Consider the following 137,522-nt stretch of genomic DNA (forward strand, 5'->3'; position numbering starts at 1 on the left):
GTTAAATTTCCATTGTCGCTAATCTTACCCAGGGTGGTTAATGTTAAATTTCCATTGTCGCTAATCTTACCCAGGGGGTGTTTTTAATGCTAATTCCCATTGTCGCTAATCTCACCCCTTATACTACTTGTATATCAATCAGTTGGTAATTTCAGGGGATATAAGGCACGAATGAATTAACTGAAAGTGAGAGAACTACTTGGTCAACCTTTCAGTTTGATGAATGGAATGAATAAGTAATCTGTTTGATATGTACATTAATTTGTTCATTCACGCCTTTTCTCCGTTCTTTCTTTTCAGTAAAGTCTTTTCTTTGTTTTTATATTCACATTTTCCTGTTCTTGCACAGATGATTCAACTTCTACCAAGTTTTCTCTGTACAAATCTAATGTATATCCTCCAGTGAAATAGAAATGAAGAAAGTGCACTGCTGCTATTGATGAGGATTTGTCTATAAAAAAAAAAGTTGCTTATAATTTTAGCCCTCAAATAAAATTTCAAGCAGAAAATACTGAGGTCGAAACATATGTTATTGTCACAATGACATATATTGAGATGGGACGCAGTTCTAACAACTTAAATTTAGCGCTCTCTCCCTACGTAATCAACCGTAACAACATATTTAAACATGGCAACAGCGACTAGTATTGAAATGAAAAATGAGAGAGAGAGAGAGAGAGAGAGAGAGAGAGAGAGAGCATTGTTAGTAATGTCAGTAAGTTATTGAAATCGTCCGGTATTGGTTATATATTTGCGCATGTTCTTGAATTCTATATTTTTCATTTGCATCGCCCTTTCCTCAAAGGAGTAAATTTAAGATGACAGTTAGATATGGCTCTGAGAGAAATTTATATATAATGAATTACATTAACAAAATAAAATGGAACATGACATTGTAATGATTGACTTTCTCTTAGAAAGAGAGTTACAAAATATATGCGAAATTGAATTAGTCGTTCTGTTATGCCGATAGAACTAATCGAACGCAAATTGCCGCCATGTCAGCATCACATGGTTGCTTCACGTCTTTCCAAATCACTGTTAGTGACAGGTCGTCATTGCATCTCTCTCTCTCTCTCTCTCTCTCTCTGGCGTGCGCGCCTCTTCGGGTCATCAATCATATTGGTTGTATACTGAGTTTGTTTCCACTTTTAAGTACCGGTATGGAGCTATTTTTTTTCCTTCAAATAAACTATAATAACCAACCTAAAGACCTGTCATGTTTTTCTTCTCCTGGGATTAACTAATATTTGCGCTCTTTTTAAAGTCAGATATCGTCTAGCATAAGCCGACAGAACTAAGCTAATAAGTTCAGTTCGCCACTTAATACACAATCACCCTATTATAAAAAAATTAGTGTGTTTTTTTAGCTACTACTCGAGCAACAGAGACGGTGAACAGATCTTTTGCTGAAACGTTATTTTGAAAACTAAGACCTCATACGAAAAAAAGTTAAAACAAATAAGGTCATTAACGCAAAACCGAAGCCTCTAACTTCACCGAGAGTTTCTCTAATTGGGTTAGTTCATTTTTTACATAATCGTTGTCTTTAGCGTTTTTTAAAAAGTATACGCGGTTTCGTCTACCCACCACCGGATGTTTAACTGAGGTCGCGCCCTCTCTGCTGCTATATTAGATGAACCAAATATTTTATCAAGACCTACACTATATCTTGTTCTAGGATCGTGCAAATTTATTGTTATAAATCCGTGTGGAGCAGATTGTGCTTTTGAAAGAAAGTTTTTGAATTTAATCATGTTAATATCCCCACTACACCAAGTCTGGTGAATATTTCGCAGAGTATGTGTATCAACTCCATTAAACACAGCTAAAATTTTACAGGTATCTCTGATCACTTTATGTATTTGTGTATATCGTTGAGTAACATAAATCACATCAGTATTTTTATGCCTACCTCGAGAAAACGTTCTTGCTGGATTTGTTTGTTTGTCCAGCATTCCGTCGTCCTATACTACGAGCTTATTAATAATCCATCTAATTTATCTACCGACGGTGCTTCATCAATATCAGTTATATAATTAATAACGTTGTCACCATTTTCATTTAACAATTTTGCATTTTCATTAAAATCTTTAAGTACATCGTAACACCGCTGATCATCAACTGACGGAGCTACTAAATATAACTTGTCCCACTTGAGCCATCTCATTATCAAATTAAGTAATAATACTTGTGTTTTACCTGATCCTGATGGACCTATTATAATCATTTCTGATAGAATTCTGTAAAATATGTTCTACTGGCTCTTGCTTTCCTGTCGCTGAGAAATCAATGACATCCATGTTGTAGAAATATTAAAAATATACATGAATCTATATTGCTTACGTTGTAGAGTTAAAACTCCAACACTGATTTAGCCACGGTTACAAAAAATAAAATTTAAAAAAATGGAAAAAATAGCATATGGTGGAAAATGTGCAATATGTGACATTCTTTTTTTGGTTTTTAAATAAAGTTTAAAATAAGGATGGTGGTGCTATTGCTACATTAATGTCAAAATGTCCAGGAACTCTTTGGGCTAAATACCCAGGAGAAAAACATCTTCCTGGGTATAATTATTGTGGCCCTGGTACCCGACTTGATATCCGACTTGATAAACGAGATCAACCAAGACCTGGAGAGTATCATATAAATGATATTGATAAAGCATGTCATGCTCATGATTATAAAAGTAAAGATCTGCAACAACGACGTATTTGCAGATGTGGAATTAATTCATGCATTAAATTCCACAAAAGATTTATCGTTTAAAAGAAAATTAGCTAGAATGGCAATAAAATTTGCGATGAAAATTAAATGTTTGTTCGGAGCCGGTAATTAATCAACCAATTATTAAAATAATGGAATCGATTCATTACAGCCCAAGAGGATATTGGAAAGGTAGAGCAGCAATTAGTAAACTCTCTGATGCAGCAAATGTTACACGTCCTGCTGCTGAAAATGGTTATCATGACAGGCAATATGGCAAATATGACTACCACCACCTAATAAAATTCAGCATGAACATTTTGATGTCAGCATTCCTAATGAAGTTCACCAAGCAGATATTTTATTTTTACCACACGATACTATCAAAATTGGAAGACATCAGTTAACATTCAAATACGCGTTGACTGTCGTTGATGCTGCAAGTAGGTATAAGGAAGCAGAGCCACTATCAACTGAAGCAGCTGCTGAAGTTGTATCTGCTTTTGAACGAATTTATCAACGAGGACCCTTGCGATGGCCACAACTATTATAGGTTGATCCTGGCAAAGAATTTCTCGGTGCAGTATCGTCTCTGATGAAAAGACATAATGTCGATATCAGACGAGGACATACCGCAATTCATCGTGATCCCGCAATTGTTGAATGATTTAATCGAACAATTGCTGCGCGGTTATTTGGATATCAATACGCAAAGGAAATAATTCAGGATACAAGATCTCATGAATGGGTTGCAAGGTTACTAAGTGTAATAGCTGCATTAAATAATGAAATTATTCGTGCAACTTCTATGAAACCCGTTAATGCGATTACCAAACAACACTTACCAATACAACGACATGACTTATCAAAACAACCAGTATTAGGTAATGAGACTGTCAGGTATTTATATGAACCTAGTGAACTTGAAGGCGGTAAAAAAAGAGCGACTGATCCTATTGGGAGTCTTACGACACATACAATTTTCAGACTGGTAAGATCTACTGGTAGACCTGCAATCTACAGATTAGATTCAACTGCTCCTCTACGTGGATTTGTATGCGAGGAATTACAAGCAATTCCTGAAGACACACAATTACCACCGCATTCAGTTGTGTAAACTAGCACCTCGACGACGAATACATTCAAGACAGGTCAGCATTCCATTTTCGCGTGTATGACCAAATTTACTATTAATTCTGTCTACAGTAAATTGTCTTGGATTATTTAGAATATTTTTCCACAACATTACTGTGCTACAGCTCGCACAATGATTATTCTGTTGTTGTTTCAGCGTCATGATCAATTCAGCATCGAGATCAAAGTCGCGTTTATTTGTTTGTCACACTGTTTATAACTAACTAGTTATTTTTTTATGATATCATTGTCAATAACATCACCAACAACAACTTTGTTCTTGTCGCCAGTGGTTTATGTAAAGGCTATGACCATTCTTTTTAGGTGAGATATTTTCTAACTCTAGACACTGCGAGGTAAGCTAAATTCGACCATTCGATAAGATCATCGACGATCCAAACATTTGTATCAGAGATGGTTATTCCATGTGATGAATGAATCGTCATTGCGTATCCTAACGTCCACGGAGTTTTGTCAATAGTTAACGCGCTCTCAACAACATTGACATCAACTAAAACAATATCATTTAACACAAGAATTTGTTTTTCTGACGATCCTATCAACGTCGATATTCTGCCGTCGCGTATCACCCGGTCGATAACACAATGGTACGAGTAGATTTGAAAATTTTTCTTTATGTAACATAAATGATTGTTGTTGAAGTGCATCACAAACTATCTTTCTACTTGCAACTATCAAATCATTCGGTCTCCGTAAATTCCAAAAATTATTAAACAGAGTTTTTAAAATTATATCACGCATTATTTCACACTGAACTTTATTCGATTGTAATCTGATAAATTTCTTAAGCTCTCTTAATTCTGGATCAAGCGCTCTATGATCGTCAGTTATTTCTTCATAATAATCCACAACATTCCTCAGCCATTCAGGTGGAGACAATCCAACAAAAGGTGGCGGTTGACCATGATTGTCGCACATTATTACAGCAGTATTGTTTGTCAATAAACAATCAAGAAATGTTTTTAATGTTTCTAACGACACTGTACATATTTCATCCCAAACGATACTCTTTGGAATGTATTTTTCGCACATTCGATCAGGATTGGATTTATATTCTTTCCATCGAAAGAATTTGTTATAAGTGCGTGATTTAATCTTTCTTTCTCTCATTTCTTTTGCAAGTCTGCGTGTGGGGGTTAAAACGATCATATCAAAATATCAAAATTCCGAAATATTTCAATCACACGAGTTGTTTTACCAGACCAACCCGATCTATTAAGATAAACTGTTTTATGTCTAGCTACGGCATCATACGCTGATGACAATTGTGATAATAGATTATTTTTGCAGTAAATATCTTTGATTTCAACATCTCCATAAATGTATTTATAAATGTATTTTTTTTTCTTCTTCGCTGTATCAGCAATTGTAAAATCTAACTCAGCATCGACTATAGTCAATCTTGTACAATGTCATTTATGATCATATGATCCTCCTTGGATAAATTTACCGATTATTTTTCTGCCGATCACTTTTGTGATTTTATCCTCAAAATCAGTTATATCAGGATTTTCATCATCAGAATATTTCTTTTGTTGTGGTAACCAAACTTCTTTCTGCGGACGATATGATATAATTGCTTCATTTACTGTCAGAAAAATACACCGTAATAATACTGTTGGTACTCACATTTTTTCTGAAAAATGTTTGCCAAATCAGACATAACAAATTGAATGAAGACCTTCGTCAAAATTGAATGACTCGATACAAGCGAATCCAGTCAAATCAAAATCTGGCAATGGTCCGTTTATCAATACTCTGGTTATTTCGTGTGTGGGATGACCAAATCGCTCCAAATACTTAGAACACCCTCCCATACCAAGAAAACTTCCGGGATAACATGCAACCATATCAACCGAGATAACATCTTTATGATCGTACTAACTGTTACATAATCCACCATGTCCGTATTCGACACAGCTCGATATTATATAAGTGGGAATATCAAACCGAGCTGGTTTCCACGAATATTTCTCTCCAGCAAATGAGCCGCAAATGGCGGAATCGTAAAACAATTGCTGAATAATTGTTCAGCATCATCAGTATATTTTAATGCAAGACTTTTTATTTCTTCGTGGACAAATTCTGTGCGATAAATAAAATAACGCCATTAGGTCTAACAAACTGATGAGTTTCCATCATCAGAACTCTGAAATAACCATACTGATTCACGATCGTTTTCACTTATTTCGTTAATAAAATCGAATATATCGTTATAGAATGTAACACTTCAATTTCGTGGAAATATTATTACTTCATTAGTCTACGCATGCGCATTTCGATCAAAGCCCCTTTGGATTTATATTTTGATTCGTGCAAAATCTCTCCTGTTATCGTTTTTACTATTATTGAGAATTTTCGTTTCTTTCCTAGCTCAGCGACATCTTTGACGACTCTCCGGGATCCTTAACAATTTCTCCCCACTCGTTTATTTTTTTCCCTATTTTATTCGGAAGACAGTTTCCACGAGTCGAAACGGTAAAATGTTTTGTTACTCGTTCGGCTACGCAATTTAGCCTTGAAAATTTCATTGGTTTTAAATTATTAACGCTGTTTTTATCATTTATCGGATATAACGCGTATATAACTGCTGTTACAGGATACACTCTTTCATAATACGGTTTGTCAATACCAGTCAACATTCCTGTTTTGGAATTTTTACTCAGTATGGCAATTTTTTCATCATCAAGGACAGGATCATATTTGCCACGGATAATCCAAGTATTATTGTATGTGTCTGCTAATACAACAAATTTTACTTTAGAAAAATATCCTCGATTGTCGAGCTAATTAATGATCGTTGCCACTCGTTTTTCGTTCATCGTAGCATCGACACCTTTGGTGTTGCGCATGACTGTAAGTGTTGACCGCACATTAGATGCGTCATCTTTGCTAAAAAAAATTCTTGGTGTCATTCATTTTATTGATCAAACTTTATTTTGGTTGGATTAACCAGAGTTTTTATCGATAAGTCAGGGTATATTCTGTCAAGATTAATTTTATCTTTCGAAGGCTTAATCTTAAATAATCTCTCGAATTCCTCTCTTTATCATTAAGACAACTATTTAGATTGAAATATTATAGATATATGTATATATATATATATATATATATATATATATATATATATATATAATATATATATATATATATATATATATATATATATATATATATATATATATAATGATTTAAAAAAAGAAGGACAAATGCAAGTTTTTAATGATAGGTTCTGCGAATCCTTGTTGCTGCTGTTGTTGTTGTAGGGTTTAACGCCATTTTTCAGCACACGATAGGCTATACATGGCGGCCAGTATTAATGGTGGAGGAAGAACCCGGGGAAACCCCGGAAAGAACCACCGACCCACGAGAAGCTACTGACAAGCTTTCTTACATACCCACCGAATCCGAGACTCAAACCCACGCAGACAGAGTTGAGATTGCAGTGATCCGTAACAGAGAGAGCTTTAGAGTACTCGGCCACTCGTGGCCTCCGAATCCTTGTAACAAAGCCTGTGTAAACGAATTCTACGGATATCATTTGCACAGCATGCGTAATGGAAGTCTTGGACCAAAACCGTGCTTGAAATGCGTTGTTGGAGTGAGAGGAGAAATGCAGTTGTGCGTGCAATGTGGTGGTTAAAAATACAGAAAAGTGAAAATATATTATGATTAAAAAATGACAGTCACAAAGTTATAAAAAGTGTAGAAGACTGTGTAGCAAGATTTTCAGAGTAAGGATTTAAACAAATAATCATTTAGACAAATGATATTATATATAAATGGACCAAAAACAATATGACAAACATCCTGTCATAACTAATCACGAAGCATCTCGTGATGGTGTAATCAGACAGTGTCGACTAAAAAAACAGTTGGTTATGTCACTAATACTGGTTATCTTATACTCAGTATCGGGAGAAATAAAACATATCTTTACCATAGGTTCATATTTAAATGTTTCAATGGATTAATCGAAGACGATCTTGTGATCGATGTTAATGACTCAAATCACAAAAATACCTCTTTTCCAATTTACGAGCTGTTACACAAAGTCAAAATTGTAAATCCGGTAATAATGGTAAATTTAAAAGAATTACAAATAGGACGGTTAAATCTACAAATTCAGAGACTGGCGAAGAAATAATATTTCAATCAATGAATGCAGCTGGTAAGTATTTTAATATGTATATGCCTTCGGTACAACGTGTCGCAAATAAAATCTACAAATCAGCTCTCTCTAAGAAAAATATAACAAAAGATAATTTGCCATTATTGTTGAAGGAAGATAACTCTGTCTTTCTCCGGTAGAGGTATTAGGCAGTTATGCCACTTGTTCTCCATGTTAAATTCCCATTGTCGCCCTAGTATCCCCATTCACTACTAACCGGCATTATTAACTTGGATTTGACAACTAGATCGGGTATTTATTGGGTTGCATATGTGGTGACACCTAATCAGTCTGTTGTATTCAGACTTGCACCTGAACATGGCGGAAGACCATTACTTGTATTGTATAAACAGAAAAGATGCACTGGAACGTTCACCAATCCCTCATACTGATTTAGCAATAAAGTACGTTTAATATTACATAAAATGTCTATTAATATTTAGGAACATTACTTAACTCTACACTTCGCCGACGTGGATCTGAGCAAGTTTGCTACCCATGCGATTTGACCCAATTTACCAATCGTGTTTTTTTATATGTCGACCTTGGTGAGCTTGTGAATTTCCTATATTAAACTGGTAAATTTAAAGCATTTAATGTGGATATTCAATATATTGTTATTAGGCTGAGAAGCGATTTTGTAAATACTCTGGCCTTGATTAGCAAAATCGGAGGAATCAAAGGCTTTGCTAAGTCTATTGCTTCAATCAAAGTGTATGTTGATGATGTTGCTGCCTCAACAACACAATAAATGGATAAACAAATCGTAGTTGTGCCCGTCGTCATTTCATGGGGAATATTCAGAAGCATATTAACCAGCGAAGGAAATGAAGAAAAGATTGGCATAGTAAATGGCCTACTTATTTTCACTGCTGTATGGGAAAGCTTTGATTCATCTAAATCTCACATCTTAAAGTTACGCTAGTCTGGATCGTATTTGTTAACTGTAGACGGATATAGAGGAGACTGGTGTAGAATGACAATATTGTTAAATAATCTGCGTATTGATAGATCCACAGGTATACATTTCCCTAGAGATAACAATACTAAAGCAAGTTTCATATACACAATATCAATATCGTAAGTTGCTAGAAATGAAATTCAATTTGAAGAACTCATCATTTATCCGGACGGGTGCTTAACATTTTTTTTATAGAGTTTTTGCTTAAGATTACATACAGGTTTTACATACATCATACATGACAGATTCCGACCGCGGTGATGACATTGCATAATTTACAGTCAAGGTGTAAGACTTGTTGACAGTGAATGCCAACATCGATGGTGATTTTAGAGTTTTTGTTGACAAATATTTAATTCAAAGTGGAGTTAATACAACCTCGTATATGCTGAAATACAATCTTGCTAAGTCTGTAAAAAATAAACAGTTCGGGTCACCCTGATGTGTCAATACCAACTCGAGACTAGCCTGATGTTATAGAAATGATGAATCCACCCTAGTAACACTTCCCGTTGATTTCGCCACAAACAACACTGTCTCTGTTGAGAAAAAAAGATCTCGACTTTCATTGACCAAGAAAGCACTTGTTCAGGTAAAAGTTGTTTGGGGGAAGACGAGAACGATCATCTCAGTCATCATTCCGTAGTGTAATCGCTATGGTTGTAAATTAAAAGGGAATTAGCCCACGGAACGCAGTGACCGGAAGTTTAAATAATTCCCAAGTACATGTTTTATATGATTGTATGACAGATGTATCAGTAATTAATTGATAATTGGTTAAAAGGTCGTGTGCGTGTTGGACCTGATTATAGTCGGCCCGTCGAAGAGTTACACAACTCAATCACATTATAAATAATTATTGGCTTTGGTGTGGCAAAGAATCACGGTAACAACAACCATCATCGGTGCACCAATCGGAATTATTGTTGGGGCAATACTAAAAATAGCATGTCTTTCTGGTGATGCTAGCAAACTAATTTCGATACGATTTCATTCGCAAATACGTATTTATTCATAACGTTTCACAGCACCATATATTAATCTTAATACCATTAGTAAATTTTATTCAGAGGCAATCGAGGATAGTATCTAGCATGGCCGAGATGGAGATTGTGTTGACGGAAATGGAAAATCTTCGTCAACTCCGAGCATATATTTTAAAATAACTGCGTGGTCGCGGATTTACAGATAACAGAAATCGATTCTTTACTTAGAAAGAAAAAAAAAAAAAACTAAAATAAATAAAGACCGAAGCAAGATTTGCATTTGCCACGAAAAAATCTCCAAGACGTGTCTACAATAGTAATGTGAGAATATCGGTTTTGTTGGCTAGATCATAGCCTCTGTTCTACACGAATCGGTATACTTGTTGCCAGAGTACATGAAGTTAGTTTGCATTATCTGCCCCTCTCCCTCTCCCCCCCCCCACACACACAAATGCGCGCGCACACAAGCGATGGTGTATGGTTTCATAAGACATAGCTGTGCTAACCGCAATAACATAATCTGCCGGTGTCACGTCACAAATGCAGCGCTCTCTAGGAGACAAAATTACGAAATGCCTTTGTCGGAAAATTTTAATGCTAATTTCTCCTAAACTGGTGGTCCAATTGTGTTTACATTTTACTGATGTAATGATTAAAGTGAACTCTATTGATTGAGTACATATTATATCTTATCCTTAATGTTTCCCTTTAAACAATCTCTTACCAATGTCGTCTTCAATGGTGCAACCTTGACCGTAAAAAATTTCTTTCAAATTTAGCTCCATTCACGCTGAACTCATTATATCACGAGATAATTTTGTCACGTATATATGCATTTAAACGAAACATGAGCCCTACATAGAACCGCTTCAAACAATTAATAAAGAAATGTCCAAATCACTTGAGAAGAATAAATAAACTAAATCAAAATGTTAGCATTTTTATAAAATACTTAAAATTAAGAATTTCAGCTGTGAAAATTTATATAAGTCCACTTTAAAGACTCTAGATTTAATAACAAAATGTTTATAATAGATAAGTGTTGACGTCACAAAAACATGGCCACTATGATCTTTCATTTGTTAAGCAGCACTACAATATAGGTTTCGATAATTTGATAAATGTCTGAGCTCCAGCCCTAACTGTAAATTGTCTACTTTAACATTAAGATATATAAAGATAATGGAGTATAAAGATGTGTGCATATATATATATATATATATATATATATATATATATATATATATATATATATATATATATATATATATATATATATATATATATATATATATATATATATATATATATATCTCTGTGTGTGTGTGTACCATATTCGCCACTTTCTTTAACACAGATGAAAAATAATTATTTTCATCTTTCCATTGTGTATCATTAAAAAATGTATTACATGAAATTTCTATTCTATCTATGGCCATATAATGAGTTACAATGTACAAATCAATCCTAGCTTTGCAGTTTCAAACTTGATTATCTAAAGCATGCTTTAATGCATTTCAACTTGTCAGTTATTGAGAATAGAATGAATAATAATAATATTATAGATATTAAAGTCCTTTTGAATTTAAATATTTTTGTTATCAATTTGTAGATGACTACACTACATTAGTCTCATTGAATCAAACTGTTCAATTACTGTCAGTCTCATGCATCTTTGCAACTGTTTTATCAGTGTTTCTAGTTTCCGAATAATTCATCGATGTCGGATTCTGTGTTGTAAATTTCCATTTCGTTGCACACCATTGGTAAATCGGAGTCATTTAATTTATCTTTACATTTTCGCTGTTAAATGAGTCACATAGGTCATCATTTACCTTTGCGTTTGATATTTTATTTGCACAAACAATAGGTCTTTCCGATTTCTTCGGAATTCGTCTCGAACTTTGTTTTTGACTAAGAAGGACCATAGTGCGACCTCTATAACAGTACCTTGATCCTTCCATTGATTTACTTTTGCGAATTCGAATAGTCTGTCCTGGGATAGTCTGTCCTGGACTGATCTCTTTCAAGGGCATTACTGTTGAGAGATCATGGTAGAGCTTGTGCGTTTCCTTTTGATTTCGTTCCCATTGTTTAACTTAGACTTTTTAACTTGCAGTGTCTCTAGATTCATAGGTAGATTAGCGTGTAGGTTTCTTTCCTTTTAGTAGATGTGCTGGGGACAAATCCATTTTCTATGGGAGCCTAGATAAAAGCTATTAATACAAGCTGTCTTGCCTATTTTATCATTGATTTCATAATCTCTTCTGCTTTATCAGCTAAGCCTTTAACATTGGATATCCAGGACTACCTGTTATGTGCCTAAAATCCCAACCCTGAGCAAACTGTTTAAAATCAAGGCTACTGTAACTGGACCATTATAACTCAGTACTTCCTCAGGTATACCTTGTCTTATGAAGATACGTTACATAGCTTTGATGATGTCTGTAGTAGATTCACTTGAAAGGCTTACAACTTCCGAATAGTCTGAATTAGCATTCACCCTGATTACATAGTCTTTCTTATCAAACGCGCTTCAAACAAATAAGTTGAGATTATCTGATATGGCCATGCTGGTAAAGGATGTGACATCAACGGTTGAGTCACTTGATTCTTTTGATATTTTGGCAAGTTTCCCAGCTTTTGACCATGTTGTTAGCATCCTGATTCATAACATATGTGTCTGACATTGCCCTTGACATTGATTGGAACTATTAAATGATTATTTGGCTAGACCTAATACAATATACCTACGAAAAATTATCTCTCAATAAAAACTAAATGAACTTTCTTGTGCTGCAGTGTGCTTGGTATCTATCATCTCATTGTCCTAATTTTTAATATTTTGTTGCCTTGCTATAGCACCCTTTCTGAGAATGGTTTCCTCCTCCATATTGTCTACATGTTTGGTCTCTTGCTGAAAAGGGATTTTCTCACACAACATTATATTCAATGTGCAGTAAAAGAGAAAGGCTCGTTTTCTAAAAGAATGCTTCAACTTTCATAGGATATAAATATGTAACATTGAACTCTAAAATTCGAAAAGTCTGATTTAATTCACAGAAAGAAGATAGGAGAAAAATAGAAAGAAAATTACTAAAGGAAAGATATTTCTGTATAAATCTATATATAGGAATTACTTAATCAACTTACAATAACCTCTTATGTGCAGTACTCAACAATCCTGTTCTACTTAATCGCAAGAGATGTTTAAGATAATTAAAATGAAACAAAAATATACGCAACAGTATCCGTGAAAAAATTCAGACCTCGTCAGAATGATCATGACAGAACATAATAAGACGAAAATCACGTGTTGCTGGATAATGTGTATTACTCGTCTTCCTAGCTTAGTATGTGCATCTGTTGTAGATAAGATCTACACGAACGATGAAACGGGCGTAGGTCAAAATCCCCTCACGGCAATCGATCCCCGCTCCCCAGCAAAATTAAAGATAGGGTATACAGAATAATATAAACGATAGTCAACTTTCAGGTGGTAAGTGACTGTAAATTTGTGTGTGTTCGTTTTTTGTTAGCGGGGGGAGTGGTGTTCCAGACACCCCCCGCCGGCACTGAAACATGCGGTGTACATCTATATTTTCTAATCGAAAATAATTTGTTGTTGTTGTTGTTGTTGTCGTTGTTGTTGTAGGGTTTAACGCCATTTTTCAGAATACGATAGGCTATATATGGCGGTCAGTATTAATGGTGGAGGAAGAACCCGGGAAATCCCCTGAAAGAACCCGCGACCCTCGAGAAGCTACTGGCAAGCTTTATAACATACCCACATTGGCCGATTCTGAGACTCAAACCCACGCAGACAGAGGTGAGATGGCAGTGATTCGTAACGGAGAGCGCTTTAGACCACTCGGCCACTCGGGGCCCCCTCAATAATAATAGCGGTCAATCTACTCGATCGTGTACCTTACAAGTCTTTGAAGCCCTTACCGAACGTATCAGGTATAACATGATTTTTCAAGAAATCAGTTGATCAAAACATATTTTACAGCATCCGCAACAAGTCATAGTCATGTAAAGTTTTGCAAACACAGCGGTTTTTCTGTTTTTATTTGTTTGTCTTCTCTATGTTTTGCATTTGTCTTGGAAAAAGACTCATTAAGAGTCGAAAGCTCTCAGACTAATTAGATACTAGTTTTTCACTGTTCGTAATCAGATTATTGCGCGCGCGCGCACACACACACACACACACACACGATCCGCCCATGGCGCAAAAATACGAATGTATAAACATTCTTTCAACCGCAGGCCTATAGATCAATAATGAATTTTTACTCATTCATTAATCATAAATGACGTGAAAATAACGATAAAAATTATTAATAGTTCCTGTTTTCTCAATGATATTAAAATGGTACACAATTTCAACCGAATCCTTTCTTTTTTCCATTCTCCTCCCGTGCGTAAATGACAAAATAAGCACAAATCTGGAGTGAGAGAGAAAACATTGCGCTGGACGAAAACATTACAACTGAACTTGTACCAAGTAACCTACAGTAATCTAGTTCGTCGTAATGGTATGTTTACTCTTCCTTTGGGATCTATCTATCGTGTTCATAATATCAATGACACATAGTTGCAATAGCCTGTGACACTAAGCCTATATGTCAAATTTGTCGTTTACGAAGGCACACATAACTGTATTGTGTTTTAATCCTTTGTTGATGTTTCTTAAACCTATTATAATGTTCTAAAAATTTATTATTAATTATTAAATATAAAAATTTCCAAATAGTCGCCCCTGCCCCTCCCCCTTTTATCTCTGGAATATCGTAGCTAGATACGCGCGAAAATCCATGAAAATGCGAGCGTTGTGGATTTTCGCTTGTCCTACGACCTATGAATGATGGTAATGTTAGTCAAGCCGTCCAAAGGATAAATATAGAGAGAGAGAGAGAGAGAGTTTTATAGTCTTTAGAAATGTTAATTAAAGCAGAATAATGACTTAGATGAACTGTCAATATATTAACATATTTTAATTACTGCTTGTTGGTTCGTCATTTCACTTAGTTTCTATTCCACGCTAATTTCCATACACCAGTACGTGAATGCCTGACAGTACAGGTCAAGTGTACAAGAAGGTAACCGTGTTTGCAGTGCACTACTTTCTTCATAAAAACCATATTTCATGTTTAAATCATGAGTGAGTCTTATATTGATTTAATAAATGTGAATAAAAATAGAAACTGAAAAAGAAACAAATCAACTTATCACTTGCATATGTGATTGTGAACAAGAAGACAAATCGTAGAACTACATTTTGTAGTGGACACTCTCGCAAGGATGTGAGGAGTTCATTCACTCGGTCAATACACAATTACCAGGAACATATCGTAACTCCATTTCAAGTGCAAATATGAGTATTTGTATGTGATATAAATAAAACATATGCATAGTAGGTATGCTGTATTAATGATATACCACTAGTTGTATAAATTTATTAAAAGGAAACTCGGGCAAACTTCATCTCCGTATAATGAAAAATGTATACATCTCGTGGTATATCATTGATAGAGCTTACATTATATATATATTAAAAATAACATGGCCTTTGAAGTGTTGGTATAAAGCAACTTGATATGCCAATAGTATTGGTATATCAAATTGTGATTTGCCCATGGCGTATGAATATGCATAATGAACATGTTTTATAGCTATTATACTCTCTAAACATGGATATGAATTTCTTGTAATATGACATTTAAAAAAGAAAAAATAACAAGAAAATGATTTTCTTGTAAAATATTTTTTTTATAGAAACTAACATTTTTACACGAAAAAAAACCCCCAACCATACTCAATCCAGGAAATAAATATTATTGAGCTCCACCCTGTGTCGTCTGCTGTCATCTCTGTCAACACTGCTGTTTCCAGTCTCTCCCTCTGGCAAAAATCAAACACTGCAACTCTGTGGAAAAAAGAAAACAGTGACATCAGATAAGGAACAAGATGATGAAGCAACATTTAATCTACTAAACTGTGAGTTAATTGGAGAGTTTGATAGAGACATGGCTGAGACATTTGTAAATGAAAATGATCATTGTGTTAGGGAAGACAGATTTGTACACCATGAGCCTGATGATATACTGAAATTTATAGAAAGTATGCAGAATGCAAACACTTTAAAAAAGACACTTTTTAATGTAAGGCTAGTGACAGAATTCTTGCAGTCAAAAAATGAATTCAGAAATTTACACAAGATACACACATCTGAATTGGATCAGCACCTGGCTGGTTTTATACTCAGTGTTAAGAGAAAAGATGGATCTGAGTTTGAACCGAACAGCTTAAAAAGCATCATCAGCTCCATTGATCGCCACCTTAAAATCAAGAAATATGCAAGTACAATCATGAGAGGAACAGACACAAATTTTGCATTAACAAGGGAAGCTCTTCGGGCTAAGCAAAAAGATTTAAAATCTAATGGAAAAGGAAATAAACCCAATCGGAGTCAACCGATCACAGACGAAGAAATAAATGCCTTGTATAGTAAAAAACTAATGGGGATGGAAACACCTGAAGCCATTGTTAACACATTGTGGTTTAACAACTCTGCGCATTTTGGTTTGAGGGGAGTGACTGAACATTACACTCTGAAATGGGGGGATAATTTCTTTCTGCAACCGCTCCCACACCGACCACCCACCCCGCTTAGTGATCAAATTATTTGTGGTATATTGCAAAGGTGCTTTCCGTGCCTAGACGTTGACTGAACTAGTCTTTGCTAACAGCTTCGCTATATGTCTTGCTGTGTCTATGATATGGTCTTGAATTGTCTCCGCATATCAGAGTTTTCTAAATACTATGGTGCTCATACATTTGTTAGCGCGGTAAGATTGTAGGTTTGTCGTCAACACATTTTTTAAAAAAAAAAAATTTTTTTACACAGTTACATAGCATGCCGTTCAAGGCTGTATTCATCCACCGCCTTTTCAGAGCAGATATAAATGCCTTCGAAGTTAACAGTGCAAACGGCTGTGAGCAGGTCTTAGGGCAAATATTAATAACGCTTCCTAGTAGGTCTGTTCTAATAATTAATTCAAATCCACATCTATTAGCACGAGAAAGATATCATTTCGAGGATACTAGAAGAATAATCGTAATGGTAAGCTGCCAATAAACTCTCTCTCTCTCTCTCTCTCTCTCTCTCTCTCAGGGGCCCCGAGTGGCCGAGTGGTCTAAAGCGCTCTCCGTATCGGATCACTGCCATCTCACCTCTGCCTGCGTAGGTTCGAGCCTCGGATTCGGCCAATGTGGGTATGTGAGTAAGCTTGCCAGTAGCTTCTCGAGGGTCGGTGGTTCTTTCCGGGGATTTCCTGGGTTCTTCCTCCACCATTAATACTGGCCGCCATGTATAGCCTATCTTGTGCTGAAAAATTGCGTTAAACCCTACAACAACAACAACAACTCTCTCTCTCTCTCTCTCTCTCTCTCTCTCTCTCTCTCTCTCTCTCTCTCATATCTTTACATGTTGTTGAAATACCGATAAGTCGTCATAATGTTCACTCATGTACATAAATATATTGAAAAACAAATTGTTCCGCAATAGCGTATGTTGCCATGGTTAATTAGTGCAAAATCAAAAGTGTATCGGTTAATATATCGCTTAATATATTACACCGATTCACTTCCACTAGCTTGTTAGGTACGCATACTTTTTGAATACAAGGATGTTACTATTGTACAACGTTGTTTCGTGCGTGTATGCTTTGAAATATAGAGGTACAAATCATGCACAGCGTATGTATGTATGTATGTATGTATGCATATATGTATGTATGTATGTATGTATGTATGTATGTATGTATGTATGTATGTATGTATGTATGCGTGTATTTATATATGTATGCATCTGGTTTATTGGCACTTCAGCACATTCCTGGCTATATAATTATAATTGCGCCGCTGAAAGAAAGAGGCTTCAAACATCGGATTAAAATTCAAACTTTTTAATTAAATATGTCTCGAGTATTCTTTGAATTTGAGTCGACCAGACTGTGTTTTCAAACGAATCGGTTATACATGTAGGTGTGGTGAGATCAATGTGACTATGAAAACAATTAGGCACTTTGGTCACTGGTACGGTGAGGTTGGGGTTGGTTATCAATGTCTAGATTATGATCGACGTCGGTGGATCGAGTGAATAATAATAACAATATAAAATTAATAGATGGAGCGTGTGTTTGTGTGGGCTTTTGTTTTCAACGTAGCTGTAACAATTTTATTTATATCGCTACGAAGTCTGCAGTGTGGCAGTTTACAGTGATGTCTAGCGCTGGAGCATCATGCCGCAGACATTTACCATCATGTCCCAACCAGTCACATTATCCAGTTACACCAGGCCGACCAATACTAACCAATGACGTCCAGCATCTTAGGCGGACGCTCGACGCACATAGGCAATTAATATATGGTATGAACTATAAATGGAGATATATAATAGAACAAATTAATCGCTGGATACAGAATATAACAATTTAATTAATTAAACAAAATAAAATATTACTTGCCACTTGCAGGATATACATAAGCATGATTAACCAAAAATTTATAAATAAAAAAAAATACTGTTAGCAGTTCCGTTTAGACCGAGATGACAAAATTTCCTTATAAAATCAATTGAGCGTTTATAACTCAACTAGACTGACTACTTTGTGGTATCGGATATTTAAAATATGAAACTTCACCTGGGAATACTCTCCACCCCTTATTTTTCTTATCCAGTCAGGATTAGATTCATCTAACCGACGTTATTAGCACACTCCCATCGAGGTTTAAATAATTCCACATATTTCGCGCCTTCATTAATGAAGTGATCTCTGCAACGTTTCAACTTATGACAATTATTTCAGCTAGTACGAATAATCCTGTCCATCATAATCAGAAAAATAACAAAATCCATCCATTCCAGACCAAACGGAAACGTTGTTCCAATGTATTATTTATTAACAATATGACTATAAATTTCAACTTTAAGTTGACCAAAACATCAATTCTTTTTTAAACTACTGTCAAGCTTGCGAAGTTCAAATGTCGCCTGGCGGTGCTATGTGCGCATTAATGTTATTATTTATTGCTGAATCAATGGTTGTGTATTTATTTTGGAATGCAACATAAATTCAGTTACTCTGTTTCTTGTAGTGTATTTTTATAATTAAGCCAAAGGTTATGCAGCATTAATCCCTAAAAGCTAGTTCACACACACACACACACACACACACACACACACACACACACACATATATATATATATATATATATATATATATATATATATATATATATATATATATATATATATATATATATATATATATATATATATATATATATATATATATATATATATATATATATATATATATATATATATATATATAGCAATATGCCGTAAAAACAAAATTATTTTGGCCAGTCAAATAATGTTACCGGCTTGGATGTGCTAATACCTAATTAGTACACAACACTTCGTCAAGAGATTATTTGATCAACATATTTGTACAGCTTTTTGTGCTCTTCACTCGTTTTAGTAGTGGACTGATCATGAGCTTAAGATGCCACAAGGACAAAATCCCATCAGACACAGTGTATTCCTTAGCGATATATCTGGTTAACATTTCATCCCTAATTGACACACCCCAGTGTGCAAGCTGAATCCCACAGGAAGGTAGACACTGACACAGTGAGAGAGTTTCAGCTAAACAGCATCCATATAGATGCATTCAAGCAGCTGGTAGCCTATAATACTGTTACAAGTACTGCCAAAATAACACCCGTAACAAAAATTGTGGCGTAAACGTACAACAGTGAAGCCCCACTTCTACATAGTATGCAGGTTTTTGACAAGAGAACAAACGGCATATGTAAGAACTGTGTAATAATTATTAGCGAATGCATTTTGAAATGGTTCGCATATAATTACAATGCAGCTACGTGTCTTGGTGAGCGATGTCCACCATTATATAATGTTGACGAATTATGTCTTTCAAGAACATGCGGATATCCAATACTTTCCGTTCCACTCTTTATGGTGAGGACGATATTTGTATGACACTCTATTAATATCTGTACAACGTTTCGCGACAAAATAAAATTGTCTGAACACAAATAATACATTATCAGTGCAGCTACATGATTTATTAAACTTAAAACTTGTTTAATGAACGATTAATATCATCTTCATTATTACCATTATAATCATCATCGACCGGTACTGGTTTCTAAAAGGTTTTAGTCCTTTATGAAAGGATGATACCATTTCTCTCTCTCACTCTCTCTCTCTCTCTCTCTCTCTCTCTCTCTCTCTCTCTCTCACACACACACACACACAGACACAGACACACACACACACACACTATTACACTATTACACCTTAAAACGAATGCTTAAGTAATGAATATTTGATCGTACAAAAGTCCACAAGTATAATTGTGTTTCAAAAGTTCAAAGAAATATGTTATTAGTCGATACAGGGTTATAATTACATAGATACATGTTGGTATCACGCTGATAAAATGTTGAAGGTTTTCTATTCTTCAAAGCACGGCCTCCGCAAAGGGCAAATGATCTAAAAAAAAAAAAAAAAAGGACTATTATATATGACGCTGCTAGATAATATCAATTGAACTAACACCATTATCTGTTGATACATTAGCTTTGACAGATACGTTAGTAGTGAATGGGGCCACCCTAGGGACAATGGGACTTAGCATTAAAAACACCCCTGGGCCACTCTAGGGACAATGGAAATTTAACATGGAGAAAAACGCTGGGCCACTCTAGGGACAATGGGAATTTAACATAGAGTTTGGGTTTGTCTAGGGACAAGGGGAATTGAATATGGGATTTTTTTTTTAAAAAAAAAGTTTTTTTAAATTTAAATTTAAATTTAAATTTAAAAAAGGGTAGGCAATGGAAAGGCTATCTCTTTTCGAGAAATATGGCTGGCCCTGAAAAGGGCCTTTGGGTTTATGTTAATATTAATATTAACATAGATGGCATCTGTCACATCTTCTTCTTCTTCTTCTTAAACTCCTTCTAACTGCCGGTCCATACACAAGTACCCTCTTGAGACATCCTTGTCTTTCTATGTAAACTCTCCTCATCCATTGACTAGTATCTGTCCTATCAACAACAGTCCACTTGGACCTGACATACATGAGCATGTCCGTCCTAAACATCATGGAAGACACAAGGGTGGATGACTCAACTGTGGTCCACATCTTGAAGCGACGAGAATAGGTGAATCAATGCAGTGAACTGCGCTTATTTATAGGTACAGGAAGGATTGAAACGGATTGAATTCATTCACCAATCCGAACACGCGTTACAAAATTCAGTCAGCTCGCATCCAATCCGAAGACAGCAGTCTGTGACGTCACGTGGTCTATATAGATTCGTTAGCGCTTGTGTGCAGTCAATCTATGCGACAGTGATTCAACATGACGGAAACTCAGAAAACGATCCATTGGGGTGCACCAGCAGGGGAGACTGCCCAAGGGAACCCGGACTTACTTTCAGAAGAGGTACATTGGGATTTTGTGGATTTTCTTACCTCGCAAGAATTTGTTCCGGAACCTTCGTTACCTTCTTCATTACCGCAAGTCGAGAATTTTAGACAGAGACAGAAAGAAGAATTGGAGAAATTTATGCAACGACAAAAGGAAGCGGAACAAGCTTTTCTCCTACAGCAACAGCAACAGCAACAAGAAGAGGTAAGAAAAAAACAACAGCAACAACAGCAAGGAGAAGTATCAGCAAAGAAACAAGAGGGTGAAAATCAAACGGCTACGGTACTGTTGGACATTTTAGCGGAGTTAAGAAGTCTGAAACAAATGTATCAGACTTCTTTATCACGACCGAAGAGAATACGACCTTCCCGAGCTAAACACGCCAACCCTGTGACTAAGCCTGTCGTACCACCCTTAGTGATTTCAACCCAAACATCAGAAGTAGGCCTCGGCCGTGGCAAAGGCTTAAGGCAGTAAAGTTGATTGGTTAAACTCACTCCTACACCATAAAGAAAAAAGGCCCTTTTCAGGGCCACCCACATTTCTCGAAAAGAAATACAATTTCAATTTGCCAATAACTCAAAAATAAACCCCACCCATTTTACCCTTATAGTACGTGTCTGTGTATGAGTGCGTGAGTGTAGCTTCTTATTTTAAAATCAAAACTCAAAGACACTTACCTTATATCATTCATGTATTCTTTTATCCATTTTTTACAATCCAATTCACAATTCACCACAGAACACTTTAAAAAGTTCGTACACTTCTTCTTTCTCATTATTTAGTCTCTCTGTTTTTTGAATTTCTTCACCGTTTTTTCCTCATTTTCTTCCCTTCTTCTTTTCTTCTCCTGTTTCTTTGCCTCTTTTAAATAGAATTGTCTTCTTTCTTCCTCTTCTTCCTCTGAAGAATCCCTCTCTTCTTTCGAAGAATCCCTCTCTTCTTCCGAAGAATCCCTCTCTTCTTCTGAAGAATTCTTCTTTTCTTCTGACTCCTCTTGTTCCTTTTTTGGGCAATCTGGAGACCAATGTCCTTTTTCTTTACAATAATAACAGGTATCTTGACTTTTGTCTTTTTTAGCCCCTGTTTTTTTTCTTTTTTGACGGTCTGGACACTCTGAAGACCAATGCCCTTTCTTCTGACAGATATAGCAAGTATCCTGACTTTTATCTCGAAAGGAAGGAGAGTAGTCCGTAGGCTGGTCTGAAGAGAATTTTCTAATGACCCCTCGCAAAGCTCTGACGAAACGTTCCATCTGGGTAGTCTCTTCCATCGTTGTGCTCGGTTTGAGAGTGAAATGAATAGTGAAAGGACAAGACACACACCCTTTTATATACGCTGGTTTGTCATGACTATAAATTAGTCTATGGTGTTTAAACTTGAGTCATTTGACGTTTTGCACTCAAGATGAAACGATCCCATTCATTCGAGAAGAAAGAAGAAGAAAGTAAGAGGCAGAAACGTGATCTATCGCCTCGTACCAGGGCTGAAATCTTGGCACAAATTCATGCCAGTGATTTTGAAGAGGACATGAGTGAACCAGAATCCGAACCCTCTAAACAAAGTTCACCACCCTTAGTCAACCCTGAAAAGTACTATTCCATTCGAGAGACGGAAAAGCGCTCCTCTAGAAAATTTAGAACCACGGCTTACACCTACACGGTGAAGTTTAAAGATTTCAAGGCCGACGTACCATTGGAGAAAGCAGAAGGGTTTATCACCGAGATGTGGGATTCTTTGCTCACTTCACTCAAGCGACAATGTCAACCCAAAGAAGACGATCGCTTGACACTATCCATAGATCACGACGGTTTGAAATCCCCTGTTTGGATCGAGTTTAGCAGACCCGCAGAACTAACCCCTTCCAAAGTCATGGACAACATTCAACACGTACAACAATCTAATGACCAGTTTGACATCACCGATGGTAAAGCCACACTGAAAATGGCTCACGTCTCTCTTCCTCAAGGGACAGGACGCAAAAAGATGTTATTGGTGGACGACCTTCGCAACACCAAAACAAGTCTCGTCCGAATTAACAACCCTCAAGACCAGATGTGCTTAGCCCGTGCCATCGTGGTGGGACGAACCTATGCCAACAAGAACGACACGGTAGAATGGAAAAGAACCTGGGAGAACTTTCGAAAATCGAACCGAACCAAACAACGAAACGAAGCAGAACTCCTGTTGCAACAAGCTGGCCTGTCCAAAGACACACCCTGTGGCATTCCTGAGATGCAAAAATTGCAAGATGCCCTAGCTCCACGCTACACCTTGAAAGTGCACCCTCAAGAAATGCACGGACCTCTGTTGTTTCGAGGCCAAGATTTTAAGGACGGAAAATACATTCATGTTTATCATCACGATGACCATTTCGATACCATTACCACTATCACCGGATTCCTGGGATACAGATATTACTGTGAGAAATGTGACTATGGTTATAATAATCGAGAGCAACACAAGCATTGTGGATGGAAATGCCCAGGATGTTTGGCCTCTCCACCCTGTCTGAGCGAAGAACCAGTGCCTTGTTCGACTTGTCTGCGCACGTTTGTCAGCCCTACCTGTTACCAACAACATTTGAAAACACAAGGTTCACAGAAGAAATGTGCTTGTCAACTCCTGAGATTGTGCCCTACGTGTAGACAAGGCATACGTACCAACAGTACCAAGGCACACGTATGTCGAGGAAAGAAAAAATGTCACATTTGTCACCACATCGTCGACCTGGAACACCAATGTTACGTGCAAAAATACCAACCCCCACCAGAGAAAGAGGACGGTCACAAGAAGAAAGGCAATTTCATCTTTTTCGATTTCGAATGCATGCAAGAGACCGGCATTCACATTCCTAATTTCTGCGTGGCTCATCGAGCGTGCGAGAAGTGCATTCAAGAACCTATCTTCAGTCATTGCCCTCACTGCAGCAAAATTCCCGGAGGGCGTGAAAAAATCTTTCGAGGACCGAACACGTTAGCCGATTTTGCCCAATGGGTCTTAGATCCCATCGACAAGACGTGGAGCCAAGAGGACATCGAACGTTACGGAGATTGTCATCGTCATGCCACGGTGATGGCTCACAATTTCTCCGGATACGATGGACAGTTTCTTCTCAGATACTATACGGAACAAGGCACCGAGCGTCCTAAAGTGACTTTGAACGCAGCCAAAATCATTTTCATGCAAGTGGGACAAGTGCAGTTTAAAGATTCGATGAGTTACTTGGCCATGCCTTTGAGTCGAATGCCTAAAACGTTTGGAATGACAGAAATGGCTAAAGGGTACTTTCCTCACTTTTTCAATACGGAAGCCAATCAACATGCCGTTCTACCCCATTTACCTGAGGCTCACTATTACGACCCCGACAACATGCGTACCGAACAACGAGAAGCTTTCTACGCTTGGTACCAAGCTCACGCCTCGGACCCTTTCGACTTTCAGGAAGAAATGCTAAAGTATTGTCGTTCCGACGTGGACATTTTACGGCGTTGCTGTGGAAAATTTCGAGAACTGTTCATGGAACACGGAGGGGTCGATCCTTTGAAAGAAGCTTGCACCATTGCCAAAGCGTGTTCCTTAGTGTATCGACAACGATTCATGCCTGAAAACACTGTGGCTGTCATCAGTCCTCAAACGACCCACTTTGTCAAACGTCAATACTCGGTCAAAGCCCTACGTTGGTTACATTACTTGTGCGACAAGGAAGACAAGTGGATTCAGCATGCCCGCAACAGAGGGGGCAAAAAGACCATCGGAACGTATTCGGTCGATGGCTGGGACTTAGAAAACCCCAAGATTGTGTACGAGTTTAACGGTTGCTTATTTCACGGATGTCCCGTCTGTTACCCTGACCGTGGCACTAAAAATCAGTTTTTGCAACGAACCATGGAAGACTTGTACCAGGACACTTGTCAGCGGCGCCTAAAGTTAGAACAGGAAGGATACCAAGTGGTGGAAATGTGGGAACACGAGTACGATCACCGTATGAAAACCGATCCCGAGTTTAAACGCCTCGTGGAAGGTTACCAGTTCATGGACCCGCTGAACCCGAGGGATAGTTTGTACGGAGGAAGGACCAATGCCACCTGTTTGCTGTACCAAGCCGACGAAGAGAAAGGAGAAGAAATCAAATACTTGGACGTGTGTTCGCTGTATCCCTACGTGTGCAAATATTGTCGTTTTCTGTAGGGCACCCGCAATTGTTAACGGAACACATCGACCTGAAAAACATTCGACAATACGAAGGCTTGATCAAGTGTAAAGTTTTGCCTCCCACGAACCTATGCCATCCCGTCTTACCTCACCATTGTCAAGGCAAACTGATGTTTCCCTTGTGCCGTACTTGTGCCGAAACGTGCAACCAAGAACAGCCTTGCCATCACACCCAGGAAGAACGGGCTTTGACGGGAACCTGGGTCAGCATAGAATTGTTCAAAGCTCTGGACATGGGATACCAACTGTTAGAAGTGTACGAAATTTGCCACTTTCCCAAGACACAACAGTACCACAAGGGTGACCCTACTCAGAAAGGCATTTTCGCCGACTACGTGGATGCCTTTTTGAAACTGAAACAAGAAGCCAGCGGCTATCCTTCCTGGTGTCACACTCCCGAAGACCAAATAAAATTCAAAGAGAAATACTACGAACAAGAAGGCATCTCTTTAGACCACATCGAAAAAAACGAAGGCAGGCGATCGTTTGCCAAAGTGATGTTAAATTGCTTGTGGGGTAAAATGGCACAACCACCGTGTTTACCCAAGACGGAATATTTGACAGAACCTTCCCGCTACTTCCAGATGATTCACGACAAAACCAAATACATGAAACACGTGGACGTCGTTCTCTAGGATTTGATCTTGGTCAATTACGAAGAAGATCTGGACTTTGTACAAGACGACCCTTTTGGAAATGTCATCATTGCGGCTTACGTGACAGCTCATGTTCGCTTAAAATTGTACGAAGCTTTAGAACTGTTAGAAGAACGCGTCCTGTACTTTGACACGGACAGTTGCATTTACATCCATCACCCGAGTCAACAGCACCCTGACATCGAAGGAGACCGTTTAGGAGCCTGGACAGACGAGCATCCCGACGACAAGATTCTAAGTTTCGTCAGTGGCGGTCCCAAAAATTACGGCTACGAATACCGGGACAAGCAAGGAGAAGTGCACACGACGTGGAAAGTGAAAGGACTGACTCTGAATTATCGTACCAGTCGAGTGGTCAACTTTGGGGTATTGAAAGAAGCCTTGCAATCGGGAGAGGATGGAAACTTTAAAGTGACCACCTATCAACCGAACAAGATTGTACGTTTACTCACTCACCACATCGTCAGTCGACCCTTGGAAAAAGTCTATTAAATTGTATACCAGAAGCGAGTGCGACTTCCCAATCACTTTACGTTGCCGTACGGTCACGTCGGTATTGGTCTGTATATAAAAAGGAACCCTAGGGAACATCGATAGTTCATTGTTCATTGAAGTAACTTACCATGTCGTTGACGAAGAAGAAACCAGATTGGTTAGGAGTCAAATGTTGGACATCACCGAGACCAGGGTTTTGAGGCTTGGACACAAGAGGTGGCCCAGTATGCACGAGAGTTATTCAAGGAAAAAAGTTACTTTTCAACCTGTGTTAGTGACGGTGCCAGAAGAACCCGTCACCCAGGACAGGACTGTCGTGGACAGGCCTGAAAGACCCTTTCGGGAGGACACTTGTGTGACCTTACCCCCTACTATAGAACTGGTTAGAACTTTACCCAAAACATGTGGTTGTTGTACAGACACTTGTTTTTATTCCACGTTCATGGTTATCATGTGCCTTTTATTCTTGTACTTAAGCCTTTGGCTTTTATGTATTTTTGTCTTTCGTATTCATGTTTGAAAAAAAAAACATTCAATAAACGTGTTCTGAAAAAGTATATAAACTCTTGTCTTGTTTGTTTTTCGTGTCACAAGTGACATTTCTCACACCATGGCTACCTCTACTGTCTCTGCTCCCTCTTCCTCCACTGTCAAAGTCATCGACGAACACTTAGATCGTGCCAGTTGGGAGGCTTTGTATCTTCGCCATCCCTTTAACATGCTCATTGCTGGACCTAGCGGTTCAGGCAAAACCGAATTCGTCAAACGTTTGATCGAACATAAACATCATTTGATCGATCGGCCACCTCAACGGATCGTGTGGTGTTACAAAGAGTGGCAATCGGCGTACAACCTCTTGCGAGAAAGTCAAGGCGATTCCATCGTGTTTGTGGAAGGCATTCCTAAAGAAGACGACGGCATCGTCTCTGACTCCCGTCAAACCCATTTGGTCATTTTCGACGACATGTTAGGAGAAGACGAAGAAGAAATTAAACTGGTTCACGCGTAAAGGGCATCACCGTAATGTCAGTGTCGTTTACATCACCCAAAATTTGTTTCAACAAAGTAAAGCCCATCGCACCATCAGTCTCAATGCGCATTACGTGGTCTTGTTTAAAAGCCCTCGAGATAAATCGCAAGTGCAAGTCTTAGCCAAACAGTTAGGAACGCCTTGGCTGACTCAGGCGTACGACGATGCCACTCAAACGCCACACGCCTATTTACTCGTCGATTTGAAACCTACGACTCCCGAGGATTTGCGATTTCGTACCCACTTGTTTCACCACTGGTGCCAAGACGGAGGGCCTGTCCTGTACACGTCTCCGTCCTCGACTTCATTTCACTCCCCATAAAAAAATCTATAAAAACCTCAGACCCTTTTTCGTCTGTCTCACACAGTGTGAACTTGACGTCCCTTCAGTCGCATCTTCCCGTCAAATTGATTCGTGCCTTGTATGGCATCAGTCGAGAAAAAGATCCACAAACACGAGCTCGTGTCTTAGAAGCTAGTCTCAAAGAAGTCTTACGATGGTTCACGGTGAGGGCACGTCAATTACTCCAAGGAATCATTCAGATTCCTCATCAAACCAAACGCTTTTTCGATCGAAACAAAGTCGCTTTGGTCCAACTGGCCGATCCCAGCATCGACACTCAAACCAAAAAACAAATCATTTTGAAACCTGGAGGGAGCGGTACTCTAGGAGGGGTCATCATTCGCTCACTCTTAAAATGGGATCCTAACGCCCCCAAAGTTATACCCAAGACAAAAGTCCAACGAAGCCCCAAGAAGAAAAAGACCAGGTCCCCAAGGAGAACTTCTCCAGTGGCAGGACCCTCCTCTGACCAGACACCACCACCCCGGAAAAAGAAAAGAAGCCCCCAGAAAAAGAAACAGAGAAAAAGTCCCCAGAAAAAGAAAAGTCCACAGAAGAAAACTAGTCGCAAGAGAGGCACTTCGGCCAGGACGCAACCTTACACTCGCAAACCACGATCTGCCACGGCAGTGACTGCGTCTCCGGCATCCTCACGTTTATCCACTTCTCCGTTGATGACACCAGGAACTGAAGAGTACTTGGAGACGTTGATCACACCAAGAACTTCTCCGTTAATGACCCCCAAAAGAACTTCTCCAGTGGCAGGACCCTCCAATTTAGTGGCAGTGGCTGCTGCTCACAAAGTACCTTCTCCCAAAATCAAAGTCCATGAAAGATCGGGCATGTTACAAAGTTTACTGGATTTGTCCAAGCAAGAACTGGCTCGATTTAGTCCGTTGCGTACCCCTGCACGACGTGTCATGCCTGTCCTCAAACTGATAAGACGTAAAGACAATCAGTGGCGACGCGTTCCAGTATAAAAAAGGCCTGTGACCAAGTAGGGTATCTGTTTTTTGGTGCTCCTGAAGACTCAAAGATGTCACCCTCCAGAAAACCCCAAGGAAAGAAAAGGAAAGGACTGCCACCACGTTTAGCCAAACATGGGGACATGTTATCTGTCCTGTCCAAAGCTTCTCCACCCCTACGAAAAAAACTCATTCAAACAGCTTCCAAAGAGGTCATCGATACCGTGTGCGAATGTTGTTTGAACGTTTTGAAAGGCACGATCCCTTTGTCCAAACACCAGAAACAATGCTTAAGCAAGCATCGTCACGTTCTTCGCCAAATGGTTCGAAAGAAAATTCCCATTCGTCAAAAAAAGAAGATGTTGGTCCAACGTGGAGGCATTTTGCCTCTCTTGTTAGGTCCCATACTGAAAGGAGTCTTGGGAACCATGTTGGGAGGACTGGTGGGAGCAAGATAAAAAGGCCCTCGGAAGTCCCAAGATCTCAGAATTGACCCCTGACAACCCCATGGAAGGACGAAAACTAGCTTTAGTGCCTTACAAACGATGGATGGAATACCATCGGTGGCAAGAACAACGCACCCGCATTTACCTCCCAATCCCAATTTGAGCGAGATGTCCCAGTTACAACACGAATTGCAGTCCTTGATGGATCGCCAAGATTTGTCCGAAACAGAAAAATCGCAAAAGTACGGTCAACTCTTGCAACGACTGCAACTCTTTCACCAGAAAGCTTTAGACGAAACAGCTCTACCCACTCTGAAAGATTTTAAGACCTTGATGAAAAGTCCAGCACCATCACCAGTACCAGTACCAGTACCAGTACCACCAGTACCAGTGACCAAGACAGAAAAAGGAGAAGAAGAAGAAGAAGGGTTTCAAACTCCACCAGAAAAAGTACGCAAGTTAACAACACCACCTACCTGCAGAATTGGATGGATTAGAAAGATGATGGCCACCCCTTCTTCATCACAAGAGAAAAAGAAAGTGAAGACAGAAGTGAAACAAGAACCGATATCCCCCGCTCAGACATCCTCCTCTTCGACACCTATTGCCGGCCGCACGCGCAAAGCATTGCAATCCAAGAAAGTACCCCAAGAGAAAAAGAGTAGCATCCTCCAAGAGTGGGTGTCTTATTAACACAAAAAATAAAAATGGAAAAAGTCTTAGCCAGCATTTACTACGATCCCTCCCATCCTGCAGGTTACGCAGGAGTTCAAAAATTGTATCGTGCTGCCAAAACGCGGCTGAAAAGTCTCCGTTTACCTCAAGTGCAACGATGGTTACAAGAACAAGCTACCTACACTTTACACAAACCCATTCGACGCAAGTTTGCCAGAAGTCGCACCCGAGTGGAAGGCATCGATCATCAATGGCAAGCCGATTTAGCCGATGTCTCTCATTTGGCCAGCTACAATCGTGGCTACAAATATTTGTTTTGTGTCATCGACGTCTTTTCGAAATTTGCTTGGGTCGTACCCTTGACTTCCAAATCGAGCAGCGAGTTAGTGCGAGCCCTGCAACGGGTGTTGAAACAAAGCGGTCGTCACCCTCTTCGATGGCAAACGGACAAAGGTACCGAATTTCTGAACCAAGCTTTCCAAAAAGAATTAAAGAAACGTGACATTCATTCTTTTACCACCGAGAATCCCGAAACCAAAGCCAGCATCGTGGAACGTTTTCAACGCACTTTGAAAGAACGCATGTGGAAATATTTTACGCATCACCACACTCTGAAGTACATCGACATCTTACCGCACCTGGTGCAAGCGTACAACCAATCTTACCATCGAAGCATTGGACGTGCCCCGCAAGACGTGACTCCAGAGAACGAAGTGTTGGTGTTTGAGCGCCTGTTTGGTACGTCCCCGACGAGGGCTGTCCACAAGAAAAGTGGAGAGTTGGCCGTAGGAGATTGGGTGCGCATTGGCAAAACCAAACGCACTTTCGACAAAGGTTACTTACCTAACTGGACGACCGAATTGTTTCGCGTCACTGGACGAGTGCATGGCCGTCATCCTGCCGTCTATAAATTGGAAGACATGAACGGAGAGGTGCTCAAAGGAACGTTTTATTTGCCCGAGTTACAACGTGTCACCAAAAAAGAAGACGACGTGTACGACATCGAAAGCATTCTCGAACGCAGAACCCGTAAAGTGGGCAAAGGACGTGTCAAAGAAGTCAAAGTACGTTGGAAAGGATATCCACCCAGTTTTTATTCTTGGATCGACGCTTCGCAAGTCATCGACTATAAAAAGAAGTGACCATCATGCCCTTTCACACAGCAGACGCAGCTACGTCGACCACTCCTCCTTCACCTAGTTCTTCTGTGCAAGATTTACAAAAACAACCCTTGTGGGTGTGGTGTGGAGAACGTGCGCCTAAAACGCAAATCGTCTTTTTCTGCCAAATCTTCGTGGTATATTGTGTCATCGGGGCAGCCATCGCCAATTTGAGTTTGCAACAAGGAGACAAACAATTGTGGACCATTTTATTGATCAGTTGCATCGGTTACCTGCTTCCTAATCCCTCCCTGAAATTCACCTCGAACTGGAACCCCGGGAACCTTGTGTCCAGTGCCAGTGCCAGTCACCACTTCAATCACAACCAGAACCCCATTTTAGACGGAGACACGCCTCTGAGGTCCAGTAACCCCTCGGACAGCCACAGAACTCTGGAATTATGAGTCACCAAAACCAATTTTACTTAACTTTACCCAGTGACAGTTCCATGGAGGTGTTTCCCAAGAACACGTTGTGCTGTTACATGGCCAAATTACCTCAGGCCATCCAGTTAGATCACGAAGCCCATTGGGAAGTGGCTTTAGTAGAAATGATTCACCCGACCCAAGTCCTCAATGTCCTTCCCAATCAAAATTTTTTTGATGTTGAAGTTCATGACGAGCAAATGCAACAGTGGATGGATAGCAATGTCAAATATGACAAGAAAACCCGTACACAAAAGTACACCACCTATCACTTGTTCATTCCCCCAGGCTATTATTTTAGTGGTCAACATTTGGTCAGCACCATAACCTCCAGGTTTAATGTCGTGTTTCTGAAAGCTTTGGAGCATGTCAACAAAAATGTCACCATGGAGTACCACAAAGCAGCTCATCGCTTCTTGATGAAATTTGAACGGAGTAAAATCATGTCCATTTTATTTTGTCCTGAATTGTTTGACATGTTGGGCGGAGACATGGACACGAGAAAGACCATGATCAAGAAAAACGAATTACCCATCGTTTACGACAACGAGTCTCTTAGCAAGTTATTTCGAGCCCCGGTAGAACTGAACCAAGGACTGAATTTGATGTTCGTGTATTCCGATGTGGTGGAGTACAACTTGGTGGGACACACCTCCGTACCGTTACTGCGTGTCATTCCTTTCAAAGTAGATTCTGCCACAAACGCTGACGAGGAAGGTGGAAACACTTACCACGTCCACCGCGAATTTGTCCATCCTCACTATTTGCCGGTCAGCAAGTCGTATTTGGACACGGTCAACATTGCTATAAAAGGAGATTTGGGACAAAATATTCCATTCACCAAAGGAAAAGTCACGGTGAAACTCCATTTTCGAAAACGGTTCTCTCACGACTCTTAAGTCATGTATCCAGTGTACCGAGGGGTTGCTCGACAGCGAGGACACGGCTTAGGAGATATGTTAAAATCGGCCTTTCGTTCGGTGGCCCCGGTGTTGAAACCGATGGTGACACGCGGATTGCACGCCTTGAAAGATGCGGCACTGACGCAAGGCAAAGAATTTCTCCAAAATGTCATCATCGACAAACAAAACCCTAAAGAAGCCTTCATGAGGGCAGGCAAAAATGTCTTGCTGCAAACGGGCAAAGACATTTTAGGCCAACGAGAAACACCTATAAATGCCCTGCACGCTACCGAGTCAGGCATTCAGCAAGGACAAGGCAGAAAGAGACGACGAAGAAAACACCCTTTCACCAGACTTCAAGCGAGAAAGGCCAAGAAAAGAAGAACCGTTCGAGACTTAGACGTTTTCGATTATTGAGAAAAGAGACAAAAAAATGATGCACCGAGAATCTTGCGCTTGTTCCAAGACGGAACTGGATCTGTTTGCCATGCCCCCCACGATGATGACGATGCAAGAATCCCAGTGGGTGGAATTTCACCCCGTCTCGTCACTGACCGATTCCGCTCCCATCGAGTTTGAAATCAAAGGACAGCCCGAAGATTACATCGATCTGAATAGCAGTTACTTGTACCTGAAAGTCAAAATTCTAGATAAGACTGGAGGTGCTATAGACGATGAAGCAGTAGCTCCCGTCAACAATTTCATGCATTCCTTGTTCAGTGGAGTGGACTTGTACTTGAATAACAAACTGGTCAGTAGCAGCATGGATACTTACCCTTATCGTGCCTACCTGGAAAATCTCTTGACGTACGGAATAGATGCCAAGAACACTCATCTCAATGCCTGTGTGGTATGGGAAGCTGACGAACCTACCAAGTTTGAAATATTGGAAACTGATGAAAAGAAAGACAACAATGATGGATTTGTAGAACGAAGAAAGAGAATCACGGGAGCCGACACAAGTTTAGAACTGATGGATCGTTTGCATTTGGACATGTGGTTGCAAGAAAAGTATTTGCTGAACGGGGTGGATGTCCGTCTGAGACTGAATCGTAGCAGTGCCGCTTTCCATTTGATGGCTGATAGTGACGGTTACAAAACCAAAATCCTAGAAGCCAGACTCTACGTACGCCGTGTGGAAGTGTTACCTAAAGTGGGAAACGACATCAATCAGACGTTGAGCAGAACGACTGCCAAGTATCCCATACGACGCGTGGAAGTGAAAACCTTCACCATTCCCAAGGGACAGCGATCCATGATCGAAGATCATCTGTTCCAAGGACAGTTACCCAAACGTTTGATCGTTGGTATCGTCGAGAATACAGCCTTCAACGGAGCTGCCGAAAAAAATCCTTTCTACTTTCAACACTTTGGCGTGTCCAAAATCGAAGTCAGTCGCGATGGCAAGACCTTGTGTACCCGACCTTTCGAACCTGACTTTACCAAGAAGAATTACTTGAGATCGTACTTGTCCCTGTACGAAGCCACCGGACAGTTAGGAACCAATACCAGTCACGGTATTACGTACGAGGATTATGCAGGAGGCTACGCTTTGTGGGCTTTCGATTTCACTCCAGACCAAGGCAGCGACGAGGGACATTTCCACCCTATAAAATCCGGCCAGATTCGTGTGGAAATTCAGTTTAAAGACCGAGACCCTGATGAAACGGTGAACGTCATCCTGTATGCAGAATTCGACAATACCATAGAAATCAACAGTTTGAGAGAAGTCATCCTAGATTACTAGAAACCATGGAAGACTGTTATCCCTCTTTACCTAGTGGAGAAACTTTTAGTGTTGGATTATTGTTAAAAAATGTTAGAGTTGTTGTTGTTTAGTGTTAAGTGATTTTTGAATAAAAAATGTTGTGTTTTGAAAAAATTGTTTGATGTTATATTGTTGGATTATTGTTTAAAATGTTAGAGTTGTTGTTTAGTGTTAAGTGATTTTTGAATAAAAAATGTTGTGTTTTGAAAAAAATGCCTTTGTGGTTTGTTTAGCTATAAGAATGTTGGATTGATGCTCTTTGATTTCTTACTATCCCTCTCATGACACTCACTGAACGTTGCGGCTCGAAAACCGTGTGGGGGATGTTTTCCTTCACGTCCGCGCTTTGACTTTAAGAACCGGGGTTGTTTCCAGTCTAACCATCCATTGTCGACTCATCCTCGTAAGAAGATGTGCTCCAAACTAGCTAAGCTCAACGAAGGCTACGTGAATTTGCATAGGGTCAGACACAGTCTGATACCGAAGCCAGAAGAAATAGAGAATGTGAGAATGTTAAAAATCACTGAAGACCTGATAGAAGAGCTCTTCAGAGAAGAAATGAACAGGGAAAAAGAAGAATGGACAGAGTAGTACAGACTTCAGAGACAGCAGCAACAGCAGCAACAACAACAACAGCAGCAGCAACCTGAAGCTGACAGAGGCTTTGTCGATTGTCGTATCGACACCAAAGAGTTCTTCTTCTCTTTTCGAAGAAGCAGACCTATCGCCAGAAAGTCTATCCTCAGAGGACATCGCATTCTTAGAAATTAAAAAAGAATGCCATAGCAAACAAAAAAACAGCCCTTTTCAGGGCTACCCAATACTCTAGAAAAGAAATAACAATCCATTTGCCAATGTGTGTAGGTAGAGTAGTGTGAAAATAAACACTAACTCTTTTTTAAAAAAATGTGAGGGTATATGTTTGTGTTTGCAAGTGGTTAAGTAAGTTGGTATGGATAGTAGATTAAAATGATGTCTTTTTTTTTGGTGTTTGAGGTGTAAATTTGGGGTTAGATTGGATTGCTTTGCGTATGTGGATAGTCTATTGAAGTGATTTATAAAAAAAATTTAAAATAGTGATGGGTAGCATAAAAAAGTGAGTGAGTGTTTCTTTTAGGTCCGCGCGTTGTTGTTTTTTGGTTATGATCTAGGTAAGATCAATTTTATGTTTTAGGGGGATGTTTTCCATCACGTCCGCGCTTTCACTATAAATTGAAACTCGCTGGGCAGTCTAGCTACCCTTGTTGATTGATCAACACAAGAATGAATAGCAGAATAAGCAAACTTCTTGAACTCCAGATACATCTGGAATATGTCAGGCGCCTGTTAAATGAACTGGCCGCGGAGGCTATAGTAGAAGAGGAAAGAATGAAGAACGAAGAAGAGGAGAGAAGACAGAGGGAAGAGGAGGAAAAGAAACTAGAAGAGAGGATGTCGTACAATATTCCCGAGACAGAGGATTGGGGTGTTGAAGCGAATCATCCTCCCTCTGCGCTCCCCACAAGAAAGGTGAAAGGAGACTGGGGAAGAAGATGCGTGTGTGGCGCCAGGCCAGGAAGGTGCAACCATTAGATAGGTGCATCTGGAGTTCAGAAAAAAAACACAGCCCTTTTAAGGGCTACCCAATACTCTAGAAAAGAAATAACTATCGATTTGCCAATGTGTGTGTGTGTGTGTGTGTGTAGGTAGAGTAGTGTGATTATAAACACTAACTCTTTCTTCATAGTGCGAGGGTATGTGTTTGTGTGTTTGTGTTTGTAACTGCTCACGTACGATTGTGTGGATAGTAGATTATGGATTTTGTTTATTGTTTCTTAGCATATGTGGAGAGTATAGTTTTGGTTTTGCAACCGCTCACGTACGATTGTGTGGATAGTAGATTATGGATTTTGTTTATTGTTTCTTAGCGTATGTGGAGAGTATAGTTTGGGTTTTGTAACCGATCACGTACGATTGTGTGGATAGTAGATTATGGATTTTGTTTATTGTTTCTTAGCGTATGTGGAGAGTATAGTTTGGGTTTTGTAACCGATCACGTACGATTGTGTGGATAGTAGATTATGGATTTTGTTTATTGTTTCTTAGCGTATGTGGAGAGTATAGTTTGGGTTTTGTAACCGCTCACGTACGATTGTGTGGATAGTAGATTATGGATTTTGTTTATTGTTTCTTAGCGTATGTGGAGAGTATAGTTTGGGTTTTGTAACCGCTCACGTACGATTGTGTGGATAGTAGATTATGGATTTTGTTTATTGTTTCTTAGCGTATGTGGAGAGTATAGTTTGGGTTTTGTAACAGATCACGTACGATTGTGTGGATAGTAGATTATGGATTTTGTTTATTGTTTCTTAGCGTATGTGGAGAGTATAGTTTGGGTTTTGTAACAGATCACGTACGATTGTGTGGATAGTAGATTATGGATTTTGTTTATTGTTTCTTAGCGTATGTGGAGAGTATAGTTTGGGTTTTGTAACCGCTCACGTACGATTGTGTGGATAGTAGATTATGGATTTTGTTTATTGTTTCTTAGCGTATGTGGAGAGTATAGTTTGGGTTTTGTAACAGATCACGTACGATTGTGTGGATAGTAGATTATGGATTTTGTTTATTGTTTCTTAGCGTATGTGGAGAGTATAGTTTGGGTTTTGTAACCGATCACGTACGATTGTGTGGATAGTAGATTATGGATATTGTTTATTGTTTCTTAGCGTATGTGGAGAGTATAGTTTGGGTTTTGTAACCGCTCACGTACGATTGTGTGGATAGTAGATTATGGATTTTGTTTATTGTTTCTTAGCGTATGTGGAGAGTATAGTTTGGGTTTTGTAACAGATCACGTACGATTGTGTGGATAGTAGATTATGGATTTTGTTTATTGTTTCTTAGCGTATGTGGAGAGTATAGTTTGGGTTTTGTAACCGATCACGTACGATTGTGTGGATAGTAGATTATAGATTTTATTTATTGTTTCTTAGCGTATGTGGAGAGTATAGTTTGGGTTTTGTAACCGCTCACGTACGATTGTGTGGATAGTAGATTATGGATTTTGTTTATTGTTTCTTAGCGTATGTGGAGAGTATAGTTTGGGTTTTGTAACAGATCACGTACGATTGTGTGGATAGTAGATTATGGATTTTGTTTATTGTTTCTTAGCGTATGTGGAGAGTATAGTTTGGGTTTTGTAACAGATCACGTACGATTGTGTGGATAGTAGATTATAGATTTTGTTTATTGTTTCTTAGCGTATGTGGAGAGTATAGTTTGGGTTTTGTAACCGATCACGTACGATTGTGTGGATAGTAGATTATGGATTTTGTTTATTGTTTCTTAGCGTATGTGGAGAGTATAGTTTGGGTTTTGTAACAGATCACGTACGATTGTGTGGATAGTAGATTATGGATTTTGTTTATTGTTTCTTAGCGTATGTGGAGAGTATAGTTTGGGTTTTATTATATGAAATGAGAAAAGTAGGGGGATGTTTTCCTTCACGTCCGCGCTTTCACTATAAGAACCTACAGTATTCGTCGTTCAAACCATTCTACAAAGAAGATGGCTTCTAACCAAATGGACAAAATACAAACATTGCAAGACGTTTTAGACAACTTAGGAATGATGAAACAGATGTTAATAAGACTCGTTGAAGACCATTATTCCTATAGTCCCCATCGTGTAAAGATGGAAATTAATAACTTGAGAAAGGTAAAGGACAAGATAAGTGGTGTAATGAAAGAGATAAAGGAGGAGAAGGAGGATGAAGAGGAAAGGATAAGGATGAGAGCATGGAATGAAAAAATTGAAAAAGAAGAAGAAAATGAAAGAGGAAGAAAGAAGAGGAGGAAGAGAAAAAGAAAGAAGAGGAGGAGAAAAAAAAGAAAGAAAAGAAGAGAAAGAGTGTTGGAGATAAAATAAGAAGTTGGTGGAGAAAAAGAAGAAATTAGAAGCAGAAGAAGAAGAAATCCCAAAGGCCCTTTTCAGGGCCAGCCATATTTCTCGAAAAGAGATAGCCTTTCCATTGCCTACCCTTTTTTAAATTTAAATTTAAATTTAAATTTAAAAAAACTTTTTTAAAAAAAAAATCCCATATTCAATTCCCCTTGTCCCTAGACAAACCCAAACTCTATTCCCATGTTCAATTCCCCTTGTCCCTAGACAAGCCCAAACTCTATGTTAAATTCCCATTGTCCCTAGAGTGGCCCAGGGGTGTTTTTAATGCTAAGTCCCATTGTCCCTAGGGTGGCCCCATTCACTACTTACGTTCTCATAATCTGATATATTATGTATTACAAGAAAGAATGAAAATGGCTTTTGAACTAGGGAAACTGTTCTGAAATCACATGATTTATACTGAAGCTACATCAGCATTGTTGGCAATGCAAGTTATTTGACTGCAACATTTTTGTAGACACATCGAATGAATTTGTAAATACAAGTCATCTATCATAAAGGGGTATCGAAGCTTTGTCACGAGAAGCAACATAAATTGCAGCTGTGATGTCTGTAATATCGTTATCTAGACTGTCTGATATCTCAATTAATTCAATTTGTATACGTGAGACGGTGGGCGGGGCTTAAGGCAATAGTGCAGTTATTCATATCGTTATCAAAGTGGTGACTATTTGACAACTCTCGCTCGTGCGTGTTTGCTTTGAAATGCTGATCTGCACTTCCAGGATGATTTCAAATATGGGGTATGAAAATAAAAATTATTAATTAAACATATTTGACTTTCACGCCACACTCAATTTTCCGATCTATCAAAATAATTTGACACGTACGCCACCTACAAGAGGCATATTTTGAGGTTAGTTCTTCACTGCCACAGGCAGACAGCAAATACCACAGCTGAGAAAAAGTTAGAAAGGTAGCTAAGAAGGTTAAAATGTGACTAACCAATATAAAAATCCACGTATTCTCCCGCTTTCTAATTGTGTCATTCTTACATATTTGCATCTATTTTGTTCGTTCGCTTCCGTTTCTGATGTAGTCATACGATTATCTACATTCATACATGCAGTAATGTTGTGTGATAGCAAAATAATTCTACTGCCGAGTAAATTGTCAAGAACAATTAAATGCAAATTGCCCACGCTTACTACATTAAGTATTTTTCCTTTCACTTCAATACCCCTAGACAAACCACGCACACTATTCATGATAACAGTCATCTATACCTAAGTGTCTCACCTTTTTTAATCGCCTGCTTTCTGTACTTTCGTTGACTGTTCTCAACTCATATATTTCACATACAGAGTGATAACTGTGCACGTGCACGTACGGGAGATGATACGGGTCACACATTTATTTGCCGATGTCAAACTGGCCCAGTATTTAATTAAATGAGTCTGTATTAATTCAGTATAGTGACGACGACGATGATGATGATGGTGATTTTTATAATCAATGCATGCCACATAAATGGTATATGACGTAGTGATCCCATTAAAGAGTGCTCTTAAAACTCACTTATTTCGACTGCAAGAACAAACTTAAAGACCTAATAATGTTTCCTACCTTAAATATTTCAGCACGTTTTTTTTTTAAAAATAATGTTTTCTAATTTCATGGTGGTTTTTTTTTGGTGGTAATCATGTCATTATATATGCTTTTTAAAAAATGCTATAGGTGTTGTCTAATGTTGTAAAACGCTTAGAGCTTCTAAAGATTAGGCGCTATACAAAGTCCTCATTATTATTATTATTATTATCTATAAGGCAATTTGTTTGAAATACTTGATAATATCGATCTGGTTTTATATTAGATGTAGACAGAAAGATTTCAAAACATTGATATGATCGTTTTAAATGATGTTCTCCAGCACCGGAAAATCTAATTCAAGGCGTGAACAATTTATTAGAGTTACCAAAAGAATTGAAACACTGTGCAACACTAACTTCTGAAACAATGGTGTACATTTGAAAACGCGAAAAGAAAAAAGGTGTGTGATACATTGATTTAAAGCGTTACATACATTTAGTTTTAAAATTGACACAACACCCCCACCCACCAAGAAAAGAAAAATTTACAGAATTGTCTTGCTTGAACAGGAACCGTTGGCTTAAACCTTGCATACAGTTCAATGCAAGTTTGAGACAAAAAGCCACTAAAAGGCCAGATAAAGATATTTTCAAACGGAATAAGAGCACTGTAATTGGTAAATAGTTTGAGAATACAATGAAAATTAAAAGAGCAGTAAAACTGTTTACAGCTGAATCAAACGTTTTCAAATGTCCAAATGACATATGATTTGCCAGGAGAACAATATTAGATGAAGCATTGGTGTCATTCAGTCTGAATAACAAAAAAGATGAAAATAACCAAACCGAGTTTTTATGCCATTTAGTCCGAAAAACCTAAAGATAAAATAACCAACCGATTTTTGGCTTCACTGATTTTGAACAACAGAAAGATGAGATAAGCTAAATTAAAACTGGTGTTATTCAGTCTGAAAAACAAAACGATGAAATAACCGAACCGTTCTTTGATGGGTTTACAGTATTAGAACTAAGCAAGTGGTTGATGTACGAATTCTATTAAGATTTCTTTTTTTCATATATAAATACGGTGATAAAATAAAGCTATTCACGACTGATAATAATTCATTATACATTCATGTTGAGACCGAAAACACTTAAAGTGACATGAACAATACATTTTAACAGTGAATGAAGGATAACATAAAATTATATGACACCAGTGAATACTACGCAAAATGAATAAAACTAATCATTCACATTTTATAAGTAAGCTAACCAGCTAACCAATTAATGAGTTTCTTAATTAAGATAAAAACTTTTTCATTCAGAGCTGTTAAAGATCAAAAGTATGATGAATTGCGAATGTTGCGTTCTACTTACTCTCCCTACGACTACTCAAACTTCACATTGAAACACTTTGCTGATTGTGAGACGCAGCATTAACCACCCGCCGAGGTCAGTGCAAGTAGATTGAAGAAATGCAGGTTCTGGCTCACCTAGCTCTACGAGCTAAGCGATGAGTACTTTCCCATGGATCTATACTTCTGTGTTGTAGGGTTTCTGGCTCACACATTTTTGTCTTGAAAATGGCTCACTGCGTTATGAAAGAGCTACTGTGTTAGAGATGTGTTTGTAGTATAGCGAAGATGGAGTTTCCGAATTGGCCAGGGAGTGTGGATCGATTGGAATTGAGAAATGAGAGCAAAAATGATATACGTAAGTGAGGAGGAATCTCAGGAGTGGTTGAAGCGTGCGAATGAGTTGATAGCGTATGCGAATAAGGATTTGAGTTATGTGTCTGAGCTGATCTAATGCGATGAGAGTAAAAAAGAGGAGAATGAGGAGTGGGTGAAGAACAGTCACATACGTCAACGTCCTGGCAACGTCCATCCACCACGAGGTCTGAAAAGCTTTCCCATCAGCGTAAGGGTGTCAACTGCTCCCCCAAGGATTTGTCAATATTCGCATAATTTACAGTCTCCCACGCACATATTTCTTTCCACGCGAAGGTCCTCGCAGCTCGTATCGAGCTCTCAGTGCCTGCAATGGTACATTGTGTATACAAATCCATGATATTAAGCTCGAATACCTCGACTTGATCATGTGTCAATTATTTTTTGGTCGACACTCTCCATTTTGGCTTTGCACTTAAGACACCACAAGTTCATGGATGCTATATGAGGAATGGATATTATTTTGGAAAATGTGTAATTTATAGCGATAACACCTTTTCGACGAGGAATTTACCTTTATGCTTTATCTGGCTGTAGTCGACACATAACCATCTACAGGTGCTATCATCGACGTTTTGTTAAGTTGTAACGAGTTATACACAACCCCTTTATGCGCTGTTTGGAGATATCAGGAGGACGTAAGCCAAACGAGTCGAAATACTCCACATAGTCACAATGATGACTGTTGACGCTGGCGACCCAGTGTGTGTCATGTCAATCGTAATAATCTGTATGTTAATGACGCAGCTCTCGTTTGATGTGATGCGTTCGGGAAGTTGATCTTTAGAAAAGACACATCTGAAACACTGTATGCTGGATCTTAAGATGTTCTCAAGATCTAAGTTGCTTCACACCTTTTCTTCCTCATGCCCTTGCCACGCATGGTTCCCGTCAGCAGTCCTTTTCCGAGGCCGAGTAATCCTGGCAGTAAAGATCCAGCGATCCCTGCTAAGAGAGGTCCTGTAAATCCTCCTTGTTTCGACAGCTGAGACTCTAAGTTCAGGTAGCTTGTCGATGCGTCAGCATGTCTATCAGGTCTGATTGCTGCATTCAACATCACCGAGACAGATCTTTTGTGCGTGGCTGCCACATCAATACATTGTTACTGCTTTGGTGACACGGTGATTTCGACTGGAACGCAGGACATGGTGTTATATGAAACGAAATTATTTGTATCGTTTTATTTTAGCACTGGTCGAGGTCGCGATGGCTCGTTTTTGACTAGCTCCTTTACCCATCTCTGCCTTTTGAGCAACTACGGTAATGGCTCCCGTGGCTGCAGCCAGTGCTAACGGTGCAATGAACGAAGCCAATAACTTAAGAGTCATGGTCTTGAGATAGGAAATGATCTCATCAACTATTCCCTGACCGTTGCATTTTGATCTCTGATGTTTATTGCGCCGAGTCATTGTCTATTCAAGGATATTCATTTTTCCGTTCGACACGTTCAAGGTCATGAATCAGTGGCCATCGCGTAACAGACGTAATTGCGATCATCAGCCGAATTGCTAATAGTTCATCGGATCTCGATGTTGGCAGGAGAGTCTTTGAGACGTTCGGAATGTTTGGAGACATCGAAGTGGAAGTTAGCAAAATCATTCAGCGAGACCTGTATTCCTGTGTCAATGTCTTGGTACTTCTGTATGGCTTCTATCGGCATCATGTAGGTGGGAGAATATTTTCGTGTAGCAGCAGCGAAGTTGCACGCAAGTTTGCGCTCTGGATACTGTCTAAACTTAATTCGAACGTGAATGCGAGTAAGTGCCAGATTCTTAAACACGTGTTTGTTTTTCGTTTGGTTATCGCGCTGCTCTGCCCGCCGATTTGCCATGAAGACATATCTGGGAAGTTTGATGATTGGATTAATAGAGACTCTCCATGACGTGGTCTTCTGAGTACCCGTGAACTGCTGAATATAGATGCAATGTTATTCGAAGTAGGTTTTTGGTGAATCTGGCCAGAGTCGATTCCAGCTCCAGCATGTGCGCCGGGGAGGCTGTGAATTGGGAAGCCCACAATGATTGACAAACACAAGAACGATAGAGTAACCAGTAGTGCTAAACCTCACCACATGCCTAATCATCGTGCGTACGCTATGCACCTCTCCATCCGTGTTAGTTTCGTAACGACTTAACATGGGATACACTTTCTACGTCATACTTAATCTTGGCCAAGAACGCGTTGATCAACGCTGAATTGTTTTTGGGTTGCTGGGTATTTCTCTTTTTCTCGTAGAAATATATAATCGTGCTGATGTTTTGTTCACCACAGCACTGACACACCTGGGATTGAACTCGAACACCTTCCTGACAGCCCAAACAGGGTTTCATATCTGGACTTCTACGCTTGATAAGATCATGATGCTGTGCTCAGTACTCTCTCATGTATGACTTGTTTCACTTTTCCGTGCTGCATTGAGGTAGCTACTCACACTGACGTATTACACACAGAGGTATTTTGCTGTAAAATAGATTAAATTTGTATCAAGCAATTAAATAAATAATTACAAATGAACAAGCAATTAAAGAAATAAAAGACGCGATTATATTATATAGCAACTCTATCATCGCAAGGAAAGACTAGAATCTTTCCTAGTATCAATTGAACCACGGAAAGCAGATTCAGAGAAAGAGCTTATCCTTCGACATGATATTGCTCGTCGACTCGTTACAGGGTATTCACGTACCTAATCCCAGATCGAATGCCGCTCTGCACGAGTTAATCGAACGAGTCAGAGGATACCTCAAGGCGATGCCAAAACAAACCATCCTGCACGTCGCGAGCTCTTCAGTAAGTACAAGGCACTAGCGAGACGAGAGTTCTTCACCACGCGGCAGTACATGAAGCAACTACGTGACAAGTACAAAGCACTCACGGGCAAAACCGCTCAGTCTTCCAAACTCCTTGAAGTCATTATGAGATCGTCAAGTGATTGCGACGAGCTGATATCGAGAAGAAAACTACCCGAAATCGATCCTCAAGCCCTTCAATATCAATGACATCAGAATGAGAGCCGTCAGCTCCCGTGATGCACAGAAAAAGCGTACGGAGGTGCTGATAAAGGATTTATTTACGATAAAATTCATGTGCAAGAGCGAGAAGTCGAAAAGTAACACCTCCAGCGCATTCTAGAACCTACTGTAGATGCAAAACTGCGTACACACGTGACCATCAAACTCGGAGTAGTTCTCAACGTTTCTCTGGTCAAGGAACACAAGAATATAGACGTGTGGATCAGAGCCAAATCGCCTATCGTGTATGGCAGTGACGATTTCAGTCACATTGTCGATGTCGCCTGGTAGTTTATCCAGCGTCGTATCAAAGACTATCAAGAATCTAAATCGGCATGGATCTATGCCGGAGTCAATTGTGTCTCGTTTCAAACTTCCAAACTCACTCCTCTTCAATGAAGTAAGTACATATCTCTACCCAAGCAATCCTAGCTAACAAAGAGTACATCAATGTCAAACACAACGTTGACCTATGCCTCATCTGGTCTATACTCTCAACATTACATCCAACCGAGGACAATGCAGATCGCGTCTGCAAGTACATGCCGTATTTTGATACACTCAAAACCACTGGAATCATCTCTCCAGCTTCAGTCAGAGATGTTCCTAAACTAGAAGCGCTCAACGAAAGACACTTCATCAATGTATTTGGACTCGATGAAAAAAAAAGCAGGTTTTAAGCAGTTCGTGGTCTATCCCATGTTGATCTCCCCCACAACCTCACAACGTATCATCAATTTACTTTATTATCAAAATCATTTCGTGTACATGAAAGCAGGTTATGTTGATCTCAGTACACAGAACATAAAATAATAGATATTTCTGCTATCGCTTCTTACAATGCTTTCCTCAACAGCAGCGACTACACGATCACGTCAAATCAGGACACGGCCAAGTACTAAAAACCGTTCAGATACCACGCAATGGAACACTGCAGTTGGAATACCACTACAAAAAATACCGCACACGTTTTACATCGTCTTTAATTCGGAAGCGATCCTTGAAAAGGTACAAGGACCCTCTCCTGATCCAAACCATTAGTTTACTAAAGTGGAATACAAACACATTCCCTGCGCGATTAGCTGTAAAACTTGCCGTTCTGTCGATGAATAGTTGTCCTCACCCTATCGTCAGCATCGTGGTGGTGACTGCATTCCATGGTTCTTTGAGCGACTCGTCGAGGAATGAAAACGCATCCAAGCTATTCGAAACAATCAAGCCAAGATGATTCCACTCACACCACCACAACTGAGACAGCACAAATCAGCACAGCGATGTCACAGCTGCGAAAAGTGCTTTCAGCATCATGAGAAAATGGTCAGAGACCATAGCCATGTCACTTCAAGTTATCGAGGAGCCGCTCAAGATCACTGTAATCTTGGCAACACCCAATCATCCAAGTATCAAATTACTTCTCTCCGAAGTGGGAACCCAGATCAAATGCATCTCCAACAACTGAAAAGTATATGTCGTTCTCAGTTGGACCTTTCTGACTCATCGATTCGTTTCAGTTCATGGCGACATCGCTAGAAGCCCTCGCAAAAAACTGTCATCAGTTTGCGTGAACAGCAAAAACATATGCCGTCTCCAACCATAAATACATGAAACAATACGATCACACCCAACCCTCCACCTATAACATCTACCTCGACACCAACAACCTCTATATGTGGGAAATTTTCTTTGGATCACCAGAGAACAGTTTCTTGAAGAAAGACAAGCGGGATAGCACGACGACTGAGGCTATTTTGTAGAAGTCAATCTGGAGTATCCCACCCCATCTGCACGACGCTGACAATAATTATCCCTTCAGCGCTGAATCCATTCTTGTCAACCAGTCGATGCTCTCTCCACAACTCCAGCAGAAGCGCCAATTTAGCCTCGGAGATGTTAAAAAAATGTCCTACCTTATCTCCACCACAAAATCCACTACAAAATCTATCATCGACAACTCGATCAAGCTCTCCATCATGGATTTTGTTTTGCCAAGTTGACAGAGCACTCAAGTTTAAACAATCACCGTTGATAAAACCCTACATCGACTTCAACAGGACACAATGAGCCCAATCCACCACACCTTCGACATATCTTTAAACTCATGAACAAAACCAAGGAAAATATTCGACATCGCCAAGAAGTTACAAGTTTTGAAATACCGCATTAGACAGAAGAATATTGTAATAGATAACTGGCAAGAGTGATTGACAGAGTGTACCAGTTTAACGTTTTGGAAATGGTCGGGAATGTGTATATATGTATATATGTATGTATATATATATATATATATATATATATATATATATATATATATATATATATATATATATATATATATATATATATATATATATATATATATATATATATATATATATATATATATATATATATATATATATATACATATATATATACATATATATATATATATATATATATATATACATATATATATACATATATATATATATATATACATATATATATACATATATATATATATATATATATATATATACATATATATATATATATATACATATATATATATATATATATATACATATATATATATATATATACATATATATATATATATATATATATATATATATATATATATATATATATATATATATATATATATATATATATATATATATATATATATATATATATATATATATATATATATAGTCAGTGCAATTACCTGGATTTATTACAACGGGTATAAATCTTATTGTACAGAAATGTTGGACAGATGATAATTTGGTAACACTGGTCAACAGTGAAATCATTACTGACTTGAAAAGGCCCTAATCTGTAGTATTTTGGTGTGCCGAACACGAATATAACCGTGAAAAATTTGTATTGGCTCTCGTTTTGAAGATATTCATATACCTCATTTTCTATGTTTCACTGTGTAAATTTCTCCAGTAGGACTGCAGCAACATCCGGAATAATGATGTAACATTGCATAATACCATCATGCTCACATCATCCACAGTTGATTGCATCATTTTCTGATGCAATGCAATACTAATGCCATGCGGCTGCTGAAGTAAGTTGACGTCAGCAGTGTACTATACATGTGTAGGCCTATTATACTAATGCCAGGCGGCTGCTGAAGCTGACGTAAGCAGTGTACTATATAAAGCCCAATCAGATAGGTTCAGCATTTAAAATATTTTAGACGTTGTGCGAGACAGTTCAAGCTACTGTTACATAAAACTTATTATTTTATCCATTTACGTACAATAAAGAACAGTAATGCCTCGAAAGTGTGTTAATACCGCGGACAATTTTTGCTATATTTGTGGGGAAGTGACATTTGCCAACCAGAAGAAAAGTATCAATTCTCAAGTGAAGAAGGCATATCATCTTTACTTCGGATGCAAGGTTGGTGACCAAGACAAGCCTTGGGCTCCGCATATATGCTGTGCTACATGTACAACACAGCTTTCACAGTGGTTGAATTGCAAAAGGTCATCAATGCCGTTTGCAGTCCCAATGGTGTGGAGAGAGCCAAGCAACCACCTAAATGACTGTTACTTCTGCTTGGTTCCTCCTCTTTCCGGCGGAATAACGAAGCGAAAAAAGTCGAGAATAGTCTACCCAAACATTCCGTCTGCATTGAGACCAGTTCCACATGGTGGGGGACTTCCTATTCCAGAACCTCCAGCAGAATATTCTCTTGATTCATCTGACGAAGACAAAGGTGAGTCGACCTGTTCTTCTCCTGGTCCATCAGCATGCAGTGATCCAGATTTTCACTGTGGTGCATCATCAACCCCACACAGAATAACACAGGAAGAACTAAATGACCTGATTCGTGATTTGGACTTACCAAAGAACAAGGCAGAATTGCTAGGATCAAGACTCCAACAATGGAATCTTCTAGAAGAAGATGTCACAATTACTGCATATCGAAAGCGCCACCAGCAATTGGAGCCTTTCTTCAGAAAGGAAAGTAATCTGATATTCTGTTCCGATATTGAGGGCCTCATGAATGCTTTAAAAATCACTCATGACCCACAAGAATGGAGACTATTTGTGGACTCTTCGAAACTGAGTCTCAAGGCTGTGCTTTTGCACAATGGAAACATTCTTCCATCTATTCCAGTAGCGTATGCTGTCCACATGAAAGAGACATACGATAACTTAAGGCAGCTACTGAATTCCATTGAGTATAACAAGTACAGCTGGCACCTCTGTGGTGATTTGAAGGTAGTTGCCCTTTTAATGGGACTGCAGCAAGGATATACAAAATACATGTGTTTCTTATGCGAGTGGGATAGCCGAGCAAGGGAAATGCACTACATGAGGAAGGAATGGACTCACAGGCAGAATGTAGCCATTGGAGAGAAGAATATCCAACACCCAGCTCTGGTTGAGGCTCAGAAAATCTTGCTACCACCCCTTCACATCAAACTAGGTTTGATGAAGAACTTCGTGAAAGCCATTGACCGGACTTTGCCAGCATTCCGATACCTGCATGAAAAATTCCCTCGACTCAGCGAAGCAAAGATTAAAGAGGGAGTTTTTGTGGGTCCTCAGATTCGAGAGCTTTTCAAAGATGACCGGTTCAACAACTTGCTGGAAGGTGACGCGAAACAAGCATGGAATGCTTTTCGCCTAGTTTCTACAAACTTCCTCGGAAATGTTAGGGCAGAAAACTATAAGGAACTAGTAGAAGACATGTTGATGAAGTATAAGAAACTTGGCTGCAATATGTCTCTAAAGATTCACTTCCTTCATTCCCATTTGGATTTCTTTCCTAGCAACTGTGGTATTGTTAGTGATGAACACGGCGAACGTTTTCATCAAGATATCGCAACAATGGAACAAAGATACCAGGTAAAATGGTCCACTACAATGCTGGCTGACTACTGCTGGACACTCCTCAGAGATGCTCCCGAACAGCTGTACAAGGGACAGGCGAAGAAATCTAAGATGTAGTCAATGACTTGATTTTTTATAGGTAGGCTATTACAGTTGACCTTTTACTATTGGAATGCATTTCGTTATGTAAACATTAATTTCTTGCAGATTACAAAAAAACTAGAGCCAATTTTGCAATTTGACTGTCATATTCGTGTTCAGCACATAAAAATTGATAAGAATTGACTAATTTTATTTCAGTAACATGACTTTTGTAAAAATTTGTTATCCAGTGTAATCGAGAAAGTTTTGTATATAGTCTCTATCAGATTTCGGAAAATCTGAGTTACCGCAAGTAATCACTACACAAATTATCATGCTATGAGATTCTTTTAAAAACATTTATTGAAGCTTAAAACCTAACTGATTTGCCGTAATATCAGACGTGAAGTCAATGTACATTTTTAGAGCATCTGCATTTTGTTTTCTGTTCATTTAAAAGTGAATACCCCCTTAAACATTAGCTAGTGTTAGACCTTTATGTGCAATTGGATCCAATGTTCTTCTAAATCAAACCAGATACAATGGCTAACAATGGCAAGTTGATAACACCTATATTAGTCATTTCTGTGTTACTTTGTTGTTCATCAACCAAAGACATGGTGGAGTTTGATTGAATTTAGCAAAACTTAAATCATGTTTAGTGGATCTTCTATAGTTACTTTTATGGAACAGCACGTGCTTATGGTAATATTGGACAATGATCTGTTAGCATCTGTAAGTATAATGGTATTCTAGACTTCTTTCCATGCACGTCAGATTCAAGTTCATCGGCTCCTGATTTCAAGTTTCTCAAATTTATTATTTATGATGCCATGTTGTTTTGTCCTATCCGATACAGGTGACAACAAATCTTAGTGATCATTAAATGAAACTGAATGCTTGGATTTACAATATATTCAGTGTTGATTTTTGATGCACGACCTATTGACAATTTAAATGACATCCCAACATTCCGATGTATGCATCTTGGAAAAACTCTTGTTCTTTCCTTAAAAGTTAAACTTCTTTCTTTCAAATTAAATTCACGTGAAAGGTTTTTAAGTTGTCTTCGAATCTGAGTTTTATGTGGATCTTTTGACACTTGGAAATTGAAGATCACAAGACAAAACGTTGAATCAAAAAGACGTCTAACTTTATCATTGAAGAGAGTCGTTGTTTTCTAATCTTTTGATTTATAAGACTTTACTGCACGGAGAGCATCTGCCCATGTAACTGAAACTCTTGTATCTTTGGTGGTTAAAGCCAAGAATGCATCAGTAGCGAAGCATCCATTACAAATTTAATTATTATAGTTTCATTGTTTTATGTTTTAATTAATATATTTAAATGTTGTTAAACTAATACTCAATGCAGAGAACGACAAACGTATCTTAAATGACAAAAGCCAGGCGAAGTATCTAATTCCCTTTGATGTCATTCGGTTCAGTTTTAAGTTGTCGACGTTTTTAAGAGGCAGAAATCTGCTGATTAATTTAAATTACGAAATGATTTAAATTTTTTAGCCGCTATAGCATTTGTCTATATTTCATAAGTCTTCTAGAGTTGTTTTATTCAATTTTTATAGCCATTTCTCAGCAGCGTTTTACCGGTTTTCTCTTTGTATATTCGATTTGAAACAGCTATGTAACTTTTCTGTAGTTTTTTTTTCTGTAGAAATGTGGTAAATGATGCTTTTGTCCCAATTCGTTTCCTGAGTTGATTTTTGCAAGGGCCTTTCCGGGGAACTTTTCCGATCTTTATCTTTGTCCGCTATAAAAACATATCAACAATTGCTGAGTGTGAAATTTTCGTCTGAAAAATTTAAAATTATGCCTAAGCTAACATATATGTGATTAATGCATACGTTCGAACATAAGTTAATGATTCTGCTCGTGGTTTTCAGAGGAAAGGCATGAATGTTCTGATATGATCTATGGAGGGAATACAGTATTCTATAACTATTTTGAAATACTAGTTATAAAAGTGGACTCAGACTTTTTAAGCAAATATGCAGTCGATATTTCTAAAAATAGCAAGGTTGAAATGTACATTAAATTCATATCAAATTTTATACTTTAGTTAATGACTGTTAGGGACATTTATATCATATATTATTTTATAATATGGTTTTAAGTCATTTGGGTTAATGATATTTGGTTTTTAATTCTTTAATGCAATGGCTGGCTTGTGCTATAGTAAGAGTGCACGTATCTCCTTTCTTCATTCATAAATCAAGGTTATTGCCAAGTTCATGTCAACAACTATTTCGGTCAAAGTAGGCCGGTGAAATATTTGAATGAATTCATGTCAACAATGCATGCATAATCCTTGGAGGACATCTGTACTGTAGAGATGCCATACATATCTTAGTTATTGATAGGCTCAACAATAAAAATGCCAGACCATGACTGTTATGAACTTTCACAATACAGAACTGTAAATACCTGGAGTCTTTTCTAGTAATTCCGAATTGTAGATTTGATGCGCATATAGATGACTATATAAATGAATTTAAGCGCAGTGTTCTCAAACTTCGGTTATACTCCAGTTTTGTGAGAGTAATGAAAAGAATTTGTTATTTATTAATAACTTGTTCGTTGAAATTGCAGAGCGAAAACACTATTTATTCCAAATAGAAAGCACCTTGCTGGACTATTGTGAAATTATTGAAGGGCTTGGCTATTTCATTAAATTCATTGGAATACGTGAAACATTCAAGGACGTTAGTGACATTCCATTTTCATTGGATTACCTTGAAGTTCAATTTTTAGAGATTTTAACAGTGTTTCTTCACTGGTGCTAGCACATAAGCACATTTTTACTTTCATTCTGAATACTTTTGTATTATTTACGGAATACTGTGAAACTGAAAACACGTTTAGTAATCTATATATATATATATATATATATATATATATATATATATATATATATATATATATATATATATATATATATATATATATATATATATATATATAACTAATAATTCATGCATATTGTATGTTATTTTCAATTATTCCACTTTGTTTGATTTTATATTTTAGGGAAATAAATTTATATTTTGGAAAAGTGCTAGCTTGTTGGGTTTTACCTTGTCTTATTACATTGTGTAAGCCACAAGACGCAACAATTACCTAAACAGAAATGCCCACTAGAATGTACGGCTGTAAAAAGCAACGGAAAGAAATTACCTGACATCACTGAGATCCTAATCAACAATTTTGAAATGGGTTAAGACAATTGGAATCTAAAATCGATGCATATTTTTAATGAAATGTAAAAGTACAATATTCACTTGCAGACAAAGAGAATGCTGTTCGACGATTATTCACGGAAGAAGAGGACGAGATGGAAGGATATAAAGAAGCTGTTTAATTGCAGCCTGAAAAATAAAACCTGTTAAAATAGAATTCAAACTCGAACGTCATAACAAACTCCTTAGATATAAATACCTCATAAAACGATCGACGAGAGAACAATAATCGTGGGAAAACTTCATTACTAAATAAACTAGACAAAACTAGAATTAGGAATTATAAAGAGCTTAATATATTTTGTCACTTATTTGGTTTGATAAGCCAAAAAAAACCGGCATTATATGCCTGGAATTACTTGTGATGTGTTAAGTTGGTTGCTTGGGTGTGTGGGACAAATTACTTTTTTGGTCAACACAAAGTACAATTTGTTTTTGGAAGTCGAGGTTTTGATTTCTTATAGTTTTGATTACATATATAAAGCTAGCATCTGGCAAGACCAATTGTTAACAGCCTATAGCATCTCCTGCAAACATTAGTGTCACCATAAATGAATGTGTATAAAACTGGAAATAAACAAAACGTTGTTTTTAATACTTCTTCAAGAAACAAGTGACCTGATTGATTCTTTTGGATTGAAGGAACCATTTAGTAAAAACTACAACTTTTCTAATCATCTACTTGTGTCAAAAAGGCACGTTAGCCCGGCAGCCACACTCCCGCTAATAACTGCGGACCAAATGTTTAATTGCGATTTGAAAATGACACTTTAATGAAGACGAAGTTGGACCAGTCCTTATCTGATTTTATCAGTTCTTTGTGTCGCAAATATATATTACTCACAAAAATTTTTTTTACAGTAGGTCCTAAGACTACGTGCCTAACTAAAATGCATCGATATGTAATAGAGACAAATATTAATTTTTTGTTATGTATTTCTGTCTTTGCATTTGTTTTTTATCACCTTTAAAGAACTTTTCTGCAATATCTTTTGAAGTCAATGTCAAATCTTATCGAACTACTTTTTTATATTGACAGCCTTTATACGATTATATTAAGCTTTTTAACTTTACCATATTAGCACCATACGTTTGCCCGATACTATAAAGCTTTTACTAATACACTATTAAATACTGCACAATATGTCAATATTTAAATAAAATGGCAATTTTGTTTATTTTATTGATATCGAAAACACTGTCGTAAACATGATGCTCCATCATGTATGAGTATACTTCTGTATTTCTACCTTAAGCACAGCGTACGAAGAAACACATCAGCACCTGGTAAGCTCGAGCAAACGATCATCGTGTTTAGAGATGTTTCTTTCCTTTTCCTACCATATAACCAACTTGGCCACAGGTCTTCTCCATTAAAAGGGTCATTAGTAGATACTTTTTATGTGCCCTCAATTCTGAACATACACTGTATAGTATGAAGAAATCAAACATTATTGTTATTACTTTTATCTATTATAGAATCATTATTGACTTATTTGCAGGACGAACTACCCGCGGCAAGGCCAGCTGATTTATCTGAACAGTTGCCAAAGACGGTTAATGAAGAAAGCGAGGAGGATAGGGTATGAAATTTTGATTAAATACATTTTATATTATGTGCAATGATTCATAGATGTATAAAATAGTATGCTGTTATATATATATATATATATATATATATATATATATATATATATATATATATATATATATATATATATATATATATATATATATATCGCAGCACCGTTGACATGATCTTCGCAGTGACACAAGTCCAAGAGAAGTGCCTTGAGCAGAACATGAATCTGTATGCTGTCTTCGTGGACCTGACAAAGGCTTTTGATACAGTCAACAGAGACGCACTGTGGGTAGTACTCAAGAAACTTGGTTGTCCTCAGAAGTTTACCAACCTCATTCGGCTCCTCCACGTTGACATGACTGGAGAGATTCTCTCAGACGGTGAACGCTCTGAGAAATTCCCAATATCTAATGGTGTCAAACAGGGCTGTGTACTTTCTACGATACTCTTCAACCTCTTCTTCGCACAGGTACTGTTCCATGCCATCCATGACCTTGACATTGGCATCTACATTAGGTATCGCCTGGATGGATCAGTGTTTGATCTCCGTCGCCTAGCTGCAAAAACAAAGACGCTAGAATGACTCATCATTGAAGCACTCTTTGCAGATGACTGTGCCCTCATGGCCCATGAAGAGACTCACCTACAGGCAATTATGGACAGATTCTCTGAAGCCTCCAACTTATTTGGACTCACAATCAGCCTAGGAAAGACAGAAGTCCTCTTCCAGCCCGCCTCAACCACTGTCCCCTCACAACCCTGTATCACCATTGGCGACACGCAGCTGAAGAATGTGGACAGTTTCAAATACCTTTCGCAGCACAATATCTAGTGACGGCTCCCTGGACAAAGAAATCACTGCGGGGATTCAAAAAGTCAGTCAAGCACTCGGACGACTTCGAACCAAGGTTTTGCAGCACAAGGACATAAGCCTGTCAACAAAGATGAAAGTGTACAATGCAGTTGTCCTCACGTCTCTCTTGTATGGCTGTGAAACGTGGACACTCTACCGAAGATATATCAGTCAGTTGGAACAATTCCACCAGCGCTCCCTGAGATCCATTATGCGAATCAAGTGGCAGGACCGAATCACCAACCAGGAAGTCCTTGACAGAGCCAACACAACAAGCATCGAAGCCAAACTAATCCAGGCCAAGCTTCGTTGGACTGGCCATGTCATCCGCATGGATCAAAGCAGAATCCCAAAGCAGTTGTTCTATGGCGAGCTAGCCCAGGGAAACCGAAACCAAGGCCGCCCTCATAAGAGGTACAAAGACAACCTCAAGATGAACATCAGATGGACAGACCTCCAACCCCGCCAGCTCGAGCTCGCTGCCTTAGACAGAAGCCATTGGCGAGCGCTGACCAGAAAAGCCTGTTCCACCTTTGAGGATGACCGCCGCCAGCGTCTTGCTGCAACTCGGGAGAGACGTCACAGAACTGTATCACAAATACCACCAACCACCGGTGTCCCATGCCCCACCTGCAACCGCCTGTGTGCATCGGAATTTGGACTCAGGAGCCACATGCGCGTCCACCGTTGAATGAGATCGCACAACTTGTCTTCCTCGACTCGAGATACTACCATTATACTATTATATATGCTCAAATAAAGAGTATAAAAAAGAAAGAATGTAAACAACAAGCTTTGAAAAATTTTTGACAAATAATTTATTTCCCTGGAAAAGCACTATAAAAATGAAAAAAAAAATAAATAATGAGAACTTACGGTTTTAAGAATCAATTCCAAAAATAATCCAAGAAGAATCCACGAATAAAAGTTTAGAAGTCCTAATAATGAAATGTTTTAATGAATTTAAGTTCGAGTCCCGACGAAGAATCCAAAATGGAAGGCGATGACGTATACTGTAGTTAGTATAGAGCTGATGTGTACAGTCCTTTGTTATTCCACAATCAATAATATTTCCGGTGTTTGAATTTCAGAATAAAATTTAAATAAATGTCTTTGTCCAGTAACTCTATGAGCACTCAAATATTTCCAAGAAAAATAATTACTCTTTTAGAATCCAACGAATTCGAATAAAAATTCAAATGTAATTATCAAACTGGTCACAAACAGAAGAAAACAACTTGACATCAAGTGTTTAAAAGCCCATACTGATCTCTCTCTCTCTCTCTCTCTCTCTCTCTCTCTCTCTCTCTCTCTCTCTCTCCCTCTCTCTCTCTAAGCATCACTATTAAAACTAACTAATGCGAAATTTCGGAAAGCAGATTATTGCGAAATGGAGGCTGTTTACATATATAAAGTCACGTAGCCCCAGTATGATCGTGATAAAAACCAATCATTTTACTCCGAGAATAAAATCAAGTTGTTTACTCCTCACACTGATTTCTAAATCAAGATGGGGAACTAGATCAGATTTCGGTGTTTACAACTAAGGAGTCACGGTCATACTATTTTCTGAAAAATTTCGAGTTCCTAGCAAACAAAACTACATTATTTTGACATCTAATAAAATTAGAAATAAAAAGATTTTAAAGCATATAAACAATTAAATTAAGTCAAATATACGTAACTCTCTCTCTCTCTCTCTCTCTCTCTCTCTCTCTCTCTCTCTCTATATATATATATATATATATATATATATATATATATATATATATATATATATATATATATATATATATATATATATATATATATATATATATATACATACATACATACTAGCGTAGCATTTAATATCCGATACCACTCATTGCTGAGATGTTTCGAAAAAGATAATTTTCGTTATCTCTGCATCTGTCTAGTGACCTATATAGCTGGAATGGACATATTTATAAAATTCATCCATAGTATTAGTATAAAGCAAAATGTATTAAAGATTTTGCAAATGTGCTAATTAATTCATCACTTGGGACAAAACTTTTGTGCTCTCTCTCTCTCTCTCTCTCGTAACATGGTTCTGTATTAACTTGTTGTCAGCAACATGACACCTCAGTACTAGACATCGCTATAAACTCTCACACTGCAGACTTAGTAGCGATATGATTAAAAAGTGTTAAAACTACATTAAATCCAACATACACACACACACACACACACACACACACACACACACACACACCATTCATTACAAGGATATCCCGCTAATTTTATCAAGTTTTCAGAATCAATGTATAATTTGCAATAATATTATTTCGGGAAAGGTTTATATGACCTCGGTTAATAATTATTCTGAGTATCAGAGTCACGTTCAAGTTCTAATCCTTTTACTTCTTTTGATGGTTTCTTTGGTATTGTTTTTTTTTCTTTTTTCTTTGATTCATTTTTTGTTTAAGTCCTGGTGTGATATGTGGAAAGTGTTGTCTTAATCATCATTAGTGAATAATGCATGGACTAGGAAAACAACTGTAATTTAGATTACCTATGATGTTGAAACGGAGATTTCTGCCTCGTTATTTGCACTTGGTTTTGCAGACAAATGAACAGAATATTATAAATTTGAATGAAAACAATTAGTGACAGACGGAATGTTATAAATTATATGGAAATATATCTAAATGAACTTTGCTGCTTATAGTGGGTGCTGCAAGTACAGCGGCAATAGCAGTAATTCCAGTTTTGTGGTAATATTATATTATTAATGTACTTGCAACATCAATAAAAATAGTGCATTGAAATTGGATGATAAAAGATCAAAATCAAATTGAAGTGATTGATTTCCTAAGAAACGTTTAATGCATGGTAAATCCAATTTCGATGGTAGTAATAAACTAACCACAAACTATGTGTTTGAACAAAAATATTTTAAAACATCCAAACAAGTGAAAAATATGCAAAGCCCTTAGAGAAATATTTAAATTGTATAAGATCATTGGCTATTAAGCGAATCAATCTTAGTTTTTATCAAAACTAAATATTATAATGGAAAAATAAATTTAGATGCCGATAATAAAGAAAAAAATACATAGCATCACCTCGTTTTTTTATTGCCATTTGTAATTGTTGACAGCAGAGGGCAAGGACAAAGTAACCCTTTGCTTAATTTATTGTGTAAATACTTCAATGTGGATGACCTTAACATATGTACTATTAAGGACTGCCAACAAAGTTATACCATGTTATAAGAATTATACTATCAGCAATGACGCATAAAGTTCTACAATATTACAAGAAATATACTATCAAAGATGACCAACCAAATTATACCATGTTATAAGAATTTTAATATCAGCAATGACGCACCAAGTTATACAATATTACAAGAAATATACTATCAAAGATGATCAACCAAGTCATACCATGTTATAAGAATTATAAAGAAATCAAATTAGATAAAACAAAATAAAAATAGAAGATATCTTATCTCCCCCCAAAATATACTCCTGTAGAAAATTTGATAATGATACACAAAATAATCATGTTTGATGATATTAAACTTGAACACAGTATTGTGAACAATATTAAAAAATACTTTTCGTTATCAAGGAACAAAACAAAATGCATCTAGCTCAGTCGCAGAATGATGTGTCGAAGACAACTAGGCGTAATATTAAATGTTTTGTATTGTTTAATCCATTAGATAACAAAGATATACGTCAAATACCTGATGATTATTGTAGCAGCAGAGGGGGTGGACAGACCGAAACTAAAATAGTACTGAATAGACAAAAACAGTTTCGGTTTACTTATTTCGACGATAAACCTTTCCATGTAGACCATAGAATAAAAAAAAAATATCCCTGAACGTCGAATAATTTCTCTCGGAGAGACTCTTCGACGACCCGGGGAATGCAATAACATCCGCGCGCTGACGTTCTTGGTTTACTTCAATAAATCTGAAACTATTTCCGTGCGGGGTCGTCATTGACACGGTCGGTCGGTCCAGCCCACCCCTCTGCTGCTCTACGAAATGAGTTTCCAAGGAAAAACATTTTTATGTTACAAATAGTGTATCAAGTCCAATACGGTATCTTGTTCTGGGATCGTGTAAATTTATTGTCACAAATCCGTGAGGTTTTCTTTGAGCATGACTGAAGAAATTTTTAAATTTATTTAAATCCATATCGCCACCACACCAGGTTTGATGAATATTTCTCAGTGTATGTGTATCAACTCCATTGAATATCGCAAGAAGATTACAATTATCCCTGATTACTTTAGGAATTTGTGTATAACGCTGAGTAACATAAATCACATCAGTGTTTTTGTGACGTCCCCGGGAAAATATTCTTGCGGGATTTTTTTGCTTGTCCAACATAACATCATCATACACTACTAGGTTGTTAATTGATTCATCAAGATCCTCGACGCTGGGGGCTTCTTCGATATCAGTGATAAATTCAACAACATCCTCACCGTCTTTACTCAGCGCGCTTGCACTCTCATTAAAATCTTTTATAACGTTATAGCATCGTTGATCATCTACAGATGGAGCTATCAAATACAGTTTATCCCATTTCATCCACTTCATTATCAAGTTCAGCAACAGCTGTGTTTTACCTGAACCGGATGGCCCAATTATAATCGCGCGGATAGAGTTTGGTAGCACTGAATTATGCTTAACTGGCTCTTTCTTTTTTGTCGCAGAAAAATCTGTAATTTCCATTTGTATATAAGAAATAATAATTATGGATCTATATTGTGTGAAGTGTAAGGCACGAACCCCTACGAATGATCTAACAACCATTACAACAAAAAATAACAGACAAGCACTTTCTGGTACGTGTACGCGATGTGGCACAAAAAAATTTAGATTTAAAAAAAAAAACAAGAATTCCGCGGAGGTGACATCGCAGCCTCCCTCGGACGACTTCCAGGTACCCCTTGGGCTAAGTATCCCGGAGAAAAACATCTTCCAGGATACAATTACTGCGGTCCGGGAACACGACTAGATATCAGACTTGATGAACAGTCTAAACCAAAACCAGGAGAGTATCCGATAAACGCTATTGACGCAGCGTGTCACATACATGATGTTGCTTATCGAAGTAAAGATCTACAAGACAGGCATATCGCGGATGTGAAATTAATTCATGCACTAAGCGCCATAAAAAATAAATCATTTAAGGAGTCACTCGCTAATTGGTTAGTAAGATCAGCGATGAAATCTAAATTAGCATTAGGCGCTGGATAATTAAATAAAAATGCAAGCGATTTATTATTCCCCAATCGGATACTGGAGAGGTAACTCAGCAATTAATAAACTCGCCAACGCGGCATCAGTAACACGCGAGGTTGCCAAAAAATGGCTGTCAAAACAAGCAATATGGCAAATCTACCTACCACCACCTCGACAAATCAACTTTGCACATTTTGATGTTAGTACCCCCAATGAAGTTCATCAGGCTGACATACTATTCCTGCCTCATGATACTGTCCGTGGCCGAACATACAAATACGCGCTAACAGTAGTTGATGTTGCTAGTAGATACAAAGAAGCAGAACCGTTAACGACTAAAACAGCCGCTGAAGTTGCCTCTGCGTTTAAACGAATTTATCAGCGAGGGCCTCTAAACTGGCCACGATTATTACAAGTTGATCCTGGCAAGGAATTTCAGGGCGCGGTGTCATCGTTGACAAAGCAGCATAACGTTACCATACGACGAGGACATACTGAAATTCATCGGGATCAGGCAATTGTTGAGCGATTTAATAGAACACTCGCTGAGAGATTATTCGGATACCAGTACGCGAGGGAATTCATTTACGATACGAGATCTCGTGAATGGGTTGCAAGACTGCCAAACGTGATAGCCGCACTGAATAATGAAATTACCAGAACAACAAACATGAGACCTGTAAATGCAATCACAAAAAAATATATACCCCGCGTCAGTGAACGCGGACAACAGCAACAAAATGTTTCAACGCAGCCAGGGACGCTAGCGTCCCCGTTGCTGGGTAATGTCACCGTTAGGTATTTATACGAACCAGGCGAACTAGAAGGAGGAAAAAAAAGAGCAACCGATCCCACATGGAGTGTTACTACACATAAGATATCCAGCATAACAAGATCAACTGGGAGAAACGCAATCTACAGATTAGATTCGACTGCTCCTCAGCGTGGATTCACACGCGAGCAACTTCAGGTGATTCCCACGGATACACAATTACCACCTCGATCACTAAAGTGATTCGCGGAAGTGATTCAATCATTTTAAATAACTGCAGCAACACCTCTGCGTCGGTTACACTCAAGACAGGTCAACATCACATTTTCACGTGTATGACCACGACTGCTATCTATTCTATCTACGGTAAATTGTCTTGGGTCGTTTTTCGAATACTGCCACAGCAATAAACAATTACAACTCGCACAGTGATTATTCTGCTGTTGTTGTAATTGTATAATAAATGCTTCGTCGAGATTAAACTCTCTGCCATTTTTTTTGTCGCTCTGTTTGTAACCGGCTAATTTCTTTCTTATTGTATCATCAGCGATTGATCTGTTGATGCTGTCGTTGATAACATCATCTAATACAATTCTTTGTAACTGAGCTATCCTTCTTACTCTTGACACGGCTAAATAAACTAAATTTGACCACTCGATGCGATCATCAACAATCCAAACTGTTGTATCTGAAATAGTTAGTCCCTGCGAACTGTGGATGGTCATAGCGTATCCTAGCGTCCACGGGGATTTGCTCATTTTCAGTGCCTGTTCGACAGCATCAACATCAACTGTGACAATATCATTCAATACTAAATTCTGTTTCTCCGGACCCGACGCAGATACGCGCGTTGGAATATCAACGTCAATATTCTGCAATCGCGTATCAGCTGGTCTATAACACAACGGCACGCCCAACATGGGAAATTTCTTCTGATGTAACTGAAATAACCGCTGCTGAAGTGTGTCCCTGACTATCTTTCTACTTGCCACAATTAAATCACCTGGTTTCCACGTTTCCCAAAAGTCGCTCAGCGAAGTCTCTGGAATTATTTCACGCATTATCTCACACTGGACTTTATTGGTTTGTAGCCTGATCAACGCCTTAAACTCTTTCAGCGTTTCATCGAGTGCTCTAACATCGTTAGTTATTTCCTCATAATAATCTACAAAAGTTTTCAGCCACGTGTGTGGAGATTCACCTGTAAATGGCGGTGGTTGACCATGATCGCCACACATCACCACTGCGGTATTTTTCTTTAGCAACCAATCCAGAAACTGTTTTAATATATCTAACGGCACAGTGTCTATCTCATCCCAGATTATTTTCTCGGGAATATATTTCGTTCCCATTCGTTCAGGTGTCCACGTGCCGCCGCTGTATTTGAAAAAACTGTGATACGTGCACGCGTTAACATCCCGTTGTCTCATCTCCCTGGCAAGTCTGTGTGTGGGAGTCAGCACGACCAAGTCAGAACCGCGAAATAATTCAATCGCCCGAGTTGTTTTACCAGAACCACCAGGGCCGTTTAGATAAACTGTTTTGTGTCTTGTAACAGGATCGTGCACCGGCGGCAACAACGAAGTTGTCCCCGACGAAGACATTTCTGCGCTGCGATACTCATCCACGATTTCAACGTCAGCTGATTCACAATATCCTTGTAACATTTCATTCTTTATTCTCCACGAGCCCCACGATGGATCATCCGATATAACATTATCCAACAGCGCTGAGTATTTTTTATTAATATAAAATGAATCCGTTGCAACTCTCACTGCGATAACAGGGAATCTATTAATCATCGACAACAAATTTATGGATACATAAGCTAGCATCGAAGATCTCAAATGTGTGTACTGAGATGATTCTCCGTCGATATAACTAAAAACAGTCCCTAGTTTTTCCCCGTTTGACAGAAACACATCTTCGCGGTTACAGAACATGTTGTTCGTGGCTGCATCAGCGACAACAAGATCCAATTCAGTCTTGTCCATGATTAATCGACTGTGATGTTGTTTATGATCATACGCTCCACCTTGAGTGAATTTCCCTATTATTCTTCGTCCTAGATCTTTTGCTGTGCTTTCGTCATTTCTGAGTTTGTTTTTAAGTACTTCAGGAGCTTTCTTGATAATATCGTCGATAGAAGTTTCTGGATATTCTCGTGACCAATCTTCGATGACTTCTTCTAACGTAACCCGCGTTGGAGTTGGCAACCAAACTTCGGTTTGACGACAATAACATATAATCGCTTCGCTGACCGTCAGCGACAACAGTATTCGACTGTCAAGCATGTATCGCAATAACACTATCGGTGCCCATCGCTTCTCAACGAAATGTCTGCCAAACCAAACATAACACACAGGATGTAAATCCTTAGCGAATTTAAACGACGACACACAAGCAAATCCGGTCAGATCAAAATCAGGCAATGGTCCGTTTACAGCAACTCTTGTCATCGAGTTTGTAACGTGGCCAAATCGTTTAAAATATTCGCTGCATTCTCCACGCCCAAGGAAACTTCCTGGATAACACGCCGTCATGTCGACGGATATCATACCGCGGTGATCATATCGAGTATTCCACAAACCGCCGTGTCCGTATTCAACACAGCTCTGTTGGATATCCGCAAGAAAACTTTTCGGAGTTGGTCTCCATGAATTTCGTTCCCGGGCTACATGTGCGGCAACACCCGGGACAGTAAAACAGTGTGTCAGTAATGTATCAGTGTTGCCCGCATGATATTTTTCTGCGAGTTTTTTCATTTCCTGCTGTAACGCCGTTGTTCTATATATTTCCCCGTCGGGTCTCACAAACTGATCATATTCTCCATCTTCACTACTTCTGAATAACCACACAGACACCGGATCGGTTTTACTTATCTGATAAATAAAATCAAACATGCTCCCAGAATTGCTTTGCAATTCCGGATAATACTTCACAACACGGTCTCGCGGGAATATCCTAACCGAGTCAGTCCAGGCGTGACTGTTATGATCGATAATAGTTATTGGTGTTCCACGGGAATTGTATTTACACTCATACAATACCTCACCGGTTAACGATGAAACCGTTATAGGAAATTTTAGTAATCGCTCTAGCTCAGCAACATCATTTATTGACGCTCCTTTATCCGCTACTCGTGTCGCCCACGCTGTTATTTTAGTTTGTCTTAGCGGTGTTAGGCCGTTTCCTCGCATTGCATTTTTAAAATGTTCCATTACTCGCTCAGCTACACAATTCATCCTTGACTCTGTCACCTTCATCGGTTTGAGTTTATCAACGCTTGGTTTCTTCATCGGATAAATTCCATAAATGACTGCGGTCACAGGATACGCTCTGGCATAATATGGTATATCAATCCCAACAAGTACTCCCGGTTTTGAGTCTTTACTTAACAGAACGGTTTTTCCACGAACCCCCTTGGCATCAAGAACAGGGTCTAGTTTGTCTCTGATAATCCACTTTCCGTCGTCGACTCTAACAATAAATTTTATCTGTACGAAATATCTTCTATCGTCGAGATACCCAATTATGTTACGCGCGATTGTGTCGTTCATGGTAGCATCAATGATAATGCTCGCGTCGGGGATAATTTTATACGTAGAGAACACATGTCCGGCACCATCACGACGAAACTCTTCTTTGGCGTTCTTGATAACACCAATTACCGTTGCTAACTCTCTTCGTCGTGGATCAGCGGTTAACCGGTCAAGATCGAATCGAGAACCTGATACGGGTTTTATTCTGGATAGTCTTTCAAATTCCTCCATATTATAATTAAGACAAGTATTTAAATAGACAAAAATATTATATATAATGAACGGAAACTCAAAGAGTTTCTCATGCAAGTGGATTAAACTAAATTCATCAGCGCCGTGTAGCAAACCCTGCAGAGGCGAATACTGTGGACAACATGCTCAACAGGTCCGCGGTGGGAGTCTAGGACCGATACCGTGTATCAGATGCGGCATTGGAGTACGAGGAAAAACGCAATTATGTTCAGCGTGTGGTGGAAAACGCTATCGAGAACTAAAACGGTATTATGATAAAAAATATCCAGCCTCGAACACTCTCTCGGAGCGTGATTACATAAATAAGTTTTCAGACAAATTATGAATTAGATAAATGATTTGCTTATAGTATAATGAATCAAGAATTCGTCCCCGAACAAGAATTTGTTCCACATCCAACTATTCCAAATTATGAGGCAAACCGAGATGGCATAGTACGACACTGCACGCGAAGACGACCAGTTGGTGGAGTTGATAATGGTGGTTATTCAAGATTTACTGTTGGGAAAGGGAGGTATTTATGTCATCGTTTCGTCTATGAATGTTTCTTTGGAGTGATCCCTAAGGGTTTTGTCATTGATCACATTAACGGTAACATACTTGATAACTCTATAAACAATCTTCGCGTGGTCACTCAGAGCAAGAACTGCCTACTGGGTAACACAGGGCGTTGTAAAACAGTTGCAAGAAGAGCTATTAAATCTATAAACGCAATTACAGGTGAAGAAATTGTATTCCAGTCAATAAACGCCGCCGGTAGGTATTTCGGTATTTGTCCACCTTCTGTACAGCATGTCGCAGATGGGATCCACAAAACAGCATTTTCAAAGAAGCTCAAACAGAAGATTTCATTCTGTTATATAACTCTTATCGTTGACACAAACGACGATAACTCCTCCGAGAGTGTGTAACGCTTTGCAGAGTTGTCGTCGCCAGAGGATTTGCTCCCCCTGAGAAAGCCACCTTGATAAAATATTTTATCGAGTTCATAACATGTAATCATTTATTTACCGTAGAATATATATTTTTTTACAAACAATATCCTCGTTTTACTGAATATATCCGACTGTTTTGCTCTTCTGTGCTTGTTATATGACCGCGCTCGAGAAAACATACAATTAAAATATTTTAAACAAGTCCCGCCCACTGCTAGAGCGAATTTCCAACTCGCAAGTAACAGTTGGGTTATATACGAAATCGCTCCCTAAGACCTTTGGGTCGATCGAAAGTCAGCACGCGCAAGCAAAACCATAAATTTAATCCGCCAATGGCGGGTGTCTTTTGTGCACCATCCAATGGTCGATTCAATGGATGGTTTTGCTCTGCTGCTGACCGTAGAAAATGGCCCACCTGTGTATGTTTGTGTCGTCATAGGATAAGGTCTTAGGATAAGTTAGGATAAGATTACATGTTCATTGTGCCTTTACTTGCTGTCATACTCGAATCAGAGGTAAAGGTTGTTCTGTGTTGTATCGTCCCTCCCGAGCTTCTAGACCGTTATTTGACGATCTAGAAGTTCCTCATGGGGTGAGTGACCCCCAAAAATAAACAGATAGATGGATGCATAAAGCTCTACGTCACCTGGGTGCCCACCAATAGAAACATTCAGAAAGAGTGTTGGCCAAAAATAAACGGTAACATGAGGTGCCTAAGGGAAAAATCACAACACGAAGGTCTAATATAAGACCAAGAAAAAAAAATCCTAACAAAGGACTCATGAAAGAACCGTAGGCCGGTGAAGAGTACCCAGTAAGTGATAACCGCTCATCATCTATCTGTTTATTTTTGTTTTTGGTGATGCTAGCATCGCTCATGCAAAGCATTTTTCATGCATTTAAAAATATGAAAATATATAATAATATGAATCACGAAAACATAAATACCATACTTGTTGAAATTAAAGAATTACAACAGCGAGGTTTTAATATTTTACTAGACACTGAAACAATTATGTCAGATTTTGAATCCTTGAATGAGCTATCACAATCGGGGAAGAACAATCTCGCCGCGTGTTATAGGTTCATTAAGGGTTTGCAAGATCGCATTTACAGATCACTTGCCACGATAACTGAAAATCAGGTATCTGAATTTATTCCACTGTGCCGTGCAGTTGAGAAGATTCGTCTTGGATTGTCAAGCGAGTATGAGACTCGAAAATTAATTAGCACCAGGGTGAGACGGTTAAAAGGTTATATAAAGAATCTAGACACGGAAATGCCTTGCATTTCTGACGAAAATACTAGTATTTGTGACTACGAGGCCGACAAGGAAGTATAAACCGCATAGCGTGTGACTCACAGCACAAAGTGAAAGTAGAACCTGAGAAACGCTAGCGCCCCGCTTGGAGTGTAAAGCACATTTCCACGGTAAAAAAAAAGTGTATTATTTTTTTTGCCCGAGCGATGCTAGCATCGCCAGAAACTCAAAGCATTTCTCTGGAAGTCCAAAGGACTTCTCAAGGGCGTTTTCAGATTTTCAGGATTTGCTTAAGCGTTTCAACATCAATACAACAATGAGAATAGTTCATAATCTGTTCTCGTTGACACCAAGCTGTGATCATATGATTTTGCTGTAACTGCGTCAATTGTGACGGAGTTAACAAGAAGTCTTCGTTGCCATACACGTCAACGATTATTTTAACGGGGAAATACTGTTCTGGGGGCTGACTCTTTGAGTTTCCAAATGCGGTTTTTATTGCCGTGTGAAGAATTTGCTTATCATGAATATGAACTCGTGCGTGGATGTATTCGTGTTCCATTATACACAACTGTTTTTTTTTAATTGTGAAACGCTATGCGTTTCTAGGATTTCACCAGTAAGTTCACGGAGACAGTCTCGCCACGCAGGTCCAACAAATTTCCCCGTTGGTCGACGAGTTTGAAATTTATCGTTGACAACCACGGATTATTACACCGCAGATAGACCACATTGATTGGTTCTTGCACAATCAGAAAACCAGGGGGGTCTTTTGGTGTGAACGTATACAGGATAAACCCCTGTTGGGGTGTAGTATTATCTGATGCGCTGTAGCTACCGTCGATGACGTCACATACAAGATTGACCGCAATAACATCTGTGATATTTACGATCCCGGGTGAGATGTGTCTGCCATCGGATGCTGTACTGTTGTCGTGCTTGAGAATAACCGGCTGCGGTTTTGTTCGCGTGTACGCGTCAGTGATATCTTTGTAGGATTCCTCGATGAGATCCCGGACTGATTCTCGCAGCACGGGTGCGTTATACCCAGGAAATTTAAAACTAGGAATATCCTTCACGGGGATACCATACAAGGTTGCAAATTTTATTCCTTTGTCGGGATCATCCAGAAATTTTTGAATTACTATTTGATTTGTTTTTTCCATCGCGGATGCGAGTTTGTTTAGTTTTTCTATGGTAGTGATAATATTTGTGCGAGAACTGCTTGCAGTTCCAGGTCTTGTCATATCAGAAATATAATCCTGGAAATATGCCCGCAACAGTTCCAATTGTTCTTTATGCATTTGTTTGATCGGAATAAATATCTGAGGTTCTATCGCGGTTACATGTAGAATCTTGAGATAATGATTCCCGGACGGGTTAAATCCTAAACCCAAACCATCTTCGTGAATTGCAGTGAATTCGACTTTTTCTATTAGTGGTTGGGGTCGAAATAAAACAAAACCATCGTCGCCAACCTTGTCGACAAGGTCGTGTACTTCTTCCTTCGTGGTCGTGAAATCCGACTTCGGTGGCAGTTCCGGACCCGGCACGAACCCGGGTTGTTTTTGTGGCCATCCTAATACTGTTCGGATTGAGCTATTGTATATATCCACGGCGTATCCCGGTGTTGAGATTTCAATGACCGCAGACAGCGTTGGTTCATGAGCTGTTACAGATATTTTGGCTTCCTTGCCGGTGATTCGTTTTATTTGGCGTTGTATCTCATTGTTGATTTCTTCGATCTGATAACTCCCAGTGGGTAGCGTAATTGTATCCCATTCAAGTTCACGTTGTTGTGGGTCCGCGCTGGGTCTCCCGAACACAAACGAATTATTCGGCTGCTGACCGCCAAATGATTCCGACCTGATATTGGGCCAGCTGTGATACACACTGAGCTTCGACAACGCGATTTCGTTCACCCGAATTGGAGTTGGAAAATTAATACCGAATTGTGGTGTCGTCGAGGACACTGAGATCATTGTGGTCCTTACCGGCGTTGTGTTTGTGACTATTTGCTGAAGCAGTTCCGCTGACATTATTTATTTGTTTAGTTTTCAAATAGTCATTGTACGCATCTGACATTAGTTTGAATTCAGAATCTGATATTGACGCAGCATCGCTACTTTGCACGTCTAACGATGATGATATCAGCGATGATAATTTCTGATATGCGGTCGTGGCTGTATTTAATTTTGTCGTGTAATCGTGTAATTTTGTGTTAGCACACGAGGATATTTTTTTTGCTATGATGCTGAAAACTCCTGCCGTGGTTGTGGTCGCACAAACAGAGATCGTGGCAGCGACTACTGCTGTTACCGGAGTGACCGCTGATAGTATTACTCCCGCGGATGCAACAACGGCGGATACTGAATAAACCATAACGTCTAACACTGTTATGCGTCTGCGGTATTTTTTTACTTTTTGACTGGTTACTTCGATGACAGTTTTTAACTCAGATTGCCACTCACGGACTTGATTGTATCGATATTGTTGAGCATCTGGCGTCGTTGACATTTATTTAAAAATCGCTGCCGATTTTCAATTACGCGGTAACCAATTGAGGCGTTGCAGCGACGAATTCCAAACAAAACCAGTAAGATGTTGCTGTTAAACTATCGTCCTCGGCTTCAAGCATAAATGTTTCCTCGGTTCCGCTGTTTAGTATTACAGTGCAAACCCCGGAATACTTATCGGTGGAATGTCTCCAAGGATATGTTGTGAAGATTTCAAATTTAGCGGCTGAAAACACAGACAACCTGTAAACACCGGTGGCTGTTGCTGTATATTTGATAGTGTTATTTTGTCGTGACCATGTTGCGAATCCCGATGATACCGTGAATACGATGTTGGTGATATGCCCGGGAGTAACTCCAGTGGGAACTTTAATCAGACTGGTTTTGTTAACGATCTCAGGAATTCCCGCTACGATATTCTGATGTGTTTGTTTGATCGTGTTAATGTTATTTTCTATTATCTGAACTTGATCTGAAAAACTTTTTTCCGTTCTGACTACACCTAACCGGGTATTAATTTTGTTGATATCGTTGGCGTTATTAGTAAGATTTGGTATGATTTCAGAAAGTTTCGTGTCGACGACTGGAGGAGTCCCAAAGAACTTATCCACGACCTCATCAGTTTTTACGAAGTTTCTTTGGAGTCTTTTAAACCCGTTCACGTGAACATCATACTCTGACCGCAGCGTATTTAGTTTACCGTTGACGATGTCCACGTATTGTTTGTTTGACGCATCCTGGTCGGATTCGGGATTCGCTAACGCGGTTATTTTGTTGCCGTTCATGCTGAGTTCTCCGGTCATTACGTCGCCGGATTTTGTTACTTTATCGCTGACTAGGCCAGCAACGAGTTGGTACTGCGCGTCGACGTATTGTTTATTTGCGGCATCTTCGAGACCTTCCGGATTTTTTAGAACGGTTATTTTGTTGCCGCTCATGCTGAGTTCGCCGGTCATTACGTCGCCGGTTTTTTTCACACAATTTTTAATTTCATCGTTGATGTCTTTGATGATTTTGTTCGATATACTTGAATCCCTGATGCTACCACGGTCAGTAAAAACGGGAAAGTTACCAGGGACAGCTGTACGAACATTACGGATTAAATCATTCCACTTGATGTTGCTAGTTTTTAGTTTTCCTTGTTTGTCCTGAAAAACAGCAACCTCATCTGGGTCAACTCCGGCTAGATTCAAAAGATTATCGACTTCATCTCGGGTCGCATATTTTGAGAGATCAGCATCTGTGCTTGGTTTACCTCTTCGTGTGAAAGGTCTTCCGTAAATATCCACCATTATTCTTATTGCTGTTTTTCAAATGCGAGCATGAAAATGCCTAGCATTGGAAACGCTAGCGTTTCTCGATGCGGTATATTCATGCACTACTCGATGCGGAGACGTTGCTGGATTTCTTGAGATTGCATCAAGAACATTTAAAACCTCGTTCCCACAAATGGGCGGATCAATTAATGTTTGTGTTGGTAGCGTCGACTGCCACACTGGAACATTATAAAATCCGCTGTTGAGAGTGCGAGGCACTCCGCGGACATACTTGAGAAACTCAACTGGCGGTGCTAAACCGTACGAATCAAAATAGATAATTCCACGTGGATCGATCGCGTAAGCAACCCAGTGAGTTCCCGGACCGTCTTTGTTGTCGAGATTGATAATGCCAGTTTCTGGATTATTTGGTCGTTGCGGTAATTGATCTCGCATGAATACACCTCTGAAATGTTTTATACGCAATTTTTTAACAGCATCTAATAAATCAAAATTGCTCATTGGAGACTGACGAAGCGTTTTTAAACCCGTTTTGGGTACCATGATGCCGGAGTTCCTGGTAGTCTTAGACCGCGTCCCTTTTTTTTCTTATACCCGTGTCCGGTTGCTTTCTTTAGTGCCATTCCAGCTGCGGTTCCAACTGCACCTAACGCTGCAGCTTTTGCTACGGCTGGTGCTGCCGCGGCAATCAACGCCGGTATTGCTGCGAGAAGAGGAAATATTCCACCGGTTTTGGTCATATCTTTGATTGCACCAGCAGAGAAATCTATTCGTGCTCCTTTTGATGCCGCGATGGCTTTGTTGATGCGATTTAGTTGAGTGGTAGTTACCGATATTTTGTTTGGACCGCCTCCGAGTTGACCTTTTTTAAGCGTTATTGATGTACCTGAGATTGCTTTTTTCGACTGTAATTTCTTTACTTGACCGGGAGTTAGCGTAACATTAACGTGATTGTACGACATTTATTTAAAACGGAATTGATTTAATTGTGTTACAAATCTCATAGATTTTCGATTGGTGCATCAATAATTCTCATTCGACCACCAACACCTTCAAGTAGCATTGCTTTGTCGGAAAGTACAACCGCGACAGCTCTAAAACCAGCAGGCGGGCCGGCGGGAAACTCACCTACATGAGCTTTGAAGTGTATATCAACGACAGATTGTTTGGTTAGATCCAAATGTTCCAGCGAAAAGTAATAAATCGGATACAGCGTTGTAAAATCCAGTTGTGATATCTGCAACCCGGTATCAATATTTTGATCACGTCCCATAAATGTCATCAAACGATGATACGCACGCGCGACCTGATTGTTTGTATAATCTATCAGTATGTCCTCAGATGGTTCTTGATGCCCGTTTATTCGCAGCGAAACCTCAGAGACATTAAGTTTGTCAAATATCATATGACTCTGTAGTTGGGAAGTCAACCTCGCATTTTGCTGGAGTGCAACAAAAATATGTCGCGGCGCTGATATTCCCTGTTGTGATGATATATGCCACGTAAACTGCCCGAGACCGGCACCTTGAATGGAATCTGTTGATGTTGTTAACCACGATATCAGTGATTTACCGCCTGTGTCCATGAAAGAGAGTAACCGTTGCTCTTCAGCTAACGATGGGGACATCACTGGCATCCACAAAGCAAGCTTGAATAATATTACTTTACCGCCAGCAACACCGTCTTCTCGCCAGATGGCGTCAACGTCATCACTTTTTCGGTTAAGTACAACTGTATGATTGGCTCCAAAAATAACCTTTCTGACATGTCTGCAAAATCCAAAGATGTGAGACAGTGGAATTGCGCATGAAAATCTCCTACGTTCACCTGATAACATTAATTTACGTGTAGCAAAACCTAAATTGTAATCTGGACTAGGCCTTAATATTGAAAAATCAGCACCTGGCCTGGCCTCAAATCCAGCCGGTTGTGGGTTTATAGCAGTGCCTTGTGCTGTTTGTACTTGAATAGCAGATCTGTGTTCAGGATGATCAGAATTATCCTTAGCGAACATCATAGTCGGACCAGCTGATCTAGTGTAATCATCTGAGTATCTCGCTAATCCCAGGATTGTTGTAGCAACGTCAACATTATCCTGAATTATTTCAATTTCTCTTCCGTCAATGCTGTATGAAGCACTTTTGAACAGCGCCATGATACCGTTGTTAACAAAACCAACTCGAACATTAGCTCCGTATGCTGTATTAGCGGCAACATCTGTTACAAGTTCACCCGTGACTTCAAGAAATGCTTCAGCGGGCAGGAAATATCTACTTGTATCCTGGACTCGTAATTCAATTCGTCCGCGTTGATTAGGTACTGTTGCCTCATAAGAATAATACTGATAATCGCGCACGGACTCATCTTTTAGTGTTGGTGCATCCATGTCGAACGCTGGATCAGATATAGGTTTAAACATTTTATATAAAATTATTGTCTTCTAAAACGAAATCCGCTTCCTGATATCAGGCTTGTATTTATTTGTTCGGGTGTTTGGGTTACAAGCTCTGCAAGTTTTTGATTGGCAGCCTGATTTATTACTTTACTGACGTCCGCGGGCATAAGTTCAGTACTGGCCAGTTTCACCGGTGGCGGTTTTTTTGATCTACGAGTTAACCGTAACAGTCTATCCTTGATTGACGCGAATGCCTTCCCGGCGAGATCACCAACAGATCCAAGGGCTTTATCCTTGACAACATCAATAGCTTTCATCGACAATTGTTTTGCAATCGGTAACACCTTAGGGGCTATTCTTGAAAACAAACCAGTAACTGTATCACCGAGACCATCTCCGTAGGTTGCTCTGTAGACTGGTAATCGCGAGTTCACTACGCGGACTGGTAACACACTAGCGTGTCTAGGTTGAGAATTGTGCACGATCATTTTATTTAATTATTGTTTCTCTAACTAAATTTGCTAGTCGCTGTAGTAACCATCCGCGAGTTCATCAATGAGCCCCCGGTAGATGCCGATATCCATAATGCCACGCTGAAATAGTCTCTGACAGATATCTGCGTCTTCATTTATAATTTCCGGAGAGTTGTTTCCGGCACGTCTTCCTCCGATGAGAACTTCCAACCGTGATACGTCATTGACGATATTGTTAGGACAAGCAATAAAACCGGATCCTAAACCCTTTCCTGTCGTCGTTGGTGGCACAATTCTTGGGGATAAAATGTCTTGCGGCAAACTTTCAAGAGACGTTGTTAGGTCAATTATCGGCGACCTAGTTTGTTTGGATTTTTGGCCCCGTGGACTTCCTTCAGATGCAGCCTCGTATTCACCTAACGGAGTTAGGTCAGGATCTATTGCTCTTCGCCGTGAAGGATATTGTTGTCGTTGTGTGTGTTGCAACGGTGATTTTTCTTCTTGAGGTTGCGATGGTGGAATTTCAAGTTTACGTATAGCATTTACAAGTCTATCATACTTTGTATCATCTCTGCTGATTTGTTTTTTATTTTCGCGTATACGATACGAATATTTGATAAAATTATCATCTGTTATAGAACCGTGTTTTGGTTTTAAAGACACGTCTCTTTGAATCAATCCTAACAGTATTGTCTCAGGTAATTTCTCTTCTGGTACACTTTTAAGAAGTTTAATATAATCCGGCGTAAATCTTTCGGCGGGGTCAGTAATTCTCTCTGTTGCTCGCTTACCAACAGGTACTGACACAACAACTTCCTCATCAGGTGGAGGCCCGGGTTTAAGTCCAGCTGAAATATCCTGTAAAATTTTCCTTTGCTCTATTAAAGCCTCTTTGGTAACAGCTGCGGATTTTTCAGTAGCTTTGGTCACGGGTTTAAATAATTCCTCCGCGGATTCTGCAAAGCCTTCCCGTGCTTGCTGTCTTAGTTGTAATTTTTGTCTGACACTATCACGGACAGGAAGAAATTTCTGAATTGCTTCGAGACGTTCTCGAGCTAATCTAGTAGTAAGTGCTTCTCCGATATTTGCCATTATTTATTTGTCAATGATTTAATTCCGCTAACATAAAAATGTTTTTCCTTGGAAACTCATTTCGTAGAGCAGCAGAGGGGTGGGCTGGACCGACCGACCGTGTCAATGACGACCCCGCACGGAAATAGTTTCAGATTTATTGAAGTAAACCAAGAACGTCAGCGCGCGGATGTTATTGCATTCCCCGGGTCGTCGAAGAGTCTCTCCGAGAGAAATTATTCGACGTTCAGGGATATTTTTTTTTTATTCTATGGTCTACATGGAAAGGTTTATCGTCGAAATAAGTAAACCGAAACTGTTTTTGTCTATTCAGTACTATTTTAGTTTCGGTCTGTCCACCCCCTCTGCTGCTATTGTTCTGGAGACATCAATAAACATCTGTTTGTAGATATTTCAAATATATGCAAAATTCAGTCGCAATAGTTCATCATTCTTGATAAAGAAACTTAAAAAGGGATTCGATCAGTTCTATATTCCCTCCTATTCAAAACACAATTTTTATTTAAAAAATCCCGAATATCATAACCTTCATCAGCTATTGCCCTTAAACTAGATTTATTTTATACAACTGGATACAAAGCTTTTAGGATCGAACTGTATGCATTGTACTTGTTTGCTTTTTCTTTTCCATCAAATAATATGTTTATACACCAGTTTTCAGGGACCAGTGATAGATCGGTTTTCTGTTGAGCTCCTGATTCGTACTTTTACCTACCACTTGTGTTGTACATAATAGAAGCATCAGTCGCTTAACAAATTCTAATGAGGTCAAAATTATTCATAATAAATGCGCATCTGTAAATGCGACACATGTAGCTCTGTCGTGAAAAATCTAACGAATACTTATATTTCTCTAATAGGTTTCAAGGCTAAAAGCACAGATCAAGTTTCCGGCAGTGAATCCAGCAAACAACCTTAAGGACGACATATTCAATCCGCAAAAGTTCAAGGATATAGATAAAAAGGCAAGAGAGGTAATATAAACTAAAACTAGACGTTTCTCTGATGCTATAGGCCAAATCAACAGTTCGTCTGTATTGCGAATTTCTTCAATTGTTTGCAGATTTAATTTATTGTAACAAAAATATAAATGAAAAGATAAATAAGTCCTCACACGTCTAAGTTATTAAATTAGTCTTTATACTTGATTGATTTAAAATTGATTTAAATTTTTTAGATAAAATATACTTTACCAAAATCAATGTCGCATGCTCAGTAATATCAGTACTTTTATATCAGGCATAATTGTATACATTAAGACTGATATCGAATATATTGGGATCAAGTTTGACTATTGCTAAGTGGTTATGGTTGTACGTGGTCAGACATGTAAGTGTGCAATGTTAAACTTTACAGATATAGGGAGACAAGGCGCATTACAAAACGTTATTGTACAAAATATATATACTTTTTAAAAATGTAGTGTAGTCACATCTGATCTGAACAAGGTTAAATTTATAATATTATAATGCAGCCTAACTTGGCGCAGCAATTATCAATCGTGTTATATTCAAATTTTGTAGCGGGAGGATAAATCACTTTGATTTTTTTAAAAACACTTTTGTAATGAGCAGGTACCGCAAGAATGTGTCAAGTCTTATGATGCCCTGATACATTACCTTACGGATGGGCTGGAAACTGACAGCAATTACCAATCGTGCTGCACTATAAGTTTTAGGGCAGCAATTATCAATAGTGTTACATTCAATTATCAATAGTGTTACATTCAATTATCACTAGTGTTACATTCAATTATCAATAGTGTTACATTCAATTTGTTTAGGGTAGGATCAGTCACTTCAGAAAATTTTCTTTGACACTCTTGTAATGAGCAGGTACCGCAAGAACTGGTCAACTCCTATGATGCCCTGATGCAACACCTTACCGATGGGCTGAAAACTGATTTGGAGAGATTGCGAGCCATATACATGTGGATGGGGACCCATCCTGTCTCCAAGCAGGACTACAGCATGGGAGACATTGATACAAATACACCACTAGGATTCATGAAGCGTGTGAACAATATGGATGAAAATTTGTCGTCTTTCTTCGCACGGCTTTGCTGGTAATTCATTTATTATATTGTCCTTCATTCCACCAGAGATTACAACAGATTTATAGTTAAATTATGAAAGGAAGAGTTACTTTCCATTAGTACCTACCAAGAAACCTTTCCGATTACCGATGTGCTCTAATCTGTATAGTTTATTTCTATCATCAAGACTTTTAACCAAATAAAAATGATAAATTTATTTTGTTGGTTCTTAGTATGTTGTTATTGTTTGTTGGTTTAACGCCATTTTCAGTACATGGTATGCTATACATCGTCGCCAGTATATTTGGTGGAGGAAGAACCAGCCAAAACCCCAGACCAACGGAAAGCTGGATTCGATCTCACGCGGACAAGTGAGATGCGAGTGATCTGTATAGGGGAACGCCTTAGATCACTCGGTCACCGTGTGTTAATGTTTTTAATATACAACATATACAGTCGAATAATAATAATAATAATAATAATAATAATAATAATAATAATAATAATAATAATAGTAATAATAATAATAATAATAAATTTCGAGTATAACAAGTAAAGCTTCTCACAGTGTTTCAGTGTAATTATGTATTGATTGTATATTGTTCATCGTAAATCTTTAATGCATTACCAACAAACAAAACGAACACATAATTCATTACATAAGCCTAATATGTGTCTAAAATAAATACAGTGTCATTTTTCTGTCAACTACACGTCTGAAGTTCTCGAAGTGTACGCTTGTTTACCGCACTAGTGATCTCTGGCTGTGGGATCATAATTAAAGTTTCAGATTATTTTTATACTGGTTCTATCCCTTCGTCACCCTTCGACTTTACCTATTGTGCACAAGCGAGTGCATTCCCACAGGCTTGCAAACACAGGCCTGAAGAGGTCATCGCCAGCGGTGGAACACGCTCTAGAAAGCCCCCCCCCCCGCCCCAGCGTTCGCTTCGTCGACGCTTTACTCGATTTGCAGGTGAACTGCGTGTTTCGGTTCTATCTCCGAGCTAGCGTACCGGTCTCATTCTGCAGCGAGAATTTCCGAGTAGACACGTACTCGTAGAAGCAGCTGTAATATAATGACTTTGCTAGCGCGCCTGCGAGACATATTGTTACCGAGATCACTCAAATAACAATTCCCACTGGTGCACCTGTGATTATTGCAGTGGTCGGAATTTCAGCAATATCGAGGACATGGCTGTTGTCCGCAAATTGCATGCGCAGGAACACATGCGAGATATACATTGCAAGTACAGCGGTCTCTTTGGTTATTTCATTTCGTAGCTGTTGTTACGCTTCGGTTATTTTCTCGAGTCAGAAACGTTGAGGGTCCATCATGATACATCTATCGATAACAACACAGTGGAATACAATTGCTAGACAGGCATACATTCTCCAGGCGTATCATGGCCGGGTGCAACATTCACATCCATTTACTAGTGAGTATTTTTACTTCACTAGTACAACTGCAGTGCAATTATAGAAAACATTTTTCTTGGGGAATATTTGTCTCGGGCGATTGTTTGCACACGTTTAGGCTTTCCCACAGCTGCACTGATTACTTTCCTGATTGTCGTCAAACATCTTTCTCTATTTTGTCCAAGATCAGTAACACGACCAAGTGCGTTTTGATTGAATATCAGTCGGTTTTGTTTGTTTGTTTTTTTAGCTGGTCGAGTCAATATAAGTTCAATATAATTGATGGAGAAGTTTATTGCGGTGTATTTGTCTGTGAATTTTATTTCATCGTTGTAGAGGCCATTCCCGTATATTTAACTTCCGACGGTATATTCAGTGACAGTGCGTTTTCGTGCGCTATTAAGATGATTCCATGTTGGCTTCGAGTTGGAATTGGCAGATCAGGATGTTGTCAAATGTCAATTTCTACCTGGCTCTAGAGTAGATTTTATTTGATCCTATATGCTAGCGTGTTAACTTCGTTTTTAGACACATAATTGCCGACAAGCGGCAAAAAAAGCACTATCGATGTTGGCATCCTCTTTTAGCTAATCCAACACATCATTGGTAAATTTAACAAAATCATCGCGCGGCTGTTCAGAATCCATCACGTTAACCTAGTGATAAGTCTTCAACACCAATGCCAAAGACGGTTAAGTACCCTTCTGGATAAAATTTGAGCCTTCGAACTGAATTTCGTCCGTGGCGACCAACAGCCATGATACCGCATATGTGAAAGTTTATAAAACATTGTAGGCGAAGACATGCTATATTTGTATTGGATAACCATTATCTTGGTTTGGATTTATCAGCTTTCTCGTTGTACCCAACCCGTGTTTAGTTCCAGTTAAGATGAATAAATATGATCTAGATTCTGGCATCTTTATGAAGTAAGGTTGAGGTCTATTGAACCTATGAGTGTCAGCAATGACAATAAGTCTACCTTTTTTTCTACACCATCAGTGTTTTCGCCTCTTCGCTGGTTAGTATTCCTTTAACTTTGGTCCATAATGATACCAAGTGTATTAAGGAGGGTTGGGCCGATAGCACGTGGGCGGTTTTTATATCCACATTTTGTTTCATCTCACTATTGGCAAGATCGATGTAGTCTTTGATAATTGTAACCGACACTCCAGTTTCTCATACCTTGATTGTTAGAGTAAACTTTTCTCGCGACTGGTTTCCCTCCTTATTTTCTATACACCACTGGGCCAGTAGGTTTTTGAGGTGATCCCCATTTGCCCGAGACTGGTAAAAGAAGTTCATATGTATATGTTTCCCCCTCCCCAATCTTTCCTTGCGAGTGTTTTATTTATAAAATCAAAAATAATTTTGAGAGAAACGTTGTTTATGTTCTTTTAGATTTGGATTCATCCATCTTTAATGTAGACGTACTTCTTTAGATTCCCGTCTTATGTTTTCATTAGTTCCGTCTCTTGGGTTAAGGCAGGAGGTGGAAACATGTCTAGCTTGAGACGGAGGGCTGGTGGGTGTTGTGGTTACGCTAACAACCAGATCTCTTGGTGGGAGTGATAACCCCTCCTCCTCCGTTCAAGTTGTTATTCTACATGTGTGTTTCTTCTCCATCCACATTTTATCATGGTTACGAAAATCCACTACAAAATGTGATATGTTTTGCTTTGTGGTTTTATTCACGGGAATCATGTGCAGGGCTGGAGAATGCAGCTGAGACAGTAAGAGAGAAAGAAACAGACATACAGACAGACAGGTCCACAACCGTAATCTGATTTCATACTGACAGATTTGCAAGCATCGATTTGCTATTGGCTTGTGTTGACTCTGACAACAACATGTGATGATTTTAACAATCTAGCGAGATCCTTCGTCGGATATTCATTTATTGATTCAATGTCGTACGTGACCGAGTGATGTTTGATAGCATTCCAGGTGCTGCTATCGTTTAATGAAAACACGAACTAGTTCTTCAAGCCAAAGCCACCGAATGACCGCGATCGAATACTAGGCCATCTGCTATGAACGTGTAACGACGATAGTGTGATCTTGAGTGTGTGGAATTTTTCCTCGGTAATCAGCGCTTGAAAACCCACGTAGAATTCTGGTTTCGTTGACAAGATCGTGACCAATTGGGCGACACATGTGGATGCAAGTCGTCCAACAGCACGCTGAATCATGGTATTAATCTCACGAAGAATTTAAAGCGCTTCAGATCTCATGATCTGGGTTGAATACGTAATTGATGTCGTCAATGCGTTCGAGCAGTACGTGCTAAACTTTGCCGCTTACATGATGCGATCGGTGTGCAACTGCTGACAGATCGACCAGACCTCGTTGAAGACTTCTGACCATTTCGACAAGCGTTTCCAGTTTATCGACAATTTCATTTACCTGTCGCTGAATTTTGCTGCTTTTATCATAGGGTGGAAATGTGCATCGAGATTCGGGGTTCAGGCAGACGTTCAGGTTCGGGTTCATGTTTATGCCGCACGCGTTTACTAAGTGCATGATGCCATGATATTATGCATTTTTGCCTGCGGCTTCATATGTATCAAGCAGTGGTAGCCGCCTGGTAATTTCACTAGGTTTTGTTTTCGGCATATATTAACTAGGCTACTCAAGTTCCGGTTCAGGTGGAAAAGTCACATAGCTCTTTCGTTTATGTGTTTTCTATCCTTGTCTTCATTTTTGAAAAATAAATTCTTGATAGAATTTCGCACCTTCATCAAAGCTTAACCAACCACCCCAGGCTTCATTGGAACCAAAGCCTCGATTTAACAGACGTGGACTTGAAACTAGACAATCTGGCACGATATGTGTATTCCCTATGGAAATTGAAGAGCAGTCAAGGTCGTGCTATTGACTCTGAATGGGCCGTCGATGCATGTACGATCGCGACCGAATTGATATTTCGGGGAAGCCAACATCCTACTATATGACGCTCTCAAGAAATGGACGAAATCCACCGTATAGAGCATTCACGCAGAAAGAATTGAAAGTCATTTTCACGAAAACACAATTACCGCTCACAAAAATCCGCAGGACGCGATGGCGTTGTGCCCGAACGTGTAAATGGTGATTCCGTCTTTGAAGTTCCATCGTTTGATGTTCGGCTGAGACAAACTTTCCCTGGTGCAACTGTACACATATGTGCGATGTTTTCGAGATCAGATTTGCAGTGTACATAAATTCACGCCGCTAACATAGATATTCAACGTACAAGTTGTGCTTGAAATCATTTGGTGCATCCACGCATGGGATTTTATTGGCTTTCAGAATATTCTTTATACTTTTTCAGCTTCACTTGGGGCAATTGCAATCGAGTGAAGTTTTTGTCTCAGTCTGGCGATGGGATTGTTTACAGCCTATTCTTTGAATTTATCCAAAACATTCTTGTTGACGTTGCTAAACGGTGGATGGTCCTTTTGGATACCCGATGGTTTAGAATTCCCACGCAAATACAACTATGTCAGCGTAGACATAATCGGTGATAATTTTCATCATCAACGAGTCTATGTCCATGTACACTATCTTGATCTTTTGGCCTTACCGTAGTTTATTCTTATGATAGAACTGGTACATAAGCAGCTTTGACAGACTCAACAAAGACACGCCATCGTAAATGAGCTTTGTTAACTTTAGCTTTGACCTATTGCTCTGTACGGCAAAGAGTCCACCATCGAAAAGCTTAAGGGACTCGAACGCCAGTTCTGCAATAAATCTAGGAAGTTTTTGTAGATTTTTGACCCGGAGTAATGCCTAAACGAATTCGTTTCCGTACATTTTTCATGTTTTTTTTTCTTCTGAACACCGCACTGTTCATCAGCTTGAAAAAGTCCGTTTAAAGCTGGCATGTGCTGGTCGTTTGCAGATCCGTATTCCTCTGAATATAAGGGACCATCCTCTGACACTGGTGAACTCTCAGAACCCGATGGACTGGCAACACACACATTCCCGACTGCAGACACAAATAAAGATAATGTACATGGGCAACCAAGATGAGTTATCTGCAGAAATTTAAAACCACTTTGGTGCACTCAGCATCAAAATTGCCACCTAAATCGCCCACGAGTACGCAGGTACGGGAACAACCATTTGTTGGGCACTGACGTGGCTTCCGGGTCAGCGGGTAGTAGTTTTGCGAGAGGTGAAGCTCATTCGGGTATTTAAAGTCAATATCGAAGAAGTAACCGACGGCACAGTTGTTTTCGTACTCTCGGATGTGTTTGCAAACGTGTACGTACACGAGATCGATGAAATGAAACACAGCAACGGGCATAGGTTGAAGCATATCCCAACCACACAGGTTGCTGATATAGAGATGATGCAACTGTTTTGAAACGCGCGGTCCGTTGGCACAAGAGTAGCGGCCAATCACCTTGGATATATTGCCAAGGATACCTCGTTCGACAAACAAATTTGATCGATGTCCCTTACAAGTTCTAACTCAACACAGAAGCACATCCAAAGTCATTCCCGATGACGAGAATTGATGCGCTTGGTCGAGCTTGTACACGCGCAAAACGGCAGCACTTCAGTGTCCTGATACAATACTTGATGATAAGTTGCAATTTTACGGAGTAAAACAAGCTACGTACATAAATTTTGTGTTATATAGTTTGAATTTGTATATCCGAATTTTGCAAATAAACAGGGTTGATCTTTCCAGAAACATTCTAAACTTCGCTAGGAAGCCTTATAGAATTTCACTCAAATTGGTCATGGCCGAATTGAGTTCAAATGATGTGTCACCGTCTTTATCCACCGGCGACTAAGTTACCATCAGCGACTTGTACTTTTCCTGCACGACATCACACAATAACTTCTCTGGAGTTTTCTTGTATTCTTTGCAGAGTCCCATTCCGACTAGCTCCAACGCGATTCCTTACTCGGTTAATTTAATACTGTTTCTAACATGCAAAGCAATGTTTGGGTCCCGTTGTCGAATCGGTATCAAGTATTGAGGCTGAATAGCTATTTGATCTTTTCTGTGGCAATACAAACACGGTACAGGTCGGGAAATTTAATTCCCATATTAGCTACGTTCATTAACTCTTTTAAGATACTATACTTGTCAATCAAAATTACCCTCGACATTATACATTACTCGCTGTTATTGTTTATTATAAAATTCTCACAAAAAAGAAACTTTCGCCGCTGTGTGTTTGTAAATAGCATTTATCTGAGAATTATAGGCATGCTGCTATATCAAACTGTTGAACGCTAATTCATTTAGGGTCATAAGTCGAGTCCTGATCAGCATCGATTAATGTTTTGCAAAGTTGAATTACCACAATCACAAGATTATATAGTTCTCTACTTGACCTCATGTCACCATTAGCATTTTCGAAAAAAGAATAATGTTTACAACACAATAAACCAGATCTTGTAATATTCACTTAGGAAACTCCAAAGCTTTGACTCGAATAAACATACTGACCTCTTATATTAATAATAATCCTAATATTAAGCCCATAGACAGAGATAATAATTTAGATATGTATTAGTTGTTTACACAAAATAAAATAAAATAAACGTAAATCAGGTCAAGCAGAAATGAACTCAGTTTTGGACAAGGTCAAGTCCAGCATACAATGTTACATTACAATAGCATTTAATGAAATAAACAAACTAACAATTAAATTCAATATACATAACACTTCCCCTCATAAAGAAACGAAAGAAACGAAAGATTTCCGCAATAAAGCTTTATATTTACTATAAGACAACTATACATGTGGAAAGTATTATCTGATTTCAGAACAAGTATACATGGTGAACTCCAGTCACTTTTACTCGGTTCTATGAAATCTTTCTCCAGCAAATAATGAATTTTGTTTTTCAAACATTCCTGTTTGAGAGGGTTCATACTGTACGGGTGTTATTTCACGGGTGTGTAATTTACAATTTCAACGTCATGGTAGATTTTATTTGGTCTTAAAGGAACATCTGGAAATAAGTGCTCATATCCAGCTAATAACTGTTTTGGTTCAATCTTTTCTTGTTGCTGCAAATGTGAAAGTTTTTGGTCCTGATTATTCATAATTTCTGAATTCCGAAGATTTGTTACTCCAAAATCAATAGAGCCCAATTTCATACCGTGCTTAAATCCTCACTGAGTGGGACAGGTACAACTAAATGAAATAATGATTAACCTGGCTATCTCTGTCAACATATTTATATGACAAAGTTAATATTCTTAGTAACATCAAAGCTTGAATTTGTATGTAAAGTGGGGATGTACTATTCACTTCCCAGATCTAATTCTTTTAATCTAAAATTCCCTTAGGAAACTCCAAAACTTTGACCCAATAAACATATTTATTTCTTCTATTAATAATGATCTTGATATTAGGTACATAGACAGAGAGAATAATTTAGCTATGTATTAGTTGTTTGCACAAAATTAAATATAAAAAGATCAATCAGGTCAAGCAGAAATGAACTTAGTTTTTGACAAGGTCAAGTCCAGAATACAGTGTTACATTGCAATAACATTTAATGAAATAAATAAAACTAACAATTAAATTCAATGTACATAACTTTACATGCAAACATACATACATACATACATACATACATACATACATACATGCAGTGGTATTTCATAAAAGGCATATAAAATATAAATAGCATTCTTTTCTATATCTGTGTCGGTCATAGGGAAGCAAGAATACCATGTGAGATAGTTACAGGCGTCGCCAAGAGCATTAGGTACGAGGTAGGGATGGAGAAAACACAGTTAAAAGCGTTGAGGAACAGCTGGAACTCTGTGTATGTAGCTGGTGGATGGCGGCTTGTCTTTCCATTCTGGTCATTCTCCGCAGTGACAGGAGCTTGTAAAGGAAATTTAATCCTTGTGGAGGATGCAGGTTTGTTGCCTTAACTTTTATAGATGATAATGTAGGGAACTCATGGCAACGGGCGTCAAATCATATTTATATACATGCAAATATATATATATATATATATATATATATATATATATATATATATATATATATATATATATATATATATATATATATATATATATATATATATATATTCTCAATAATTGCACTTTGTTCCACTGTCGTGCATGACCATGTGACCATTTGGTATATTTCAAATTTTGGGAAATTACGGAAATTATATAGGATGGTTTGTAGCAACAGTCGTAAAAGGCCTGTTATAACTCAGTAGGAACAGCGTAAACTGGACTCATTTCTGTTCTCATGTTTCCATCATATTATTTTGTCATTGTCAAAGATGTAACTCTTGACCTCACTTATTACTTAGCATTATAAATTTGATAGTTTTCAGTGACGAAGACTCCCCTATTTGGCAATTCGACCTGCCAGTATATGTCGAAAAATATAGAAAGATTGATACGTTCCTAATTAAAGGTATACTATAATAGGGAGATGCATGACTACTGAAAAAAGAAAAATGTATATCAGCAAATATTTTGAAAATACGTATAACATGCTGTTGGAAATACTTCAAGAGACCAAATCATCCTATATCAGATCAACTCTGTTGCACATATCGCAAGGGGATTATAGTGAGAGTCGTAAAATTTGGCAAATGTTAATAAGCAGAAAAAAATAAAGCTTTCAAGACCTTTTAAATGTTAAAATATTTTTACGAATAGTATTTTAATGGGTGTTTTGTGGATGAAAATCATTTTTTATATTATTTTTGTCTTCAAAATGTCTTTATAAAAGCATGTGTGGAAACCCAAAGATATTTGATTTTATTGTCTCTAAGGAATATGTTTTGTGCCAAAAATTTCGTGTAAATCCAGAATTGGAAGAATGTGTGTCCCTATTAAAATATTTATCATCTTCAATAAAAGTAAATACATGTATGAAGGGAAATAAATAATATATAAAGGAATAGACATCGACATACAATGTAACTGGTCATAACCATTATGTCTACGAAGTTTATTGGTTTTGGTCATAGACTTTGATGATTTGTATCAAAATTACAGTTTATGAGGTGAAATAGCTTCTTGATTGTGCAAGGTTTACTTGTCAAATTTCGGCGATAGAAAAAATAGAAAATATTTAAGAATGAAGGCTTAATTCAATTGTAATGTTTCATTTACCTTCTTTTACAGCATGACAATGAGATCAGTAGCCTTGTGGGTTCATTTTGATGTTAATTTAGAAAATATGGAAACACCTTAATACATAAAAAATATTTAATTGTTTATTTGGAATTAATTATTTTTGTTTTCCGACTTTTCTCGTATTTCCAATTTTAGGCTCATGTTTACCTCACCTATTACATTAACCGCTTGGATGGCTGAGGAACAAATGCGGGGAGTACCGTTTTCCATGATGATATTGAAACAACTCTCGCGATTGTGACAGTAAAATAATAAAACAATCTTTTAATACAGCTCTTTTATATATTTTTAAACAATGTCTCAACATCTTTTTCTTCCAATGAATATGCATCTCATTTAGAAAATTACCTATTTGTGAACTATGATGAAGAAAGTTATTTCGGGAACACGCCGAATTTGCATATTATTTCAGTCATACATAAATTAAACTTTTCTTCGAAACATCTCCGTAAAAAAAACCACAGACAAAAACACTTTCGCGCATCAAACCAATCCATCTGTTATTAATTAGGTTATTTTCACCGAAACAGACAAATACGCTGAAATTGTCACCCCTTGAAAATTATATTTACCTTCGAGAGATTCAATTTTTGATTTGGTTGAACGATGTGATTGCATACGCCCAATTTTCTCTGATTACGCATGCGTGGAAACTACACCGAAGGCACCCATACTTCCTCGCTGTATGTATTCGTTGATAGAATTCCTTATGATGCATATTATGGTCCTCAAAGGATCCAAATCCCACAAGTTGTTTTATTTTAGATACAATGTTAATTATGAGTAAGCACCGTCTCTAAATGGACATTACTTACTATAGTAGCCACCCAGATATCAATGTCTTCAATAAGACATGACCCTTCCGAGTTAAAATTGATATAATGGGTATGTCTCGTTTCTGCCAATGAATTCTGGGCCATTAGTTAAGATAATAGAAGCATCCCAATATGTGTATGGGGAATAGGGAAATCTTACTCGAAACGTCTTGCTAAATCCCTATTGCAAATCATACTCCCTGATTTGCCTGTCCTGCCAACACATGCGGAAACGAGATATTTTCTAAGATTTATTTTCAAATGGTGTTTTTTGATAAATTGATCTCATTCTATCGAATTACATACCGAGCTAAATGAGTAATTCAACAAAATTTTCATAATTCTATCCGGATGTAAAATTGAGTTAGTTATTTTTTGCTTGTGTATTATAGGAAAGGCCGTTCGTAAAGAAGACGTCGCGTCTGGGGGATATCAGATTACTCAGCTGAATGAATATTATTTTTTGACAAATCCAGTTGAATTCGTCCATATTGCTTATCCTGACGACGAGAAGTGGCAACTTATTTCACAACCCTGGACATTTGAAAAATTTGCCGAGATACCTTTTTGCGACCAAGAATACCACAGACAAGAAATCAATATTAAGAGTGGTTTTTGCGGAAGTTTGACAAGTAGTGGCGGAGAGTGTGATGTCATAGTTCAAGGAAAGAAAGACACATATTTTACTTACAAGCTTTATTTCAACCACAAAGAATCTGGAAAGAAAATATCCGAAGATTTACAGCTAACGCGATATGTCGTGGTAATGAGAGAATCCGACTGTTGGCATTTTCAAATCCGATTCACGGAGACCGGAATATACAAACTTGAGATACTCGGAGGCGAAAAAGAAAAGACACATCAATCACTTTGTGATTTCAAACTGACATGCACGGAGATCAAAGAAAACTGTAGGCCTGTGCCACTTAATCCAGCTATAGGTTTTGGGCCATGCATTGATACAGAAAGAGCTGGATTGAAGGCAAAATCTCACATCCGTGCAAAAGTGGATGTTAGACGTCAAAAAGAGACCGTCGTTTCCTTCCACTTCCTCAGACAGGTGACGGTTGAAGCAAGACTTCACCACGTACAATACTCCTGCGCCGAACTTCAAACATATATTGACCAGGAAATATGTAAGAACGGGGTTAACTTTAAGGTATCAGTGCCAAAAGGTGGCGAATACGCATTGCAGATTAATGCAAAAGATGACGAAGATGAGCTCGCCTCTGATGACTTTGAAAACGCCTGTAACTATCTTTTGTCGAACGACAAGGAAGAAAATGCAGTGAAGGTACCACGTGATATTTTAATTCATATTTTCACTCAAGATCGACTGTTGCACAGAACATGCTTTCTCGTGCACTTCCTTGATAATAAGATCTAACGGACAGTGAAAAGTATGTTTGTAGAAGACAAAAAGAGTCGTGCGTGAGGTAGCAATATTGGGATATACAGCGAAATAATAATGTAAATGAGTTTCTTTCTTTTATAAGATTTTTCCGTATCAATCCTCAAATAATGACGTTTCATTGATATTTATTAAAATAAGAAGTAATGTTTCTAAAATAGTTACTAAAGTCAAGCTTATATACTCTGAACATAAAAAGGTCTTAATTAAGGTATCGAAAAAGAATAGGTCATAAACTGAATCCTTATTACAGGATGTCCATGAGTCAGTCTAGCAAGGATTAAGTCAATATACTTTTGATTCTCCAGAGATAGAGATGTAGACAGACAGTAAGATAGACGATCGACAAGACATGAGGATAGATAGATCTATGGATGGATGGATATATGGCTGGGTGGGTGGGCGGGTGGACAGACAGACAGAGAGACAGACAGACAGACAGACAGATAGATAGATAGATAGATAGATAGATAGATAGATAGTAAGTACATTTAAGGAATTTAGAATAATTACACATATTTGGGGATCTATACAGGAGAAATATGCTGCAATAGGAGTTCATGAAAGTACATTATATTATTCTTAAGACTCCTCTGTCTATAATTTCGATTTGCGTTTTACTAACAGCAAGTACAGAAACACATAAACGTCTTGAAGACTTCGACAAGACATGCAAATATGTAGAGAGACAGATAGATAAAAATGATAAATAGATAGATAAACAATACGCTTAGGAACTTTATAACAATTTTAAATATTATGCGGATCTATATAGGGTAAAATACACTGAAAAAGGAGCTCAATATTTTAAAGTCTTTTTTTGTCTATAATTTCGATTTATGGTTTATGAACAGGAAGTAAAGAAATACATAAGCGCCTTGAAGACTTCGACTCAGGAAGTATTGCGGATGGAGCAGATACAAATAATTCAGATTAGAAGCGTACGGAACCCAGAGAATGTACTAAGCGATGTCATGATGGCCACTTTCCTGCTTCTTGGAGAATGGGAAGCGAGAGTAAAGGTCAGCATTGAAGAAAATATTGAGATCATCGGTCACCTAAAATATAATGAAACAGTAAGATACAGTACTAATTTAAATAAATATAATGAAACAGTAGGATAAAGTACTGATTTAAATAAATATAATAAATCAGTAAGATAAAGTACTGATTTAAATAAATATAATGAAAGAGTAAGATAAAGTACTGATTTAAATAAATATAATGAAACAGTAAGATAAAGTACTGACTTAAATGAATATAATAAAACAATGAGATAAAATACTGATTTAAATAAATATAATGAAACAGTAAGATAAAGTAATGATTTATATTTGGATGTTATAATTATTCAGCAATGCATCAGTTCGTCCAGGCTTCTTTCAATCCACACAGCTCCCTTCCTTAGCGGATATACTTAGGTATACATACTAGGGGCAATAATCATATAATACTCAAGGCATGGTAGGTATAGATTATGAGATTTTCTGTTTTCATTCATACGTAGATATTTTGTCAATATTATTTACATTTGAGCGAAGGAAAGTTATCAAACTATTAAAAACGGACAATAGTTGCTAACTTTATGTGAATATTTGATCCCATAGGTTAATTGATTAAATACGAGATACATTTCAGAGCTTTGCCAAATCTGCTTAATGACAGCTAGAAATAAAAAAGAGGAAACATACGTTCCATGGATGAATAATAATAATAATAATAATAATAATAATAATAATAAAAATGATAATAATAATAACTTTTATTATAATAATAATAATTAAGACGTTGAAACGATAGGAAGCTGCTCTATTCCAAACTATTTAAAAATGATGAACGAAAAGTTGTTAACTGTGAAGTTAAGTAAGAATATCAAAAAATTAAAATGAAACATATATATATATATATATATATATATATATATATATATATATATATATATATATATATATATATATATATATATATATATATATATGCCACTATTAAACGAAGTGAAGATGACTGCACGTAAATATTTCTAGAGTTGAAACGTAAGATAATCTTCAACGAACTTAAAAATTACAGTCACAGAGTTAATACCATCATTGATGGATAAAATAACACAGGCCACAAATGAAAGTGGTTGCAAGCTATAAATGAAGAGTAGCACCTGGAATCAAACAGTTATCAACTGCGAATTATACTATCATCGAATAAATAGTTACTCGTAAAGGAATAAGTTAAACCCATTATAAGACCAGACTTGTGAAAGTTAACAGCTTCAAAAGTAAAGTTAACAGTGACAAAATAAAAATTCCAATGACAAATGGAAATTTACTAGCAACGAATGGCATATATAACGAAAAAAATGCATTGATACAAAAATACCCCAACAATCAAAAACAAAAAACAAAAAAAAAAAAAAAAAAAAAAAATCTCCCCCAAAACAAACACTAAACACCACCCAAACAATAAATAAAAAAATCCATTTCACCTGTACTAAGGAAAAACTAACTCCCAGTTCACTTCCACACAAATACAAGCAGGCCTGTAACCTTGTCCACGCTCGTGACAGCTTCTTGATTATAAATTGAACTATGGAAATTGTTTTTATCACCATTGTTTGCATATTATTTTTTAAAGGATTGGGACTATGTCAGAAAGCTACTTGAGAAGTCTGGGAAAGAATCTGTAAAAAGTCGCATTTCAAGCTTCACAATCAAGACGCTGAGAAGAAATATCTGCAAGGCTGCTTCGGTCCTGACAAAAAATCACACGGCAGAGAATGCTCGAATGATTCGCCATGGCGCCGGGACATTCTGTGACTGGGTATATACATTTTCTTTTTCTTTTCGGCTTCACACATTTGCTTAAATATATTTTTTGCGAGGGTTTGTTTATATATTCTGCTTTGAAACAATGCATTCACTTTTTATATGAAAAATGTCTAAATACACAAAAGAAGATTAAAATCAAACTTGAATTCATTGAGATATTGCAACCGAAGATGTGGATCATGTATATTGTTACTGGTCGATTTAATTACTGCCTATTATTTTTTATAAAATGAATAACTATCTTGCTTACCTTTCTTTTGTCTTTCATTCATTCATCAGTGCATTTAATCATATATATATATATATATATATATATATATATATATATATATATATATATATATATATATATATATATATATGCATACATACATACGGACACACAGAAAGGATAATCATGAATTGATGGGTAAAGCGTAGAGATAAGTCAAGTAAAAGTAAAACGTTTCATATCGCTGTAGGTGCAGAAAGCAGTGGCCGCAAAAGAAACAGTGGATACATACGGTAGCTATTTGCAAGACGGCACGGACTACGAATCAGATGTCTTTCTCAGTTCCGATGAAGTTTTGTAAAATACGTTACTCATTTAGTGTATTAGCGGGTGGTTTGAACTGTCACAAATACCTTGTTTGCTTGAACATATGTGAACATATTATATTCTAGGTTCTACAATTCACTCAACAACAACAAAAAAACTCTTTAACATGCTTTGCGATCCATGTTGTAGCTGGTAACAGATGCGATTGCAAGCATCTAATTCTGGCCAAGGTTTTGAACATATTTATTTGTAAATAAGGATCATGGACTGCAACAAATAGGTTCAATGTAATGCTTTCAGCTATGTAGCGGTTAGCTGGTTCAATCGTATGCACATAATATATTTGAACTTTTGCTTGTTTTAATTATATTTTCTAAAGATGCGTGATGCGTACACGACAAATAGGCATTACATACTACTCATTCAATAGAACAGCGTGCCACAAGTTCAGTGCAAACCAGAGATTTGCAACGAATTTATATGTACCTATTGCTTCTAAACGAGTAAATTATACGCAACGAAATATGCCAAAACGTGTTAGTAGCACCGCGGTTGCTGGTGCAGATGAAGCCAGGGTAGCACCTAAACTGCTTGAACATTTTACATATGGGATTGAGGCAGCTAAATTGGGTGAAAAAAGAACAATTTGTTCAATCTTTTACCTTTGTTCTTTTAATCTGTTAATTTTCTAGCATGTTAGGACCATTAGTTTTGCAGTGATAACGTCCAAAATATAAAACTAGTATTCAAAACTGTTTATCCTAAAAGATCTCATGGGGAAGTTTTCGTCCGGTTGACAACGTTGGGACCTCACTCGAAAAGAATAGGGCAGGCCCCTATATAGTGTTTTCTTTGACTGCTCCTGAGAGCTTTAGAAACGAAAAGCGTTAATGAAAGTGTATCAATTAATTATTAAATAAAATTAGTTTGAAAATATTGCCATAATCAGAAAGAAACAGACATAATGGCACAGACAAAAGATTTGTATCTGAATGCTCCGTATTATGTTACGTATAACGCATCACTTATATGGCAAATCAATTTTTAAAAATCCCTATGAGCATCAAAGTGGCATAACTCTTGTAATCAATTGTGAGAGTAATAACTGGTGAACAGGCATATCATCTAAAAATTAACATACTATGCGCTGAGTTTCACAGCAATCCCCTAAAACTGCAAGAGTATTATTCACACAATTCTGTCATATGTTGCACCCTGCTGTAAGTCAAAAGGGCAAGAAGCCTTTTAAATGTCATGAAAGCACAAAAAATAGTCACCATCTTTGCGTGCTGACCATTAAAGGTACGAACTTTAATACTGATCTATAAAAGGTTTCATGGCAAGTTGAGTTCACTAGATACGGTCTTGTACTGCAAGGGTAACATCTCTAAGAAGTGTATCATGGAACTGGTTTGTGGATATAAACATCTCTAAGAAGCGTGGCATGGAACAGTGCTTTGTGGATCTAAACTCTTTAGATGATGGCTATAGTTTGTACAAAGTTTCAAAATGATCCATTCAAAACTGTGAGGCTAGTCGTGTTTTCAAGTTTTTGTCATAAACTACCCAAGGCTACAAGCCAAAAATAGCAATTAGCTCACAGCAGCAGGGAAGTTCTACAGACCAGGTGGCTCAGATAAATTTAAGCCTCCCACCAAACATTTCTCCGCAGAAGCCTCAGATTTCAAAAATAAACCTTCCTACGAAAATTAATCAGCAAAATTTCGCCCCAGGATGCATTTTCAGGCATAAAAAAAACAGCAATTTTTTTTTTGGGGGGGGGTCATCTCCTCCGTGACATAAAAATAATCCTCGACAAAGGAAGTTCTACAGACTAGGTGGCTCAGATAAATTTAAGCCTTCTACGCAAACTTTCTCCGTAGAAGCCTCAGAAAGCAGAAATAAAGCCTTCTACGTAAATTAATCAGCGAAAATTCGACCAAGGATGCAATTTCAGGCATAAAAAAAAACAACAAAATTTGGGGGGGGGAGTAAGAAAGATTTGTTTGTGATTGCAAAATTGGACTGCAATTTTATGAGTAAATCTGATCAAGACCAACTCGATACCTACTACGTGGATCATGAAGATTAATCGTGACAAAACCATGCGGCGTTGCCTGAGCGTGACTGAAGAAATTTTTAAACTTATTTATATCCATATCGCCGTTACACCAAGTCTGATGAATATTCCTCAGCGTGTGAGTATCAACGCCATTGAACACCGATAAGATATTACAATTATCTCTAATCACCTTCGGAATTTGCGTATATCGCTGAGTCACGTAAATCACATCGGTGTTCTTATGTCGGCCACGCGAGAATATCCTAGCTGGGTTAGTTTGTTTATCCAGCATCACATCATCAAAAACAACAAGATTATTAACATCACCATTTAAACTTTCCACTGATGGAGCTTCATTGATATCCGTTATAAATTCTATCGTGCCATCTTCAGTATTATCGCTAAATTCCTTAAGTACTTGATAACATCGCTGATCATCAACGGACGGCGCAACCAAATACAATTTATCCCATTTTAACCATCTCATTATCAAATTCAACAACAACTGCGTTTTTCCAGATCCCGACGGTCCAATGATTATCATTCTTATCGAATTTGGTAATGCTGCGGTGTGTTTCATTTTCTCGCGTTTCTTCGTGGCTGAAAAATCAATTACATTCATGTTATTAGAATATTATGGATTCATATTGTGTTAAGTGTCGCACTCGAACTGCTACGCTAAATCCAATCGAAGTCGTTACGCGCAACAACAGGAATGCAATCAAGGGAGAATGCGCAGTTTGTGGAACAATCAAGTACAGATTTGTTAAAAAAAAGATAGAAGAATTGGGGGAGACATTGCTACCTCCATGAAAAATCTACCAGGATTGCCCTGGGCGAAATATCCCGGAGAGAAACATTTGCCAGGATACAACTACTGCGGACCTGGTACGAGGCTCGATATAAGACTTAATAGTAATAATCAACCAAACCCTGGCGAGGATCCAGTAAATGCTATTGATAATGCATGTTACTATCACGATCTTGCATATCGTAGCGGAGATTTAGAACAAAGACATCTTGCTGATGTGAAGCTAATTCACGCAATAGACGCAATTCCTAATAAAAACTTCAAAGAGAAATTAGCAACTTGGTTAGTAAAAGGAGCAATGAAAGGCAAATTAGTTCTGGGTGCTGGTAATTTATAATGGAGCAAATATATTATTCTCCGCGAGGATTCTGGCGAGGAAAATCAGCAATAGCCAAACTTGCTAAGGCGGCAAAAGTAAAACATTCCACCGCTGCATCATGGTTATCGAAACAAGCTGCTTGGCAAATTTATCTTCCTCCACCTAAGAAAATACCATATGCGAGTTTCTCCGTCAGTGTTCCTAATGAAGTTCATCAAGCTGATTTAATGTTTCTCCCTCACGATACCGTTGATGGAGTTACATACAAATACGTGCTAACTATTGTTGATATTGCTAGTAGGTATAAAGAAGCAGAACCATTATCAAATAAAACAGCAACGGAAATAGCAAAAGCATTTGAGAGAATTTATTCACGATCTCCACTGACATGGCCGAAGCTTCTTCAAATTGATCCAGGACGAGAATTCCTTGGCGCGGTTACTTCATTGATGAAAAAGAATAACGTTAAAATCCGGCGTGGTGTAGTTGGTGTTCATCGTAGTCAGGCTATCGTTGAGAGATTTAATAAAACACTAGCGGAAAGATTATTCGGATATCAATACGCAAGAGAATTTATTCAAGATAATCGATCTCATGATTGGGCAACAAGATTACCCCACGTGATTAACACATTAAATAATGAAGTAACACGAACAATATCAATGAAGCCTGCAATTGCAATGACAAAAGTAAAAATACCAATAAAGCGAAGTTCCATAATTCCGTCTGTGCTAGGTAGTGTCACGGTTCGATATTTATATAAGGAAGGAGAAGCTGAGGGTGGCAGAAAAAGAGCAACCGATCCAACTTGGAGTGTTACTACACATAAAATATTGGCTGTAACAAGATCATCAGGAAGACCAGCAATTTATTTTCTAGATTCACCAGCACCACAACGCGGATTTACCAAAGAAGAATTACAAATAATACCAAAGGATACTCAATTACCGCCATCGTCACTTATGTGAAATTTAATTCTACCTAACTGGGATAATTTTCTTACTCGAGACACGGCCAGATAAACTAAATTCGACCAGGAAATTCTATCATCAACGATCCAGACCTGGCCATCTACTGTTAATCCTTGCGATGAGTGTATCGTTGCTGCGTATCCAAGTTTCCATGGCGATCTTTCTGCGTTTATCGCATCATTGACAAGATTAATATCAACGAAAATAATATCATTCAAAACTAATTTTTTGTCTTCTCCACACGGCAAAGTAACATTAATATTTTGTTTCCTGGTATCAGCGGGTCTGTAGCACAACGGTACCTGCAACGTTGGAAATTTCTCACAATGAAGTTTGAATAACATTTCCTGAATATTATCGCGAATAATTTTTCTGCTAGCAACAATCAAATGATCAGGACGCCACAAGGTTAGAAAAATATCCATCGAAGTCTCGTCAATTATTTTTCTCATCACATCACATTGAAACTTATTAGGTTGCAACCGAATCATTTTTTTAAATTCGGTCAGTAAATTATCATTAGATCTATAATCAGCATCAATCTCTTCATAATAATCTACAAAGTTTCTAAGCCATTCATGAGGAGATTCACCATCAATAGGATCAGGTTGACCATGATCTCCGCACATTATTACTGCGGTGTTTTTCTCCTCTAGCCAACTTAGGAATGATTTTAGTATAACTAAATTTACTGTGCAAATTTCATCAAATATTATAACCTTATTAACGTACTTGTTTCCCATGCGAGCCGAATCCCACAATCCACCGCTGTACTTGAAATAACTATGATACGTACAAGAACTAACACCACGCTGCTTTATCTCTCTCGCTAGTCTGTGAGTTGGAGTCAACACGATCATATCAGAATTTGAAAATAAGTTTATTGCTCGTGTGGTTTTACCACTACCACCAGGGCCATTTAGGTAAACGAATTTATTTCGTGAAATCGGATCGAATGCGGATGCAGCCGTTGATACTTCATCACATTGGTCTTTATGAAACTTATCACAATCTTCCACATCAGCGTCTTCGCAATAATCTAAAATATCCTCGTTCTTTATTCTCCATGTTCCCCATGAATCATTGGTGATTAAATTCACCAACCTACACTGATATTTCTTATCGATATAAAACGAATCCGTTGCAACCCTTACCGCGATATCGGCAAATTTATTTATCATCGACAGTAAATTAATACTCACATAGGCGAGCATCGATGATCTTAGATGAGTATACTGCGCTGACTCTCCATCAAGATAACTAATCACTGTACCTAACTTTGTTCCATCAATAATAATATTTTCTCTGTTGCAAAATATTCCACGAGATACTGTATCAGCAATAATAAAATCCATCTCAGCATCATTGATAAATAATCTAGCGTGTCTGTGTTTGTGATCAACTGATCCTCCTTGAGTGAATTTACCAATGATTTTTCTTCCAATATCTTTCGCGTTCTCACAGTCCGTGGGTAGCCACACTTCAGTTTGTTTCCTATAGGATATAATCGCTTCACTTACCGTCAATGATATTAACATCGACGAATCTAGCATATATCTCAACAACACCGTAGGAACCCATCTGCGTTGAGATAAATGCCGACCAAACCAAATATAGCAAATCTTATGTAAATTCTCAGCAAGTTCGAATGAAGTAACATGAGCGAATCCGGTCATAACAAAATTGGGTAATGGTCCGTTAATTGCCACTCTCGTCATCTCGTTGGTGGGATGACCGAATTTAGCAAAGTACTCCGCACAATCACCATACCCAAGGAAACTTCCAGGATAGCACGCGCTCATATCAACGGAAATCATATCCTCGAAATAGTATTTGGTATTCCATAATCCTCCATGGCCATATTCGATACAGCTAAGTTGAATATCATTGAGAAACTCATTCCTTGTAGGTTTCCACGAGTTTCTTTCTCTGGCGGCGTGAGCGGCAACAGATGGAACGGTAAAACAATTTGTCAGCAACCGATCTGGATTTGACGAATACTTCTCCGCGATATTTTTCATTGATTCGTGTAATAGTTCATCACGGTAAATATCTCCACGTAGCAGTATAAACTGATCATATCTTTCTTCACTTGAGAATAACCAAACCGATATTGGATCGGACTTGGCTAATAGTTTGATATACCTGAACATTGCATCAGAGTTGTCTTTTCCAGATTCCGCAGATTTATTATCTGTGGGATAGAATTTAATAACACGATCTCGCGGGAATATCATCACCGATTGTGTCCACGCATGCGAATTATGATCAACGATTTCGATTGGTGTTCCTCGAGAACTATATGGTGATGAATATAATATTTCACCCGATAGCGTTTTAACCGTAATAGGAAATTTAAGTTTCTTACTCAACACAGCAACATCATCAATCGATGCACCATCAGTAACTGTCTTTGCCCATGAATTAATTTTATCCAATCTCAATTGGGTCAGACCAGATCCACGACGAGCGTTTTTCATGTGTTCGATAACCCGCTCAGCCACGCAATTTATCATCGGTGATTCTTTCATCGTAGGTAGGTTTTTCACATCAGGATTATTATTCAGCCGATAAATTCCATACACAACAGCACTAGATGGATACGCTCTAACATAATAAGGACCATCAATCCCTAATAACAATCCCGGCTTCGAATTTTTATCAAGAACAACATTTTTCTTACCGCCGCGTACCGGATCTCGTTTATCACGAATGATCCAAGTATCATCAGGCATTTGTGCAATAAATTTTATTCCAAAGATAAATCGTTCTTCTTTGTGTGAATTTTTTATATGCTCGATTATCTTCTTCGCTCGTTCCAAATTCATCGTAGCATCAACGAAGTTAGTTTTCCAAGTTGACCAAACATGAATCGCTCCATCATCAAAGAATTCTTTCTTCGCACGATCTACTTCAGGAATGATATATTCTGCCTCATCAAGATCAAATAAATCCATTATTATATTTTAGACAAATATCTAAATATAATGAATCAATGTTCATGGATAATAGTTGGATCAACAAAGTCATGTGACAAATCCTGCAGAGGTGAATATTGTGGCGCTCACATATACGAAATTCGACGAGGCAACAAAGGACCACAACGATGTTTAGTTTGTCAAGTTGGCATTCGAGGAAAGACTCGATTATGTTTTTCCTGTGGTGGAAAGAAATATCGTGAGTTACGAAGATATTATGAAAAAAGATCTTCGTCAGTAATAAAATGTGAAGAAGATTATATTAATCGTTTCAAAGCAAATTATGATTTAGACATATAAAATATTATATATGGAAATGAAATCAACGATTCCCATGAGTGAATATAAATCACATCCCACCATCGAAGAATATGAAGCATCCAAGGATGGAAATGTCAGACACATCAGAACAAAGAATCTTGTTGGTAATGTTAATATGTATGGATATCTCAAATTTTCAGTCAGCAAAAATAATAAACGAAGAAGAACAGATTACTTCGTTCATAGATTTGTGTTCGAATGTTTCCATGGACTCATCAAGGACAATTTGGTTATCGATCACATTGATGGTAATAAACTTAATAATGAATTAACTAACCTTCGAGCTGTGACTCAAAGTGAAAATTGTTCCTTTGGTAGAACTGGCATGCATCCGAAGTATGCCAAGTCGGTTAAGTCGATAAATCAAGAAACAAATGAAGAAATTATATTTGAGTCGATAAATGCTGCTGCGAAATTTTATGAAATTAATCCAATATCGATATGGCGAGCAGCAGAAAAAATAATTTACAGAACATTTTCCTACAATCTCGGCGAGTGGATCAGATTCTCCTATATACCAATAATATTCGACGAAGATGATGATGACGACGAAGAATAATTAAATACTACAAAATTAATATAATGGACGAAGAAACAATAAACGATATTATTGGAGAGATTAATAGTCTGAAAAGAAAGATAGATCTCCCATCAGATCTGGATATGAATAAAATCAGATCAGAATTCGAAACAATTATCCTGGGGAGACTCGAATATAAATATACTCTGCCGTCAGAATATAAATTAATAAAGAAAATTCAAATTGCGATGTACCAATCACTTGCAACAGTCAGTGATGATCACATCGAGGATTTTGTTAAATTATCAACGTTAGTAGAAAAAGCTAAATTGATTTTATCCGACGCATACGAATCAAGAAAAGTTATAAGTTCGCGTGTTAGATATTTGAAAAGACTTGTTGATGAAAACAAAGTCAGAGAATCCTTGATTCCTGAATCCTCAAGTAACGTGGAATGTATGGACAATCGTTTATAAGACACGAATAACAACGACGGTCCATATTCTCTGAATTCCGCAACAAAAAAAAAAAGATTAATTAATTCTCCTGGATTTTATTTATTTTTTTTTTGTTTGTTTTTTCCCGGGAATAATTCCCGGGGGATTAATTCCTCCAGGAATATTCCTGAAGGATACAAATTCAAGAGTCAGTGATTCTCACTTGTGATTTGAAAATCAAGAATCAAGGATTCTCACGATTTCACCAACAAGCTGATACTTAGTGTTTCTCCACGAATATCAAGTAAATTTCCATCTTGATTCGTTATCCTGAAATTTATTCTTGATAATAATCGATTATGACATCGCAGATAGAACGGATTAACCGGCTCCTTTATTATCAAATAACCAGGAGAGACGTTAGGAGAGAATGTGTACAATATAAATCCCTGCTCCGCTCTTGATATTGCAGGATCAACATTATAACTTCCCTCCACAACATCAGCATGAAGATAAACAGCAATAACGTCGGTTATATTAACAATGCCAGGAGAGATATGTCTTCCTTGTCCAATTCCATCATTATCATGCATCAAGACTGATTCTGCTTGTGATTTCTTCTTAACCCATGCGTTGTGTAATTTAGGAAATAACCTATCAGTTATATCAGTGACAAATTTTCTCATCTCATCAACGTTATAACCAGGAAACTTATAATTCGGCAAAGTCCTCTCGGTTAGATTATGTCGTTGCATAAAAGCGTTAATAATAAAGCCCATACCAAAGACAGCGCTGTTCTGTACGTAACCCGTTGCTAGGTTGTTAATAAGTTCCATATCAGCAGCTATTTTATTTATCCGTTCTGTTGTTATTATAATTTCGTTACATGAGGCTTGTACGTTAAATACGCACTCCTGAAAATAATGTTCCATCAGACTCTTTTGTTTCTCGTATTCATTTATAATTTTAACAAATAATATTGTGATGCTATCCTCGAACAAATCTAGCATATAAACTGATCCTGATGAAAAATCAAAACTCGCCTTAGCTTTCTCATACTGATCAATAAAGTCCAAATCGATTCCGTGGTAGTTTTTTTCATTGCTGATAAAGTCAGTCTTCGCCGGTTCTGGTGTTGTTATTCTACCAGGCGGAATATTAGGCCAGCCCAACACTGTCCTGATCGATGAACGGTAAATATCTACCATGTACGGTGATTTTACTTCAATGACTGATGATAGCGTTGGTTCGTGTGCTGATATCTTTATTCCTGGATTAGCATCGCCAGTAATATTCGATATTCTAGTATTGAACTCGCTATTTATCTGTTCAATCTCATAGCTGCCAGTTGGTATGCTAACGACAAACCAATTAGGAGTTCCATCGGGATGTTTCTTATCAGCAACAACAAGTGAATTGTTTGATAATAATTTACCGAATGATTTCGATCTGATATTAGGCCAGCTATTATAAACACGCAATTGTATCAATGCCATTTCCTTGACGATAATTGGAGTTGGAAAACTAATACTAAATTCTGGATTAGTTGAGCTTAGCGATATTAGTGTTGTTATTGACGGCGTTGTGTTTGTCACGATCTGGACTAACTCGCACATTATTAATATTCATTTGTTCAATCTCCGAGTAGATACTGATCATCGAATAAAATTCTATATCGGATATAACGCCGTCATTAAGACTTTCGGAAATCATCGATGATAACTTCGAATACGCCTCACTGATCTTAGTTAGTTTGTTTTGGTATGATAATAGTTTCTCACTTGTGCACGAAGATATTTTTCTTGCAATGATATTGAGAACGCCAGCTATCGTTGTTGTTGACGAAATTATTATCGTTGCTACGATCGGTGCGATTGTTGTTACTACGGATAAAACAATTCCAGCACCTGCGATTATAGCGGACGCAGCATAAACAACAATATCAATAGTAACTAATCTGCGCTGTTATTTCTTTATTTTTATTTGATGAGTGTCAAGTAGTTTTCGTAACGAATCCTGCCATGATCGCGCCTGATTATATCGGTAATCCGATGCGGTCATTTATTAGTTATTTATCTAACCAATTGGGCTGGGTTAATCATTTTATATTCTTCTCATCAAAACCCTCCCAGGTTAGCATCCCGGAAGATAAATACTCGAAAATTATGTTATAATAAAAAGGCCCCATGTTGGTTCTGTCCGATGGTATTAGTTTGAATGTCTTAGTATCATTCTTTTTCATGTCAATTATATAAAATCCAGGAGAGAATTCACGAATTTTATGATCTTTTAATTGTATCATAAAAGTTAAATGTGAGATAGCGTATATTCGATATATGCCACTAATTTGCGGAGTGAATGTATATTCATCAGCATCAAATTTCCAATTACCGCTATCTATGTGAACCACAAACGACACACGACAGGGTAAATTATTTGTTACTACTTCATCAGGTATCGTGATACGCGCGAGTTCAGGAATATTCAACGATGATAGTTTTGTGTTGATGCCTTGAATCTCTCTATCATACAATGTTGTATCAACCTTTTGGTTAATTTTTTCATCAAGATTATTTAACGCCGCTGTGATTCTTAACGCAGATAGTGCAAAAGTTGATGTATCGACTTTTTCTCCTATTGCTGTATTTACCTTGGTAATTTCCTCGTTGATAGATTTTACTTTCTCATTGATATCATCGATGGTTTTGTTATCAACTTTTTCTCCTATTGCGGTATTTATCTTAGTAACATCTGCGAGAATATCATCGTTGGTTTTCTTTTGTTTCTTTTGGATATTGTCGTGTAATGTTTTATCAACCTTCTTAATTGCGATTTGGCGTACTGTGTTAATATCTTCAATGATTTTAGTATTATCTTCAATGATTTTCTTGTGAAGGTCATCGTGTGATGATTTATCAACTTTCTGATTTGCTAATTCACGAACTGAGTTAATATCATCATCGATTTTCTTGTGGAGGTCATCGTGTGATGATTTATCGATTTTCTGTTCACGAACCGTTTCAATATCATCACTGATGAATTTTATTTTCTCATCGTGTGATGATTTATCAACTTTTTCACTTATTGCAGTATTTATCTTTGTAACATCGTCAAGAATGTTAGTAACATCCCTGGTTGTTCTTGTTAGTTTTTCACCAAGATCATCGTGTGATGATTTATCAACTTTCTGATTTGCTAATCCACGAACTGCTTCAATGTCCTTGCTAACTTTAGTAATATCATCACTGATGGATTTTGTTTTCTCGTCATGTGATGATTTATCAACTTTCTGATTTGCTAATTCACGCACTGCTTCAATATCATCGCTGATGGAGTTTATTTTTTCGTCGTGCAATGATTTATCAATCTTTTGAATCGCTAATCCACGAACTGCGTTAATATCAGCAAGAATGTTAGTAACATCCCTAGTGGTTCTTGTTAGTTTTTCACCAAGATCATTGTGTGATGATTTATCGACTTTCTGTTGTGTTAATCCACGAACTGCGTTAATATCATCGCTGATGGATTTTGTTTTCTCATCATATAATGATTTATCAACTTTCTGCTGCGCTAATCCACGAACTGCTTCAATGTCCTTACTAACTTTAGTAATGTCATCACCGATGGATTTTGTTTTCTCATCATATAATGATTTATCGACTTTCTGATTTGCTAATCCACGAACTGCGTTAATATCATCACTGATGGATTTTGTTTTCTCATCTTTCTGATTCACTAACACGCGCATCGCATCAATATCAGCACTAATTTTCTTTGTTTTATCGCTAAGATCATCGTATGATGATTTATCAACTTTCTGATTTGCTAATCCACGAACTACATTAATATCATCACTGATGGATTTTGTTTTCTCATCATATAATGATTTATCAACTTTCTGATTTGCTAATCCACGAACTGCGTTAATATCATCACTGATGGATTTTGTTTTCTCATCATATAATGATTTATCAACTTTCTGATTCATTAACACACGCATCGTGTCAATATCATCACTGATGGATTTTGTTTTCTCATCTTTCTGATTCACTAACACGCGCATCGCATCAATATCAGCACTAATTTTCTTTGTTTTATCGCTAAGATCATCGTGTGATGATTTATCAACTTTCTGCTGCGTTAATCCACGAACTACTTCAATATCATCATTAATGGATTTTGTTTTCTCGTCGTGTGATGATTTATCAACTTTCTGATGAGTTAATCCACGAACCGTTTCAATGTCCTTGTTGATTTGATCGATATTATCATTGATGAATTTTGTTTTCTCATCATGTGATGATTTATCAACTTTTTCACTTATTGCAGTATTTATCTTTGTAACATCGGCAAGAATGTTAGTAACATCCCTAGTGGTTCTTGTTAGTTTTTCACCAAGATCATCGTGTGATGATTTATCAATTTTTTGGTGCACTAATCCACGAACTGCTTCAACGTCTTTGCTGATTTGATCAATATCATCATTGATGGATTTTGTTTTCTCGTCTTTCTGATTCACTAACACGCGCATCGTATCAACATCAGCACCAATTTTCTTTGTTTTATCGCTAAGATCATCGTGTGATGTTTTATCAGCTTTCTGGAATGTTAGTGCACGCACCGCTTCGATATCTTTGTTTATCTTGGCAATATCATCATTGATGGATTTTGTTTTTTCAGCAAGATCATCATAATCACTTCCACGTAACGATTCGATGTGCTTATTGATTTTGGCAATATCATCGCTGATTTTCTTTGTTGTCTTGCTAAGATCGTCATATAACACTTTATCGCCTTTCTTATCCATTGTGGTTTTTATTTCAGAAACGTCAGCGATAATATTAGTAATATCGTCGTTGATCTTACTCACCTTATCGATAAGATCATCATGCAATTCCTGATCAACTTTTTTCTTTGTTAGTTGATCTGCGACGAATGAAGTATCAGTTGTTTTCTTTATATTATCATCGACTTTCTTGCTAAGTTGTTTTAAGGTTTCATCGAGTTTTTTAAGATCGTTAGTTAGTTTGGTTAGTTGTTTTGTAAGTTTTTCTTGATCTCCATCGTAGACTGCTTTATCCAACTTTAGCAATAACATCGCTGATAGTTCTTTATCAGATTTTTCCACATCTGCGATATTTGCCTTCGATGGTAAACTTGTGATAAGATTAGTAACGTCATTGATAGATTTTGTTACTGAATCTGATAACTGAGTAAATTGCTTGATGCGTTCGTTATATTCATCTCGGCTAATCATATCAGTTACTTTGACATTACTAGTTTGTAATCGCCCTTCGGTATTTTGAAAAACAGCAATTTCACCAGGATTTATCTCTGCCAACGATAGAAGATTATTAATGTCTCTCTTAGTTGCAAACTTTGATGTGTCGATGTCTTCTTCATCTTTTTCTTTTTTCTTTCTAAAGAGAGATCTACCATAAATGTCAACCATGATATTTATCTACGGTATATTCAAATAAAATTTTGTGATAAGGGCGGGATGATTTTGAAATTGCCTCTAGAACGTTAATTGATTCTGGACCACATATTGGTGGGTCAGTTAATGTTTGTGTTGGAAGTGTTGAATACCAAACTGGAAGTTTCAGCGATGAGATGTATTTGAAAAATTCATTTGGTGGTGCTAGTCCATATGAATCAAAGTAAACTATCTCGCGAGGATTAATCGCGTAGGCAACCCAGTGAGTGCCAGGACCAGAATTTTCATCGAGGTTAATTATTCCTGTCTCGGCAGAGTTTGGTTTGTCTGGTAGTTGATCTCGCATGAACACTCCTCTGAAAAATCTTATTTTCTTTTTCTTTGCTTCATTGATTAAATCTAAATTCGATGATGGCGTGATGATCTTAGGCCGGATCCGTATGTTGGAGGTCTCCCCAGTCTTAGGCCGGATCCGCGATGGTATTTTTTTTTACCGTATCTTCCTCCGGTAACTTTTTCTATTATTTTTTTGCCTGCGAATCCTAATAATGGTCCTGCAATCGCAGATATTAATGGTAATAACAAAGGAAGGAAACCACCTACTTTGACCATGTCTTTTAATGCGCCAACGGAGAGAGTTACATGAACATTGGCATTCATTAACCTAGCTTTGCTAAAACGTTCATGCTGACCTCGTGTCAGTGATAGTTTGTTAGGACCACCGTGAATCTGATTATTTTTCAAGGTTAATTTCAAACCCCTTCGTGCTGCTTGGAGTTTTTTTATCTGACCTGGGGTCAGTGTTACGTTGACGTGCTCGTATGGCATATTAATAATCACTTTATCTAAATTTAGAATTTCTCACATGTTTTCCACGGGCGCGTCTATAATTCTCATTCTACCACTAATACCCTCCAATATCATTGTTCTATCGCTGAGGATCACCGCAATTACTTTATATAAATTATTTCCTGTTCGAATTCTAGCTTTGAAATGAATATCAACAACTGATTGCTTTACCAAATCGAGATGCTCCAGGGAAAAGTAATAGATAGGATAAAGTTTATTAAAATCTAGTTGTGATATTTGCAATCCAGTATCGATATTTTGATCGCGACCCATAAAACTTAGTATTTGATGATACGCGCGTGCCGTGGAGTAATTGGCAAAATTAATAGATAATTCCTCGGATGGTTCTTGCTGACCGTTTATTCTCAATGAAACGTTTGTTGCGTTGATATTATCGAATATCATATGGCTATATAATTGATGATACCTTCGTGTATGCAAAAAAGCAACAAAGATATGACGTGGCGCAGAGGTACCTTGCTGTGATGCAATGCGCCAAGTAAAATCACCATCAATATCAGTAGTTGTTGAATCCGTTGATGTTGTTAGCCATGACATAATAGATTTACCACCTTGATTCATGAATGATAATAATTTTTCTTCCGCGATTATTGATGGAGTTATCGCTGGCATCCACAAGGTAAATTTTAGTAATTTTACCCTACCTCCATGATTCGTGGTATCATTTGCACCTATCACGTTTGTTTGGTAATTGATATCACCTTGTCGCCAAATAGCATCATTGCTATCTGCTTTTCTAATAAACGTTACGGTATGCTTTGCTCCGTAAATAACTTTTCTAAAATGCCTACAAAATCCGAATATATGAGATAACGGAATAGCACAAGAGAAATATCTATGTAACCCCAGCAACATAGAATTTCTCGTGGTAAATCCAAGATTATAATCAAGATTAGTGCCAGTGGGAAGATCTTGGACATTTGCGGGAACTGGATTAGGAGCTGTGCGATCGTTGGGTTGTCCAATAATAAGCGGTCTATTATCGGGACGATCAGAATTATCTTTGGCAAACATCATACCCGGACCAGCTGATCTAGTAAAATCATCCGAGTATCTCGCTAGACCTATTATCGTTGTTGCTAAGTCAACATCATTGGTAATTGACTCAATCTCTCTTCCATCAATCATATAAGTAGCGTTCTTGAATAATGCCATAATGCCGTTATTGACAAATCCGACTCTAAAATCTTGGCCATAAAGAGTAACGCCGTCATCTCTAGTAATTTCACCGGTAACTTCGATATATGCCTCAGATGGAAGAAAATATCTTGTTGTATCGTGAACTTGAATCTCCAGGCGATTATCAGTATTTGGCGTTACTGCGTCGTACGAGAAATACTGAAAATCTCGTACTGATGTGTCTCTGCCTACAGGCTCGTCCATGTCAAACACTTCATTTGACATTCTTGCGAACATTATTATTAATGATATCGTCTAAAACGAAGACCACTACCTGAAACAAAACTTGTGTTTCCAAGATTTGTGTTTGCAATTTCATGCGCTAGATTTGTATTTGCAATTTCATGCGCTAGATTTGTATTTGCAATTTCATGCGCTAGATTTGTGTTTGCTAGATTTGTGTTTGCAATTTCATGAGCTATATTTGTCTTAGCAACTTCCTGTGCCAGATCGTTTATTTTCTTATTTGCTGCTTCGTTTATGGTTTTGCTAATTTCGGGTGGCATTTCTTTAGTGATAGGTAATCTGACTGGCCGTTTTTTACGTATTAAATTTAATATTTTACTTTTGACAGCATTGAAGCCTTTACTAGCTAAATTGCCAATACCAGAAACAGCGGTCTCGCCAATCTTTCCTATTGCTTTTAATCCTAATTGTTTGATCACAGGACCAATTTTAGGTGCTACTCGCGTGACAAGACTTCCAATGATATCACCGAATCCATTGCCGTGGACATATTTATATACTGGCAATCGAGAGTTAACTACGCGGACCTGATTGGATCTGCGTTGATGTTTGTGAATAATCATATTATTTCAATTATGTTGTTTTAATCGATGAGTTCATCAACAAGTTCTTTATAAACATGAGAATCAATCACACCACCACGAAATAATCTCTGACAAATATCTGATGCTTCGTTGATTATTTCGCGAGAGTTATTTCCGGCTCGTTTTCCTCCGATTAATACTTCGAGGCGAGATACGTCATTGACAACGCTGTCAGGGCAAACCGAGTATCCGTGTCCTGTTTTTGGTTTCTCAGGTAATATTTTTTCTTTCCGATCTAATCGATTTATCTTTTCTATAAAATTTTTGTAATCGGGGTCGTTTATGTCAATAGGTTTCTCCACAGAAGCAAAATACACAGTAGGAATCCACTGGCTTTTTGTAATTTTTAAATTCTGATATTCTGCATTCAAATAATTTTTTGGATTTATAAAACCAAATCTAGCGATATGAATTAATTTATCTTCGTCCCTAAATTGTTCAAGAGCATCGTCGGTAAAATAATTTGTTGTTATTATTCTTTGTGCTGCCCTTGGATATTCATATTCAAATTCCTCTGGTTCAGTTTTGCTGGATGAAGGTTTTTTATAAAGGTTCACAGCAGCTAAAAAATTAGAATATTCTGGATCGTTTTTAGTTGTTGTAACATCATTGTGGATATAGTATATCCACTTGGTCCATTGCGTAAATGATACGTTTTCGGCAGTATTAGGTTTCATCAATTTTATTCGTTTATCTTTCCTATAATTTTCTGCAGTAAATTTCACAACCTCATTCGGTTTCATTGATTTTATTTCTGCGATAGTATCATCGGTAAATTTACTGGAGCCTGGGATTCTTAATCCTTCTTCTTGTTCTTCTTCTTGTTTCTGTGCTTGTGCTTGTGCTTGCTGTAACTGATCTCGCAACGCTTGTGTTTGTGCTTTCACCTGTGCCTTTGTTCGTGCTTGCTGCAATTGATCTTGCAACACTTGTGTTTGTGCTCGCGCTTGTGCTTGTGCTTGTTCTTGACGTACTTGAGCTTGTTCTTGATGAATTTGTTCAAGCTGGCCAGGAACAACTCGAGTGTGTTGCTCGATATCTTTCATCATAGGAATAAGCCCAAGATCTCTAAGTTCCTTATCTTTCTTTTGTTTGCCAAATGCAACTTGTTCGATCGCTCCAGTGACTGGACTCAACCACTTTGACGATACTTCACCAATATGATATTGTGAATCATCGTACTCACGAACTTTTTTCTTAAATAATCGTTTTGTCGGAATAAGTTTTTTTACTGCAGCTAATTCTTCTCGCACTAATCTAGCAGAATGAGGTTCTCCAACTGTGCTAGTTTTTCGACTCATCTTATTTTCAATGATATTGTTTTATTGTAAGATAAAATTAGTATCCGCAGTCCTTCCTTGCAATCACAAACAAATCTTTCTTACCCCCCCCCCAAAATTTTGTTTTTTTTTATGCCTGAAAATGCATCCCGGGTCGAAATTTCGCGGATTAATTTGCGCAGGAAGGTTTATTTTTGCAATCTGAGGGTTGTACGGAGAAATGTTTGGTGGAGGGCTTAAATTTATCTGAGCCACCTAGTCTGTAGAACTTCCTTTGTCGAGGATTATTTTTATGTCACGGAGGAGATGACCCCCCCCAAAAAAAAAATTGCTGTTTTTTTTTATGCCTGAAAATGCATCCTGGGGCGAAATTTTGCTGATTAATTTTCGTAGGAAGGTTTATTTTTGAAATCTGAGGCTTCTGCGGAGAAATGTTTGGTGGGAGGCTTAAATTTATCTGAGCCACCTGGTCTGTAGAACTTCCCTGCTGCTAGCTCACACAAAATAGCAGAGTCACGGTGACTTGTTGATAGGCGAATCGTTAGCTAATGGTCATAGCATCTGGCAAGTTTTATGGCAAAATGCATAACTTATTAGGGAAGACTCTTATTTAAAATTTTCTGAACACAATGATTTATCTGTATTGATGACGATTCTTTAAAAATGAAGGGGCTAGTTACGCTAATATTGTTATTCACTGCAATAAGTTGCAAGCTAGAAAAGACAGTTATTGAATCGATAATATCCGTAAGAAAGAGATTTTGCTCACATTTTCAGGTGATGACCATAATATATTTTCCAATCATCTAGCTGCCGTTTTGTATGAATAGTATGATGCACACTGCATTCACCTACAAGTCTTGAAGGGCAATAACTCTAACAAAATTGCGATCGCAAAAGGAACTTGTCGATGTGTGCATCCTTCTGTGATAATATTTGTCATGTTTCATGGTACTCCATTAAGAAAACCGTGGGACTAGTTACATTAGTGGGATTTCGTGCCTAAAGGACGGACATGACAATCAACACCCACCTCATGCATACAATTGTAATAAGTATTAAATTTAAAATATTGTATGACCAGCTTTTATTTTAACTTTGCTACTCAACGCCACCTTTTAGATTCCTACATGTTGAGATTGTAATTATAATCATCACAAAATTATGAATAAAGAAAACCAGTAAGTCTAAGAAACTGTGTTATGGCTATATATGTTTATTGTCCCCAGCGATCTTTAAGAAACTGTGTTATGGCTATCTGTATTTTTTGTCCCCAGCGATCTTTAAGAAACTTGTCATATAATCGAAGATCCTAACTGGCTGAACAATTTCATTATGTGATGTTCGTGAGAACCTAATATGTTGACAGGCATATGTATCAGATATTATATACAATGGACCAGGTTACTTTCAAAATTAATCCCTTCCATATAGGGAAATCGGTCTTACCCACTTTAGATGACTTCTTAGCCATTTAATTTGTCATTAAATGTTTCAGTTTTGCAACTCAAGTTTGCCGTATAAATTAGATTTCAGTCTCATTACCTGATCAAAGTATTAGTCTAACGAAAGAACCAAAATGCGATGTTTCCATAATTATACATTCTCAATCCAACCATAATAATAATAATAATAATAATACTAATAATAATAATATATGAAATTAAGAAATAGACGCATAATTCTGGGAAGACTAAAAAGCCGGAAACAGTTATTAAAATCTGTGACTAAAAGGAAAACGAAAATAAGGAAACCTACTCAAAAATTAGAGACAACAAAACCCAGAAGCAATTAAACAACAACAATAAAATTTAAAATTGTAATTTAAAAAATAGTTTTTTAAAACATATTTAACAATATATTATAGAAACATACACCAAAGTATATTAAAAGTTAAAAATTCTCAAATAACTAAAATTAAAACTTAACAAATGTTCAAATTAACAAAATGTAAAAGAATTGAAATGTAAAGCAACATTTTACAACAAGATATTGATAATAAATTGAAACCTATCTTACACGTAAATTGAAAAGCAAAATAAATAGAATAATTTCAAGAAAAGTTTTAAAATAACATAAAATTTGAAAAAGTTTAAAAAATTAATACTAGAAACAAAATTTAAATGCTAAAAGCAAAATTGCCAACCATAACACTTTACATAAAAAGGAAAGCATAAGCTGAAGCAATAAATTAAAATGATAACAAATTAAAAAATTTAAAAGCAACTTTGCACAAATAAAACATTTATTAAAAAATCATTTCTTTTAATTGTTTGAACTCCAATTGAAAGAATAAGATTATTAATACAAAATTTCCATTAACATATTAAATTTCAGAAAATCACAAACAAGATTAAATATTCAAGAACAAAATACATACACTTAGAAATATTTTAAATAAAAATATAAAAACAAGCACAGGAAGAATCACACGAACGTGAAGCGAACATAGGTTTCGTTTGCGATCCAGAAGGTAAAGGTCTTTCATATGGCACATTTACTTTAGAAAAAAACAGTCCCCTTAGTAACTAAAGAACGATTGAAAGAGAACGAATGAACTTGAAAACATTTATTAAAAAATAAAGCATAAACTCGCAAACAAAGGAAATAGTTTATACAAATCAACAGTTATTAATACGTCGCGCAAAATCAATCATCAGCAATAATAAAGTTGGAGTAGTAGTACTAGTTCAGCCCCTCTTCTTCCTGTAGTATTTACGAGGTTGACAACTGTTTTTCTGCAGGAGCATGGTTACAATGATATAATATGGTTTCGTTTTGAAATCGATGGAGGCAACATTTTTCTGGTCGAGGAAAGAAATATATATAATAATCACCAAATCACATCTATATGTTTTATCATTTAAAAAATAATTTAGTGAATGTTGTACAGGAATCCAGTTTTTAAATTATGAAGGAAATAGAAACACTATTGTCCAACAATTTTGAATCTAAATTTTGAAATCTCACATCATTACATTGGCCAAGAACAGCATCCACACGAATCAAGATTTTTCATAATGTTGTCATTGGAAAGGTAGACAGCCACCGGACGGGTTGCTGCTCGATGACCGTTGTTGTTGTCGTTGACAAAAGCTTGAAAGTATTTAGTTTCGAGACGAGGAAATTCATTTTGCCACAGACCACTGGATTCCAGGTTGCTGTGTACGAACTGTGTATCAATAGGTAACGGAGTTTCCAGGTCCACATTTTTTGAGACCCAGATTCTTTACTGTTGATAATAGACACTTGCTTCAAACTTTACATTTTCTTTAAACTGATCTGTCAGAAGAGTCAAAGAAATGGACGTACAGGTACGCTGTTGCAAGACCGTTTCAGTGTATTTAGTTTTGGTAATAATCAACTGGTTTGGAAATCTCTTGTTCTATTCGTTGAAGAAGTAGTAGATATATCTGGGGTTTGTTGAGCAGTAACCCTAAAAATCACCAAAAAGTTCAAAGTCGCCATTTTGCCGCCACCCCTAGGACACCTACTCTGACCAGTACCTGGTCAAATGGAGATCCATCGTGCTGACTATGCTTATGGAGACTCACGCGAAGGTACTTGTTTGGGATGTCTTTAGGGTTACTTCGCCAGAAACATCCCAAATATATCTACTACTATAACTGATATCATTGGATTTTTTTTGTCAGATTATTTATGAAGTTTAGATAAAAGTTATATTACTGTATTAGATTTATTGGCCAATCGTCGATGTCTCGACGGCTGATATCAGAAATATGCCATCATCATCATGATAAAGACAAAACCTTGTATGTCCACTTACACGTCGCCGACTTTCGAAAAAACTATTTTATCCTTATTTTGTTAAGTCTGTTTTTACTTTCAGCGGAATATACTATTGACCAATCAAGATCGTTTGTTATTTTTGTGTATTTTTGTTGACTGATCGGATCATGGAAGTTATTATAACCCGATAATAGTTCTGATCATAAATGATCGATGTATCTGAAATATTCCGAGTCATCAGATCAAATCAGTGAAAGTTTAAGCTTATCAAAGTTGCTGAAGCAAATTCCGGAAACTTCATTGTTTATTTCAACTGTCAACGGTTTACTGTCAAGTAAAACATTTTAAATTTTACGGCTGCTGCTATCTGTCACTGTCAAAGTATCAAACATTCTTTATTATTTTTAGATAAACTTTCAATGCCTATAAAGTATGACAACAACATATCAAGAATATTCCATTGACGTGTTTGGTAATGACGAAGTGCTGAAGTATATTTTCCGTTTTCACAATAACATTTGTCATCAAAATTTGATAGACCACATTTTACAATAACATCAGTTTCGAGTTTATAATGATTTGTTTGAATTGCCATCGTCCGAACAAGTGCCATCAAGTGTGTTCGTAATCGTCACAAGATTTTAGATTTTGTACCGATGTAGCTTGGCGAGGTTAGTTCGAAGTAAAACGCGTTTAGATTTTGTACCGATATATGGATCAGCAAGTTCCTTATCGATGACATTGTAATTGTCGCCATCTATCGTTTGTAACTTTGACAGCAGCACATGATACTGACTGTACTAGGATTTTCAGTCCGTTGTGTTTTTCGAGTTCACGTTTTATTGTCGGTTGTAACAGATGAAACAAACGCAGCTGCAATTCTTTTTGGATTAATTAATCGTTGTTTTGCAATATCTAGCAATTACAATACGATATTATTTTAAGTTTTAAAAATTTCAAATTGATTTATCAAAATAAGTACAATTAGAGATGAGAAAATGTTATAGTCTAGATGACGGAAAAAATGCGATGGACAGATCTAATGGCAAGTGCTAACAAACAGGAATACTACTACATATATCCAAACTATAATGGTCATGCCAGCAACATTATAGAATCGGTGATTATTCTTAAAACTAAATTACCGTTCGATAAGAAAACGACAGCGGGTTATAAAATAAAAGTAAAATCGGAATCAGATACCGAGTACTCAGAAATGTTTAAAAAAGAATTCATTTACACGCTATTTTGCGCCAAAGTTTCAGAGCGACAACGTGTTTACCCTGTTAGTGCAGCAGTTGTGTGTTGAGCTGCCGCATCACCGCTGACTGGTACTAGAATTAGTCCGTTTTAGAAAGGAGCAACTACAACACCTCCAGTTTTAAATTTGTTTGAAATAGCAGTTCCAACTCCTGTGTCTTTGAACCACATTATATTTGTTGCAACAGATCTCGAATAATCATCGCTGAACGAGACAATGTTACAAATTGTACTTGCAACGGGCAAGTGCATTGAAATATTTTCCACGGTTTGATTGGCCGACTGGTAACGGGCGCTTCTGAACAAACTCCAGCCATTGTGGACCAGCGCCACTTTAGTTCCAGCTGCGATAGCACCACCAGCTTTGTTTAATATTTGGCTGATTACTTTAAGTACGGCTTTGTGTGATAACAGAAACACATGTTCGTCTCGTGTGTTTAATGTCCGAATACCAGTTTTGTTTGGTTCATTAGAATTTTCGTCAAGGTATTCGACGTAATCGAATTCGGTTGCGACGACATCAGCATCAAATTCTTCTGTAAGGTCAAGATACTTTTTAACTGACATGTTTTATCTGTATTTGCCACACAAAATTTTAGAACGCGACAATATCAAGTTCTGGTCGCGTTTTTGTTACAATATCTTCACCGCATTTGGTCAACATTTTCTTGGTTGTCACAATCAACGCCGTAGCTATATCTACCGTTGGCGCTGGTTGGCCTTTAATTTTTTCGGCGATCTTTTGTCCAACTGCAGTCCCTCATATCAACAATTTTAGAAATTGAATAGTTTCTAACATGATTTGCATTAAATATATTATATTCAGCAACAAAAATTGCCTATCTTAGAAACCCAATAATCAACAATGACTCTATTTCGTATTTCTTTTTCTTCGTCCTCTTGCATTTCCTTTTCGTAATCTATTCTTCCTAATATTTGTTGGTTAGGCTTCTGACAATATTTTCGGCTTCAATTTACTGTTTTTCTCCCATTGAACCTAACAAACCTTTTTTCTTGATCTTTTTAGTTCATCGGCGGATAATGTTGATAAATCAGGTTGTTTTCCAAGTAATTGGTTTAAATTGTTTATCTGTTTCTTCAGCGGCAGCTACTTGCAGCTGACGTTCTTGTATAACTTTTTCATTGAACGCGGCTTTTGTCGCAGCAATTTTTTTTTTGTAAATCAATCTTTGATTTATTCATGTTATTGTACATCGCCACATAAAATTGTGAGGAATAAAACTGTTAGAAGTTTCGGTCAATACAGCATCTGAATATTTTCTTCTGACCATTTTCTTCTGATCTCTTGCAAATTTATCAATCAAAAAAGTTCCAGTTGTTATTAGTTGCCTCGTGATAAAGTTCAATAAACTTATATTTGGTCACGTGACCGCATTGCTCGGCAGCTATATTCCGTACGTTAATATTGTCAGGTCGGGGAAACAGTATCAAACAACCAGTATTTTTCCGAATGGATCTGTCGACGTCATAAAATCCCTGTGCGAGATAAACCGCATTACATTTTCTGAAAATAAGATCGTAGGTTTAGAAACTGAATATCCTGTAACAGTAAATTTAAATGAGATGCAGGCGGTAAGTTTTGCTCAGCTTAAATCTGTCGACGATAGCAAGTTACTGCTGTCCGGTGGTATATTGAGAGGCGAATTAAAAATAGAGTTGGGCACAATGATTATTACTCTTGAACAAGATTTTCCGCCGTCAAATGCGACCACAAGTCAGGTAACAAGTGAAAATCAACTAAAATCAGTCTATGATGCTGCTGTAAAAAAAAACGTGGACACAATATCTGGTAATTTGATTTTTTCGAAAACTCAAAAGTAACTGAATTATCAATAACATCACTACAAGCAGCTGATGCTGATACAATAAGTTATGCTCAGCTGAGAGGCGCGCTAACCTCGTATTTACATTTGTCTGGCGGATCTATGACAGGTAGCATTAACATGGGTGGTAAGTTAATTTACAATACACAGCTTGAAAATACAACGTTTGATAACTATGATTGGTTAGCCAACGTTAGACTTGTCAAAAACAATTTTGTTAAACTAAACGGCAACGCAATGTCTGGCCCGTTGAATATGGGCGTGAACAAAGTATAATCATCCAGTGCGCCTACCGCGGACGACGATTTAGCGAACAAAAAGTATGTCGACGATAGTAAAACAGCAGCAATCGCGGCTGTATCCGCCGAAGTTGATCCCGCGCAAGTTAAGAAAATCGGAGACAGAGTATCAGGTCCTCGTGATAAAGGCAATAACAAAATAACAACAAATTATAATTTTGGTAATCCAATTGATTTGACAAATAAAGCTTACGTCGACAGTGTTACCGTTGGTGGTATAAAACGAACCAAAACAATGTCAGATATATTGCACTAAGCTTGTTCCAAACCTCAGAACAAACCAGTTATGCATTACACGTACCAAATCTCGAGTTTTCCTTGCGATTTAGAGTGCATGTAAGTAAATTCCATCTTCGGCAGTTATAATCCATCGAATGAATAAAGATGTGCTCACGAGGGCCACCAGCGACTTTGAAAAAGATTTCTTCAAGCTCCTGAACAATTTCGTGTATGGTACAAGAACCGCAAATTTTCGAACACTGCTATGAGTCGACCAATGCTCGTGATAGTGAAAAAGACGAGCTTCGAAGGCTTATTGCTGATGCGGCATGTGCAAGATATTTGATGGTGCACTTATTACCGTTCACTGCAGAAAAGCAAAACTTAAGTTGACAACGCCTATCTTTGTTGCCTCGTCATTAATTGACTTCTCGAAGCTGCTGATGTATGAGTTTTATAATAATGAAATAACAGGATCGTTTAAAGATACTTTTTTACCGTCTCCGACTGATTATGTTACCGCAGACGATGTTTATTCAGATATCGAACCAGGCACATAGGCGATATCGCAGCCATTGTTTAGTGACACCGATTTAAAAGTTGTTGCCATATTCAAAGACGAATGCTTGGGTAACCCAGTCGAAGAATATGTGGGTCTATGCTCTATTTTGTACTCGACTGCAGTTGGAACAAAAAACATTAACAAGTCGAAATGAGTTCCAGGGTTTATTGTGCAAAAAGGACGTCATGCATGATATGTATGTGGAATGTCTTCGAAAACAATGTTAAGTCACACATACAACAAATATGATTAGGTGAAAGAAACATCGCATGGGTGACTACTGATGTACCAAAGTATATCTGTTACCACTTGATACTAAGCGATGGATATTTCCCAATGGAATTACCAATTACACATATGGACTTCTACACCACCCGTTGCAATCGTGACCTTCATAACTCCTTTGATGGTATATATAACGATTTATTCTCTAAGTGATGGCTTAATTGCAACTGCAGAGATTATTTTACTCTTGCCAAGGTGATTGATGAAGATGATGAAGTCGTCCCAAAATTTGGAAATTTCACAGAAGAGAAAACAAAATTTCTTCAAACGATTCCACCACCACTGTCATACAATCAAAGCAACAGTTTAAGGAATCAAGGTTGCCAGATGATCCTATATGTTCCAGTATTCATCTATCCCCAACCCTATTGGAAAAACAATAATGATCAAGGAACCAACGCAGAATGTAAAACTGTATGGATCAAGAGGGTATACAGGGAACGTACTGGGTGCAAACAAGTTTATGGTAAGTAGTTTGAGATTAATAATCAACTTCTTACGATGGTTTAACTTGGAGAATTTTCGAAAAACAACGAAGCTATAAAATATCTTATATCTAATACACACACTAGAAAACACGTTCCTGGATTGCAAGCACCAACCTTCTCCAACAACCCTTCAACGACAATGAATATCTTTTAGATGGAGAATCGGAACAAGTATATGGGAAAAATTACAACAACAACCCGCATATGAGGAACAATAACAATGTGCATATGATGAACAACACTGATAAAATCAATGTGTATACAACAAGAAGAACGCCACCAACAACGTGCATATGAGGATAAACAACAGAAAAAAAAACAACCTAAACAGTTTTATGAATCTGAACATGAACTGAAAGAATTCGGCAGGCTTATGAAAATAAAAAACAGGAAAGGAAGGAAAAGACCACTGTAGACTGTGTGACGATGACGACCTTGCTGATCGATTGGTATCACTTGTAGGATCAATTCGCATTGGTAACATTGTACCAGATATCATAAATGAAGAAATAACAACTTGTCAGCGATTACACTCCAACAAGTTCATAGATGACGGGTTCCAAATTGGTTTAACGCGAAATTTATACTACGATGAAACGTGTTGTTTGAAATACGAAATTAGAATTTAATGTGACCATTCCTACACCTGTTACGTTAAGAAATGGCGCACACTTGAAAGTGCATTAGCGTCATTGAGTTTATTACAGTTGGCCTAATATCCGATCACATACGTTTTGGTGGTCTTAGTGCAAACAACTCATTTGTGTTTTCATCAGACAGTAGCACATATTGATCTTCCTGCAGATGCTTACGACATAGAAAAGATGAATGTAAACTTTCGACTAAACATCACATTGTTGACCGCTAAAGATTCTAAAATGTTCATATTTTTGACATTTCAATTGAATTTGCACCATACGCAGCTAACATTAAACTGTCGTCAATAAGATCAGTTTTATTTATTAGTTTAAAAATACTTTTGAAAATAAATTTTATTGATATAGAGATAAATAATATATGCATGTAATACATATATCTTGGTACATTATTTCAAGCATAAGATAAGCAAGGTAAATATAAAAGGAAAGAAGGAAATGAAGAAGAAACTAGTGAATAGAAAAATATTTTTTTGCATTTATAATTACAAGATAACATATCTATATATATGCACATATTAGCATTTCTACAAGACCAAAAGAGAGCATGTATATACAGTTGTATTCATGTACATAAGAATCATATACCCATACCTACACAATTATATATATACACACATACATATGAATATATGTGAATACCTACCTGTATACACACATACGAGTAAGAGAGTGAGAGAAAACTTGAAATTTCACAGGTGTTTGTCTGAAAAAAGTAGAACTAAAACGATTAACAACAGACCAGTTTTGTATCGCTCTTGGCTGTCGAATCGGGTAAGATTTATTTACCATTTCTTGGATGAGCAAGGTTTATACATATGATATGAAGGTATTTGTGATCAATATGAAAAAGAATCTACACACTTTTTTCCCAAAATATATTTACGTTCTACTTGGAAATCATAAAGGATGCATAGGGATATACATAATAGTTTAATAAAGTTATTAACACGGTTTCCCAAAGTTCAAAAACACTTTTTGTATTAAATTAAACATTCCAAAAGACAAGAATTGGGGAAATAAAGTATATTCTATTCCGTGTCAACTTACTTCGGATACAAAAATGTGGTGGCCGCAATATATTACCAGTGGTATGTTTATTCAGAGTTGGTTTTGTAGCTGATAAAATGTGTCCTTTGTTAATGGTGAGGAAGAAACGCTGAGATCTTTATTTTGCAACTATTCTGTTGTGAAATTCTTTATAGAGCTGAGATTGGAGTGAATTTAGTGATTTCTAAACTCCTAATTTTATCTGGAGATTTAAATGAATTTTGCCAGTCAAAGTAAGTAAATCTAGTATTATTTCTAGCAAAAATATAATATTTAGATCGAAATGTCTAAAGAAAATACCAAAACTGCCAAAGCTCTACTTTGATTTGATAATTCATTTTAAACCTGAAGCTAACAAGTCAGACCTGGGAGATCTAACAGCATAAAAAATGTTTACAAAATGGAAACATGTGAAAACATATTTTATTGCGTAATATAGTAACGGCTATGAAAGTGGAACACTGTGATTGCTGAATGAAGCTTTGATTATGGGAACTAACTCATGTTTATATCTTTTTCTATTGTCATAAATTCTGCAACATGCTAAAAGAATATCCTTCCAAAACTATTTTTATAATATATTTGGATAGTCTTGAGATTTGTAATTCATTTAATTGAAAAGAGTGTAATAGGACGAATCGTATTTATAAAGAAAGTAGTCAGTTATACTTTGCTATTCAGAATGCTTAGTCAGCAAACACTTTACTCAATATATTTTTAAAGATTTGATTAAAGATGCTACATATTTCATGAGCAATCCACCCTCTTCTATCTTATTGATACGTGTTGTTTTACTTTTTTCAGGACAGTTATTCTACATCAATTTAAACAACATTTTTTCAATTCTTTTTAGACCAGTTGCTGTTGATTTTACAATAACAGTTATTCCATATATTATTAATTTTCTTCGATTCCATTCCCATAACAGCTTTTGTACATCTAACATTTTATTTCCTAAATTCATTTCCACAATGTCTTCTGTACTCACGGAAATAGAGCATTTTGAAACCCAATCAAGTCCTAAATGTGTACACATCTGTGTCTGTAAATTCTTTAATGCCCCTATTTTATAACTTTTGTTCAAAGATCATTACTTTTATTTCCGACGTTGATGCAAAGCGTCGAATATTTCTACCGAGGCATACAAAGAATTCTCAGAGCCATCTAAAATGAACATTTTGTCATTAGTATGTGCCAGTTTATGTATGTATGTATGCATGAATGTATGAATGTATGTATGTATGTCTCCATTATTTCATTTGGTCACCAAAATTAAATAAAGAATACACATTCATTATAATCTCCAAGAGACAGATTCAAAGTTGTGTTTTTGTTAAAGAAAATAAATCAACTCAATAATAATACCAAACGTATTATTCTTATTGGTAAAGCATATAGTAAGTTATCACATTGTAGGTGTTATATTCCTATAGCATATGCAGTTTCATATTTGTGATATTGCCACGCGTCCAAACGTCACTTTATGTGATTCTGATTGGTCCAAATGAGCCCATGAAATTATTGTACAGTATTCTCTTTTCTGATTGCCTGCGATCGTGGGAAAACGTTTTTAATCCCGCCTTTTGTTTTCAATGAACATGTTTGGCCGCCGTTTTTCGAATCGAATCACAAAAGGGGATTGGAAACAATGCTCCCGTCGGCTTCAATATCAATAATTTACCCCCATAGGGGTTTGTTATGTTATGTATAACGTATCATAACATGAGAAATGGCTAGAACCGCAAGACAAAAGCAATAAAAACAACAAGTAAAACAACGGGTATTGCTTGTTTGAAGCGTGGGTTGATGGAGACGGTATATCTGGAGCAGGGAATTTGCAAGCGCGTCAGGAGTCTCATTTAGAATTCGCAGAAGATGCAGAGCAATTATTTAAACAGGCCACGAAGGCAACCGATGAAGGTACAGAGGCTACCAAATGTCTTCTTCCCACGTTAGCGCAAATAGCTAAAGCAACTCGACAAATAGCAGAAAGAACTAAGAAAACAAAAAAGATTTTAAGAGAACTTCCAGGTACAAAAGCTACTGCTCAACCAATGCAGTAAATACTTAAGGGTATTGACTAAGCTAGTGTTGAAATAGGTGATATAAAAGATCGTATTTCCGAACCAGAATCAGAACCAGAACTAGCAACAGAGAGGACCGTGATGATCGATAAATTTACCGTAAATAGTATTACTGATATCAGGAACTCCCAAAACATAAGACAGTTAGCTGTGAATACTGTGAAACGTTATGATGTTAGAATTTTGTGTCTAAAACCTGAAGATTGGTACAAATGGACATTTCTAATACACTAAAGGGTTAGTCAGGCTCAAAAGGATGATACAATATATATTGAATTTATCAATGAGATATATCAATATCTTGCACAATTACAAGAAGAAGAAATACAACCACAGCCAGTATAACAACAACAACAAAAAACAACACCACAGCAACCAGTCCAGAAAACAAGTGAGGAAGAAGAAGAATGGCTGGATACAAGTTTTACACCCGGCGCCACTGGAAGTGGTATTCCTTCAGGTACCAGGGTGATTGGTCTTATTACTCTATGTCCCAAAAATGTCCTTGCAAATGTTCAACGATTAGAGATTCTGATTGGCGTAAACGAGCCTATAATAATTCCCTGGAAATCACTAATGAAGCAGCTGATATTTTTTAACGATTATTTACAGGCGGTATCATGGACATTAATGTTTATCGGTCTCTCATCGATGAAATCGTTGATTTTCACAGTGATTGAGGTTATACAATTAGATCAGTGACAAGAAAATAAGATGATTATACATAATGCTCAATGTGGACCTGTAATGGTCTGGGTGATAAATTTGCAATTACCAACATACAAAGTTACCTACGGAGATGGACTCGGCGTTGTTGTTCAGGGTTTATTTAGAAGGTCAGCCCGAAAAGCAATACCGGTTGGAAAACAATTATCAATGAAAGCTATTATCGTTATTCTTGATAAAAGTATTGTGCTGTTGGTGATGTTGCTAGTAAAGCATTCTCCGCAATCAAGGATAAAGTAGCACGATTAATACGAAGAGAAACCTCAGCCAGTAAAATTACCCAGCACTGAAGTTATGCCTACAAATGTTAGTAAAATAATAAATCAAGCTGTACATAAAAAACTAGCAGAGTTGGCTCGTTATGGATGCCAGTAATGATTAAATCAATCGTCGAAGAACAACGGTTGCTCTTTTGTATGAGTCAATGTGGTAAATCAACATTATCATGGTTGACGATGACTGCAGATAGCGCTCAAAGTATCATTAACGGTTTATTCACGTGGCATATAACACCAAAGAAAGGTCTTTCTGCACCAATACATATATTTGTTGCTTTTCAAGATGCTACATGAGTAAACGCACAAAAAAGCAGTCCAATGATATTTGACAAATTTGGGGTTAATGAAGTTTCATTAAGGATAAATGGGCATCAGCAACTACCTGATGATATAAAACTGAACTTTGAGAATAATCCTGTTGCACCTGCATATCATCGTTTGATGACATTCATGGGACGTGATCGTGATGTTGAATCTGGTATACAAATATCACAACTAGATTTTACAACGCTGTATCCAATTTATTACTTTTCTCTGGAACACGTAGACTTACTTAGACTATCTGTCTTTGATATACACTTCTGAGCTCGAGTAAATGCATTACTTGCTGGTGGTAATTATAGAGCAATTGCTGTTATAATCAGTGAAAAAACAATGTTACTTGATGGTGTTGGAATGGAATGAGAGTCATTGATGATCCATTAGAAAACATCTAATTAAATCGCTCGTGATATTTATAATTTCACATCATCATATTAGTGTTAGTATGACCCCTGGTGAGGTTAAAAAACTTAAATCAAACTCAGCAAAAAACTGTGGAATAAAAATATTACTAAAAAAAGATCAGATCACAGGTGGTCAGAAAGTAAACTCAAGCATTTCAATGAGAACAAACAGTCAAAATCAGGCTTAAAACTCAATCAATCACTTCTTGCAGCTATACCATCGTTGCAAAAGCAAATGCGCTTGGTACTATTGGAACTGCTGCTGGGATTATATTAACGAGAGCTACAGGTCACGGAATAAAGACTTCTAAAACAAGGGGAAAGGGTCTAAAATTGCCAGGAACCCCTTATTGGTACGAAAAAGGTCTGAGACTTCTGGGAACACTTCACTGATTCTTCCTATGTCAAACTTTGATTTACTCGATGCTGATAAAATATTAAAGATAAAAAAATCAGATGTGTTTTTATGCGTGATCAATTACCAAAACAACCAAACAATATTGAAACAGGCATTATTACTGTCGATAAAATTTCCGGTCCAGGTAATCATTTGTGACATACACAATTGATCCACGTGGAATTGTGTATGTTGATTCGAATGGGTTGGCTATACCAAAAGAATTTTTAAATTACGTAAACACAATAAAAACTCCAGTCTGGTATTCAACATTACCAGCACAGAGAATAACAGATCCGCCAATATACGGGCATGAAGTAATTGCTGTACTCGACGCTGTGTCAAAGTCCCTAATACATCTCATAAAGTCGTGCACGAGTATACACGCAGACGGTCCGTCGTTTTAAACAGATCTTAAAGCACAATGGTAGATATTTACGGAAGGTCCTCTCTGAATAAGACTCAGGATAAACCTCAAGGCAACATATCTAAATATGCAACCCTTGATGAGGTCAAGGATGAACTCGCTAATCTTTTGAGTGCAAATGTGGATCAAAATGAAGTCGTTGTTTTTAAAGTTAAACAAGGAAAATTAAAGACGAGTAATATCTCGTTGACAGATATTATTTTGCGGGTTCCAGATTCGACTGAAAATAACTTAGTGGTGTTTACTAAAAACAGTAAAATTAAAAACTTGGAGGAATCAGTTCTATCAATCATGGGATAAATTTCTGGATTCATCAGAAGAATTGGATGGCGATCTCAATATGAGTAAAAATACAATATGAGTAAAAAATACAATTATTAATGTGAGAGAACCAAAATCAAACGATGACGTGGTAACAAAAAGATATGTAGGCAGCAACAACAACATGAACAGAACTGAGATCAATGATTGTTTATTAACCGCAGGTGATATAATGACTGGTACTCTCAATATGACTAATAACAAAAACGTACTGGTCTTGGAGAACCAGTAAAAAGCGATGACGCTACAACGAAGAAATATGTCGATGATAGCAACATTCCGATGATGAACTAGTTAATGACAATCAATGATCGAATGACCATATTTAGGTTTGAATATTCTAATCATTTACAAGAGTTTACAAATATTCGTAGAAACATAAGTAGAGCCATTAATGAATTTTTTGGAAGTCCAGCGGTTATTGATATTAAGCTCTCTGACATAAATACAATTACAGACAGTGTAGTATATACGGTATCATCTGGACCAACATTATGGTAACCACTTAATAAATTCATTAAACATCGCGTAGGGGTTACCGGGTTATACAGATTGTCAGTACTTGGTACACAACATTCAGGATCTCCACCACAATACCACAGCGTTATCCAATTAACGAGTTTTCTGAATATATGTTGGTTAAATTGAATCAAAACGACGTGGTGCAACCCGAAAAAGGCTACCCCGTGTTGTACTATTGGTGTATCGAATTAGTTGCCAAACTACCACCTACTTAAAATATAACGAGCTCCCCCATCAACGTTCAACATTACAGATACTATCAAGCACGTGAATGGCAAACAAAACTAAAACATATCGTTGACGAGTATACAGTAAAAGTAAACAAATATCGCAGACGTACAGTTTTTGTTGACATAATTTTTTTTCAGCGTCTGCTGCAATCGCTGAAGCCGGCGTATTACTATCAACAATAAGAATGACATCACCAGCAGCTGTAACAATTTGTGTTTCAGCTGCAACAACAATTGCTAGTATTCTTAAAATCATCGCAAAAGAATATGCATGTGCACATTTACAAAATTACATAAGTATATAATATAATTACACGCATCGACGCTAGCATACTCTAAATTATCTTCGTTCAAATCATCATGCCTTAGCGATGGAATAATATCAGATACTGAGTTCAGGGAGATGACTGAGATTTACAAAGAAGTAATGAATGTCATAGAATCTACGCCCGATTTAAATAATGATAATAATAATAATAATAATAATAATAATAATAATAATAATAATAATAATAATAATAATATAATAATGATAATAATAATAATAATAACAATAATAATAATAATAATAATAATAATATTAATAATAATAATAATAATAATATAAATAATACAAATAATACAAATAATAATAATAATATCAACGCCGAACGAGTTACTACAGCAGATTGTCGTTAATACAATTTCTTCAAAAACTACGATGACATCAGTAAGCTCAACTAATCCTGAATTTAGCATTAACTTTTCAACTGCAATTCCAGCGAAAGAAATAGCGCTAGCACACTTATGAGTTTATTACAGCTGGCCAAATATCATATAATTTGGTGGATTACCAGCAAATAATTCACTGGTATTTGCATTGAAAATAAACAAGATGGCTGTCCCGATTGGCAATTTGTTGGATTTCCCACGAGCAATTATCAGATTGAACAAATAAATGATGAATTACAACGAAGAATTAAATCTAAGATAGCTATCACTGTTCACGATCCAACATTATCAGCTGCGATAGAAATAAATTCTCTAGATTATGCTGTAGATATATGTCAATCATCAATCCGAAGCGTGTTAGGAGGGCCTGAGATACCGCCTCTTTATCAAGGACCACCAGATCCAAAACGAGATGATTTCCTCACGGATAAGAAAATATTTTTAAACTTCAAGAGTATCGAAAAACTCATCCATGGTACATAGCAGATATATCTTATTATAATAATAAGTTTGATGGGTAAAGAGATACTGTGTTATTATATTATGACGATATATCTGATATCGACGAGGGGAATGAAATTTTCATCGAGGACGAATAAATCAAATCATTTTCCGACATCATTAAGTCTGAACATGAACAAGTAAGTAATAAATTACAAAATTTATTTTCCAGTGTCGCACTACATTACGGTGATGATATAAAGCAACAAATCATTGAGTCAATACAAAATCTAAACTAGGTTGCATCAGACCTCGAGTTCATCAATAAATAGATCGTTGTATTTGTAATTCACTGGGGTGATAATGCAACGTATCAAATTCATCCATACCCAAACGTAAAAACAATTATACAGTTCATTGTTAGACAATACGCGACCACATAAGAACAATTACCAAATTTTATAGTAGCAGAATGTAATACCGAAGAGGTAATAAAATCAGTCAAGGATCTCATCAATGACAACTTTCCAAAAATATCGAGTCATAGAGAAAAATAGCCCCACCAGCAGGTATTCTCAAACATAATGATCCGTTCATCGGCGGCCGTCATATTTCACCAGGAATTGTAAATATCACGTCAACAATCGCAATCAATATTCTATGTGATGCAATGGATGGTAGCTATCAAATAGACCTTGAAAAATCTAGCCAGACTCAGCAGGGGTATATTTTATACACATTTACACCTCAAGTACCTCCTGGATATTTGATCGTACAAGAACCCATTAATCCGGTCTATTTGTGATGTCATAATCCGCTATTAACATGGATACATTGTAAACTTACTGACCAATCCGGACATGTATTTGATTTACAAAATATAACTCTGAATATAAATCTGTATGTAAGATCATAGATCTCCACGTTAGTGATTGATTTTCAATCCTGGTTCATAATCAGGGGAAATAAAATATATATAACAAAATTTATATTTTACTTATTCTCGCTCAGGTTTCAGGTAAAAGGTCCTTAAAATAACGAATATCAGTCAGATTTTATAATTGATGGGGTAAAATGATACTCAAAATAACGAAAATTACTTGATTTTATAATTGATGGGGTCATATAATACTCAAAATAATAAAAAATCTCTTCGAAAACAGAAAAATTAGAAAATTACATAATAATTTCATCCTTGACTTTGTCAAAAAACAAATAAATATATTATAACAGATTTTATTTTTTAATGATCATCAGTTAGATATCATCAAATTGATGGCTCTTTTACCCAAAATGTTTCAGATTATCAAACAATTTCATCAAATTGATGGGTATTTTACCATAATTTTTCAGATTAATAGTTAATTTCATTAATAATTTTCTGTTCAATAATTTTATTATTTATTTTATCATTATTAATATTATTTCAGATTATCAAACAATTTCATCAGATTTATGTGTATATTACCCAAATTAAATCAAATTATCAAATAATTTCATCAAAGTGATGGGGTAAATAATACTCAAAATAATAAATATCTCACCGAAAACAGAAGAAATAAAATTCACATAATAATAATTTCATCCTTTAATGTGTAAAGGAACAAATAAATTTATTATAACAGAATCTTATGCTTTTAATGATTCTCGTTCAGATTTCAGGTAACTGGTACTTAAAATCATGAAAATCAGTCAGATTTTAAAATTTGTTGGCGTATATGTACTTAAAATCATGAAAATCTCATCAAAAATAGAAAATTACATAAAAATATTATTATGAGAATAAAAAAATATTATCATAATCAAAATAATATTAGTATCAGAATAAATATTATGATCAGAATAAATTTAATAATCTTATTCTTCACTGATTCTCAAAGTTGATAGGGTAGATGGCATTAGTAATTGTGAAATTCAGTCAGATTTTATAAGTTCATGCGGTGAATGGTACCTGAAATCATGAAAATCATACTAAAAACAGAAACTACATAATAAATATTATTATAAGAATAAATATAATAATGTTGTTCTTAACGGATTCTCAAAGTTGATAGGGTACATGGCACTAGTAATTGTGAAATTCAGTCAGGTTTTATAATTGGATGGGGTGAATGGTACCTGAAATCATGAAAATCCTACTAAAAACAGAAACTACATAATAAATATTATTATCAGAATAATTATTATCAGAATAAAAATCTTATTCTTCACTGATTTCATAATTTGGTTGGGTATATAGTACTTCAAATAAAAATTATAGGACAGAATCAGAATAAATATTATTATCAGAAATCTATCTAAATCAGAATAACTGTTATAATTTAAATCAGAATTTGAATAAAAATAAATCTGATCATTTTCACAATTCACTTTACATATATAGTTCGTCCTATAATAATAAAAATAAATATTTAAAATGTAATTTTTAACAAACAATAAACCGTAGCATGATGAGCGGTTATCGTTCATGGGGTCCCTTCAGACCTTTGTGCCTTTCGATAGGGTCCTTTGGTGAGACCTTTCTTATGATCTTCTAGGCACTCCACGAGGTTTTTCTTTTTGGCTGACATTCTTTCTTTCTGTTTTTGTGTACGGTATCCTTCAGTGAGATTTAGAGCTCACATCACGCCCTGTTTTATTTTTGGAGGCTCCAAATGCATGGACACCCCCCACCAGCAAACCCCTAAACGAAACGATATTTTAGAGATTCAGATTATTATCGAGGCCTTTAAATTTCATGAACACCCACCCCATATCAAACCCCCGGAGAGTGCAAAACGTCTCACCACGTTATTCCACGTGGTGAGGAGTTGTACATGAAATCCTTGGGGCTGGAGCTCTCAATTGTTTAGTGAAAATGCAAGACATCGCCACCGTCGAGAATTTGTCAGTCACGGGATTGGAATTCTAACATCGAGTATGATAATCAGCCACGCTACCACTGCACTACGTACCAGCCTTGCTAATATATGTTTCAAAAATTATTACGAAGTTACCTATGCTGGATTCTTACAAATGAGTATTATTATACTGAGTAAATAAATTACACCGTGGATTAATTTCCATTTTCCAGAACACACTGTTTTAAAATAATCGCACATTATATTTCTGCCTTGAAAAAGTCTAGGTTGAAATACATGTGTCTGTATAACAGAGAGATCTAAAAATAACTACGGTATTACACAAGCGGGCGTGATTTATTTTCTGAATTTAAAAGAGACGAAATTAGAAGATATACATATTCTTCAACTAATTTGAATTATGTTACTTCACTGATACTAAGTACCACACATATAGTTAGCTACTGAATGATGACATAAAAAAGAAGTAGTGCTGAGGTAATTACGCAGTAACAAGCGGAATAACTACTTAATTAATCTACCAGAGCTTGATTACGCTATCTCAAGATGCTTCATAATTCTTGATGATAGGGTGTTTTACAAATTCAGTCTGCTCCATTTTGTATAATAATATTATTTGTCTAAATAGTTATTTTGAAAAATCTGGCGAGATAATTTTTAGCATTTTTTATGACCTTGTCATTGTTGTCGGTGTTATTGTTTTATCATAAAATCTTTTCAGTTCTCTGTATCTTTTACCACCACACTGCACATACAACTGCATTTTTTCTCTAACCCCAACACCACATTTCAAACACGGTTTTGGTCCATAATTCCCTCTTAATACACTTTGTAAGCGAAGTCCACATAATACGTTTATGCAAGTTTTGTATTAAGGAGTTGTGGAACCTATCATAAGCCATTTGCGTTTACTCTTTGTCTAAATCATTATATATTGATTATATCAGTCTTTTTGATCTATTTGAGGATGAAAAGAAGATTGACTATGAAAATAAACAAGCAAAGGATCTCCGTGGAAAATCATTGAGAAATTTACGCAACATGGTTCACGTGATCATAAACGAAGCTGTTGTAGGTTAGTTGTTGACGATACGGAATTAGAATTTATTATCGCGGACACAATAAAGACAAATACATGTATTGGCCGAGAAACAGCTTTCTTGTCAACTAAAGTAGGTACAATAGTGAACTGCATTAATGACGACTCAACACAGTATACTAATTTAAGATCTTCGATGCTCGCGTATGTTTCAATAAATCTAGTGTCGATGGTGAACATATTTCTTAAATTAGCAGTTAGAGTAGCGACGGATTCATTTTATATCGATAAGAAACATGCAGATTTGTTAAAACAACTAAATATCGGTAATGAATCATCATGGGGTGGATGGAGAATGAAAAAAGAAATACTACACGGTAATGATGAAACAACTGATGTCGAGTGTGAAATTACTTATTGTGAAAATATTCAAGAAACAGTATCATCATCATCATCGGTATATGATCATGTAGGTAGACATACGACTGTTTATCTCAATGGGCCTGGAGGAGATTTAACTCTCGTACTTATCACAGCTTCTTTCGATGGAAGGGAGATACATGGACTTCTGAACGAATGGGTGAAAGATATATTCCAAGAATTATTATTTGGGATGAAATATGTACAGTGCGCTAGAAACACTAAAAATATTTCTTGAATGGTTGTTGACAAAAGATACTGCTGTAACAATGTGAGTCGATCATGGTTAACCACCACATTTTGTTGGATTGTCTCTACACGAATGGTTAATGAGTTTTGTTGATTATTATGAGGAAATAAATGATGACCATAGAGCACTTGATGCAGAATTAAGAGAGTTTAAGAAATAATCAGCCTACAACCAAATAAAATTCAGTGTGAAACAATGCGTGAGATAATTTCAGAAACTCCTATTAACACTTTTTGGAATTTATGGAGACCTGATGATTTGATAGTTGCAAGTAAAAAGATCGTTCGTGATACACTTCAACAACAATTATTTATGTTACATAAATAAAAACATTCAAATATACCTGTACAATTGTGTTATCGACCAGCAGATACTCGACGACAAATATTGAAGTTGATATACCAGGATCGTAAGAGAAACAAAATCTTGTGTTAAATGATATTGTTTTAGTTCCTGTTAGTTTTGTTGATAGCGTACTAATGCCTGACGGAGTTAGGGACTAAACTCCGTGGACCCTAGGATATGCTATAACGATTCACTCGTCGCAAGGGTTAACTATTTCTGATACTAATATTTGGATTATTGATAAATGATCATATCGAATGGTCAAATTTAGTTTATCTCGCAGTGTCTCGAGTCAGAAGAATATCTCAGCTGCGGAGAGTTATTATAGACTTTACAGAAAATAATAATCAAACTGTTGTTTAAAATAGCGATGATGTAGTAAGAAAACTTTGAGTTGGCTATAAACAATGTGTCAAAAAAGGTTGAATTTATCATGACGCTGAAACAACAGCAAAATAATCATTGTGCAAGCTGTAACACAGTACTGTTGTGGCAGTATTCAAAAAGTAATCCATGACAATTTACCGAAGATAGAATTAATAGTAATTTTGGTCATACACGCGAAAATGTGATGGGGACCGGTCTGGAATGTAATCGACCTCGAGGTGCTAGTTTACAAAAGTGAACGCGGTGGTCATTTTGTGTCTTCAGGAATTACTTGCAATGGTTCACGTACAAATCCACGTTGAGGAGCAGTTGAATCTAGTCTGTAGATTGCAGGTCTATCCATGGATCTTACCACGCTGGAAATTATATGTGTCATAATACTCCAAATAGGATCAGTCGTTCTCTTTTTTTACCACCATCAAGTTCACCGGGTTCATATAAATACCTCACAGTCATATTACCTAGTACTGGTTGTTTTGAAAAGGAGTCATGTCGTTGTATTGGTGTATGTTTTTTTGTGATCGCATTGATGGGTCTCATAGAAAGTGCACGATTAATTTCATTATTTAATGCAGATATCACAATTGGTAATCTTGCATACTGATATCCAAATAACCGTTTAGCAAGTGTTTGATTAATTCGTTCAACAATTGCCTGATCGCGACGAATTGCGGCATGTCCTCGTCTTAATTTGAATTCATGTTTTATCATCAAAGATGATACTTTACCAAGAAATTCTTTGCCAGGGTCAACCTGTAGCAACTGTGGCCATCGCAAGGATTCTCGTTGATAAATTATTTCAAAAGCAGATACAACTTCAGGTGCTGATTTAGTTGATAGTGGTTCTGCTTTTTTATATCTATTTGCAATGTCAATGACGATTAACGCGTATTTGTATATACGTGATGGACGTCTACCAGTTTTAGTAGTATCGTGTATTAAAAATAAAATATCTGCCTGATGAACTTCATTAGGAGTGCTGACATCAAAATGTGCATGCTGAATTTATTTAGGTTGTAGTAGATAAAATATTCCATATTGTCTGTCGTGCTAACCAATATTCGGCAACAGAACACGTAACATTTGCTGCATCAGATAGTTTACTAATCTCTGCTCTACCCCTCCAATATCATCTTGGGGCTATAATAAATCGATTCCATTATAATAATAATACCTGTTCCTAATACTAATGTACCTTTCATCGCAGATCTTATCAACCAATTACCTAATGATTCTCTGAAAGATTTATTTAATTATGGAATTTAACGAGTGAATCAACTTCACATCTTGTAAATCCTTATTTTTATATGCTACCTCATGAACGTGACATGCTTGATCAATTGCATTTATTGGATACTCTCCAGGTCTTGGTTGGTCTCACTCACCAAGTCGCATATCAGGTCGAGTTCCAGGATCACAATAATTATATCCGGGAAGATGTTTTTCTCCTGGATACTTAGCCCATCGAGTGCCTGGTAATTTTCCTAATAAAGAGGCTGTATCACCACCAGACACTTTGTGTCCCGACTGTGTCAGGGAGATAAATTTATATTTTTTACCACATTTTACACACTTGCTTGTAAGTGCACGCTTTTGATTTTTTGTTGTTATTGTTGTTAACCCACGTGTGGGGTTTAGATACTCTGCATCGAACACAATATAAGTTCGTATTATTTATTATGTTTATAGAGCATGCATGTCATTCATTTCTCAGCGACACGAAAGCAAGAACCAGTAAAACATATTTCAGCATTACCGAATTCCATCAGAATAATAATAATAATCGGTCCGACCGGGTTGGGGCAAAACACAATTACTGCTTCATTTGATAATGAGATGGCTCAAGTGGGATAAATTATATTTAGTGGCACCATCTGTAGATTATCAGAGATGCTACGATGTGCTTACAGTTTTTAATGAAGATGCAAAAAAATCGTTGGACGAGTATGGTAATGATATTATTGATTTTATCACCGATATTGATGAAGCTCCATCTGTAGATTACTTGATGAATTTATTAATAATCTCTTAGTATTCGATGATTTAATGCTTGACAAACAATCAAATCCAGCTCGGATATTTTCTCGAGGCAGACACAAAAACACCGATGTTATATATGTTACTCAGCGATAAACAAAATTACCTAAAGTGATCAGAGATAACTGCAATATTTTAGTTGTGTTTAATGAAGTCTATACACATACTCTGCGAAATATTCACCAGACTTGGTACAGTGGGGACATGGACATGATTAAGTTCAAAAACTTCTTTTCAAAAGCACAAGCTACCCCACACAGATTTATAACAATAAATTTACAAGATCCTAGGTCGCGATATCGTATCGGACTTGATAAAATATTTGCTTGAGGAAAGACATTAGTTCTTCATTAGTTTTAGATTTCTCATCAGTATCTTTATAAGTCGATTAACTCTATCTAACTCTGATTTACAATCATTTTGGACTCGTCTTATTAATTCATTTATTCGAATTTCTCTTGCTTCATCTATACATTTTTTAATTTATTTTATGATTCACGCTCGGGATTAAGATACATTATAATAATTCTTAGTTCAAATTCTTTTTCCAGATAGCAGCAGAGAGGGTATGACCAAAAATGAGTGTCCGACGTGTAAACAAAAACACGCATAAAAATGTAGAAAAACACAAACGACAAAGATAAAGTAATAAAATGAGTTAACCCAATTAGAGAAACTCTCGGATTCAGTATTGTATTATTTACCTTATATTTTTTATTTAGTTTTTAATGAATTTTAATTGTCACAAATGGACTTTAAAGCAAGTGGTTGGTTCACCCTCTCTGCTGCTTAACGAATTTATAAAATTCAATAGTAAATCCATCAATTCATGGAATTTTTCCATTACTCGTGTTCTTTAGGATTTTAAAGTTTCCGAGGAGTTATTACACACTCCAATTCTTTTGATTCATTGCTTGTCATTTCAAGAACCTCATATCATCCCAGTATACCATCTAGGTTTATTTTATTTATGTTACTATCTTGTTTACTAAACAATGTGACATATTACTTTTTACCTCATTAAAAACTTGGAACTGATTAGTGATTATTTACCTCGACTCATCTATCGCTCATGTTTTTGTTTTGTTCATATAATGTCTTTTTCTCCAAGCTACAAAAATATTTTGTATTTTTCGTCTTCTATCCATTGACCTATTCATCAAACAATCATCCATTTTACTTTTCTTTTCTTATTTTTCAAGCCGAATATTCAAACGTTCAAATATCTGCTAACTCAGCATATTAAAATTTGTTTTTAGTACATGTTCCAAAATGTTCAATTTGCATCAACGATACTTTTCCTTCTTTTTCTTTTTGTTTGTTATACAAGAATAATATTCAATAATAAAAAAAATAATAATAATAGTAATAATAATAATAATAATAATAATAATAATAATAATAATAATAATAACAATAATAATAATAATAATAATAATAATAATAATAATTATTATTATTATTATTATTATTATTATTATTATTATTAATATTGCTGTTGTTGTTGTTTATGTTGTTACTATTAATATCAACAATATCAGTAGTATGTGTGTGTAATTTGGATTTTTTGCGTAGCTTATCAATTTTTTAGTTCTAGCGGTACAAAAAAGGCAGTATGGCAGTTTATAGTGATGTCTAGCGCTGCGGTATAATGCCGCAGACATGTAGCATGATGTCCCACCCACTCACAGTATCCAGACACCAGGCCGACCAGTCCAAACACTAAGCTCTTAATGCTGAACGTTTAGCGAGGCAGCTGCTAGTACCATTTTATAAGTTTGTGGTATGAATCGACCAGGGTTCAAAACCGTGACCTCCCGCATCCGAGGCGCTCGCTCGTTCTAGGTCTCAAGTAGATGTTTTTTATGATTGCGCGAGATCTGAACCGGTCAAGAAAGGTAATTGGTTATAAGTGCATGTGCGTGTTACACCTGATTCAGGTCGGCCTGTCGAGTAATTACAAAGTGCAATCAGATTATTAATAGAGTAACTACAATCGGTCCTCAGTTTTACCGAAGCGGATAATAATAGCGACACATTAACTGCAAATCGAAATCACCAAGAGAACCGCGTTGATGATGAAATACAAACGCTTTTATTGGTCGTAGATGCTATTTGTGTCTTGCCGCAGCAATAAATATTGGTTTTGGTGTGGTGGAAATCACGACACAATAGCCATCAGAAGTGCACCAATCGGAATTATTGTTGGAGAAATCGCAATAGTAACCGGTGTCTCTGGTGGTAGTAACAAAATGATTTTGATACGATTACATTCATAACTATATATTTATTCAGAACTTCTCGCAGCAGCAAAAATGAGTTTTAATCCGATTATTAAGCTGTATTTAGATAAAACTTTCGTATGGCCGAGTTTAAGATTGTAATGACGAAAATTGAAAATCACCAACACTGTTGAGCAAAGACATGAAACCGCATGGTAGCAAAGCTTTAGACAATAGAAGTCGATTAATTTGCTTGAAAGTAAACAAATATATAAATACCAAAACAAGCATTTCCTTTCCATGTCACAGTCTCAAAGACGTGTCTAC

The 137,522-nt window shown here is 37.2% G+C and overlaps 1 protein-coding gene across 1 annotated transcript; it reads left to right on the top strand.

Annotated features, from left to right (window-relative positions):
* Window positions 1-16,935: 16,935 nt before the first annotated feature.
* LOC149801983 (hillarin-like) lies at window positions 16,936-93,940 on the top strand. The gene is made up of 9 exons (XM_089954372.1): window positions 16,936-17,108; window positions 54,493-54,573; window positions 76,034-76,147; window positions 77,009-77,238; window positions 85,306-85,514; window positions 87,969-88,870; window positions 89,842-90,009; window positions 91,613-91,798; window positions 92,268-93,940. The coding sequence occupies exons 1-9, from the start codon at window positions 17,106-17,108 to the stop codon at window positions 92,376-92,378; spliced, it is 2,004 nt and encodes a 667-aa protein (XP_089810498.1). The 5' UTR covers window positions 16,936-17,105; the 3' UTR covers window positions 92,379-93,940.
* The last annotated feature ends 43,582 nt before the right edge of the window (window positions 93,941-137,522 follow it).

Source organism: Sinohyriopsis cumingii, chromosome 4 (genome assembly GCF_028554795.1).
Source record: "Sinohyriopsis cumingii isolate HCF-2022 chromosome 4, ASM2855479v2, whole genome shotgun sequence".
Lineage (NCBI taxonomy): Eukaryota > Metazoa > Mollusca > Bivalvia > Unionida > Unionidae > Sinohyriopsis > Sinohyriopsis cumingii.

Coding starts and splice junctions, on each gene's coding strand:
- LOC149801983 (XM_089954372.1), top strand. Junction 77,239..85,305: donor TTCTTCGCACGGCTTTGCTG/GTAATTCATTTA, acceptor TGTCGGTCATAG/GGAAGCAAGAATACCATGTG. Junction 85,515..87,968: donor AATCCTTGTGGAGGATGCAG/GTTTGTTGCCTT, acceptor TGTGTATTATAG/GAAAGGCCGTTCGTAAAGAA.